The following is a 144,179-nucleotide window of genomic DNA, read 5'->3' on the forward strand; positions in this document are numbered from 1 at the left end:
AACGAGGGGGAAATGCGCTCAATTACTAGAGGAGGAATAATGAAAAATGCCTTTGAGTACTGGCGATCTTGAACAGTAGTAACAGCAGTAACACAGGACCGCGATCGAGCCAGGCACTCAAATATTGGTTTCTTTAATTTGATTTGAGTTAAGTGTTAATACTGTGATCCCAGCACAAAAAGTCATGAGTATTTGGATTCAGGGGGCAACAGTGAAACTGAGCAGAAGGGAGAGTAGGAAGGATGAGAGAAATACCTCGAGGACACAAATGTTAGGTGTAGACGCTTCCTGGGAAGTGGAGTTGATGATTTCTATTGTGAATTAATAGTTGACATTCTTGAACTAATCGTAATTGAAGACATCTGAGATTCATTGCCCTCCCTTGTGGATATCAGCCACTAATTCTCTCAGTCTGTCAGACAACTAATATATATTAAGTGCTAACTAGGTTTACTGAGTTCATAAATGCAAGCAAAAGAAAAAAATGTTAATGGCTTCAAGGAGCTTACATTCTAAAGCAGGACAACACATTAAAGGATGCTGAAAAGTAGGGGAGGGGAACACAAGGGAAGGAGATCAGGCACTGAGGCATGATGGAGAAATGAGAGGGAGCTGGCCTGGATACTCTCCTTAAAGAGATCCTGGCAAGAGCTATTGGAACAGGGAAAGAAGCCTCAAGGGCAGAGGACCCTGCAACTTCGGGGCTCTTAGTGATTTCTGTAGACTGAGATTTCTGTGATTTGAGTGATCTATACTGGAAAAGGAAAGTTCCTGTCATAATTTTCCCTTTCTAGATCTTTAGTGGCAGCATTTGCTTATCAAAAGGCCAGGTATTCACTGAGCCTCAATACCTAAATTATCTTTCTCTTTAAACTTTAGGCTACTTATTGCTTTGCACATTTAAATAAGGTTGAATTCCACTAAATTTTCTGGAATCTGAATTTCTCATTGCAAGACATTGTCAGGTGACCCACCTTGGTTCTGGATGCTGTGGCTGACCTGGGTCTTTCCAAATTAAGGCTTTTCCCAGGTCTCAGTTTGTCTGAGGTAATGCCCATTCAATGACTAAAGGCTAGAAAGCACGGTGGATAGAGAAATACTTCTGAAGTTAGGAAAACTTGAGTTCAAAACCAGCTTCAGATACCACCTACTTATGTGACACTGAACAAGTACTTAACCTTTGTCTGCCTCAGTTTCCCCATATGTAAAATGAGGATAATGATAGTACTTACTTCCCAGGTTGTGATCCTTAAATTAGTTAATATACTTGGCATTTAATACAGTGCCTAGAACATAAGTAAATGTTTAATAAATGCTTAGGCAGCTATGTGGCTCAAGGCATATGGCCTCAGACACTAGTAGTGTGACCCTGGAAAGTCATTTGAAATCTATTTGCCTTAATCACTTGTCCTGCTTTATACCTTGTCACTGGATCTAGATGTCTCTGGAGGAAAAAGTGAGGCTAGTGACTTTGCACAGCCCACCTTCACTTAAATCCAACTTCCATGTCATGAAATCATCTCCCTGATATCTCTTCTTCAAGAATGAAGGATAAACAATGACACCTTAAACCAACTGGAGAAGGAAATGTCAAACTACTTCAGTATCTACCAAGAAAATCCCATGGTTAGTATGATCCATGTTGTCACAAATAGCAGGATATGACTGAACAAATGAAGAGCAGCTAAGCTACAAATATTTTATGGGCAGCTCAGTGGATCAATGGATAGAGTGCCAGGTATGGAATCAGGAAGATCCATCTTCCTGTTTGCCTCAGTTTCCTTAACTGTAAAATGAGCTGGGAAAGGAAATAGCAAACCATTCCAGTATCTTTGCTAAGAAAGTGCCAAATGGGGTCATGAATAGTTGGGCTCCACCGAAAACAACTGAATAAGAATGAGTACTTGTTTCCTTTTCTCTTCTTTTGTAAAGTTCTTTTTTGGTTTTCCCGAGGTCTTAGAGCAGCTTTCAATTGAGTAAATCACTACAAGAATAGCCAGGTGTTAAAGTCCAAATCCTTTATTATCTCCCTTAACAATCTAGTTTTCCTTGCCTAGGGCCCAGCTAACTTTCTTGAAAGCCTTTCAGACTGGCCTTGATCTCAGTGGGGGAAGTTCAGGAGGCCAGACCAACCACCACAAACCTAAAGAAGATGGAATGAATCTGAGTCCAAGGGCTTGTGCTTCAGCTTCCAGTCTCCACAAAGGTGGAAGATGGAATGAATCTGGCTCTGAATGAATCTGGCTCTGAGTTCCCGGGCTTGTATGCTCAACACTGACTGTAAACCAATCATTATATCACTAAGAAACCATTATTTATTGTAAGATTAAATCAATCATACTGAACTTAGAGAACCATTACTCACCATGCTAAACTAAATAACCATTGTATTATCAATTCCACTGAATTTGCACCTCGTAGTAAGAATCCTTGTTTTAAGTACAGAGTTCTGGCCCATAACATTCCTTTACATAGAAGAACAAGAGATATTTGGAAGTAAAAATGGCATAATTGAACACCAGAACTGTTTTATGGTTAATGGAACATGTTCATTGCCTGATCTGCAAAGATGTAAATTTATGAAGCATATAGGTTAGTTACTATAAGCTATAGCAAGATCTCTGATCTAGCACATTTATCCCTAGAGTGCTTAAAAAAGAAAGAAAAAAAGCTAAGTCTGAAAATTCAAGGATGAACATTCAAGTACTGTCATTGTCTAAAATAGTTCAAACCATCTCCTTGGACTTAGAATAAGAAGGGAGCCCTTGGAACTGGACTCTGATGGAGAAAAACCTGGGAGTCATCTGTTGGTCCTAGGCTTAGGGTTTCTTTTCTAAAACAGAGTAGTGTACCTGGCCTAGACGAAGATTTCACAGAAGTAGAGATTGGAAGCATGAAAGGCCAAGATTGATGGGAGCTTTATATCTGCTTGTGACCAGACAGCACTAGAAGCATGAAGGTGAGTTGCCCCTCCTCTTGTCCCTTTGTGTGCTTTCTTTGTATGTATGCTTCCCTTCTGGCAACTTCTATATATATCCACTCTTTGTTCATACTCTATGTTTATGTGGGACACTCCACCTCAGGTTAATAAGAGATATTCCCCCAAGAGTTCAAGGAAAGGGAGAATACACTCTCTCGAACCCTATGCAGAAACATTTATAGCAGTTCTTTTTGTTGTAGCAAAATATTTATAATCTAAGGGGGTATTCATGAAGTGGGGGAATGGATGAAAAAAATATATTATATATGGTACATGAATGTACTAGAATATTATTGCTCCATAAAAATACCAAATGAGATGATTTTAGAGAAACAAGGGAAGGATTGCATGAACTGGATATAGAATGAAATCCATACAGTAATAGCCATATTACAAAAACAAAAATTAAGGTGTGAACTAGATGGAGCTTGCTCTAACAATGGATGAACAGAGTAGGGTAGAGATAAGAAAAAGAAGGCAAAAGACTTGATTTTGCTGTTTGTCCTTCGTTTTGGAAGAGGACCATGACACCAGGGAGGTGATACCATGACATGCAAGTGAGTTGGATTTAAGTAAGGGAGGATTGGGCAAGGTCACCTTCCTCATTTTCTCTTCCACAGCCATCTGAGTCCAGTGACCAGATATAGATGAGGACAACTAAAGGTAGTCCTGGATGCAAATGGGAAATTTTGACTTTTTTAAGCTAAGGTCTTCAACAAGTCCCAATTTGACTGAGGTTGCACCCCTTCAATGATTCAGGGTAGATAATAACTGAGGCAAAGAATCTCCTCTCTAATCTAGTAAAAAAAAAAAAAAAAAAAAAAAAGATCCAAATAAATAAATAAACAAAAACAAAAAAAAAAATCTGGGAGAGGAAGATACTCATAGTAATGACCAGCCACACTTCAGAGAACCCATGATAAAACATGATATCTACCTCCTGATCAAAGAGTAATGAAACCAAAGTGCTGAATAAGATATTTCTTTTAGGCACAGCCAATACATGGATTTATTTTATTTTTTTCTTTAGTAAAAGCACATTAATAGGTAGCACTTAGAATAGAATATTGGCTCTAGAGTCAGGAAGAGCTGACTTCAAATCCAACAGCAGACACCAGCTGAGTACTGAGCAAATCACTTAACTTGTGTTTACTTCAATTTCCTCATCGGTAAAAAGGGGAATAGTAATAGCACCTACCTCCCAGAGTGCTGTAAGGATCCAATAAGATAATAATTACAAAATAAAGCAATTATAAAGGATTAAAATAATTATATAAGCATTATAGAATTCTTAGCACGATGCCTGAAACATAGTAAGCTCTGTATAAGTGTTAGAGATGAAAGAGGAGGAAAGTTGTGCTTTTCATTTTTAAATTTTGGTAGTTGTGAGGGGGCAATGATAACATTGGTTTCTCCCCCCTTTCGGATAACAGAAATAAAGGAAGATTGTTGAAGCATTCTTTAAAATGCATAGAAAGAGAATAAAGCTCAGAGAAAAATACAAACAAGTAAGCTTTGAAAGTAACATTGAATTAATAACTTTTTGTTAAATCAGGCTAAATGTAATCAATAAATATATTTTTCTTTTTCTGTTCTACTTTCTATTCAGAAATGTTCTCTCTTTTGGGGAGGTGTTTGTTAAGTTCAGAGTAATTTTTAAAATAAGGCAAATATTCTGTTTCTTATGATACCATTCCAGCAAACTGCTGAGGAGTCATGAATTCTAGTTTTAGAAGTACAGATTTAAAGAATACCTTCCATATAAAGTTCAGATGTTACTATTATGTTTCTTTTTCCAAATTCCTTATCCTAGCTCCCAAGGGAAAGAATTGCAGTTACAAGAGTCCAGCTTGTTTTCTGGCTACATATTAATGATTAAGTTAGAGACCATTGCTCCCAGAATTCTTGTTCTTTCCATTTTAGTTTGACTAATGTTTATAGGTTCGAGCAAATGAATGGTTAGAAATTATTAGCCAAATTAGGGGTCACTATAGGTGCCCAGAAGATGCTGTATCATGTCATTGCCCCCAGTGATCTGGTCCAATCTACCAGGTAAGTGAAGAGACATTTTTCTTTATCATGCTACTTCTCCCTCCAAAAGAGAGATATCACAATATGCAGCCCTTGGAGCAGCAAGAACCTATCCGCCAATTTCTGAGTGAATCTGTACTCAACTAATTCATTGAATGCTTTCCTTAAGTGTTTTCTTATGAGATAGGATGATGCTAGGGATACAAAGAAAAGCAAACAAACAAAAATTTAAAGCACAAAAAAAAACAACCAAAAACTCCTTTCTGTCTCCATTTAGCTTTCGCCACAGATCTATCATATCAAACTTTTCTAGTATTCTATTTACCTCTTTGACTTCTTTCTTATTTATTTTGTGGTTTGATTTATCTAATTCTGAGAGTGCAAGGTTGAGATCTCCCACTATTATAGTTTTGCTGTCTATTTCCTCTTGCAGCTCTCTTAATTTCTCTTTTAAGAATTTAGATGCTGCACCACTTGGTGCATATATGTTTAATATTGATACTGCTTCATTATTGATGCTGCCCTTTAGCAGGATATAATGCCCTTCCTTATCTCTTTTAATTAGATCAATTTTTGTTTTTGCTTGATCTGAGATGAGGATGGCTACTCCAGCTTTTTTGGTTTTGCCTGAAGCATAATAGATTCTGCTCCACCCTTTCACTTTTAGTTTGAATGTCTCACCCTGTTTCAGGTGTGTTTCCTGTAAACAACATATAGTAGGATTCTGACTTTTAATCCAGTCTGCTAACTGCTTCCTCTTTATGAGGCAGTTTGCCCCATTCACATTTAAAGAACAACTAACTCCAATGCTATGTAAACTATGTGAAAAAATAGGGATTGAAGGAGTCCTACCAAATTCCTTCTATGACACAGACATGGTACTGATACCTAAATCAGGTAGATCTAAAACTGAGAAAGAAAACTATAGACCAATTTCCTTAATGAATATTGATGCTAAAATCTTAAATAAGATATTAGCAAATAGACTTCAGAAAATCATCCCCAGGATAATACACTATGACCAAGTGGGATTTATACCAGGAATGCAGGGCTGGTTTAGTATTAGGAAAACTATTAGTATAATTGACCATATTAATAATCAAATTAATAAAAACCATATGATCATCTCAATAGGTGCAGAAAAAGCATTTGATAAAATCCAACATCCATTCCTACTAAAAACGCTTGAGAGTATAGGAATAAATGGACTATTCCTTAAAATAATAAGGAGCATATATTTAAAACCTTCAGTAAACATCATATGTAATGGTGATAAACTAGAATCTTTCCCTGTAAGATCAGGAGTGAAACAAGGTTGCCCACTATCACCATTACTTTTCAATATAGTACTAGAAACTCTAGCCTTGGCAATAAGAGCCGAGAAAGAGATTCAAGGAATTAGAGTAGGAAATGAGGAAATCAAATTATCACTTTTCCCAGATGACATGATGGTATACTTAGAGAACCCCAAAGACTCTGCTAAAAAGCTATTAGAAATAATTCAGAATTTGAGCAAAGTCACAGGATACAAAATGAATCCACATAAATCCTCAGGATTTTTATACATTACCAACATAATCCAACAGCAAGAGATACAAAGAGAAATTCCATTCAAAATAACAGTCGATAGTATAAAATATTTGGGAATATATCTACCAAAGGAGAGTCAGGAATTATATGAGCAAAATTACAAAACACTTGCCACAAAAATAAAGTCAGATTTAAACAATTGGAAAGACATTCAGTGTTCTTGGATAGGCCGAGCGAATATAATAAAGATGACAATACTCCCCAAACTAATCTCTTTATTTAGTGCTATACCAATCAGACTCCCAAGAAACTATTTTAATAACGTAGAAAAAATAACAACAGAATTCATATGGAAGAATAAAAGGTCGAGAATTGCAAGGGAACTAATGAAAAAAAAAAATTAAGTGAAGGTGGTCTAGCTGTACCTGATCTAGAACGGTATTATAAAGCAACAGTCACTAAAACCATTTGGTATTGGCTAAGAAATAGACTAGTTGATCAGTGGCATAGGTTAGGTTCACAGGGCAAGATAGTGAATAAAAATAGCAATCTAGTGTTTGACAAACCCAAAGATCCCAAATTTTGGGATAATAATTCATTATTTGACAAAAACTGCTGGGAAAACTGGAAATTAGTATGGCAGAAACTAGGCATGGACCCACATTTAACACCACATACTAAGATTAGATCAAAATGGGTCCAAGATTTAGGCATAAAGAACGAAATCATAAATAAATTGGAGGAACATGGGATGGTTTACCTCTCAGACTTGTGGAGGAGGAAGGAGTTTGTGTCCAAGGGAGAACTAGAGACCATTATTGATCACAAAATAGAACATTTTGATTACACCAAATTAAAAAGTTTCTGCACAAACAAAACTAATGCAAACAAGATTAGAAGGGAAGTAACAAATTGGGAAAACATTTTTACAGTTAAAGGTTCTGATAAAGGCCTCATCTCCAAAATATACAGAGAATTGACTTTAATTTATAAGAAATCAAGCCATTCTCCAATTGATAAATGGTCAAAGGATATGAACAGACAATTTTCAGATGATGAAATTAAAACTATTTCCACTCATATGAAAGAGTGTTCCAAATCACTATTGATCAGAGAAATGCAAATTAAGACAACTCTGAGGTATCATTACACACCTGTCAGATTGGCTAGGAAGTAAATAGATTTCTTTTAACTCTATAGAAAATCCAATCAATAGTAGATATTATAATCTGGGTGGGACAGGAAGGTAAAGTTCAAGGTGGTTTTCTCCTTGAAAGAATTTCTTCAAGCTTCCCCTTTCACTTACATTTCAGCAATACCCTGGGACTGAAGGACACTGTGATGGGCTCCTGGACTTTTATTGGAGGAAGGGGCTCTGCCCAATATTCCTTCCCATTTCCTGCCAATCACACTGCTTCTTGGTTTCTTAGGAAGTCTCCTTCATGATTCTGCATGTTCTCCCACTTTCTTCTAAATTAAGATCCTGGTTCATACCAGGAATGCAGGGCTGGTTTAATATTAGGAAAACTATTAGTATAATTGACCATATTAATAATCAAATTAATAAAAAAAGTATGATCATCTCAATAGATGCAGAAAAAGCATTTGACAAAATCCAACATCCATTCCTACTAAAAACTCTTGAGAGTATAGGAATAAATGGACTATTCCTTAAAGTAATAAGGAGCATATATTTAAAACCTTCAGTAAGCATAATATGTAATAGAAATAAACTGCAACCTTTCACAGTAAGATCAGGAGTGAAACAAGGTTGCCCACTATCACCATTACTATTCAATATAGTACTAGAAACGCTAGCCTCGGCAATAAGAGCCGAGAAAGAGATTCAAGGAATTAGAGTAGGAAATGAGGAAATCAAACTATCACTCTTTGCAGATGACATGATGGTATACTTAGAGAACCCCAAAGACTATGCTAAAAAGCTATTAGAAATAATTCAGAATTTTAGCAAAGTCGCAGGATACAAAATAAATCCACATAAATCCTCAGTATTCTTATATATCACCAACAAAATGCAACAGCAAGAGATACAAAGAGAAATTCCATTCCAAACAAATGTTGAGAGTATAAAGCATTTGGGAATCCATCTACCAAAGAATAGTCAGGAATTATATGAGAAAAATTACAAAACACTTGCCACAAAAATAAAGTCAGATTTAAATAATTGGAAAGACATTCAGTGCTCTTGGATAGGCCGAGCAAATATTATAAAGATGACAATACTCCCCAAACTAATCTATTTATTTAGTGCTATACCAATCAGACTCCCAAGAAACTAATGACATAGAAAAAATAACAACAAAATTCATATGGAAGAATAAAAGGTCGAGAATTGCAAGGGAACTAATGAAAAAAAAGTCAGAGGAAGGTGGCCTAAGTGTACCTGATCTAAAGCTATATTATATAGCAGCAGTCACCAAAACCATTTGGTATTGGCTAAGAAATAGAACGGTAGATCAGTGGAACAGATTAGATACAAAAGACAAAAAAGGGTACATCTATAGCAATCTAATCTTTGACAAACCCAAAGATACCAACATTAGGGACAAAAATTCATTATTCAGAAGAAACTGTTGGGAAAACTTGAAATTAGTATGGCAGAAATTAGATATGGACCCACACTTAACACCATATACCAAGATAAGATCAAAATGGGTCCATGATTTAGGCATAAAGAATGAGATCATAAATAGTTTAGAGAAACAGAGAATAGTCTACCTATCACACCTGTGGAGGAGGAAGGAATTTATGACCAGAGGAGAATTAGAGATCATTATTGGATCACAAAATAGAAGATTTTGATTACATCGAACTAAAAAGTTTCTGTACAAACAATACTAATGCAAACAAGATTAGAAGGGAAGTAACAAATTGGGAAAATATTTTTAAAAGGAAACGTTCTGACAAAGGTCTCATTTCCAAAATATATAGAGAACTGACCCTGATTTATAGGAAACCAAACCATTCTCCAATTGATAAATGGTCAAGGGATATGAACAGACAGTTCTCAGATGATGAAATTGAAACTATTTCCACTCATATGAAAAAGTGTTCCAAATCACTACTGATCAGAGAAATGCAAATTAAGACAACTCTGAGATACCACTACACACCTGTCAGATTGGCTAAGATGACAGGAACAAATAATGATGAATGTTGGAGGGGATGTGGGAAAACTGGGACACTGATACATTGTTGGTGGAGTTGTGAACGAATCCAGCCATTCTGGAGAGCAATTTGGAACTATGCCCAAAAAGTTGTCAAACTGTGCATACCCTTTGACCCAGCATTGCTGTTATTGGGATTATATCCCAAAGAAATACTAAAGAGCGGAAAGGGACCTGTATGTGCCAAAATATTTGTGGCAGCTCTTTTTGTTGTAGCTAGAAACTGGAAGTTGAATGGATGTCCATCAATTGGAGAATGGTTGGGTAAATTATGGTATATGAAGGTTATGGAATATTATTGTTCTGTAAGAAATGACCAGCAGGAGGAATACAGAGAGGCTTGGAGAGACTTAAATCAACTGTTGCTGAGTGAAATGAGCAGAACCAGAAGATCACTGTACAACAACAATACTGTATGAGGATGTATTCTGATGGAAGTGGAAATCTTCAACATAAAGAAGATCCAACTCACTTCCAGTTGATCAATGATGGACACAAATAACTATACCCAGAGAAGGAACACTGGGAAGTGAATGTAAATTGTTAGCACTACTGTCTATCTACCCAGGTTACTTATACCTTCGGAAGCTAATAATTAATGTGCAACAAGAAAATGGTATTTATACACATATATTGTATCTAGGTTATATTGTAACACATGTAAAATGTATGGGATTACCTGCCATAGGGGGGAGGGAGTGGAGGGAGGGAGGGGATAATTTGGAAAAATGAATAAAAAAAAATAAATAAATAAATTAAGATCCTGGGGGGAGGGAGGGGTTTTATTTGTTTTATTTGTGTTTGAATCCCCAGCACTTAGTAGCCTAGCACACAGCAGGTGCATAATAAAAGTTAACAGGATTTTGGAAGGAACTTGCAGGGAATTTGGTTGCTGAAGAAGTTCAAATAGAAACTTGAAAAGTCTCTGGAGAAAGTGTTCTTGGAAGGTTGATGCACATAAAGGAAACAAAATTTAGCTTTTTGACATTAAGCTGTTTATTTTTTATCCCAAAAAACAAATAAGGAATCATCTGATGACTCTGTAAGAGGAATGAACAAATTGTTTTCTCTGATCCATGCAGTTTGTTTCACCTTATATCTATATACATTTATTTAATTATTACCAAACAAAATTTCAAGAATAGCAGATAGCAAATATAAAATATAATCAACATTTCACTTCATATTTTAGTGTGAATTTAGTCCTTTAGAAAACAAAAATACTAAAGCGATTAATGTGTATTGTTTCCACATATTAGCAGAAAATTAAGATTCAAATTACATTTCCATTATTATGAAAATTGAGACAGTTTTTAGTCTTGAGAAATTTTATTCTTGGTGCAAAACAAATTCTCTCATATTCTAATATTTTAAAAATATTTATGTTGAGGTATGTTTTTTTTTTTCATTCATCACTGTCACTTCCTGATTCACTCAGTTGCAAATCATTTCCTAAAATAAAAAAGAAATAGGAAAATTAATTACATTGATGTTTTTTTAAATGCCATTAATATAGAACAGATAAGATCAGGTAAAATGTGAATTTACAGCTCATTATTTTCAACTAATATTACAACACTAATATTTACATAGAGCTTTATATTTTTACAAAGTACTTAAAATACCTTATTACATTTAAAAATTAATTTGCTTATTTCAAAATTTGAAGTGTTCAAATTTGCTACTTGTCTAATGTTAGTTTAGATATATCACATAATATCTATTTTTGTCATTTTAGTTCATGTTATCAATATATCACCAATGTATTATAAAATAAAAATATTCTTTATGTATTATACTTTTGATTCTCTTTCTTTTTTTTATTGAGAAACCATCAGAGGAACTAAGGAACATCTAGTTTAGATGAACATCTTACATTGTTTTGAAACTAAGACTGAAGTTGTACTTACCTGATAATTATCAACAATACAGTGCTTCCTGCCAAGGAGTATTATTCTTTAGAGAGTGATCCTAGGCTGGTAGGTTAGAAGTGGTTCAGCAACGGGATGCTATTACTGATCCTCATTATTATTGCTTGTGAGATCAGGAAAGTAGCATTGAAAAGTTACCTAATATAGTTCCCTGACACATTTTTTACATTTGTTCTTGATATTCTTGACTATTTTTCCTTATGAATTTTATGACTTCAATTTTGTGAAGTCACCTAATAGAGTCTTAATTGGCCATATAAGTTTATTAATATTTCCATTTCCTTAAATTTGTTCAATCTGACAATTGATAATTCATTTTTGATGGACTTAATATCTTCAGAATATATCTCTTAATAGGTAGACTGAAGCATTATTAATCAAAATTATGGCTCATTAAATGGGCAGATTTGATTCAGAATTATAGATGGCCTTTCATTTGTTTCATTCTTCCTTGATTTTTATCTAAATAATTTTGAATTTGTCTTAGTATGTTTTAATAAATTAATGTTCAAATATCTGAGCTATTTGATTATTAGAATAAAGAACATTTCTCTATCAATTTTTCCTTGGCTCCCACTAGTACTGGTATAAGAAGCAGATGATTTTAGGTCTATATTGCATCTTGCTACTTTTAAAGTAATTTATTGAGCTCATTCCTTTTGTTGAGTATCAAGTATTCTAAATAATGTCATCTGCAAATTGAGTATTTTAACTTTTTCATTATTCCTTATTTTTTTAAATGCTTTATCATTAATGAGATTTTATTTCTAAAACTATGTTAAACAGGAATAGTGGGAGTGGGCATCCTTATTTATTAACGCTTTTCTCTTTAATGGAATACTTCTGTATTGCATAAAATATTGTTATTCAGGCATGTTCGACTGTTTTAACCTGGTTTGGGATTTTCTTGGAAAAGATACTGGGGTAGTTTGCCATTTTCCTTCTCCAGATCATTTTACAGATGAGAAAACTGAGGCAAATAGCGTTAAGTGACTTGCTCAAAATCACAGAGTATCTGAAGCTACATTTGAACTCAGTAAAATGAGAATTCCTAACTTCATAGCTGGCATTCTATTCACTGCACCAATCTAGCTGCCCTATAAAATATATTAACCTTTTTAAAAAAAATGTATACTTTTTAATCATATTCTGGTAGGAGTTTTTCTATTACTATATTTTAAACATCTCTTAACAAAAATGATGAGGAAACCCCAAAACTCTGAAAAATCCTTAAAGGAGAAAACCTGAATGACTGAGAAGCTGACACTGTGTGATGACATAGCTCCAGAAGAGCTGACAGCTCAAAAATTGCTATGATCCAATACTATCTTACTCTATTTTTATGTCCTCACAGTAAGAAAAGTAAGGACTTCTGTGAGCTACCAAGTGATAGAAAAGAGCTGTTGCCCATCCATCTGACAGGTATGTAAACAAACGATAAGTCTGTTTCTTTTATGTTTATTCTTCCCTAATTTTAGGTTGCTGGAACTCTGTCTTCCAAGAAATCAGCAGGAGTCAGGATCACTAAACCGTCTTTATTCTTGATCTTTTATGGTCAAGGTCAGGGGATTAGATCTAGCAATCTCACACACGCCTTCCTCCCTCAAACTGAGAGAGAGAGGAAGAGAGGGAGAGAGAGAGGGAGAGAGGGGGGGGGGGAGAGAGAGAGAGAGAGAGAGAGAGAGAGAGAGGAGGGGGAGGAGAGAGAGGGGGGGGGGAGAGAGAGAGAGAGAGAGAGAGAGAGAGAGTGAGAGTGTTTAGGTATCAGTACCATGTCTGTGTCATAAAAGGAGTTTGGTAGGACTCCTTCATCCCCTATTTTTTCAAATAGTTTATATAGCATTGGGGCTAATTGTTCTTTAAATGTTTGGTAGAATTCACATGTAAATCCATCTGGTCCTGGGGATTTTTTCCTGAGGAGTTGATTAATAGCTTTTTCTATTTCTTTTTCTGAAATGGGACTATTTAAGCAATTTATCTCCTCCTCTGTTAATCTAGGAAGCCTATATTTTTGGAGGAAGTCATCCATTTCACTTAAGTTATCAAATTTATTGGCATAAAGTTGGGCAAAGTAACTCCTTATTATTTCTCTAATTCCCTCTTCATTGGTGGAAATATCCCCCTTTTCATTTGTAAGACTAACAATTTGATTTTCCTCTTTCTTTTTTCTGATCAGATTTACCAAAGGTTTATCTATTTTATTGGCTTTTTCATAAAACCAACTCTTGGTTTTATTGATTAATTCAATAGTTTTTTTACTTTCAATATTATTGAGTTCTCCTTTTAATTTTTGTATTTCAAGTTTAATTTTTGGTTGGGGGTTTTTAATTTGGTCTTTTTCTAGCTTTTTAAGTTGCAAGCCCAATTCGTTAATCTTCTCTTTCTCCATTTTCTTCAAATAAGCCTCTAAAGATATAAAATTTCCCCTTATTACTGCTTTAGCTGCATCCCACAGATTTTGGTATGATGTCTCATCATTGTCATTATCCAAAGTGCATTTGCACAGTTCTAACCCTTTACATTAGGTAAACAAGTATTCTGAGATATGAGTGCTTGGACACCAATGTGAGTCTAGACAAACTCAGAGTCAGTAGTGGAATCCAGAACAGCAGTGGTTGATGAGAGAAGAAACGCCTATAGGCAGATATGGAAAGAGATCGATCCCAAAATAGCTTCAAGGAAAATTATTTCTTCATTTTCTTTTTTTGCTGAGGCAGTTGGGATTAAGTGACTTGCCCAGGGTCACACAGCCAGGAAGTATTTAATATCTGAGGCACATTTGAACTCAGATCCTCTTGACTTCAGGGCTGCTACTCTAATCCACTGCGCCACCCAGCTGCCCAGGTTCTCATTTCTTTGGTCATTTTTACCAAAAGTTATGGCACAATTTCTTACTCATTCTTTCTATTACTAATCAAAACTTTATTTAAAAAAAAATTAAAACACAGTTCTTTTGTTATATTAATAACTATGCATCTCTTTTGCTTGGACTTCTCCTATTGTTAATCATGAACATATACTACCTTCTGTTATCTTTTTCTTGGATATTTTCCCTTCTTTTCCTCTGTTATGATAAAAATTTATGTAATCTATGCTTTTGTAAAGCTCTGTGGGTTTTCAAATTTTTTGAGCAAGGGATTTATGTTGAATTGAGAAATACAAATATTTTTAAATGCTTAGCTATTTTTTTAAAAAAGAGATTTGTTTGATGTTCAAAAGCTTCCTTAAAATGGATAAGATTCTTAGAAAAATGGCTGACGTCCTTTTCTTTCTAACATATTCATTTCCTGTTTCCATAGAAGATATGGAATTTTGTTGACTAGATAATTCTGGGTAAAATCTTAGGTGATTTTTAATTTTTTAAAAGTTACATGCCAAATAACTGTATGGACATGTGTATATATATATTGTATTTAACATATACTTTAACATATTTAACCTGTATTGGTCAACCTGCCTTCTGGGGGAGAGGGTGAGGGGAAGGAGGGGTTAAAGTTGAAACAAAGGTTTTGCAATTGTCAATGCTGAAAAATTACCCATGCATATGTCTTGTAAATAAAAAGCAAATAAAAAAAAGTTATATGCCAATGTTTCTAATCTTTTCTGTGATCTTTATTATTCCTTATCATGTTATTTCGATATTTCGCCCAGCTATATTTTTCTTTGTTATTGTAATTGTTATTGTAATGTGAGAATTTAACTTGTGGGACTCCTGAAAAATGGCTGCCTGAATAGTAAACAAACTGACCAGCTACCTCTTACCTATTCCAGCAAAACCCTGAAGTATGCACCAAAATAAATAATGATCAAGAAACCCATTAAATTATAAGTGGTTTCTTTACCCTCAATCTTCAACTTTTCAGAATAAAAAATTCAGGCAAAGAGGAAAGCCTTGTCTCCTCACCCTAGCAAAACCAGCACAATCTCCCAATGGCCAAAGATGACTAGGGTACCTGTAGCCTTCCAGGATCTGAGTCCAAAAAAAGTGAGGGAAGGGATTTAAACTTGAAGGGAAAGATAAAAATCCCTATGTGTACATTTTCTATATCATATACCAAAGAATAGCTACTATATAGAAAGGACAGTAGCAGAGAAGCCCAGTAATTCTTAGGAGATAAAATTCCCAAAAGGAATGTTATTATATGCAAATACACAAAATATGAGTATAAAATAAAATGAACTAGAGATCTTAAGATAATGAGGAAAATTTGATCTGACAGCTATCACTGAGACATGGAAAATGAGATCCATGACTAAAATGTCATTCTGGAAGGGCATATCTCATTCAGAAGAGGGTACTATTGATAGAGGTTGAAGTCCCTTTAAGATTCCTCTCTGACTGTCCAACCCCCATGGTTGACCTTGATTCACAAATCCTGGTTAAAAGCACTCTTTTGAATATCTGGGCCCAGCCCCCACCATCAGCTCAGCTTCCCCCAGCCCCCACAGGATCTGAGCTATCTGAAAAGCCTGCCAAGAACGTGGGGGTACCGCCCACAATCCCCTTCTAGGTATAATAGAGCCAAGTTGGAGCTCTCTCTTTGCAGGAGCCCTTCCCTCCAACACATGGTATCCTTCCGGCCATGTTAAGGGTTCCTGCCTGCCCAACAGCCACCTCTGGCCCTGGAATCTTTCTAACTGAGCTTTACTTCCAAATTTCTACAATAAGCCTTTTATTTAGCAATCTAGATTTTTGGGCCTGTAAATTCATTTACAGGGGACACTGCGCCTCATGGGATTATCTTACTATCTATGCGCCGACAAACGGGGTTCCCCCTTTCCTTTCCCTCATTACTATGTGCTACAGAGACAGAAAGAATAAACAGACGAGATATTCAGGAAATATTATGGCATGGAAGTCTTGGGGGACTACACCTAACTAGATATTTGCAATAGTTCAATTCAAGATTGCAATAGAACCAAAATAGTTCATGAGTTCACAAATTGTGATAGCACCTTTCAAAAGCTGGAGGAAAAAAAATGAAAGCAATACTGCTCTACCAGATCACAGAGAGTCTCTTCCCTTCAATCACTCTTCATGTCTCATGGATCCATATTATCACTACTCCTCCTGGCTCCTTATCTAATTCTACCCTCCCCTCCTATTAGGGTTTGTGAACAGTAGGTTCTATTTCTCTAAAATTGCCCTTTAGATTGGACTTCTTAAGCTCACCCTTCTGCCACCTCCTTACAATCACAAAAACCTGTTAGGTCCTTTCCTGGAGACACTGCATTCCAGGTTCCTTTCTCTAGCACTAAATGCACACTTACAAGCACCTCCTTAGACCAGAAAGAAGAGCAAATGAGCTTCCTTCTCGTCACTGCCATTTTCAGGTTCTCCTCTTTCATCTTTACTTAGCTTTCTTTGAGAGTCATGGTCCAGATCCTAGAAACTGTTATCCAGACTGACTACCAGACTGAATGTGGGACCATTGTGCTGATCTTGTTGTACCTCTGGACAGCAAACCGGCACCATGCCAGGAAACAGAATGGGTTCCATCTGAATTGTTTTGGGAAGACTCTGAAGATGACCTGGCAGGGTGAGAGGCCAGACATTGAGGTCTGTTCTCGAACCAAAGGGCCAAGCATCCTGTTCTGCTGCAGAGAGCACAATTCCAAATGTATGCTTGCCAAAAACAAGTATTTTATGGAGAACTCACACAGGGGCAAACATTCACAAGATAGTCAGAAAAAGCAATGTAAGTCTCTTTTAAGAACTTTAGAATTGATTGTATGACATGGGACACACTGGCACAGGACTGCTCAGCATGGTGTGCCCTCATCAGAGAAGGTGCTGTGCTCTATGAACAAAGCAGAATTGAATTAGCTCAGAAGAAAGAGGAGATGCTCAAAGTTAGAGAAGCTACCCCAAATGTTCATAAAGGCTCTTTGTATCTGACCTGTAGCAGAGCATTCTGAGCTCCTATTGGTTGGATCAGCTAGAGTTGGACACACTAACTTGACTCTAACATAGTAATGTCATTTTGGTCCTCTTTGGGAAAGGAGATTAACCAAGCAATCTGGTTTACAGTCTTTTTCTTTACCTAGCCCCTAGGCTTATACTTGGAACTTACATGTTAATGTTACCTCAAAAATCCTTGTTTCCCATTAAATCAACCTCAGTTCCTACAGGTCAGCATTTTTATTCCACCTCAGCCACATTAATTTCATGTGGCTATTTATGTTTGCAAATCTTTTGAGGATTCTTTGTTCATAACCTTTGACCATTTGTTCATCTATTGAGGAATGACTCCTGGTGTATTTGTATGAATTGCCTAAATATCTTTGCTAACAAACTTATATAAATGATCTTTGATGCAAATGTTTTTCCTTCCTCTACCATTTATTTTTTAATTCTGTTTTCATTGATTTCATTTATGTAGAGTTTTAATATTAATCAAAATTAGTCAATATTTTCTCTTTAAAATAACATAATTTATTTGTTTAAGAATTCTAACTTTTACTATAGTTGGGGCAAGATAATCTTATATTTTTCAGTTTTAAAAAAAGCATGATATCTCAAATTGTGAGTCATGTATTTATTTAGAGCTTAACTGTGGTATGATATAAATTGTTTATCTAATTTTAATATCTATCACAATTCTTTTCATTTTTCAATCTGTCCTCATCATAGGTGGAATCTTTCTTTCAGTATTTAATTTAGTTAGATTTATCAAACACTGCACTACTACTTTTGATTGCTTTTGTCTCATGTATCCAGTCTGACCCAGAGATATACTTTTGTCTTTTTACATCAATACTTAATTTTTTTTGTTGACTATTATTTTGTAATAGAGTTTAAAATCTGATAATGCTTTGCTTCCTACGTTCACATTTTTTTCTCATAATTTTCCTTGCTATTTTACATTTTTTCTCCTAAATGAATTCTATTATTTTATCTTACTTTTTCCCCCAATTTAGGATTCAACATTAGTAACAAAGGTTCCTGGGTATAACCTTTTAAATCAATTTAAGTAGTATTGTCATATTTTGGCCATGAGCAGTGAATTTCTCTTCAAATATTTAAATCTCCCTTTATATCTTTAAAGGGTTTTGAAATTGTACATATGTAAATTTTATGTTCTTTAGTAGATCAACACCTAGATAGATTTTTAGTTATTTTAAATGGATTTCTCTTATGTTTCTAACTGGCTTTTAAAGTATATAAAGACTTCAGCTTCTGGGATAAGAACGCACTATTTGACAAAAATTTCTGGGAAAATTGAAAAAAAAACAGTACAATAGAAACCAGGCATTGACCTATATATCAAGATAAGGTCAAGATGGGTTCATGATTTAGACATAAAGGGTGACACTATAAACAAATTAGAAAAATAAGTAGATTACTATTGCTCAGATCTGTGGAGAAGGAAGGAATTGTGGCTAAAGAAGTAGAATATATTATGGAATGTAAAATGGATAATTTTGATTATACTAAGTAAAAAAGTTTTTGCACAAACAAAACTAATGCAGACAAAATTAAAAGGGAAGCAGTAAACTGGGGGAAAAAATCTTTACAACCAGAGGTTTTGATAAAGGCCTCATTTCAAAAATATACAAAGAATTGACTCAAATTTAAAATAATACAAGCCATTCCCCACTTGATAAATGGTCAAAAGATATGAACAATCAATTGTCAGAGGAAGAAATTAAAACCATTTCTAGTCACATGAAAAAATGTTCAATTACTATAGAGTAGAAAAATGCAAATTAAGACAACTCAGAAGAACCATTCTGTACAGTAATTTGGAATCATGCCCAAAGGGCTATCAAAGTGTGTATACTCTTTGATCCAGCAGTGTCTCTGCTGGGTCTGTATCCCAAAGAAATCACAAAAAAAGGGAAAAGGATCCACATGTGCAAAAATGTTTGTAGCAGCCCTTTTTTGTAGTGGCAAGGAACTGGAAACTGTGCTGAAGGCCATCAATTGGGGTATATGAATGTAATGGAATATTATTGTTATATAAGAAATAATCACCAGGATGATTTCAGAAAGATCTGAAGAGACTTAGATGAACTGATGCTAAGTGAAGTGAGTAGAACCAAGAGAACACTATACATAGCAACAACAAGATTATGTGATGATCCACTCTGGTAGACATGGCTCTTTTCAACAATGAGGTGACTCAGGGCAATTCTAATAGACATGTGATGGAGAGAACCATCTACATCCAGAAAGAGTATTGTAGGGATTAAATGTGGATCACAACATATTTTTTTCACCTTTTTTGTTGTTATTTTCTTGCTTTTTTTCTTTCTCATTTTTTTTTCCTTTTTTACCTGATTTGTCTTGTGCAGTATGATAATTGTGGAAATATGTATATAAGAATTGCACATATTTAACATATATTTTATTATTTGCTGTCTAGGAGAAAAGGATGCAGGGGAAAGAAGAAGAAAAATTTGGAACACAAGATTTTACAAGGGTGAATGTTGAAAACTATCTTTGCATGTATTTTGAAAATAAAAAAAACTATTATTAAAAATACAGCATAGAAAAGGATAATCTTTGTGAATTTATTTTATATCTTGCAACGTTTCAGCTAATTTCTAGGGTTTTCTAAGTACATAATCATATTGTCTGCTGAAAAGGATAGTTTTGGTTCCCTTTTTGCTGATGCATACCTTTAAGTTTGTTCTTTTGTCCATTACTATAGGTGGAATTCATAGAATTATTAAACTTATAAATGAAGAAAAAACATTCTTGCTTTATTCCTGTTTGTATTTTTTTTTTTCTTGAAACACTATCATCTCTTGGTTTTAAATATATAATGTGAGTGGTCCCTTCCATACCTATGATTTTTAGGGTGTTTAACACATGAGGGATATATTTTATCAAAAGCTTTTTTCTGTGTATATAGAAATAATCATGGGATCATCTTTGTTGTCTATAAGATCAGTCATGCTAATTGTTTTCCTAATGTTGAACCATCTTTGTGTCACTGAAATGAATCAAAACTACAAAGAGTGAAATTATTTTTTAACTACATTTCTGTAGAAATAATATTGTATTTTAAAACTTGCATTAGCATTCATTAGTAATATTGGATTATATCTCTCTCTCTTCCTTCTCTAATAAGTTTCTATTTTGTGCATTAGGACAATATTGGTCTCATAAAAGGATTTTGATAAAGTGCTTTCTGTCTCTATTTTTAGAATATTTTTTGTAAATTTTGACTGTAATTATTTTTTTAAATGTTTGATAGAATTCACTCTAAGTGAATTCTAAACCCGTGTGACTGGAGATTTTTTTTTTTTTTTTGGTTTGGAATTTCTGGTTTGCTTGACTTCTTTTTCTTAGAAAAAGTTGTGTAAGCTCTTTATTTCTTGTTTTGTCAGTTTGGAAGTTTTATGGTTTTTTTGCAGGTATTCACCAATTTTCCTTGAATTCTCAGTTTCATTGGCATATAATTATGCATAATAATGCAGATAATTTTTTTTGTTATGAATTTGCCTCATTCACCTTTTATCTCAGTAATTTTGTTTTTTTTTCTTCTCTTGATCAGTTTATCTAATAGTTTATCAAGCCTGTTATTTTTTAAAAGATCAGTTTTATCAGTTCTATATCTTTTCATTTCCTATTTTCAAGATTAAAAAATTTTGTTTAATGATTCTGAATTTAATGATTCCTAATAAATAAGTCCTAATTTAATAATTCTTAAATAACTAATTTATTTTTTAGTTTTTAAAAAGTTGTATATTCAGTTCATCAGTCTTTTTTCTTTTGTTAATATATAAGCTTTCAGAGATATTAATTTTGTTCTGAGAAATATAAGACCTAGTTCTCAAAATCATTGATTTTTTTGTTTGTTTCATTTTATCATCACCTTTAATATAATTAATTATGGTCTATATGATTTATTCTTTGATTTTTGCCATTAATTAGTTTCCATTTAAGTTTGTATCTTTTGCTCTCTCTTCTCTGGGTATTCATGACACTATTTCCTCTTACCAATTTGAGCCCTCCCTTTCTTTCTTTTGCTGGATTAATATCCACACATACATGTTAACTGTGATATATAACACAGCTGTATTCTGTGATTTCTCTTTATATATATATATATATATATATATATACAGTATATTATATAGTATATACAGTATACTTTCCTCCTTCTTGCTGACTTCATCAGCTCTTATGCATTTATTTATGATCTCTTTGTATATGAATCCCAAAAACTATACATTTATCCCAAATATCCTTTCTGATCTCCAGTTTCAAATGTCTAACTATCTATCTAATGTACCTTAGGAGACTCATTTAGGCAGGTGAGTCAAAGATGGATCTAAATCAGGAGAGACCGGAGGAAGGAAATAGAAGGCAATATTGCAATGGTCCATGTGAGATACAATGAGGGCTATAGTAGGATGACAGCCTCTATGTGATTAGATAGAAGGGAGAATACAGGAGGTGTTATGAATGATACAATTTAGCAATGAATTGGATATGTGAGCTAAGTGTGATTTAAGAATCAAGTTTTTGAAGTGAACAAGTTGGAGGATAGTAGTGTTCTCAATAGTAATAGGAAAATTTGGAATTTGGGAAGGACTTTTGGGGATATATGTGAAGATAATTAATTCTGTTTTGCATATGTTGGATTTTAGATGATTACAGGACAATGAGTAGAAGAAATCCATTAGATCAGTGCTGGAGGGGAAACCATTATTCTATGTAAAAAGATGTAATGAGTTTAGAACTAAATATAGTAATTTGCCTCTGAAAGACATACATAGCATTTATAAAATTTATCTCACTTCCTACACTGAGTATTCCTATACAAAGAAATATAAAGATTTGGCCTTATTCTGAAGTTTCTAGTCTAATTGTGAAGATTAGACACAGGAAAACAACAAGACACCAATAAATACAAATGTGTATAAAGAGAACTAAGTTTATAAGCATAATTGGAGGGGTAAGATGTTCCCCTAGATGAAATAAATAATTATTTATTGAAGGTTTCTGTGGATATAATCTTGTCTCTAGGCACCCTAAATTATCAAACTGTGGAATTTCAGATGTCTGAGATGATAAGAATGTCTCTTCTACATAAGGTTTAGGCAGGAAACTGAGTATTTGAGAATTTAAAAATATACAACAACCATTTTAAAAAATTATGTGGCACTAGACAAGCCATACAGAAATCTGGGAATTATCTACTTAGAGAAGATAAATGAAGTTATGTGCTGATGAGATCAAACAAGATAGTATAAAGGGAAAAGACAGAGCCTTGGGAGACACCCACAGTTAGTGAGCATGAGCTGGATAAAGATAAGAGTAAAGGAGAATAAGAAGTGGTCAGACAGGTAGGAAGAAAACTATGAGAGATGAATATTATGAAAATCTGGAAAGCAGAGAGTATCATGGAGCAGAGAATGATGAACAATATCAAAGATTTCAGAGAAGTCAAGATTGAGAAAAAGACCCTTACATTTGGCAATTAAGAGATCAGCGGTCCCTTTGGAGAGAGCAATTTCATTTGAATGATGAGACTGGAAGCCAGATTGTAGTGTTTGGGAAAGAGTGAGAGAAAACATATGAAAAATAGAGGGATTAGAGATTAAGATGACAACTGAAGACCAGGGTGAGAGGTTGTATGGAATGATAAAGAGACTATGATCAGACAAAGGCATTCTGGAATTCATGAACATGAAAATAAAATCACTATGGATAATGGCAAAATCAGGGGTATGATTATCTCTCTGTGTTGCTGAGATGAAGTAAAAGAGTAAGTTATAGAGAGAGCTAATAGAGAGAACAGGGAAATTGTGGTATTTGAGGAAACATCACTATGTATGTTGAAACTTCCTAGGATGAGGATGGGAAATAGCATAGAGAGAAAAGAGTATAAGCCAAGTACTGAAAACATTGAGGAAGAAACAAGAACAAACTAAGGAACTTAGTTTGACAGATAATGGATATCTGTATCAGGATAAGTAATAAATTTATACACCATAAAGGAAGAGAAGCTATTGAAAGACGATAGAAAGTATTTGAAAATTCAGTGGAGAGCAAAGAATATTCCAATTCTCCTGCCATGACTAGTGAATCAGAAAATATGAGTACATGATTGAAAGAGTGTCCTATAACTCATTATCAAAAAAAAGGAGCAAGAATTCTGTGAGTGTTCCATTTAAAGTAACTACTGATAGTATAAAATACTTAGGAATCTGTTGCTAAGGGAAAATCAGAAACTATATGAGCAAAACTACAATACACTTTCCACACAAATAAAGTCAGATCTAACCAATTGGAAAAATATTAAATGCTCTTGGATAGGGTAAGCAAATATAAAGATGATAATACTACCTAAACTAATCTATTTATGTAGCGCTATACCAACCAGACTCCCAAAAAACTATTTTAATGACCTAGAAAAAATAACAACAAAGTTCATATGGAAAAACAAAAGGTCAAGAATTTCAAGGGAGTTAATGAAAAAAAAAATCAAATAAAGGTGGCCTAACTGTATCAGATCTTAAATTATATTATAAAGCAGCGGTTACCAAAACCATTTGGTATTGGCTAAGAAATAGACTAGTTGATCAGTGGAATAGGTTAAGTTCAAAGGACAAAACAGCCAATAACTTTAATAATCTAGTGTTTGATCATCTCAATAGATGCAGAAAAAGCATTTGATAAAATCCAACATCCATTCCTAATAAAAACATTAGAGAGTATAGGAATAAATGGACTTTTCCTTAAAATAGTCAGGAGCATATATTTAAAACCATCAGTAAGCATCATATGTAATGGGGAAAAACTGGAACCTTTCTTACCTAGTAAGATCAGAAGTGAAACAAGATTGCTCACGATCACCATCATTATTCAATATTATATTAGAAATGCTAGCCTCAACAATAAGAGTCAAGAAAGAGATTAAAGGAATCAGAGTAGGTAATGAGGAAACCAAACTATCACTCTTTGCAGATGATATGATGGTATACTTAGAGAACCCTAGAGATTCTACTAAAAACTATTAGATATAACTCATAACTTTAGCAAAGTTGCAGGATACAAAATAAATTCACATGAATCCTCCGCATTTTTATATATCACCAACAAAATCCAACAGCAAGAGATACAAAGAGAAATTCCATTCAAAATAAATGTTGATAGCATAAAATATTTGGGAATCTATCTACCAAAGGAAATTCAGGAATTATATGAGCAAAAGCATAAAACACTTTCCACAAAAATAAAGTCAGATTTAAATAATTGGGAAAATATTAAGTGCTCTTGGATAGGCCGAGATAATATAATAAAGATGCCAATATTCCCTAACTAATCTATTTAGTGCCATACCAATCAGACTCCCAAGAAACTATTTTAATGACCTAGAAAAAATAACAACAAAATTCACGTGGAAGAACAAAAGGTCGAGAATTTCAAGGGAATTAATGAAAAAAAAATCAAATGAAGGTGGCCTAGCTGTACCTAATCTAAAACTATATTATAAAGCAGCAGTCACCAAAACAATTTGGTATTAGCTAAGAAATAGATTAGTTGATCAATGGAATAGGTTAGATTCATGAGACATAATAGTCAATAACTATAGCAATCTAGTGTTTGACAAACCCAAAGATCCTAACTTTTGGGATAAGAAGTTATTATTTGACAAAAACTGCTGGGAAAACGAAGTTTGTATGGCAGAAATTAGGCATGGACCCACACTTAATAACAAGGTAAGATCAAAATGGGTCCATGATTTAGGCATAAAGAATGAGATCATAAATAAATTAGAGGAACATAGGACAGTTTACCTCTCAGACTTGTGGAGGAGGAGGAAGGAGGAGGAAGGAATTTGTGACCAAAGAAGAACTAGAGATCATTATTGATCCCAAAATAGAAAATTTTGATTACATCAAATTAAAAAGCCTTTGTACAAACAAAACTAATGCAACAAAATTAGAAGGGAAGCAACAAATTGGGAAAACATTTTTACAGTTAAAGGTTCTGATAAAGGTGTAATTTCCAAAATATATAGAGAATTGACTCTAAGACCTGGAGAAACTTACATGAACTGATGTTGAGTGAAATGAGCAGGACCAGAAGATCATTATATACTTCAACAACAATACTATATGATCCTCAATTCTGATGGACATGGTCCTCCTTTTCAATAATGAAATGAACCAAATCAGTTCCAATAGAGCATTTATGAACTGAACCAGCTATACCCAGCGAAAGAACTCTGGGAGATGATTATGAACCACAATATAGAATTTCCAATCCCTCTATTTTTGTCCACCTGCAGTTTTGATTTCCTTCACAGGCTAATTGTACACTATTTCAAAGCCTGATTCTTTTTGTACAGCAAAATAACTATTTGGACATGCATACATATATTGTATTCAACATATACTTTAACATATTGAACATGTATTGGTCAACCTGCCATCTGGGGGAAGGGGTAGGGGGAAGGAGGGGGAAAGTTGGAACAAAAGGTTTTGCAATTATCAATGCTGAAAAATTACCCATGTATATATCTTGCAAATAAAGAGCTATAATTAAAAAAAGGGAAAAAAAAGATAATAATAAAAAAAGAATTCTGTGAGTGCCAGGTAAAGCACAGATAAGGCCAGATAAGTGAGTGTCAAAGATTGAGAAAGGAGGGAAAAAATAAGAAAAATTTTCTCTATCATATTAAAATATAAACTCCTCTGACATTCAGAGCCAATCATAATTTGATTCCAGCCCCTCTTTCTAGGATTATTATTATCTCATCAATGTTCTCTCTAAATAATACTAAACTCTAGACAAAATGGCCTCATACATGTCATTTTCTCTCTCTCACCTCTATTACTCAATTTCCTCATCACCATCTATTGGAACCCTACCTTTTCCTCCCTTCAAGAATCAGGTGAAGTCCAACTTCTTTCCAGAGACCTTTTCTGATTTCTCAGTTGTTAAGTCTTTCCATGACCCCCATTCCCATCACATATACACTATCACTGTGTTGTTGTTTTATAGACATCACATTCTTATTCATCTATCAAAATGTTGTAAAGAGGTGTCAAATACTCCAGACCACATGGTTTCCTAAAACATTCTCTAGTCAGACCAAATTAGATTAAAAAGTAATTAGGAAATATTTAACACAATTAAAAATATATATTAGAACATGACAATGTTAATAATGTGGTTTTCTAAGTCAATTTGAAGCAGGAAGGTATCATCATATACAGGGGCTTCTATGTGAGTTTGACATCACAACCCTAAAAGATCAAGGACAGAATTCCTTTTGACCTTGTAGCTCCCACCAGTGCCTTGCACGATATATAGCATTTTTTAAGTGCTTAACAAATATTTGTTGATTTACTAATTAACTCTATTCTGGAACTGAGTATACTTAATAATTTGTTAGGGTAGAAATTGCAAAAATCTTGAAACAAACTGACCACTTTATCTTAATATTTGTGATAGTGAAGAGGAAAGATCTGCTTCATTTAGCATGTACCATTCACTTTACAAGAGCAGGTTTCAGTGGATTCAAAGAAAAGAAAGCTTCCTTCCTACAAAACAAAATTTTACAGAATCAGCTAGCTGTTTTAAATGTGCTCCTAAAGAAAACTTGGAAGACACACAAAAAACCAATTCTACCAGGAAGAAAAGGGGAAATTATCAGATGTGGAAGCAAAGAGACTTTACCACTCTTTTTCTGATTAAAAAAAATCATATTGAAGATGGAAATAAGGGGTAGAAAACATAGGGTAAATACAAAATAATGGAATGATTTTGTAAAATAATGTCAAGAATGTTAAAGCTGAACAAGGCAAGCTAAGAACAATTTTGGGTATTTTAAAGCTATGCTGAAAAAAAGGACAAAAGCTAGGACCACTGCTTAGAGGAAACTGATAAGTGATGAAATGGTAGAGGAGACAGACCTGCTCAAATCTTGTTTTGCATTGATTTTCCAGGCCAAAGAGAAAAATCTTTGGAATGAAAAGGGCTGAATGGGAATAGCTAATAGAACACTGATGTCAAAACTATTTATTCTCAAAGAATTCATGTGGTACAATATCCACTAAAATATCCAGCTGATAAATGTGACTTCTTTTAGTAATGAACTCATAAATCCATTAAGGAATAAATTAAAATAATTTAATAAACTTTATTATGGTATTGTTAAAAAGGCACAGAATTATATTTCTGCAAAGCCATTGTTTGTAATTAGTATCTGATTCTTCTTAAGAAAGAATGTAAACTCTGTTTTATACTTAATTAAATGGCACAAATTCATGTACAATCAACTTTTTTGTCATTCACTTCTGAGTTTATCCCAATGCAATTTTTTTCAAATGTTTGATATAGTATCTTATTATGTCTATGATTTGTTAACATTAACAAAACATTTGTTTACTCTAGTTCAATAGGTGTAGGAAAATTAAATAAATATTACCTTTTTACCTCTGGGAAGGTCAGAATAAGACACAGCAGGAATTTAGATAAATTTCCTTTTTTAGTTCATGCTCTATATTGGTTTAAGAAATGGAGGAACATGGAAGAAGCTAGAGGAGAAGGCAGAGGGGAAACCTACCAGTATTCCAGCTCTTTCTAAGTCAAAGTCTGCCACTATAGTGTTATTATTTACTGCTAATTAAAATTTTGTTAATTTGGATATAGACAATTTGAAATTTTGATACCTATGTCATCATGCTGGCATTTTATAAAGAGCAATTTTGTTTTTTAGTTATTTATAAATTAAAGTAAATAGATAGTATTAAAAGTAAATAGATAGTATTAAGTACAAGGTGTGCTTATAAAGTAATGAGTTCACATGCATAAAGTATATTTGAAAGTCTATTTCAATATATTGTTATACATATTTAATTTATCTTGCATTATCAGGGAATGAAGTTATGTCTATCCAAGGGAATCTTCTGGATAACTGAAACTTATTCTTTTAATTCTAAAATTCTTTTTAGATTAACTATTTTCTTTCTTTTTTTTTTCTGAGGCTGAGGTTAAGTGACTTGCCAAGGGTCACACAGCTAGGAAGTGTTTAAGTGCCTGAGACCAGGGTTGCTAATCACAAACATGATTTTCCCATCTCTCCTCCTCCAAGGTATCATTCAAACTCTTCTTCTATCAGTTCTTGGCAAAGAGTTAAAATGCTTGTTAAATGACTAAAAGTTAGACATTTACAGTGAAAACCTGAAGCTTGGCTTTGCTGAATCTCTAGCAAGTTCAGTCTAATCCTCAGTCACTAGAGAACTCTCCTCTTTCTCTTACTTGTGCTTCTATCAATTTATTTGGATTTCACCAGTTTTACCTACTCATAGTTGTCTGTTTATTCAATATGAATTAGTATCTAGAAACACAGCTTAACACAGATATACAAAATAGTAACATTTTGTTCTTCCCAAAAAAATATGCAAGCAGATCTATGTAGCATGGGCTTTTCACCAAAGCTGTTTTCATTTTTTATCAAAAATATCCTGTGAGATTTTCCTCTTACTCTTTTGTTTGGTGAACTTACTTAATGTATTCATCAGAAGTCCAGTGCCATCCTGAGATCTGTTATGCATGGTCTCCATATCAGAAATCCATTGTTGAGATTCAGCAGATGAGGTCTGATGGCCTGATACATGTTTTACTGAACTAGAATTTGAGAGTTTGCACCCTTCGTCTTCTGAATCACTAGAACTATCTTCACTACTTGAAGATGAAGAACTTTGGGATTCTGAAGAGCTATCAGAACTGGTCATCTGGTCCATTATACTAGCTTCTGCCTTCAGTTCTAAAAATAAAATAAACAAATGAACAAATTTAAATTGAAAGCTAATGAAAATGTAAAGGTGGTAGCTATGAAATTTTTGATGAAAACAGGTAAGATCATCCATTAATAGGATACAAGGTATTATGTAACAAAAACACTTTTTAATATTGATAGGCCATCAACAATACAGAAATCTACATTCCACAGAGCATAAATGTGTACTTACATTAAAATATTAACATCTTATGAAATATACTAAATGATCTGAAAAACAGATTTAAGGATATACTTAAAAAACAGAGAATCGATATACTATTTTCAGTAAAGCAAGTCAGCTTATTTTTTTAAAAAAAAATCATGCTTATTTATTTTTAGCATTCATTTAAATAATTTTGAGTTCCACATTCTCTTCTGTTCCATACTCCTCCAAGCAACATGATGCCTATTATATATGTGAAGTCACACAAAATATAGTCCCACAGTAACCATATTGTAACAATAATAAAAAGCACAACACTACAAGAAAAATAAAGTTTAAAAAATGTGTTTCAATCTATACTCTGAATTTATCAGTTCTATATCTGGAAATGGATAGCATTTTTCATCATAAGTTTTTTGGAATTGTCATGGATTATTGTATTGATCAAAATAGCTAAGTCTCTCAGTATTGATTATCATTAAAATATTGTTGTTATAGTGTACAATATTCTTTTTGTTCTGCTCAATTAGCTTTGGACTGGTTCATACCAGTCTTCCCAGGTTTGTTCTGAAATCATTCCCTTTGTCATTTTTTATAACACAATAGTTTTCCATCACAATCATATATTACAGCTTGTTTAGCCATTCCCAATAGATAGGCATTTAGTTTCCTTTAATTGTTTAGTTTCATTAAATGTTTAAGTATTTTTAAATGTTAAGTGTACATATATTTAATTCTAAATTAATGTTTGAGAACAGTCTTTTTGCTTTTTAAAAAGGACTTAAAAAACTGTATTATAAGCCTACCAGAAACCAAAAACCCATAAAATAGTGCAGGAAGAGATCTTGGACATCATTCTGTCTAGAACACCTGCATTTTTTAACCTACTAGGAACTGAATTCTAGAGTGATATACCTTATAGAAGGTTAGAAAGCTAAATCATGACATAAGGAGAACAATTCCAAATTGAAGACTCTTTGCAGGCCCTTCTTGCCTCAAGAATATCTCTTAAATATATCTCTAAAATATGCTAACATCACAAAAAAATTTCTATCAGTGAAATATTAGCACTAGACAAATAGTGCTTTGACAATGACAGAACCATAATATGAATGAAGCAGAAAATAACTCAAAGTTACAGGGAGATAATAGAGTTAATAGAAAATTCTCGATGGCAAAAAAAAAAAAAAAAAGAAACTAAAACTAAATTGACATTCAAGTCAGACAACTTTTTTGATATTATGTTCCCAGGGAAAACAAACTAAAGAATCATTTAGTTCTCTTGATAAATACATCCATAGGCTCCCTGTGAATGTGTCTTTAGGAAGGCATTAAACTAAAGTAGAATTAGTAAAGAGAGAAATATATCCTAATGAAATTAAAATAAGAATGATGATAGGAATGATACTCTATGGTTCTTAATTTTCCAGATAAATATTAACATGGAAGAAAATTTGGGACAATTTTTTTTTTGGCTTTAGATGTTTATCTACCCATATATGGATCATAAATATTAAACGAAATTAACAGGAGATTGTGATATAAATTAGAGTATAGAAGTTAGATGACCACATGGAAAGTACAACAGAAAGAGGATTCCTGCATTGGGTTGGAGACTATGTATAGAAAAGGAACAAATCAACCATAATTCAAAAAGAAACTTCTATTGCTTTTTTTTTTTTTTTTTTTTTTTTTTTTTGGTAAAAAGAGACCTTGCATTGACCTTAGAGAAATCTCCTAGCAGCCTTAAATAAATCTATCCAAGAAAGAAAATAGTAAGGGACTCTTAATTATTATTTTTAAACTATAAATGTGTTCTAAAAGATAAAATCTCATTATTTCTCTTAAAAAAAGTACAAAGAACCTATTAAAGCAAGTCATAGAAAAGGCAAGCAGGAACCAAAGAATCATGACAAGGAGGTAATCCAAATAACTGGCTTTCCCCCCCCTCATTACCATTTTAGATGGAAAACTGAATGAATGAGATTGAAAATAGGTACTCAAAAGTGAAACTCGATTAAACAAGAGAGAATGAAAAGTGAACAGAGCAAAGAAAATAAGATATAATGACAACAATGTAAATAAAAATAAAGAAAATTATGCACACATGCACACAACCAATTGGGCATATTAAAAAAATATATAAAGCAGAAATATAACTTAAAAGAATGGATATTAAACAATACTCCCCTCCCCCCCAACCCTTTGGCAGACATGGGATAGCCATAACTGTGACACACTATACATGTTTTTGGACTTTATATATTGATCAGTTATTGATTTTTTTCCCCCTCTTCTTTTTCTTCCTTTCATCTTTAAAAATTACTATTATGTGGAAAGGAAACTTTGATGATATAAAAAATAAAAGACATCAACAAAAACTTATTTAAAAAAAAAAAAAAAGATGAGAGGAAACATCCTTTATCTCTGAGGCAAAATCCAGTTTATAGCTTAGGGAAAATATTTAAGTCAGAAAGTGTTTTGGTTTTAGCTGGAAACCTTCCAGAAAGGAAATGGATTCATTCAACGATTATACTCTCACAATCAGAGAAATGGATAAAAGACTGTCAGAGACAGCCTACAGCTACAAACCCAAAGGAGGATGTGTTTACATATCATAGATTAAAAAACAAAAGCTCCCTTCAGAAGTACTTAGTTATAAGGAAGAGAGAAAGAAGAAAAATGGATATCATGTTAGGTTTTAATACTTTCTCCCAATTAACTTTTTCTCAAAACTTACAAAACCATCAGAAATCTAATAAGTTAGCGGCTTAAAAAGATAATGCAAACATTTTACAAGAAGTAATAGAGGAAAATACTATGAGTGATTTGGAATATAAAGAAAATTCTTATATATAGGTAACTTGTTTTAATAAGGTTGAACTTGATTTTCCTCCTAATTCCAATACTCAAACCTTTAAGATTCCAGGTTCTTTGGGTGATAGATATACCAAGGAAATCATATGGCTGTGATCAATTTTGAAGAAACCAATGTTGCAATCCATAACTCAGGACATTCCAAAAGTCTGTTTTTCACATATTGGTATCAGGTTCCACATATGTATATACAATTATCACTAACAGCAATAACTTCAAATATCAAGAACTTTTACATATATATATATATATAAAATATATAATATATATATATATATATATATATATAATTCAACATACAATACAGAAATGTTCCTAAAAAACTGAATATATGACATTTGGTAAAATACTTTCCCATTAATTTCTGTCAAATGGTCAGAGAATCAGAAGGTGGGAAGAAAGAACTTCTTCCACTGATTTCACCTACTCTCCATGGGTAAACTGAATCTATTCAAGTAATTATGTCCTTCATTCCAGATTGAAGAGGAAAATGGAATCAAAGAAGATTCTTATATTCCTATGCTGAAGAAAAGCAACAGAATTCATGTCTCTGAGATAGCTTGGAAGAAGTAAACAGACACTAGTCTTGGCAAAGCTCTTGATGTGAGATATTAAAAATTGCATACAATTGACTGAAATGTTTATGAATAGGGGAATACATTGAGAAATTGTTGTGGCATTTTATATAAGGCATTAATTGGGAAAAATAAAAAATGTGGACAATCATGTCAGAAAAAAACTCAAAAGTTCTCTGTTATATAGAATATTTATAGTATTATTAAAGTAGGGAAGACTTGGTGGTGATGAAATACCAATTCAGTTAGAGGAAATCAAAGAATTGTAAAAACTCAATCATTTATTCCAAATTATATCCAAAATATTAATACTACTGATAGCATTCCCAAAAAGCAACTGTATATTGGTGTATTAATATAAATGTGTAACAAATATATAATATGTATATACTTGTACATAGATGCATAGTTTTTATAGATACACACAAACATAATACACATATGTATATTCATAGTTATAGACATGCATATAGACACATATATGTTATATATACATATCTATATATAGATAGATAGATAGATAGGGTCTTCCTAGAGTTCCGAATTTTCATGAATTTAATCATATATCTATGACATTTGAGAGTGAATTTATTGAAATTTAGGACAACTACATAGTGTTCTAAAGAATATATAGTTTTATTTCAAATCCTATGATAAACAACAGATACTATCATAGATGAAATGGCAAACCATATCCTGTGACTATCAAAAGGGAAGACCATATCAGATGTCAGAAATAAAACTGAATGTTCTTTTTAATACTATTTACAAATTGTTGCTACCCTGCTTAAAAATTAATCCAATTTAAAAGACAAATGTTTTAAGGTTCAAAAGTGGCACAATAACTAAACAGATTTTTTATCAGAACAAGCTTGCAAACTTTTCATACCAAAAATGTATATTTTATTCTAGTTAAGAATTTGATGTCATAATTAATGAAGATAAAGAAAAGAAAAAAGATCAGAATGTGCAAAGAATTTTGTTATACAAGTAAAATAATTCTTTTAAACATGAATTTCAAATCTTACTATTTGTCAAAGGGAAACAAAATACAAACATTACACAATCAAGTTCTTTCCTTATAGAGTTGAGAATTAAGGTCAAAAGCACTTGCTTAGCTGGATTATTTGTTATAAGTAATTTGTAATTACCGCTGAAACAAAGCAATCACCAAAGGTTACTCATTAAGATGTGAAAAATTTTGCTATACAATACTATTTTTTCTAATAATATTTATTATGAGGATCATATGAGGCAGATACTATATGCAGAACACTGTACTATACATTGAGGGACATAGACTGTTTTGATAAGAAATTTTCCATTTCCATAGAGGTTACTATCTAGTATCATTTGTAGCAGAAATCTTTCCAAAAATCATGTTTCAAAAACCAGAATCATCTTGTGTTGTAGTTCTGTTAGGTTAGTACCTAATAGCTAGTGCTTTGATTTCAGTGCAACTTAATTGTGTACTCATTGTACATACATTCCTCAGTATTTAGTTTCTTACACACACACCACAACACACACACACACACACACACACACACACACACACACACACACTTTTGAGTTTCTACTTTCAATTTCATTTGTTCCAGTTCCTCTTGTATTGTTTGCTAATTTTTCTAGCTATATATCTTATTTTCCCTACTACACTACAAAATTCAAAGGGTCTATTTCTTACATTTTGGCTGAAGTACATAGTGTTGAATGCCTAACAGGCATTGACTACTTTTTGAATAATCTTAATTCCAGTGCCTTTCCTTAATTATTTTCTATTAATCCTGTATATAGCTTGCTTTGTATATGCAACCATTCTATCTCATATGTGAAAAAGAGAGCATCTTTTATGAATTTAAGAAGCATTTGATTATCTTCCAATGGAATGGTTTGATCTACTGTTTCATCAAGGACTTATCCTAGCCCAGACCTTCAGGTTACAGGACAAGCTGAAAAACCTAGGTGAGAAGCCATGAAAGAAGGAAAGGCAGTGGAAATAGTTAAGGATACAGTTAGCTTTTTTAAAGCCACTTTTCAGCCCCACCCTCCTTTAACAGGAAGGTTCAGTTATCATGGCAAATCCTAGGATAAGAGGAAAGATAAGAAAATTTCTCTTAGCTCCCTCTAACTTGGTTTTCCCTGACATTGTCTTGATAATGTTTGGGTCAGGGAGACTTTAAGCAAACAAACTAGTTTAGTATATAGTTGTTTTTGTTGCCCTTGCTCTTGATAAATCTCAAATCCAGGATCCCTTGGAACTAAAAGCTCTGAGCTCTGTTTGTCTTCTCAACTTTGCATGGACTGGACACAAGAGAGGTTTGAGACTAATCAGAAGTTTGATCTCTCATGCCAAAAGAGAAAGAGTAATAAGAGAAGAGACAAGGGTAGACCATTACTATATCTGAGACCAAGCAAGAAGCATAGTTGCTAAATGCTTTATTTTGGCAAATAAAACCAAAGACATAAGATGAGGAAACTGAAAGAAATGTTCTCCTGCTTCTGTCCAATAGGGCTGTTAATATCCCAAAGAGAAAGAAATAAAACATACTATGTTTTATGGCTGAGATGAGGGCAACATTCAAAAAATCTACACTGCTCTGATCTATTCTTGCCTGGGACTACATTGCATTTATCTGTTATTGCCCTCCTACCAAGTGACAGCTTATTTTCAGCCTTGAAGTGGATCCAAAACCCAGATAGGAAGTTGTTTTTTCAAACAAGGGAGGTATATTCAGCATTACTTCTTGAAAAAAAAAAAAAAGAAACTGCATATTTTTTCAACACCATCACATATTCTCTCTCATGCCCACAACAGTTTGTAGACTAAGAAAACTGTAGGGCAGCATAGTTGCACATTAAAATAAATAAATAAATAAATTATATATATATGTATGTATATATGTATATATATGTATTATAATTTATCTTATATTGTATATATTATTAATATGATTATCTATTAAAATTTATACCTAACATGATTCTATCATGATATTATATCAGCACCCTGTATGGAGTTGAATTTAATTAAATTAAAAAGAACAAACAAAAATTCTACTATCTTAAAGACAAAACTAACATTTTTGCTTGAAATATTCACAAACACACAATTAGACATTCTGTGATTCCATTTTACCTCTCTCAATATCATCCATAGGAGATTCTGGAGACATTTTTTCTTTTGGAGGAGAATGTTTCATATTGTTTGATGTTTTAATTGCATTTCTCATTTGTTGTTGTTGCTGTTCGAGTCGAGACTGAATTTTACTGCTTCCTTCAGCTCTGGAAGTATATTAAAGTTCCCCCAAAAGAAGACATTAATAATTCCAATGTATTATGATTCTTATAGTGTTACTATAATTAAATACTAGTTTTTAGATATAGCAAATGTTAAAAGGTCTAAATAATAAAAATTATAAAAATAAAAAGTGAAGAATGCTCTGTCAAAATTCCTATTAAAATCAAGTCTCTTGGATATTTGAGTATCTAGAAGTCTAGGGAAGAAATGAAATACTTTACTGAGGATAGAGAGGAGAACCTATCCCTGAAGGACCAAACATTTATTAAGTACCTATTACATGCAAGGCACTATGCTAAGCACTTTTATAAATATTACCTCATTTGATGTTCACAACAACCTATGACTTAAGTATTATTATAGCCCCCATTTTTGGTTAAGGAAAGTTAGTAAGGCAGAAATTAAATTATTTGCCCATAGTCATACAACTAGTGTTTGAAGTCAAATTCAAACTCAGTTCTTCCCATCTAATAAGATAATATTTGCAAAGTGCTTAGCACATTAGTGCCATATCAACAGTCCCTTCCCCTTCTTTTTCCTGTGTCCTGACTCCAGACCCAGCATCCTATCCACTTTAACATCTAATTACCAGAATCTTCCTTACTGGAAGTTAAAGGATTTGAAATTTTAATGAGTATCCTTGGTACAGTGGTGGTTGATGGCAGTGACTGCATCAGCAGCTAAGGGCAAACTACATACAGTGAAGAAAGGCAATTTCAAGACTAAAAGGAACTTAGTAAAAAGTTCCTCATACCTAAGAATACTTGAGTGAATACATTTCAATGGGGTCTTTAGCTGATAGCTTTCTTTATAAAAACCTCACAGCAGTGCCCCTAGAACCTGAGGAAGGAGCAGGCAGGGACCTGACCTGCTTATATTAAGTCTGGAGACTGTCCTGATTACATCTTTTATAATGTTTCTCCTGATAGAATGAAAACTCTTGGATGCCAGAAATTGTTTTATCTCTGCATCTGTAGCATCTTGCACAATGCCTGACATATAAGCAAGCATATAATAAATTCTTGTTGACTTATTGAAAAGAATATTCAGCTGTTTTGTTGTTCTTCTATCCAGTTCTTTAAGTGAATATGAATCCATATCTTTCCTATTTTGAAAGAACAAAATACAGTTAAGAAATAGTTAAGAAAATCTGTTGAAGATTTTTAAGGGCTGATGAGAGTTAACCTTGACTCCTTCCCTTCCCCAATTTCCTAAACTGAGTCACTCACCCATTTCTTTCATTGTATTCTTGAACTCAAGAAATTCTTTTTTTTTTTTTTTTTTTCCTGAGACAATTGGGGTAAGAGACTTGCCCAGGGTCATACATCGAGGAAGTGTTAAGTGTCTGAGGTCAGACTTGAACTCAGGTCCTCCTGACTTCAGAGTTGGTGCTATATCCATTGTGCTACCTAGTTGCCCCCATATTCATTCTTTTAAATTTCTATTATTAATATTCTAATGTACCCTTTTATCACCTTGAATGGTTATGTAGTTCAGCTATGCTTTCTTGGCTCCAAAGTACACTGGCACATAGTAGGCATTTAATAAATGCTTGTTGATTGAAACAGACTTAATAAATGCTTATTGAATAAATAACAAATTGAATCCAAACTAGTCAAGAAGTATATTGCATCACAGAATCTGGGGTTCTAATATGTCAAATTATATAGTACAACTCCTGAAATATATAAGGATATGAAACATTAAGTGAATTGCTATAGATTACAAAGTAAATGATAGTCATATTTGAGATTCAATCCCTGTTTCTCTGACTCAGAATCTACTATTCTTTCTAGTACAATATGAAGAATGTAACAACTGAGAAAGAAGAGAAAAATGATCATGAGGTTTCCAGGAGAAAGGGGATGTAGAGCTTTTTAAATGGAAATAGTTTCGTATCTTAATAGAACTCTAAAGGTGTCAGCAGTGAATATGCTAATTTTTGGATAGAGATAGAAGATAATAGTATGGTGTTTGGCAATTTCCTACTGAAGCTATGAAAGTGGGTTACATGTCAATCTGACATGACCAATTAAGCACTATGGTGTCTTACTTGGGAAATGTTAAGTCTGTTGAGACTTGATAAACCAAATGACAACTACTATATTTCTAGAGTTTACCAAGAAATGATTGATCCTAGATGAATTAATCTGTAATCCGTATCTGTAAATGTTACAAAATGATGAGAGGGAAATTGGGGAGCATAAATAGTATTTTCATTATTACCAATGTTTGAATATAAGGACTTTATTAGAGGAAGACAAATATGGGAAGTGAAGAGTTGATTGAGAAGATTATATCAGTACCGGACTTATCTTTTTTTCCCCCCTGAGGCAACTGGAGTTAAGTGACTTGCCCAGGGTCATACAGCTAGTCAGTGTTAAGTGTCTAAAGCTAGTTTTGAACTCAGATCCTTTTGACTTCAAGGCCAGTGCCTGTGTCATCTAGCTGTCCCTAGGACTTGTCTTTTTAGGTGATGAATTAAAATAATAGATTCTAGGCTCAGGATGGAGTCCATCTAATGAGGATAAAAAAGAATGTCCAGTGTCCATGCCAATAAGAGACTGGCCTAATGAAGAAGGTTTTAAACTGAAAACAGAAAAACAAAAAACCAAAACAAACAAAAACCAACTGCTCAGATACAACTGTTAGACTAGATACACTGAGAAGGAATTCGTAACTTTATTTTGTGTGCCATAAATTCCTTTTCCAGTCTGGTAAAGCCTTCCTCAGAAATATTTAAATTTATATAATAAAACATACAAGACTATAAAAAGAAAAGAATTATATTTAAACATAGTTATCAAAGTATCATAGACCTTAACTTAGGAACCTCTGCCATAGAATATTGAAAAGAAAAGAAAATTAGCAAAAGTCTAGTGATTTATAGAAATCAACAACTAGGGTGAAGGGCAGAAACTATATTTGTGGCATTGGAAGTCTCTATGCTAATGCACAGAATATAAGTATTCGAAGTTCAAAGTTGCTGTTGGACTTACAGGATTTTAAAAAGAGAAAGACAGGCCAGGAATGCTGTAAATGTCTAAGTCTTTATTATAAGACACATCTTAATGCACACAAGAAAAACCATTAGGCCTAACGTGAAACACCCAGTGCCTGGGACATAGGACAGTAGAGACAATTGAGGGGTTCAAGAGTCAAGATCTCAGTCACCTAGGGGGTAAAGATGTTATTAAGTCTCAGGCAAAGTGGGGAAGGAAACAATGGGACCCAGGGTTGGATATGATGATCTTTAGATAGAAGGAGGACAAATGTGGTCAGTGATGGAGGGACAGGTAAGCTCCCTTCTCCATGCCAAAGCAGCTCTTATGAACAAAAGCCATGGATTTTTAATGATAAAAAGATCTAGAGTAGACATGTCTGATTTTTCTCACCTTTACTGTCACAGGTAAAGAAATACTAGAATGATACAGCAAAAGTCATTTACTGGCCACCGAAGTCACAGAAGTTGGGAAGCTCTGTGGAATCAACATGGAGCTTCCGGTCCTCACTGATAGAAGATTCCAGAAAAGGGGATAAAGCAGGCAAAAAGAAAGACCATTGAGCTTCCCTCCTATTAAAAATACAACTAGAGCATTTTTTTTTAAGACTACAGAATTCATAAGAAAATCAATTAGAAATCAATGTAAGGAAGTTAACATAGTCTCATAGGTTGGCAAGATGATGCAACTCATGACAGAATAAAGTATGACAATGGGAGAATTTACCTTGTTATTAAGTAAAAAGTAAAAGAGATAGAAGAGTGGTGGCATCCTCTATTAAGAAGATATAGTTGTATGTATGTATATATCTATATATATCTATATATATATATATATATATCTATATCTATATACCAGCCAAATGGAGGAAATAAGATTGATAGTTTTAAAATTAATGCTATTTTAAAAAATAACACAGTTTTTATTTCTATTAATACACCCCCTACACACACACACAAAAAAAAAAAACCTTTCCTTATAACAAAGAAATACACTTAAGTAAAATGAAATATTTCGGTCATGTCTGACAACATATTCCTTATTTGCATCTAGTCTACCACCTCTCTGCCAGAATTCACAGGTCAATCCTCTGAAAACATGATTGGATTCCTGTATCAATATTGTGGTCATTGTGTAAACTTTTCTCTTGGCTCTGCGTGCTTTTGATGAGTGAGGTTTTTTTTTTTTTTTTTTTTTTTTTTTTTTTAAGAAAGTAATCTGGTTAGAAGGAAACTCATTGATGAAGTAAGATTTTTAAAAATCATAAAAGTAAATGAGTAACACAAGTAAATGAGTACACATACAAAAGAATGGTAGAGTTCTCTAATAATAGTGTTAGAAAGAATCAAACCCAAAATTAATTGAGACTTGGGAAAAATGCTAAGGACAGAAAAATGATACACACACACACACATACACAAACACACACACATGGATGGTTGCATATAAAGGCCAAAAGAAGATAGAAAAGGGATAAAATTATTGCTTGGAGTGAAAACAACAGAGAGAAAGTAAAAATACAAAATATCTACTTTGCTTCTTTTTTTCTCCCAGGGAAAAAAAACCAATCTTTAGAAACAGAAAGATGGTGCTTGCTTCGACAGCACATATACTAAAATTAGAAATAGAAGGATAAAATATAATTGTTAGGGAATTTAAACTTAAGGTAAGAGAGTTGATAGAAAACAGGACACTAATGGAGATCAAAATACAGTATTCCAAATGAGTGAGTCAAAATAAATCATAGACACCACTAAAATTATGTTAAAAGAGATTTATACCAAGATATATAGAACTGTAACAATTCACATTGACATTTAAAGTTTTATATCCAGCTAAAAGAAATCTTAGAGACAACTTCATGTCTGGACTTGGAGTTAAAAATTAGAAAACTAACTAATCAATGATCCAAAAAGAAGCCCCAAAGAAAAATAAAAAATCAAAATTGAGAGATGCAGAACAGAAATTTTAACAAACAATAAACACAAGATTTTGGGAAGGAAAAGATTAATAGAGGTTGGAAGAAAGATGGTGTAGTAGTAGAAAGCAATGTACTGAGTTCTGTTCTACAAACTTCTTCAAATAGATCTAGAAAATGTACCAAATGAAAAATAACAACAGCAACTTGAAATGTGGATTGGTCTTTCTATTAAAAATGGCTCAAGGAATACTTCTATACTCTCCATCCAGCTAGGATGAAGGAATGCTTAAATGGGAAGAATGGAAGAAATGCTTAAAAGGGAAAATGATTAAAAAGGAATATAAGAAAGATGAGTAATCCTTTGGAGCTATGAAATACATATAAGGATTTTTCCCAAAGAGGGGAAAAGAGGTAGAACAGGATCTGCTAAGACGGTTTCTGTTCCAAGGAATGATGAGGATCCACAACAAATTCCAGATGTTAGTCAGTCAGTCAATAAGGGGCCTAAACAAAGTGTTTGTGTCAAAACACTATCCCAAGCACTATAGATACAAAGGTCTATCAATAACATGACAAAGCACCTGTCAAGTCTAACTATGCTACCACTTCTAGTTATTCACATAAGGAAAGAGAATAGCCCAGAATGAATCTAGAATGCATTCCTAGGGATCAGGAAGTCCTAAACAAGACACTTAAGACACTATTGTCATAGATGGTAGTTTCATCATTACTGCTGAATTAAAATAAAAGCATCAAAAGAAAACAAAGAATTTGGGGAAGTAAATAACAGTTAAGAAGATTATGTCTAAGAATACAATTTGGATTTCTGTAACATTGCTTAAGATACAGGAATAACAGGTTTTGAGCCAGCAATGGAAACAATAACTGACTCTGAATGCCCTGCAATCATAATCATCAAACTTGACCTTAGAGATTAAAAAAAAATAATACCTCCCTTTCTGCTTTTTGGGAAAAAAGCAGGCATGGAGAATGTAAAATGTGTAATACTGCATATATACTGTCAATATCAGCCTCAGTTTTGCAGAAATGTCTTCCCCCCCCACCCTTATCCAAGTCATTCTTTATCCTTCTTAAAGAATTCAGTACCTGGGCTAATAGTTCTCTTTACCATGAGTTCAGCCCTTACAAGAGTCTTTAATTTATGAGCTAATATACCGTTAAAAAACTCTTGCATCCCAAATTAAATAGTATCAACTTCCATGATCATATACATTTACTCTATTTCAATCACACGAAATTACACCCTTGAACTTGCCATCACCCTCAAGTCTTCTACCCAAGAATTCTGAAATTCCTCTATCTATAATTTTCTATCACTCTCATCTCTTTCTATATGTCTCATTCCTCCTAAACCCATTTTTATTTCCACCATGATCATGTTCCTGTCTCTGAATGTTCTCCAAAACTCACTTCTACTGGCTTCATTTTTCTCCCTTCCTGATCTTAACCCCATCAACCAGTTCAACACTATTCTGCCCTCTTCAATTCCTTGCCCCCTCGTCCTATCTTCATGTATATACTTTACCAAAGTTTAGTTCTGTGTGCAATTCCAACTCTTCCACTATTTGGGGTCTTACTCACATGCTGCTATCAATATTAAAAAAAAAAAAAAGCAGTGAAAGTCACCAACTGATTGGATCCACAATAAATTCATGTCATCAACTCTCAACCAGAACCTCACTATAGTAATGCAATTTCTGTTTACTAATTTGCCTAATTCATCCTCTTCCCAGAGCAATTGTTCCAAACCCTTATTTTCCCCTTTCCCTTTCAATCTTCCCATTTTCTTTCCCCCCAACTGAAGATGTTTTCTTATAGAAAAGTGAGGCCATCTACCATAATCTACCTCTTTTTTTATTTTCTCCATTCGACTCACCTTTCCACCCTTTACCCCAACCCTAACATCATCACTTATTTATTCTGGTATCTGATGAAGAGACATACCTTCTCTTCCACAAAGCCAACCTTTCTACTTGTTCCTTTGATTCTACTTTTTCCCCATCCCTGGCAGATTGTCCCTTTAGGTATCACCCTCATCTCACTCTTTTATATTCAGTTCTCTTTCTTCAGTGACTACTTCACTGATGGCTACAAGTATCCTCATGATCTAGAATACCACAGAAAAATAAAACAAATATAAAATAAACATAAAAATAACAGCATGCATTTACTGTTCTATGTTTTGTAGTACTCTTTTTGTTCAATTTAATATAGTTGGGTACAGCAATGAATTAGAGTGCTAATCCTGGGGATTCAGGAAAGTCTGGGTTCATTTTTGGCCTCTATGTTTGTGTTATTTATTTAACTTCTGGCTGCTTCAGTTTCCTTAACTGTAAAATGTGGTTAACAATGGCACCTACTTTCCAGTGAGAATCAAATGATATTTGTAAAGCAGTGTATAACATATAATATAGAGTCTAATGTACAGCAGATGCTTAATAAATGGTTACTTCCTTCTTTTTTGCCATCTTTCTTATATTCTCAGTAATTCTTTATAACAGTTAGGAAAGTTATTTGGGGTTATTTTGGATGTGAAAAAACTTGTTTCTGGAAAAAGTCAATTAACCTGCTCAGGGTCACAAAAATTTCTGAGGCAGGATTTGAGTTTTCATAACACCTAATACAGCACTCTATCCATTATACCATACTGTCTTTACATAAATATGTAATTTATTGGCATATAAAGGATGACGATAGCATAAATGAGTTCAGAGATACTAGAGATTTATGTAAGCTAAAAATACTTCATGACATAAGAAACACTTGAATCTACTACAGAGAGTGAATATAAAATGAAAAGAGTTAAGGACTAAATCTTGAGTCATGTATATAGTTAGTAGATGAAAGTAGATGAAAAAAAAAGACCCATTGGACGATACAGTGAAAGAGTAGTGATTAAACTAGGAGAGAAGCTAAGCAAGTGTAAGTGGACAGAAGACAGATGAGAAGGCTGTTTCAATAATCTTGAATACCACAGATTTCAAAGAAAATGAGGACTGCTGAATTGATTTAGTGATATGGGGGGGGTCCTTAAATTTTGAGAATGTTATTTGAATGGAGTGGGAAAAGAAGTCAGTTTGCCAAGGGTGTGGGCAAATCATTAGATTTGGAGTCAGAGAAATTGAATTTCAATTCTGTGTCTATGTCAATTCATGTGTCTGTGTGTGTACCTCTATCTCTGTCTTTCTCTCTCTGTTTCTCTGCCCTGACCTATCTGTCCTTTTTAATATACTTTGTTTAATGATTAACAATACCACATATAAAGTTCTCTCCTGGTCCTCTCTTCTATTTCTAGCTTCTTTCAGCAACCTCAACAGTTTTCATAGGCTCAATTATTATCTCTATGAAGATAAATACAGTCCAAGCCCTTATCCTGAGTTTTCTTCCTATACCACCAACTGTTTGTTAAATGTTTTGAACTAGATGGTAGCCACTTCAAGCTTAACATGACCAAGACAGAATTCATTAGGGTCTCCCTAAAATCTACCTCTTCCCACTAACTGTGGATATCAGCCAAGACTTGGTCCTTCATTCTTTTCACTTTATACTTACTCTCTATAAATTCAAATCTTTCTTCCAGATTTCCCTATTTCTTGATACTTGTAGGCACCCAAGTATGCTCTCTCCATTAAATATCTCTGATTCTATCTCAGGCTCTAATCACCTAAAACACAAATCTGTTTAGGTAACTAGCTCCCCTCTTATTAAGTTGCAGTGGCTTCCTATTGCCTCTAGGAGTAAAAAATATCTCCAGAACCTTCACTTTCTAGTTCCAACCTACATTTCCAGATTTGTATTGTTATTTCTCTTTACTTGTTATATTTTAAACAAATTGGTTTATTTCCTGTTTTGCACATGTGACATTTCATGTCTTATCTCTGTACTTTTGCCTGAACTATACTCTCTCCTCACTTTTGTCCTTTAGAATGTCCAGCTTCCTTCAACACTCAAGTCAAATGCTTTGTCTTATATGAGACCTTTCCTGATCCCCTGCCCTTCCTTCCTCCCCTGCCTACCCTCAGAGGCTAATCTTTTCCCCAACTCTTCAAATTACCATCAATACACCTTGTATTTACTCACATGTGTACATGTTATATTTCTGTATGGTAGGCAAACTCCTTGAAGTCACTTAAAGGCAAGGGCTATTTTGTTTTTATCATTGTATTTGTATCCCTAGTAACAAATAATATTTGATAAATGTTTTTGTATTGATTGATTGATTGTTAATGGATAGTGTGGCCATGAGTTAAATTTTAGTTGACATTCTGGTACATTTCAGTTGATAAGAAGCAATTGTCAGTGAAGGTGGGAGGTGAGAAGAACTGACTAAAATAAAAATCAAATTCTAGATGGCTATTCAGGAGAACTAAAAGAGTGTAAAGGGATTTTCTGGGATTCTACTAATCTCAAGGAATAGAGCAACCCACCTAGTTGATCACACAAGCCTAGCTGTTAAACCCATTGAGATTAACTGAAGGAAGCACAAAATTCAGGTGTCATATCCTCAGTTGGACCCCAACCTTCCAGAGAGGGTCTGGAAAGAATCAAAGAAACAGTAAAGAGAGAGCCATAAAGATCTACCATGGAAACATAATCAGACATACAACCGGTGAAAAGAACTGGAGAAAAAGTATGATTTGTTCCTTCTCCTTCCCTACCCTGCCGGCTACTTAACTACTTCAGTGAAAGATTAAAACACATCAAAAATCAACTACTAAAGAAATTAAATGAAATTTGTATTTAATCCAAATGACATTGAGGACCCTAACACTTTGCCTTTCTAAGGTAAAAAAAAATAATTAGAACCATTCAATTCCCCCTTCCACCATCAATTCAAGGATACCACAAAACTGAAACTTATCTGTCATTTTAGTTTTACAAGTGGTTTGTGATTTAAAATCAGTAAAAAATTACAAAATTATGTATATAACCATAAAACTAGAAAGCATGTCAAGACAGAACTCTCTTGTTGGGATGTCTTTGTTTGGTTCTAGGTCCATATCTTAAAGGGTTCTAACCTGCTATTGGGAATTTTAAATTATATTTCAATGTTTCAATGGATCCAAAGTCAGATTGAAACTGTTTTAATTGCAGTGTCTTCTCACCTTCTTCCTTTCTTATAATTTGGTATGTTGAATTTGACTATTCTAAGTAGCTAATGGTTTGATTAGCCATATGTAGCTAATTTGATATCGATTTTCCTTAAGAATTACCCATCTTTTCCTGTCAATGACATAGTCAATTTCAATTTTGGTGATATTATTCAATCCTCACTACCTGTAACATTTTCTACTCTCCTCTTAAAGAAAATATTTATGACATACATATATAATTTTATAATTATATGAGTAATCTACCAACTCTTATGTTTTTAATACCAAATCATCTTTTCCAACCCTTTTTTTTTTTTTTTTTGCCCTTCTACTCTTTGTTCACCTTCACTTTAAAATCATCAGTTATTGAAGTATACATTAATTTGTTTTGGAGAATGTGAAGTTTGTCATAGAATTTTTCCTTTCCTGTAACACCTATTAGTACATAAACTGCAATTATTTTCATGGCAGTCTTAACTGAGGTCATCATAAGCATGAGATGAAATGATCCCACAAAATTGAGTTTAGAAAGGACCAAATATGAAAACAATATCCAAATTAGAGCCTGGGAATAAGCCTTCCATCTTTAAGCAAAACCTCTTTCATGTTTTATTTTTTAAAATTTAAACAATCAAATTTATAGAATGTCAGTATTGATGTGGTTCCTCCTCCCCCCAAATATTTCAACTTCTTATTTATTGTTCAGTTATTTCAATTGTGTCCAACTCTTCATGACCCCTTTTGGGATTTTCTTGGCAAAGATACTAGAGTGATTTGTCATTTCCTTCTCCAGCTTATTTTACAGAAGAAGAAACTGAGACAAGCAGGGTTAAGTGACTTGATCAGGGTCACATAATAAGTGTCTGAGACCAGAATTGAACTCATGTTTTCCTGACTCAAGACCTAGCACTCTATCTATCCATTGAACCAGTTAGCTATCCCAATATTTCAACTTACTGTTTAGCAATCATGATATCAACTAGCAAATTGATTATATCTAAGATAAAAAAATAGCTACACTTGTGTGGGGAGCCATTTCTATATCAGCTGTCTATTCAGTCAGATCCCTGACAGTTAAAAAAGAGTGAAATGAATACTAAACTTGAAAAAAAAAAGATAAATATGAGAAAGTAAGTTGAAGTTAAAGAAGAACATGGGGAAAAAAGAAAACAGAATATGTGTAGTTTACAATTTTCACCATGGGAAGATCACTGCTCCATTAAAATACTGAAAAATACTTTTGAATTATGGAATAGAGGTAATTCTGAGCCATGAAGGGCAAACTTTGGCAAATCCCACCAATGTAGAAAGATTTAAAGTATGGGCCACAGTCTAATGGAGACTAATTTGTTGTCTAAGCAGCAACATAAAGAAATTTGGAAAAACTCATCACTAAGGTCAGAGCATGAGAAATTCTTGAAGCCCATCTTCTAAATAATTAGTGGGGCTAGGATTTGTATCAATGGAGGGAGGGATCAATCCAATAAAATTATTGACTTCTGAGGCACTAACTAATTATTATATGTATTGATTCTATATACTAGATCCATTTTGCACATTAAAGCTCCATTCTTCTTGTGCTTCTACCATAATCCATAATAAATCTTGGATTCTTGATAGCATACCAGCAGAGAATATATTCAAAAAGGTCCTAACAAACTAGAAGGCTATATATGGACTAAATATGAACTATATGCTTTTCATTCAATGTCCAGACTACAAATTTAGAGAGTCTCATCCCACAAGGATAAACCCTAGGTGATGAATTTTCTGGCCTTTCAACTACCAGTCCCATTAATTGGTGAGGGAATGTCTGCGACTTTGCCCACTAAACACACTATATATTTCCTGTTGGTCCCATTCTTCATTTTCACATCTTGTAACATCTAGCCTTTCTTCTAGTCCTGCCCCACTGACTTACTTCTCCCCACATGAACCTTCATAACCTGGGCTCTCATAAAAGAAAGGAAATTTCACGGAGGGAAATTAATTCATTCATCTTTGGAGTTCCTGCCCTGAAATCTAACCTGACTGGTGACTAAGAAAGAACAAACTAGCTTACTTAACTGGCCTCACTCCTTGGAAGAGGGTAAGGAAGAGCACTATGCTCATCCTATTCACCAGACAATGTTTTGCCTTTACATCCAGCCATACAACCATCCACCCAGGCCCTCTTACTCTTCATCTCTCCCATCCCAATCTTTCACTTTGGATACAGTATTTTGTACTTTGGATACAGTAATCAAACTGATAGTACACTAATTCTTCTGGAAAGGGTAGGTCAGTTAACTTTACACATCATCTCTGTGGTTTGTCAGATGAAAACTCCCTTCCCTGGCCAGCACTACCTTGTATGCAATGTCTTTACCTTCTGGAATACAAATTTGAGTGCTAGATCTGTTTTTTTTTCTTTTCCATTTGTATCTCTAACACTTAGCACAATGGTTGGCACAAAATAAGTATTTAATAATTTTTTTCATCCATTCATTCATTATACTAGCAAAAGAATGTGATCTGTGTCAGTGGAGGAAACACTCAGACCAATGCAATCAGGTAACTTTAAATAATCAAATGTACTACATAAATATACACTGGAGATATAAGGAGAACCTTGTGTTTAAGTTGTAGAATGGTAATTATGTTTTATGAACTAAAAATAAACACTCATGGTCTTACAAAGGATATCTGCTCTGAAAACTATACTCTTCTTGAGATTGGGCCTATTCCAGAAAATCTATTATAAATGGTCTCTGTAGTTATTGGCTACTCTGCCAAGATATACTAATTGCCACAGTCAAAAGATTCTGGATTGAAAGCATTCTTGGAATATGTGAGTAAAAATTATTCAGGGAAAGAAAATTATTAATAATAAGGTACATGAAAGATTTCAAGTATGGGTCACAGTCTAATGGAGCATTCAGAAACAAACTAAAAAAAAGTCATTTAGTCATTTAGTATGATAGGGAAAGACAAAAATAAAACCAAAACCAAAACTTTGGGCTCCAAAATTTGGATATAAAACTAGAAACTCTTTTACAAAACAGATTAAAATATAACAATCCCATGATATTTTTAAATTTACTTTTCTTTACAATTTTCAATAAAGGACATTTATTTATCAAACTGCTTACCTTGTTTTCTTTACAGTGATGTTGCTGCTGAGTTTTTCTAATCGACATTCTCCAGTATCATGGTTAATAATCAAAATACATTCTTTTAGGTAAGGTTTCTTTGAGCCTTTGAAAACAGATACTGGTGGTGTTGAGCCCTATTTGAAAATGTTTAACTAGTTAATTAACATTTACATAGAACTTTAAATTTAATTTTAGAATTAGAAGTAACCTTACATGTAGCCTTCTTTTAAGTTTTTCCTACTTATCCTGTATACAACTTGTTTTGTATAAATTTGTTTGTATATTGTCTCCCCATAAGATTGTAAACTCCTTAAGGCCAGGAACTATTTTTTGCTTCTTTTTGTATCCTCAGTGCTTAGCATAGCTCTTGCTGCATGATCAATTGATTGATTATATCCACCTTCAATTCCTTAATTTTAGAAATGAAAAAAAACTTTCAACTCTAAAAGGCCCACAACTATCACCAAGCTTAACTCTTTCACATATTTGAACTTTTAATTTTTACTATTTCCCTAAAATGTAAAGTCCCATGGTGAAAATCTATGATGTCCATATAATTTAAATTGCAGAGAACCCAAATATAATGGAGAAATTACTGTAGCTATTAATAGGATATTAACATATTACAAATAATGACACTAAGAAGTTAGACAAAATATCACTAAGGAAAAAAGCCCAAATAATGATATCCACACAATATTAAAAAACCTAAATAGAAGTTTTCCAGTGTTTTGGGTAAATCTTCAGTGAAGGATATATGGGGGGATATGGTTAAGAATCTCACAGGATAAGAAAGCATAGCTCTAATGGAGAGAATATTCATATGGATGAGATCACTGATCCCTATCCTAATACGAGATTTTATCAAATCATAAAAGATAAAATAATTTACTTGTGCAGATGAATGGAAATGGGTATGTCAAAATATATGTGATACAATGATAATTACTGATGACTATAATAGCACTATTAAAACCCAAGTTGGCAGAATTCCTTTACTGACAAAAACCAGAGATCCTTGAAACAAATTCAAGTAGGAAAAAGAGATATACAAATTATACTACTATGTAGGGCAGAGAAGGAGGATACATTAATACAATGTCAATTATTATCAAAAAAAGGAAATAATATTTTTCTTTTGAGAGCCTTTTGATTTTTAAGTAGAATGGAAGGACTTCAGAAAACAGTACAAAACATATTTGATCTTATTCATAAAGACCAGGTGAAAAAGTAGTTATAAAACTTTATTTCCCTCATGTACTTTCCATAGTCTTCTTAAGATGGATTTTCTTTCTTCCCTAAAATTTAGTACCTAAATTTTGAATATTGGCCATTTTCCATTTATTTTTTAAAACAGTTTAATACAAACAGAGAAATTACCCAGAGATCTGAACATATGGAAGTCAGGCCATGCTTCCATAAGGATTCATCTCTAACTTCAATAATAGAGTATAATTCTCAAGATTGTGGCAGGCAATAGTTAAAATTTTTAAAAGTCTCTGTCAAGCTTTGTTGAAGTGCAGCATAGCAAAGTACTTTGAATAGGGGTAGATTAATGTTGTTACTCAATTCTTTCAGTTATTTGTGAACCCATGTTTACAGAGACTTTTTTGGGGAGCACTGTTTTTTGGGGATTTTTTTGCTGATGCAATTGGGGTTAAGTGACTTGCCCAGAGTCACACAGTTACTAAGTGTTAAGTGTCTGAGGACAGATTTGGACTCAGTTCTTCCTGACTTCAGGGCCTACACTTTATTCACTTCACTATCTAGTTGTCCTTAGGAGGGGTTTTCTTGGCAAAGATACTGCAGTGTTTTTCCTTAGGGGTTAAATGACTTGCCCAAAGTGATACAGGTAGTAAATATGTGAGTCCAGATTTAACTTGGGTCTACTTACTCCAAGCCCTACATTCTATCTAATGTATTACTTAACTGCTTAACTAAATCTGCCTCTTTCTGAAGTGATAGTAAGAGTCAACTGACTTTTGAGGTGAAGGGTGGTAGTGTTGGGGGACAGGCAGGATTCTCAAGGGCCCTTCATTAAGGGAGCTTTCCAGAGTATGACATCTGATATCCAAATAGTGATATATACTGTCCAATACTTTTATGTCCATTATCCAATGTATTATGGTGAGGCAAGCAGGGCAGTTATTAACAATAATAAAGCCAATAAGTCACAGCTTAGGTCAGAACTGGAACACTCAAGTTTTCTAATGTCTAATCCAAGGCATTTTCAACTGCATCAATCGTATGCAAAGTTTAACAATGATCTATTCATATTCTTTCACCTAGTATTCTCATTGTGATGAACAGTGTATGTTCTGACTGGGATCACTAGTCTGTAGCTGGGTAATATAGCAATACTTACTGGCCCATATGGGAATTAAACCTGTAACATTGTTCTCATTAGAACAAATCTATAAACAAGCTATTGATGACACTGTAAAAAGTGGTAAACTTGGAAATACTAAACAGTATATAATACTATACTAATATAAAATAATATTCTTAGGATTATTAAATTAGAAGCTTTTGGGTATTATAAAATTACCAGCTAGTGGGAGAATGCTCATTTTTTTCCAGAAAGAATATAAATTTCTCACATTTTCCATGGTGACTGAGGATTTTAGAAAAAGTTTATCTCAGGGGATATTTTCATAATGGGGGAGAGAGCAAATGCATAGTCTCTTCAAGAATATACTTTCTGTTCTTTATTTCTCATGAATGTCCTAGGACTATAAAAACCAAGGTGGATTATTATTAATTTACAAATATGACTCAAGCTGCATATTCAAGAGGTAGAACTATGAATAAATCTCCAGCATCATGGCTAAACGCCTCATAAGATTTGATTCTATACTGAATTAGTATCTATATGTCTAGATAGGACCACCATCTTGGAGTTTATATTAAAGGTTGCTGCAAAGAAGTTGAAATAATGTTAGCTTAGCAAGTATTACAGTGGAGGTGGAACAGTAAGAGAAGCTGTGTAAAGACAAAATTTTTCCAGAATTATGCTCTTCCACTCTTCTGACTATATCAACATACATATATCATACAACATTATTCAAATTATGATTATTCAGGATTTTTCAAAGGCATTTACTAAACTTTTAGATTCTTGAGGGAAAGGACCATGTTTTATATGATAATCTATCTTCCCTACCACTTAGTATACTGTTTAATAAATATATCCTGTAATATATTCATGGAGTTATTTTCTTATTTCCTTTACAAAAGGTACTTTTAAAAATATCTTCATTTACACACACACACACACACACACACACACACATCCCTATGCAGACATACACCAGTCACTCCCTATACTGAATTCCCTACATGAATATATCTTAGCTTATAGAATCAAAGACATTCAACTGTTTAAATATATTGAATTATAAAGTTTCTCTTCCATCTTCCTCCATAGTAGACACCTCAAAGTTATAGATGAGAAAGAGAAAAAGAAAAAGAAATGAAGATCTGGAGGACTATATAAATTCCTGGGAAGACAGGACTTAGTAGAGAAGGAAAGAACTATTTATAGTTCTAGGCACAAATTCATTGTAACTGTTGTGAGTTAAATAAAGCATCTTCTATTTTCAATGTTTTATTAGCCTGAGTGCTTGCTTAAAAACTGAAAATCTTTTACCTTTCACTTTTTTCATGAGATGTAGACAAGGACTAAATTTTAACGTTCTTTCTCAGGTGAGTCAAAATGATTTATGATTAATCAGATTTCCCTAAGAATAAATTCAATCAGTACACAAAAATATTCACTTTTAGGCCATGAGTTAAATTGTGCACATCCAGGTCTCCTTTATATAAGAATCCATTATTTTTTTGAGTATTTCTGAATAAGTAAGGATAAAGCTTTTTTCAGTATATGGAAAGAACAAAGGCACAAAAGGCTTTTCACTGAACATTCTAAATAATAGGAAATGAAATAAATATTAATTCCACCCTAGTGCTAGTGCTATTAGCTTCTATGTTTTTCCCTCAAGCAGTTATCTAGAGCCTCTTGGGTCAGCAAATGCTCAGAGTCTCATATGAAAAAAGCATAAAACATTCTCATGGGTACTTGGAGGAAAGGGAGAGAAAAAACTCTAAGAAACAACCTATTTCAAAGTCAGTGGCTTCTTCCTGATCTCTGCTGCTTTTAATTTGGGATATTAACTCTTAAGGAAAGTGAGAATACTTTACATCCAGTAGACAATTTATAAATATTAATGAATGGAATTCAGAGGAAATATCCTCAATATAGGAATCCTTGTTCTTCTCGTGGGTATAGCAAGAGGCAATTATTTGTTAAAAACAAACAAACAAACAAAAAAAAAACCCTAATCCATATTAAATCTCTCTTTTTCTACACACACACACACACACACACACACACACACACACGAATTTGAAAGAATTATCTATTGTCAAGAATACAATTTATAGCTAGTCTAGCATGGTAGTGGTTGTTACTAAATGAAGGCTTTTTAATTACTGAAGAATTGGGTTAGTAAAAGCTTGAGACAATCTTTAATAGTCACAATAAGATCATCTTATTAGATTATGATTTAACAGTTGATCGTGCTCTTTCCTTCCTTGCACCCCACATAGCACTTTAGGTATTCATTATGTAGTAGAGTTTTCTGTGCCATATTCCTTTATTATTAGATTGTAAGCCAAACAACTGTAGAGTTGGGCAATCATAGTAGGCACTTAATAAATATTTGCTGAATTAAACTGAATTAAAATAAGTATTATCATAATACTTTACGAATTTCAGCATTATATTTTCAATTTTCCCTTAGGACAACTCAGAAAGGAACACAAAGTATTTAAGACAAATATATATCAATAACAAAAATTTTATTTTTCTTTTTTCTTTTTTTTTTCATTGGAAGAAGTCAAAATGGAGAAGGATCTAAGAAAAGAGTTGCCCTTTCTCTCCCAAAAGAGAAGAAAAAAAGAAAGGAAAAAAAAGTGTAATTAAAGCAGTTTTAATGCAAAGAGAAGGCCAAAAGAAATCAGACAGGCAAGGCAATTAAAAAATTACATATTAAATTTATTATATACTTAAAAATAAAAATATAATACATAATTTCAAAACACAATCCTTTTTTTCTGTTCTATTGTAAATATGAATGCACACATTTTATTTGCTTAATTGTTAAATTCAACATTTTGAAAAAAAAAACACCCTAAAATGTAAACAAACTATAGTAAATTCTTGGCTGGAACATTCTATCAAAAAATCTCTTTAGATATTTTTCTGAAAAAAAAAAAAAAAAAAAAAAAAAAGGTAAACATTTCTAAAAGGATTTAGATACTGTTCTACCTAACATCAATTAAATGAATTAAACTTTTAAGGGTTCTTTTTAGAAACCAGGTTATATAAATACTTCAAATTAATAGAATATGCTGGTAAAAATCTTAGAACTATTAAACAATTCATATTGTTAATTAGAGAATTAAAGTTTTGTGTGAATTTGAAATTTTTCAACTCTTCAGACTCAAAATTTTAATTTTCTTTTAGCTCTAATTCAGACTATGCTTCCCTATTTAAATATTGTGTTATTTTTAAATGGATGACAATACTTACCTCTATATTTGGCAGTGTTATTGTCACCTGTTCACCTTTGCCAACTTCAAGATCTCCTTCACAAGAGGTATCAATAGATGCAGGTTTAAAGTCATCTAAAAACAAACAACAACACTGATCTTGACGAATAGCAAAATTTGCTACTTAAAATATCAAAAGTTGGATATGTTTTATAAATATTGAAAAAATGTTTAAATAACTACAGAAACAAAAAACCTTCAATCAAGTTTGTTTCTTTATATGTAACTAAGAAAAGAATATGTATGTGGGACATATGATTTTTAATATTTTAAATCATTTGATCTAGTTAAAGGTCAAATGTATAGTTTTATAGCTTCTAAAAATCACAAGAAATCATTATGTTTCCACCATTGCTTAGAAAAGCTGATGTATGTAATACAACATTATAGATAATCTGTAGCAAAGCTGCTATTTACAAATTGACAGATTATTCTTTTTTAAACAAATAGTACCCTCCTTTCGATTCTTGTCCATGGCCAGTCTCACTACCTGAAAAATGTATTTTCTCACTGGATTGTAAGATCCTCTAAGTTAGAAACTATATTGTTGACTTGCATCTAATAAAGCTCTCTGCAAATAAAGTATTGTAACCAATACTAGAAGCTTTATAAAATGTTAAGATTGTGTTATGGAAGTGATATAATATAAGAATGAATGATTCATTTTAATACATATGGCCAAACAATTCTGGTAGTGCTTCTGAGAAATTCACAATAGCAATATTCACTGTTCCTTGCAAAATTAAAATATGCTTCAACAATGATCTTTAATTTCAGATGATATTCAACAAGTATTTATTTATTACTTGTGTACCTACTGTGTACCAACGGATTAAGTGCTTAGGATACAAATACAAAGAATTAAAAAAGATCTCAAGAAGCTCACAATCTAACATAGGATACATCATATACATATAATAAGCACATAGAGAATATAAAGAAAACCAAAAAATACAAAATATTTAAATACAAGTAAAGATTTTGTACACATTTATGATTTCATTTACATAATGAACTCCTGGAAAGGAAGCTCTACTAAAACAGATCTAAACTTGTCTTGCAACTTAGACAGAGGTACCTGCGGTTCCAAAAGGTCATGCAATCTTCCCAGTCTTATAGAGGTAAGACTGAAACCCAGGTTTTTCTTCAAAGTCAGTGTTCTATCTACAATTCTCTATCTATTGTGCAAAATTGCATTTCTCTGCAACAATCATCAAATATTTGCTAAATACACAGTATGTAAGTAAGTACACAGGATGAATAAGATAGAAGAAGAGATTGTGCTCTGAAATGGGAATTTAAGTGTCCAGAATCTTTTAAGAACAACGATTGTGAGTGATGGTGAGAAGTTGAAAGCATAACTATGCCAAATGGAGTTTGAAGAATAGTGGAAGTGGAGGTCACTGAAATATTTTTCACCTAAGATTTTTCTTGATGATTAAGGACTGGAAAAATATTTACCCCTCTTTGTTGGTCATGTTATCCAGATTTCATGGGGATTAGAATGTCATAAATCCTTAAAAATATTCTGTATTAACAGTGATCTTTCAAATGTTAGGGCACAGGGTATCATTGGGCTGCTGAGGTAATGGATTCATAACTAACACAGGCTCTGAGTGAGTCCAGGAATTAAAAAAAATGATAATTACTACTTACTTTATGACCATAGGCAAATAATTTAATGTGAGAGCTTTGATTTCTCCATATGTATTAAGAAGACACATTACTTACCTCATCAATATGATATGAAAACCTTACTGCATCAAATAAATATAACAAAATGTAGATTCTTCTATCATTTCTGCTTATTTTCACTATAAACACATAGTTTTATACCTCACACTGATGAAGTAATTTACTTCTGCCCAGTTGTTTTTCTTCTAATATGTGATAGTACATTGCCTATTTCTTCTCCCCATTACTTGGTTCTTAAGCATCGATATCTTTTCATGTTTTTTATATTTATTTTTCTTATTATTAACTTGGGAGAGAAACAGCAGGTATGAAAAGGTTCCCCAAATCTACTGCTTTCACTGCTACATTTGTGCAATTCTTTTATAGTTCTCTAGTTAACTCATTATTCCCTTACCATAACAATCTTTTTAAACCTTTTCATCCTTCCTAAAATATCCCAAGTCTAGTCCTGTCCCCACTTATTTAAGTGAGAGCTTGGTTTCATGTTTTCCTTTAAAAAAAATAAAAGCTGTTTATCACTGAGAAATCCTTTCTTTTCCCCTTCTCATCTCACATCATCCAAATAAGAAGTAGCCCTTCTCCTTGCTAAGACAAACCCCTCTATCTGTACAGTTATGTCATTCCATCCAATCTTCTCCAGCAGACTGCTCCATTTATCATCCTCATTCTATCATTCATTTCAATTTCTTCACCTACTGGCTCCTTCCCTACTGCCTACAAACATACCCATGTCTCCTCCCATCTTCAAAAATCCTTCACTTGATATAGCCATCCCTACTACCATCCTTGAGCTCATCTTTTTTACCTAAATTTCTTGAAAAAAGCTGCCTATAACAGATGATTCTTTTTTTTTTCTTACTCTCCTTAACCCTCTAGAGTCTGACGGCATCATTCTTCAGAAACTCCTCTCCAAAATTAGTAACAGCCACCAAATCCTTTTTTCAATTGAAGTTTTTTTATTTTCAAAACATATACAAGGATAATTTTTTCAACAATGACCCTTGAAAAATCTTGTGTTCCAACTATGAATTACATATATTGTAATTCAATACATGTTAAACATGGTAAAAATATATGTTAAATCCAAAATAGGCATACATATTTAAACAATTATGTTGTTGCACAGGAAAATATCAGGTCAAAAAAAAAAAAAAAAAAAAAAAAAAAGAAAGAAAATAAAATGCAAGTTAACAATACCAAAAAAGTGAAAATACTATGTTGTGATCCACACTCAGTTCCCACAGTCCTCCCTAAGGGTGCAAATGGCTCTCTATCAGAAAACTGTTGGAACTGGCCTGAATTATCTCATTGTCGATGAGAGCCATGTCCATCAGAATTGATCATCATATAATCTTGTTGCTGTGTACAATGTTTATGTTCTATTCACTTCGATTAGCATCAATTCATGTCTCTCGAGGCCTCTCTGAAATCATCCTGATCATTTCTTATAGAACAATAATATTCCATAAAGTTCATATACCATAACTTATTCAGCCATTCTCCAACTTATGGTTAGCCACCAACTCTAATGGCTTTTTTCTCAAACCTCATCCTTCTTGACTTCTCTGCAGCTGATCACACTCTTTTCCTTGATCCTCTCTTCTATCTTAATTTTTATGGCATTACTCTCCTGGTTCGTTTTCTCCTCACTTGATTACTCTTCAGTTTTCTTAGCTGGATCTTCACACATGTCAATTCCAGGTATCCTCCAAGGCTTTTCCTGGGCCCTCTTCTGTTATTCTTCTATATAATTTCACTTAGTAATCTCCTCAGCTCTCATGTATTAAATTATTATCTCTATGTTGATAATTCTCAAATCTTATTCAACCTTAGCCTTTCTGCTGACCTCCACTCTTGCATCTTAAACTCCTTATTAGACATCTGAAACTAGATGTCTCACAGACATCTTAAATTTAACATGACCAAAACTGAACTCATTAATTTCCCCCAAAACTTCCCCACATTTTTCAAACTTCTCTATGCCATCCTCAGTTCTTTATTCTCAGTTACCTTTCAAAACAACTCTTTCGTCATTGATTTTACCTTCACAATGTCTCTTATATACGTCTTTCCTTCTGATATTGTCACCACCCTAGTTTAGATACCTGTTATAGATGTTATAGATAGCCTGATGGTGGTCTCTCTGCCTTATTACATTACATTCTCCATTCAAAATAGATCTTTCTTTAAAAATTTTTTTTTATTTTAATAGTTTTTATTTACCAGATGTATGCATGGGTAATTTTACAACATTGACAATTGCTAAACCTTTTGTTCTAATTTTTCCCCTCCCCCCCATGACAGGTTGACCAATACATATTAAACATGTTAGAGTATAAATTAAATACAATATATGTATATATGATCAAACAGTGGTTTTGCTGTACAAAAAGAATCGGACTTTGAAATAGTGTACAATTAGCCTGTGAAGGAAATTCAAAATGCAGTTAGACAAAATTAGAGGGAATGGAAATTCTATGTAGTGGTTCATAATCATTTCCTAGAGTTCTTTTGCTGGATGTAGCTGGTTCAGTTCATTACTGCTCTATTGGAACTGATTTGGTTCACAAAATAGATCTTTCTAAAGCACAAGTCCCATCCTCCACCCCTGGCCCAATTTAATAAATTCTGATGGCTCCCTATTACCTTGAGGATCAAATATAAAATCCTTTGTCCTTTGACATCTTTTATAATCCAGAACCCTACAACCTTTCAGTTTTCTTTACACTCTGCCTCCCCTTCATATATTCACACACACTCTGTGACCCAGTGATAAAGGCCCTTTTGCTATTTTTTCAACGAGATACTCATCTCTTAACTTAACTCTGGATGTTTTGATTGATTATCTCCCATATATGGAATATTCTCCTTCCATATTTCTATTTCCTGACTTTCTTTAAGTCCTAGCTAAAATCCCAGGATTTCAGCTCTCTACAGGAAGCTTTTCTGATTCCTCTCAATTCTAGTGTCTTTCTGATATTTCCAATTTATCCTATGTTTAGCTTATTTGAAAATAACTATTTGCTTTTTATCTTCCCCAATTAGATTGAGAGTAAGGACTGCCTTTTACCTTTCTTTGTATCCACAGCACTTACTACAGCATCTAGCACACAGCAGGTTCTTAATGAATATTTATTTACTGACTGATCTTACTCTATTCTAGTAAGTGCCTTCTCTCTTTTTTCTTCATAAGTCCTAAGTAAGAAGGGTGTACATAGATGGTAATTTTACATCTTTAACGAATGTTCATGTACATTTCAGATAAAACTACAATCTATTCCAAATTTTTTATTTATAGCTGCCTAGGTTTCTTTGGAGAAAAGATACTGGGAGAAGAGAAAAAAAGGAAATAAATTGGAGCTTAGGAAATAGTGGTAGTATTAAAGGTGCCTCCTTAGGAATTTGTACTCCTTTATCCTCCTACTCTCTGCCTAGGCCTATCATTGCAGAACCCACCACACATCAATATTTAACAATGTGGGAAGCTAGGATTGGAGGAGAGTAGTCTTCTCAGATGGTGCTTTTATGCTTCTTGTGACTGTATCTATTATCTGAATTACCAGAGGATCAAATATAATTCTATAAGCAGTTGTTAAATGTTGTGCAGTCCTAATCTCTAGTCATCTTATACATTGTTTTCTCTTACAAGATTATAAAGTTGAGCACAGGAACTATTTCTTCCTTCTTTTGTATCCTTCAAGATACTATGCTCACCATATATACTCAATAGGCACTTATCAATTAAAATGACACACTGGAAAGGAACATCAAGCTCACTTTTGTTCTGAATATGGTTATGAAGCAAGGTGAGAGAATACAATTGTTCTCCTATGATGTCAATCTCAAAATGCCAGGAATATATTCAAATATCACTTGTTTTCCTTAATGTCCCATTTTAAGGTTATTATTAAAATACTTCTATTCTGAAGAAGAAAAGAAATTGTATAAAAAGACATATATGGATTCACAGAGATTTGGTTAACTTAGAATTTTAAAAGATACATATAGAAGATGCTATGGCAGGTTAAAAAATGACAGTCTTTTTTAAGAAAAACATCAGGAGCACCAAAGTTTAGTGATAAATATTAATGGAAAACATTTTTTTAAAAAGTCATTTTGCAAGCAATTGAAAGGTCAAAGTAAGTGATAGGATCATTATTAATGGCAAATGAGATGATAATAGATGACAGCAAAGGAAGAATACAACAAGCATCAATAAATGTCATACATGTCCTGCTATTACCCATCCTAAACAGAACAAATCTGAACTATTATGTCCATTACTAACTGCCACATTTGACAGTTAACACTTATATAGTGTTACTATATGCTAGGCATTGTGCCAAACACTTTAGAATTATTATCTTATTTGAGGTAGATGTTATTATCCCCATTTTACAGATGAGGAAACTGAGGCAAACAATGACTTGCCCAAGGATGCATAACTAGTAAACATCTGAAGCAAGAGGAAAAACATTAAAAAGCTGGAGTATATCAGAAGAAAGTAGACTAGTGAGGAGACTGATAACCAAGTGGGTATTATAGCACAGAAAACTTGTTTACTCTCTGTAGTGGAGAACAAGAGCACATGACAACTTAAAGGATTGTCATATTAAAGAGAAATTAGATTTGTTTTGCTTGAATATGGAGTGCATACCTACTTCGTCTACTTTAGAAAAGCAAATGTGTAAGAAAAAAAAAACTAACAATTAGATCCTAATATCTCTTCAGTAGCAGAGACTACTCTTCATTCTGACTTCCTCTTCATTGGTCTTCAAGAAGAGACTCAATGATTAATTGTCAGGAATGCTCTAGCCTGAATACCTATTCAAGTATTTGGACTGTGACCGAAAAGATAACCAGTACTTTTCATTCACAACTTAATACCTTCTTTACCTCTTATACTAGGTGAACTTTTTATTTGGTTTAAAACCATCTGTTCATGTCTATCATGTTATGATTTTATGAATTTCAATCACATCTCATGAAACAGATATTTTCAAGCTTCTACATTTTTCAGACTAAAGTGTTCTGAGTACTCTACCTTCAAATAAAAGCTCTATCACCCACCTGATTAGTTTGGTATCTTCTTCAACTCTGTTAAATTTTTTTCTTTCAGTTTGTCAACCATAACCATTTTCAAATTAAGAAAAACCAAGAAAGAGGAAGAGAAAAAAGAGAAAGAAAAAGGAAACATCCATTTTTTTGGCGTAGGCAGAGAGCCACACTAGTACCCAGCAAACATAAATCTAATCACTAGTCTTTCTACCTGTATTCTACAAATATTTTGAGTTAAATTCCAAAATACGTGGAACTTCTTGAAAACAGATAGATTTTTTCTTTTTTTCCACCAGTTAATAGTATTTTTGTAATTTTTCCAATGACATGTAAAAATACAATCATTTTTGTAAGATTTTGAGTCCTCAATTTACCTCCCTCTTCCCCAAGATAGCAAGTCATCATTTGACATAGGTTATACCTATACAACCACGTTAAACATAAATAGTCAGGCTGTGAAAGAAAAATCAGAACACGGAAAAACCATGAGAAGGGGGAAGGGGAGTGAAACTAGTATACTTCCATCTGCATTCAGTGGCTACAATTCTCCCTCTGGATTCCGACGGTACTTTCCATCCTAAATCTCTTAGCGTTGTTTTGGATCACTTGCTGAGAAGAGCTAAATTTATCACAAGTGACCACGGGAGATCTTTTTAAACCCCTGAAATTCTACTTTCCCTAAAGTGGACTCTTAATAAATGTTGTAGAAGAAAGAACATACATGAGAATCTTTCTTACGTCTTCACAAAATCCATGTGGTTGGGGTAGTGATAGGAGATGGAAGAAGGTAGGAAAAGAAAACAGGGCATCGGCAAGAGGTCAGGAACTGTGGTGACCCCAGCCGCCCCCTCCCCCCCCTCTATAATACTAGTATGGCACCAACTGCCTTGCAAACGGTTCCAGGTTCGCTTCATCTTTCATTTGTTCCCTTCTACATCAGAAGAACCTGTCTGTCCGTCACCTCGGAGCCCCTCCCTGTCATTCACCTGAGTTCTGTCTGCCTGTCACCGACTGTCACTCAACCCCTCCCCCCCAGCTTCTCTTTTATGTCTCCGCCCGGGGACCCACAAAAGCGTTTACGAGGCAGAGAAGACAGGAAAGATCTTTCTCCGTAGGAAAAAAATGGGGACATCTGTGAGGAAGACTTTGGGGAGTCATTCACAAATGAAAAAACCCACTGGGCCAGTAATGAAGGCGAAGTATAGCCCCCTTCTTGCCCCACTCACAACGCACGGTGTGGAAGGCGCTGCGCGGATGCTTCTCGAAACTCTCTCCCAACTTTAGCACCCGCTCCCGGCTGTCAAAATACGGAGCTCCGGACGGCCCATTCATCCTCCTTAGCCGCCACTAGGCAGCACGCCACCTGCCACCTAGACCCGGAGCCACAGCCTGCCGGCCTCTTACTGCACGCTCCCGGTTGCATGCTGGTCGGGGCGCGGGGCGGAGCCCAGAACGGGCCAATGTGGATCCTCGGAGGCGTGGATTGGCTGTTGCTTGACAACCCAAGCGGGATTGGGGGCGTGGCCGTGGGAGCTTTGAGTGGAGCCGCCGAAGGGTTTTCGATCCGCGAGCGCCAGCAGCTGGTTTGCGCAGCCTCCGTTCATTCGTGAACGTGGGGGTCGGGGGAGAGAGGTATTCATCATTTGGCCACCACGTCTGCTGCCCCTCGCTCTGACGTGGACGACCGCAGCTTCATTACGCTTGGTAATACCCCGCGTAAGAGCGAGGCTACTGTAGATGCAAGTTCTAAAACGAGGGGGCGGGGGAGGCGGAGATGGAGGGAGCAGGGAGGGAGGGAGGGCGGGAGGGCGGAGGTAAAAGGAGGCGGGGCAGCGGGGCGCGGAGGGGTACAGAGAACTTTGCTATCTGACCAGTCGGCGGAAGAATTTTCGGCTACCATCTAGGGAAAGGAAGTTTACGCCGCGTGGCGTTGCGGCCTGAGGTACTCTGGAGTCCGTGACGCCAAACCACACGGGCCGGTCTTGGAGGGCTAGAAGGGACTTCCTTGTCCTTAATTACACAGCTGAGAGACCAGTGGTGGATTGCGATTTGAGACCCAGGTCTGGGCTCGCCCTCGAATGTCCTTTCCCACTCATGCGTGAAACTTCCCTCCTCCGTCCCCCTCGTAGAGCAGGTTCCCTGGAGCTTTTGGAGGAGAGGCACCTCGGTTACCTGGGCAACGTTGAAACAACGCTTTGTGTGCTGAGCATAAGCAAAGGGGACTGAGAGAAACATCCTTTTATTAAGCGCCAAATGTATGCCAGGTACTGTACCAAACGCTGCGAGGTAGATGCTGTGATCTCGTGTTACATGAGAAAACTTAAGGGAGCTGCTCAGGATCCCTCAGATAGTGTCCAAGACCGGATTTCAACTTGGGTCTCTCAGTTCCTGACCCATTCAAACAGCAGTGTTGGAATTGTGTTACCATCTTAGTGCTTTGGGCTAGTCCCTCCCTCCCTGTGATGTCTTCCTCTCTCTCTCTCCTCCCCTTGCTCCACCCTGCAGAAAATTGACAGGTTGAAATTGATTAGATTTCTTTGAACTGTGGTCTTCTGTGCAGTTAAGCAGAGCAGTGTATAGCATGCTGGACTTGGAATCAAATGCAATTTTAAATATTGAACTAGCTGTGGTACCCAGGATCAGTCATTTTCCTCATCTGTCAAATAATAGCATAATAAGAGCATCTTACCTCCTTAGGCAGTTGTAAATATATGATGATATTAGTAAAGTTTTTTGTAAATCTTCAACTCCATATGTTAGGGTTAGTATTTATTAGCTTATTACCCTTGTTGGTAAAATGAAAAGGTTGGACTAAATTAGCTCTGTGATCTGTTTAAGAACTTTAAGTTCTTAACTTGCAGTGTTAAAATTATATGTAAATCATCTCTTCAGTCTAGAGTAGATTAGAAACAATAAATTAGAGGAAGCAAAAGAGAGGCACCCTGACAGAAGTGAAAACTAGCTATAAGGGAAGAACATTACAAAAACTATAAACATGAGTATTTTTAGTATAGTATTTCATTACAGTATAGTACAACTGATGCTTATAACAACACATAATTATTCAGGAAGACCTGAGTTCAAATGTGATCTCATACACTTAACACTTCCTAGTTGTGTGATCCTGGGCAAGTCACTGAACCCCAGCCTCAGGGAAAAAAACAAAAACAAAACAAAAAAAATACGTAATTATAAATATTAGTTTGAATCATGTTTACTGAATTGTAAAGATTAAAATAAGTTTGAGGTGATTAAAGTGATCTGGAAAATATGCTTAGCATAGAATATTAATAGACTTGGAATGTAAAATGCCATCCATATACAGAGAACTGTGGAGACAGGATGCCTATGAAAGCATACATTTCACTTTTTTTTCCCCACCTTTTTGTTTGCTTTTTCTTTCTTGTATTTTTTTCCCTTTTCCCATTTTTCTTTCACAATATGACCTAACATGGAAATATATTTTAAATGATTTGATATGTATAACTTGTATCAGCTTTAAACTATTCAGTATGTAGTCTTAGATATAATAGTACATTTAACAATTTCAGGTATTCACAGAATAGTCAAATTCAGAAAAAAAGTCCTGGGGCATTTTTCATTTCCTGGTGAGTTATACTCCAGGTGATTTGAGGTCTTTTGACCTTCCTGATAAGTGTGTATGGTAACAATAGTTGGAGAAAATGGAATTATATGAAATTTTTTTTTTTTAAATTTTGTGATTGTGTCCACTGTTTGCATTCTTTCAGGACTTTATTTTTGTAACCATGTTGCTTCCATGAACATTAGCATGGTCAGATGCTAATAAAGTATAAGATGCTTAATCTAATCACTTAATTGCCTTAACTTCAAGTCAAAAGATTTGTGGTGGACTGGAATATGTTTATAGACAAGGAAATCAAGGTACTTCTGAGGGGAAGTGACACTTATGGCTGAGCTAAAATTCGACTCCAGGCTCTCTTGACTGGAAACACCTTTTGCATTTACAGGGTTTTTGTTTCCAGCATAAATTCTTTTCATTAAAATGTCCTCTGTGGCTGAAGGCTTTTCTCTTTGCATTATATTTATAAGGTTTCTTTCCGTATAAATTCTCTAATGAAGAATAAGATCGCAGTTTTTGTTAAAGGCTTTCTGATATTCATTGTCCTTTTTTGTATGAATTCTCTGATGACAAGATGTCTTGTGGGTGGAACTCTTCTGTATTTCCAGAGATGAAGTGACTTGAGACAATTGGGAGATTGGAAATCTGAATATTTTATAGAAAGACAAAGTGAATATATTGTTTCCCTCTTTTGCTTTTAACTATGGTTATATTTGTTCTGAACTTGATCATGAAACTATATGCACCACCTGCTAAGCTTGTATTGACCACTGTTTGAACCTGGACTGGTGAACCACCTTCTTCTAATTCTTCTTCTCCTTTTTTTTTTTTTTTTTTTTGCTAAGGCAATTGAGGTCAAGTGGCTTGCCCAGGGTCACACAGCTAGGATGTGTTAAAGTGTCTAAGGCCAAACTTGAACTCAGGTCCTCCTAACTTCAGGGCTGGTTTTATCCAAGATGCTGAATTGCTCATTGGACTGTTAGGAAACCTCAGAACAACTGAATGTGACCTCTTTGGGACAGGTCTTTTCTCATTCATGATCTCTTTTCACCTGAGAAATTTTTACTTAGCCTTGGTCATATAGATATATAACTAAAACATTTACTGATAATAAAAAATAATTTCACAACACCCAGATTCAGTTACCTAACTCCATATGGGGTTATTACCCATAGTTTCGGAGGCTTAGCTCTTAAGGCACATAGCTAGGAGTAGTTAAATAAAGGACTGCCCTAGTTGAGTAAGCCTGTAATGATGAAAGTTTTACATATCTGATTTCTAATTTGCAATGATTTTAATGGAGGATTCTTCTTACTAATGGAAACTTGTTAGTCTTTATTACCTTTAATGAAGCTCTTTCTGCTTTCTGTTAGGGTTTTTGTCCAGGTGCTCCTATAATTTCAAATCTAGGCTTTCCCCAGGTGATACATTTGGTCAAAGAGATAATTGAACTAGATGGTAATAAAACTTTGACTCCAGATCTGGTACCTTTTTTATAATGCCAGATTATATGTAGATTTTTAAAATTTTAACTTAATGTAACAAATGTGAAATGTTATTAACCTACTATTATCCCCATTTAAAATGTTTTAATAATACAATGTGGGGGCAGCTAGGTGGCACAGTGGATAGAGCACCAGCCTTGAATTCAAGAGGACCAGAGTTCAAATGTGGTCTCAGACACTTAACACTTCCTAGTTGTGTGACCCTGGGCAAGTCACTTAACCCCAGCCTCAAAATAATAATAATAATAATACAATGTGATAGGATTCTTACCTGACTTGTATTACTTTTTTTTATTAAAGGATAATTAGTGGAAAATGGAATCAGTCATTGTGGATCCAAGGATATTGTCTCTAGCTGCTGAAGTTACAGAAAGCCCTGAACAGAATGTTCCTGTTATATTGTTGAAATTAAAAGGTAAGTTCATTATATAATATATATTTGAATAATGAAGCCATAATCTCAACTTCCAAAGTTATTTTGGGAAGTTATATTTTAATCATCTAATTTTAAACTGTATATATATATGTATATATATATATATATATATCTTATATTGACTGTTGTTCTAGAGCACATTTGCATTTTCTTTCCTGTAAATAACTGAGGTGTTGAACAGTATATTTTACTTTGAATCCTGAAATATAGTCATCAAAACCGGATTAAATATTGAGTATCTTTGAACAAGCCATGCTGATATATTTAAAAGTTATCATTAACAATGTATACATTTAAAAGTTATCATTAAACAATGTTTAAAAGCCATGGTAATAGTGGTGGAAATAACTAAATGTGGCTCTGTTTCCTTTTGCCTCAGAAATTTTAAACAGTGCCCCTTTGGAAAGCTCAGAATTAAAGAAGATTAAGCAGGACATATATTGCTATGATCTCATTCGATATTGTCTATTGGTCCTTAGAAAAGATGACACCAAAATCCAAGATGGTTGGATGACTATTTCCCAACTTGCACAAATATTAAGGTAAAGATGAAGAAATGAATCAAGAAATAATTCTTGCTCAATTTATTCCACTTTTCATCCTGGAATCTCTTACATTCTTATAAGGAAAACACCATTAGCTAATCTTTTGGAGAATGGAAAGTTGTAATTTTCCTTGTTTTTCTTGGGAGACTCATAAATGAGTGAAAAAATAGTGTTTTAGATATGTAAATCAGTATTGGTTAAGAAATCAAATCTAGTTTCCCTCCATCCCAACCAAAATAGAATAAAATGTTATATAAGCAACATCCTATGCTAATTCCAGCATTCTGTAATCTTTAGCATCTATTCCTAGGTTGAAGGTTTTATATAATAGGGAGTATCAGAAATGTGAATTTCTGGTTCTTTCTTGTTGGTAAAGTGCCAGCAAACAGATGTTTGTTTTAATGGAAAACTATAGCAGTGAGTCCATTTGTTGAAAAAGCCTGACAATGGAAAGCTCAATGAATTAATTGTATTTAACTTTTCTTTGTTTTCACATTCTGAGAAAAGGAATTATTAGAAAAGGAATTATGTATTTTAAATACTGGAAACGGAATTACATATCTTGACTGTATATAGGTCTTCATTATTTAAATGTGACTATTGGCATGATCCATAGTGTGTTTATTTTTCCTAAATAGGTTTACTTTTTCTGAAAATCACCAGTTTGATTCCTTTGTTTATCAGGCAAATGTTTATCATGAAAAAAATGCAAAGGGAATTGTGGCTAAAAAGGTTCAATATTTATGATAGCTTTAATGTTCAATTTACATTTATAATAAGTGCAAACCAAATCACAGAACTATGTTCTTGTTTTAGCCAATGTTGTGTGGGCTTGGAGCCAACAGAAAATGCAGAAGAATTTTATAATGAATTGCTTCCTTCAGCTGCAGAAAATTTCCTGATTTTAGGAAGGCGATTGCAAAAATATTACATCAGTGCAGTTGAGGTACGTACATGTGTTTAGCACTCTGAAGACATTACTTCTATCTTAAGAAAAGAATATAATTTTTCAGTTGACATTTGATGGAAAATAAGAATAAAAAATAAAACAGCAACTTGCAACATTTTTTTTGGTTGCAAGCAAAGAAAAGAAGAGAGGAGAAAACTACGCTTGAAAGTTATAAAATTCTGTTTGGAATAGAATATAAAGGAAAATACAGCAATATTTAAGGCTGCCCTCTCCCACTTGTCTTCAAAACTGTCCAAAGGGATATTTGTTTCCAGTGTCTCTAGTTTAGTATATAACCCCTTCTGGAAACGTAGGAGGAAGGAAGATTTACATTTCTAAATTAAATACTTTTAACAACCCCTTCAAAGAGAGAGAATGAGAATAAAGTTTTTTCTTTGAGCTGCTGACTTGCCAGAAGAAAATTAGAAATTGTTTAATCTCTCTGTTTCACTATCCTCTATGCCTTATAAACTTGCATAATGTCTTAATGCTTTCAAAACAAAAATATTTAATATTTTATTTCCAAGTAAGAATAAATACATCTTTCACAATTACATAACACTTTACTCCTTTTAAAACATTTTGGTATAAATTATTGCCATTTATACTTAGTCATAAAAGATTCTTAATGAGTATATAAAACTAGCTAGAGGATCATTGATAGCTTTTTGATCATATATGAAAGGAATGAAACAGCAACACAGAGAGATGAGGCAAATCAATTCTTTGCTTCTGATTACCAAGAAAGCTTAGGAGTTTCCTAGTTGCATTTTTTCTGTGGAAATCAAATAGTGAGAAGAATGGACAGGGGTCTTTTTGTAGATCTAAACAGCAAACTTACAGGATGTGATGGTTTACACTTAGGTTGGGTTTTTTTCATCTTTTCATATTTTTATTTCATATTTTGAGTTCCAAATTATATATTTCCTTTCCTTCTCCCCTCCCTGAAACAATAAGCAATCGGATATAGGTTATACAGGTACAATTATGTAAAATGTTTCCATAATAGTCATTTTGTACAAGAAGACTCAAAAGAAAAAAGTGAAAGAAAATAAAAAATTAACATGTATCAATAAGTATCAGTTCTTTCTGTGGAGGCAAAGAGTATGCTTCATCATTTAGGATTGTCTTGGATTACTGTATTTCTGAAAATAGCTAAGTCATTCACGGTTCTTAATTGAACAATATTGCTGTTACTGTATACAACATTTTCCTGGTTGTATTCATTACACTATACATCAGTTAAGTCCAGGTTTTTCTGAAATCATCCTGATTGTCATTTCTTGTAGCATAATAATATTTCATTATAATCATATACTGTGGTTTATTTACCCATTCTCCAGTTGATGGACATCCCTTCCATTTCTAATTCTTAGCTATCACAAAAAGAGCTGCTGTAAATATTTTTGTATAAATAGTTTCTTTTCCTTTTTTTTTTTAATGTCTTGGGGAGGGAAGGGGAAGGAATGGTGATAGACCTAGCAGTGATTATTTCTAGATCAAAGGCTATGAACAGTTTTTTAGCTGCCGGTTGTAGTTCCAAATTCCTCTCCAGAATGGTTGGATCAGTTCACAACTTCAACAGCAGTACATTAATGAACCATCTCCCACGATCCTCTCCAACATTCAATGTTTTCCTTTTTTTTGGTCATATTACTCACTCTTATAGATGTGAATTAATATCTTAAAGTTGTTTTAATTTGCAATTTTCTAATTAATGATTTATAGCATTTTTTCATGTGACTACAGATATTTTTGATATTTGTCTGAATACTGCTCATTTTTGATCATTTATTATTTGGGGACTGATTGTATTTTTATAAATTTTATAATTTTCATAAATTTGACTCATTTCTCTGTATATTTGAAAAATGGGGTTTTTATCAGAGATACTTCTTACAAAAAAATTTCCCCCAGTTTTCTGCTTTCCTTATAATTTTGGTTGCATTGGTGTCCTTTGTGAAAAACTTCTAATTTAATCAGAATTATCTATTTTATATTTTTGTAACATCCTCTTTAACTTCTTTGATCCTAAATTCTTTCTTTATCCATAAATCTGACAGACAAATCATTCCATGCTCTCTTAATTTGCTTATGGTATCACCCTTTATATGTAAATTATGTATTAATTTTGACTTTTTCTTGGAATACAATGTGAGATGTTGATCTATAACTAGTTTCTGCCATACTGTTTTTCAGTTTTTCATCAAATGAGTTTTTGTTCCAAAAGCTTAGCTCTTTAGGCTTATTATATATTAGATTACTATGGTAATTTTCATAATGCAATGTGTACCTAATCTATTCACTTGGAAGTTTTTAGGGAATTTAAGAATGAGATTGAAGAACTATTAGCCAGATTACCTGAACTATCATTGTAAATGACCACTGCACAGGCATACCTCATCACATTGTACTTATTTTGCATTGAAGATAATTGGCCTTTAAAAAAAAAAAACAAAAAACAACAAATTGTAGATTTATGGTGGCCCTGTATTGAGCAAGTCTGTTGCAAGCAAATCTCTTCTAAAGAAAATAAGGCTAATAAAAAGAGTTCTAGTTCTGGGAGATATAGCTTGAAATATTAAGGGCTGTCTTGTGGAAGAAGAATCAGTTAGATTTGATCTGCTTATCTCTAAATGTCAGAATTCAGGACAGTTGGTAGAAGCAGATACACAAATTTAAGTTTGCTATAAAGAAAACTTGCAGTACATAGTGAATTACGCAAAAATACAAAAGCCTTTTTGAGTAGTGGTTTCTCTCTCATTGGAGATCTAGCAAAATTTGGATGATCATTTATTGGGGATATTATAGATGGAATTTTTTGGTCAGGTAAGGGTTGGATTGGATAGGCTTATAGGTCTTTTTTGACTTTGATAAGTTCTAATTTCTGTGCTCTTTTCAGCTCTATCTTTAATATAAATAATTATGTTATTATATTATTGTAAATTAATGTTAGCATAATAATATAAAAAGTGACATCTCCCTATCTGGCATAGTAGAGAGATCATGAGATTTGGAGCCAGAGGTCCTGGGTTCAGATAGCCACTATTGTCCCCTCCAACTCTGAAATTCTGTATTTCTTTGAGCAGCAGATTTTTCAGTGTCATCTCTATCTAGGAAAAAAATTCCAGAGGGTACTTTGATAATCAAAAATCAGTGAATCTTATTTATAGGAATATATTCCCAGACTACTGTAGGGGCGCCTTGGAAAATGCCATAAAAGTGAAAGACAACTTTGCAGGGAATTGTAGAAGTGGTTTAGCAAATTGGACCAGATGGTTAAGAGATAACGTGGCTCAGTAAGTAGAAAGTACTCATTCGGGGGGGTTAGAACTTGAGCCTAAATCTTCCTTACTACCTGTGTGATCTTAAAATCTCTGAGCCTCAGATGAGAAGATTTTGAACTGTATGTCCTCTGAAGGTCCTTCCAGCTTTGTGCCATTTAAATTTTATGATTTTGTATGAATTGAATCAGTTTTTTTCCACCTTTTTTTGTTGTTATTGTTTGTTTGCTTTTTTTTTTTCCTTGTTTTTCCCCTTTTGTTCTGATTTTTCTCATGTAACATGACAAATGTAGAAAAATATTTAGAAGAAATATACATGTTTAACCTATATTGGATTGCTTGCTGTCTAGGAGAGGAAGGAAGGAAAAAATTTGGAACAACATTTTGCAAGGGTAAATGTTGAAAACTATCTTTGCATGTATTTTGTGGGAAAAACTATTATTCTTTTAATTTTATGATTCTATTCAATACTTTGAAATGTTGAGATTCTGTGAGTCTAAAACCTTGTAGAATTTTTCCTGGCATAGAAAATTCTCACACCTTTTTCATGTAATTATTTCTTTTTATCCTTTTAACTACTAAATTCTGGGTAAGTGAAATTAACCCTATTTTCTAGGGGGAAAAAGCTAAGGCTCAAAAGTTGAGTTGCTTTAAGTCACATACCTCATAAATGGTTTAGCTTTGAAAAAGGACTTATATTCTCTTATTCCCAGGTAGAGTTATATTAAAGTTGCTGTGTTTTCTTTGTATTAAGAATGAAGAAAAAGATGAATTCTTGTGGCATTTCCAGAGTGTGATAGGCTCACTGTGCTGCCTTCTAACAGGGCATATTCAACTCACTAAAAATGGTAAGAGAAGAGTAGGTAGGTAATCATAGAACAAAATAACCATTAAAGGATCCTTATAGATTTTAATGCAAATACTAACAGTCCAGATACTTTTTTTTTATAGATATGTAACCAGAAAAAGGATTATAAATGCAAATTTGAATCTATTTCATTTGGCTATTTAAAAAAATATATTAAGTTTAAAATGGAAGTACTAATGGTTCCCCACTTAAATGTGCCCCCTTTTGAATTTAAGCATTTTTTAAATGAAAAATAATTATTTAAATTGAAGAACACTAAAAAATTTCAAGAAATTGAAAAAAAGAAACTCATGTGAAGTTCACTGGTTTGTGATAGATAAGAATTTTAAAATCAAAGTTCAGATAATCACTAAAACTGGTACAGTTTATATTTATGATTATTAAAACTTGGCCTTTATAAACTTTATTGTAAAATATAAAATGCAGGAAATAACTGTATTTTGCACAGTTTTAATGCTGAGATCTCATTGAAGCTTGATATTTGCTTCCTCAGTATTCATTTCTTTGATCTTTTTTCTTTCTATTATGACAGTTCTACAAAGTGGTCATTTTTTACACTTGTTGCTAACTGATGATGTTGAAACAGGATCTGCAATCATGACTGTACTACAGAACATCTTACAAGTAAAAAGGTGCCTTAGTTTATGTAATATTTTTTCCTCTGAAGATGTATTTAATTTATATTACTTTTTAAGAAGCAAACTATGTTCTTTGTGCCTGACACTTGAGAAATAATAATAATATTTGTCATTAAAAATTAAAAGTTAGAATCATAGAATATCAAAAATTTAATATGCATATGGAGCTCTTTTTGCTTTTAGAGCCTAGAAGTACTTAGAATTAGTACTTCCCAAAACATGATCAGATTAGAAGATGCCCTTTTTCTCTCCCTAGCCCCAGGAAGCTGATCAGGATATGTAAAATCCTGCATTATAATGTCCCTTTAGTAAATGTTAATTGAGCACATGAAATGCGCAACAAAATTAATCATTACTATGGAGGAATATGGAGGAAAAGGGGACTCAATTAGTTTGGTGGGCTGGTTGCAATTTAATTGAATATTTAGTGTATATAAACATCAAGAAATTAACAATAGCAAATAATACTTGAATACACATTGTGGAGTTGAAACCAATTAGGATCTTAGAGGTCTTGATAATACTGTCTGTATTACTGTATGTTTGATGCTAGTGAATCATCAAGTAAGAGACGAAATTATTGTGGAATTAGTCAGTGAAATTATCTGGGAGTGATAAATTTTCAGACTGGACCTTGACATTTTGAGCTTCAATTGGTAGAGAGGGCTTCCTAATTTGAAAGGGAAAGTTTTAGAAACTGCAAGGCTTGGAGGAGGGAAAATGATAGGAGATTTGACCTGGTTACAGTATCACCTTGTTGTACTGGATTGTAAAAGATTAGAGATGGCATAGGTGGGAAAAAGTGGTGGTGCTTATTTTAAAAAGTCATACATTGGCCATGTCGATCACATTTGTTAAAGTTTTATAGTTATTATCTGTAGAGTTATTAGTTGTATGCCTGCTTGGGGGCACAATTCTTTCCTTGAATTTTCCTCTACCTTTCTCCCAGTCCCCTAGCCACCCAGACCCCAGAGGAAAAGCTGGTCAGGAGAGTCACCTGCTTTAATCCTTCCACTGAGATGAAGAACCACCAAGGTTTACCATCAGCTTAAGGTCTTCTAACCATTTGCCATGCCTTTTTGTTCTTCAAACTCTTAAGCACTGAAAACCAACCTACTGATTTACTCTAAGAACTCCTGGGTCTTTACATCTACCATCTTACTGTATCACTGAGACCATCTTAGTCATTCTACCTGAACTTGATATGTTGTCTTCCCTAATTAGGCTGTGAATTCTTAAGATTAGGGACTCTCATTTTTTTCTGTTTATATCCCCAGTGTATTTAATAGCACAGTGATAAATGTTTATTAAGTGTTCATTCATTCTCTGTGACATTTTTCTCTATTTAGAACATCACAAAATAGTGCACAATTAATAGCTAGATATAGACCTTAAACATGTTTGATTAATATGGTAATAGTATAATTTGAACTAAGATGTCACAGGACAGTAAATAATTAATGCCAAATATTTTATCATCATTTTCTTGTCTTCATTTAAATTAAAACCTCCTTGAAGGGATAGACCTTGATTTATATATTTTGTATTGTTAGCTGTGCCCAGCATAGTACTTTGCACAAAGCAATCAAAAAATAGTTCTTGATACAAGTTGATGTATCTTTATAGACAAACAATGTTTTAGGAATGATAATCCACATTGAATTAAACCGCTGTTTTGTGGTAGGTTGTCAGAGAAGGGGAACTTTTATGAAATTAATTTTAATACATGTACTTTAGCCACTAATGTTCTTTGCATTTCTTTTTGTTTTATTAGTGAAGATTTGCTCACAATAAAAGAAAAAACCCTTCATTCAATTTTAGACGAACTTGTTTTTAAGCTTTCATCTTCAACTAGTCTTGTCATTGGAAGTGTTGCCATAAAACTATTGCTGTTGATGACCAAATCTCATCCAGAAATTATGAAGCTGCTGAATAGTCGGTATACAGGTAATGTATATAATATATTTTTGGTCTTGAGATTGATAAAAACAAAAGCATTTTACTGATGGCTACTTAAATAGAAGTATAGCTATTAGGAAGAAAGAAAAAATTGAGGTATGTCAGTAAAATACCATTTCTTTGTCCTAAGAGTTGGCCTGACTCTAGTTCTTTGCTGACATGGTGACAAATTCTCCACCCATATCATTATTTTCTTTAAAAAAAAAAAATGAGCCTGGAATGATATTAAAGGGCTGGCCTTGGAGTCATAAAGATTTTTCTGGGTTTAAATTCTATTTCTAACCCATGCCAAATCTGTGATCCTATGCTAGAAACTGAACTACATAATGTTTCAGGCAAATCATTAAAATTTTAGGTTAAAGAAGAGGTGCAGGTCTGTTTTAATACAGGAAGTATTTAAGCTGGAAATTCTCTAGGAAAATAAAATCACAAGTTGGGGCGTGGAGGGAAATTTTAGTAGTACCTAATTATGTGCTGTTGACAATAGGTAGACAAAGGAAAATAATTGAGGTATAGTAAAACTTTTATTATTACTTTCATTCTTTCATCTTTGGTTATGTTAAACTTGCAACAAAGAAAAAAGACTAGTACTGGAATACAGTATTTGTATTGGAAAACAAATATACATAATTACTAAAATAATAGTGAACATAATTTATCTTTAATGATCCAAAAGGCTAAACTTAAGGAGCTTGACAATCAGAGTCATTATATAAACATCATTTAGCTTTGGGCACTACAGATATAGGGGCACTTAGATGGCAGAAGAGGTGCCAAGTCTGGAGTCAAGAAGACCTGAATTCAAATGTGGCATCAGACACGTATTAGCTGAATGATCCTGAGCAAGGGATTTAACCCTATATGCCTCAGTTTCTTCATATATAAAGTGACCTGGAAAAGAAAATGGCAAAACATTTTGCTAAATGTCTTTTTGCTAAAAAAACAAAACAAAACAAAAAACCCCAAAGAGTCGGACACAACTGATAATAACTAAACAATAATAATAATAAGCATGAGGTTTATATAGAATAAGGAGGAATAACTAGAATTTTGTGTTGTTATAATGCTGGGAAGAAAATGCTTGTTTTCCAACTACAAAAGATGAATGCTCCATGGAACTTATAATAATAGAATGTGACCATAATTTTTCTTACTTTTTTTTTATCTGAGTAACATTAGTTGTATCTTCCAAGATTTTGGGACTAATTATCAGTTAAAGGCTTGTTCAAAAAAGAGATTCTGAAGCTTTAGATGGCTAGCTCAAAGGAAATGATACCAAATTTAAAAAACCTGACTTTGCCCACTGTGCATGCCATACTAGAAAGCCATGTCTTTCTCATCTATGAAAAACACATGCCTTTGAAATATATACTGAATACCTTTTGCCTTATCCTTATTTTACTTCTTAAAGATAAAGTTAGAAAATTTTACATGGATACTTTTCTCAATTGAGAAAACAATCATAATCAATATTACAGTACCTCTTATCTAAAATTTTAAATGTCAAGGAGCCTGTGGATTTGCTAGAAACTGCATAGAATACTGTTAACATTTTAACTTAGTCAAACTCTTCCTTCAGAACTAACCATATGTTAGTCACTCAATACCTTGTTTTTATTTGTTTGTTCTCAAGAAAAGAGAGACATACCTGTTCTTTCTCTGTTCTGTTCTGTTTAATTGTTTTCCCTGTATTTGAGTTCTTAGACTATATAATAACCCTCAAATCAGTGACCTTGAGTTTTATCAGGAAAGGATAGAATTTCAGACATTTTAATTTTATCACTGAGAAAAGGAACACACAATGGCTTTTTTTTTTTAATTAAACATTTAAAACTTTGATATAAATGCTTTTCTGATTATTAGCTAAAGAACAATCTGTTTTAATCTCAGAATGCCTTTTGAAATTAATTTCTAGGACTTAAAAGTATGCTAAATAAACAGTGGTCTGGGAAAGAAATTGACCAAGAACTTAAACAGCTTCTCAATCTGTTACATTCTGGAGTCTACCAGGAAGAAGATCAGGTAATCAATAATTAAGACAGTATGTTTGCTAATTGACCTAGCTTTTTATTTTCCCTATTTCCCTTCTAATATTTTTAGTAAATGTACTTCTTTATCAAATTGGTGAGGTCTTTCCTTCTCAGATTAATACTTCGCTATAAATACATATCATCCTATTTATAAACTCTAAACTGTTATTTTGTTTCAAATTACTGTAGACTATTCAACTCTCTGCCACTATATCAGCTGTCAGAATCAATGCCTTTTCCCCTTTCACTTAGGACAATTTCATGATCCTTTTTGCCTTTCACACTGGTCTTTGTATGGTATGTAATGCTCTTGAGGTTCTTGAATTGCTTTTTTTTCTGAAGACTTGCAGTATTTTTTTTCACTGATAAGGTGGCTCCAGATTTTGGCTGTAACATTAAGACTTTTCCTTTTGGGATTTCTATCAATAGGTGATTGGTAGATTTTTTTTTCTATTTTACTTTGTCTTCTGGTTCTAATGTATCTGAGCAGTTTTTATTCATAATTTCTTGAAATATAATGTCCAGTCTATTGATAATATTCTTGGCTTTTGAGAAGCACAGTGATTCTTTTTTTTAAGCTCTTTATTTTCAAAACATATGCGTAGATATCTAGCTTTCAACATTCACCCCTGCAAAACCCTGTGTTCCAAATTTCCCTCTCTTTCCCTTCCCTCAACTCCTCCCCCAGACATCAAGCAAGCCTAATACATGTTAAATATGTGTAATTCTTCTATACATATTTCCATAATTATCATGCCTTTTTTAAAAAGCAAAATAATTCTTAAATTATTTCTTCTTGACCTGTTTTCAAGGAAGTTTTTTTTTAAATTTCAATTATTTTACATTTTCTTCTATTTTTTCAGTCTTTTGATTTTATACTAGTATTCTTGTTTTCTCATGAAGTTACTGATTTCTGTATGGCTTATTCTAATCTCCAGAGAATATATTTCTTTGGTAAAACTTAACATTTTTTCTTCTAGGGTACTTATTCTCCTTTCAGTTCTTTTTTCAAGAGTTCTTATTTTATTTTTAATTTCTTCTTTGTAGTCTTTGTGGAAAACATACTTTTTTCTCTTTAGGTTTCTGCTTTTAACTGTTATGAAGTTATTTATTCTTTTTTGGGAATCTAGGCCTACCACAGTTTTTGATACTAGTTGGTGTTTTCTTTCATTTACTCATCTCTCCAGCTTTTAATGTAAAGACTGCTCCTTTCCCTATGATGAGTCACTCTACTCAGCCTTGCTTTGGGTTCCTGCATTGAGGACCAAGATAGTTCTTGTTCAGAGCCTTCTCTGGTTTTTTAAGACAGAGTACTAGGATCCTCAGAGCTCTTATGTCTGAGGGCTACGGTACTATGCTAATTAGTAGTTACTGTGTCTGTGGGACTTAAAGATTCCCAATTTGAGGCTTTCTGCTAGTTTCTTTCAAGGTCTGGACTCCTTGTAAGGCCTTGTTTGTCAGCACTGGCTTTGCTGGTAGAGTGGGTGAAAGATGACTTTCCTGATGCCCATAGGATTCTGGGTGACTTTTGTGCAATTCTGAAGTAGGAGAAATAACATTATGGTTTCTTACTGGATTCCTTAAATCATGATTCAGTTTGATGTGAACTTCAGGGTTTTTTGTTGAAATAAATATATGGAAACTGGGCCTCACACTTAGGCACGAATCAAAAAAGCTGGGTGGGAGCTCATTTCATGGGATTTAAAGGACAGTCTTACATTTCAAATAATTTAAATGTGTCATACTACTTGTATCTTTTGTCTTATGACATATTGTTGGTTACATTTTATGATTTATTTGGTGTCAGATTCTTAGAAATGCATATTTTTAGAAACATCAATTATTAAACATTTATGAAGCACTTATGTTGTGCCCAGACACTTTGTTAAGTACTGAAGATATAAAAATGAGGCAAAAGACAGCCAGTTCCTATCTTCAAGGGACTTAAAATATTTTCAAGGTGTGTTAACTCTTTTTTCTTCTTTTAACTTCATCAAAGCATTTTTAAAAATTCTTATGCTCTTCATCTAATTAGATTTCTGATTATGAGAGAATTCTGAAGAGATAAATTTATCATTTTCCTATATTATTGTGGGTAGCTGTAGTGTAGTAATTAAAGTGTTGGAGGTAGAGTCAGGAAGATATGAAGTCAAATTTCACCTCATATATTTACTAGTTTTATGTCCCTGATCCAGTCATTAGCTTTTGTTTACCTCGTTTTCCTCCATATAAAATTGGAATAATAATAGCACCTTAAAAGAGATAATAATCGCAAAAAGTGCTTAGCATAGTACCTAGGATATGTTGTCCTCAAATTTTTTAAATAGAGGGCCAGTGCACTGTCCCTCAGACTGTGGAAAGGCCAGACTATAATAAAAACAAAAACTCACACTCTCTCTCTGCCCCTCAGCCCATTTGCCATAAACTGGTGGGCCGCATAAACGTCCTCAGCGGGGCGCATCTGGCCTGCGGGCTATAGTTGGAGAACCCCTGTACCGTTAAGTACTTTATAAATGCTTTTTTTCCTTCCTCTTCCTTTTCCATATTAATCTCCAGTAAGTATTTACTAAGCTCCTACTGTGTGCTAGATACTGTAGAATATGACAAGTTTGTACTTGTTTAATCACTTTTTCATGCTTCTCTTAATTCTTATGTTTGAACTTTGAAGTTTCTACAAAACACTGATTTTTTCAATCAGGAATACTTGCAAGTCTTCTATTTCATTAAAAGTTCATTATCTCCTTGTAGCATTATATCCAGTTGGGTAGATTATTCTCAGCTATAAATCTTATTTCCTTTATCTTCTGGAATATTGTATTCTAACTTCTCCCCTCCTTTATAATATTGATCACTAAAACATGAATGATCTGATTATGCTTGCTTGGTACTTTAATTCTTTCTTTCAGGCTGCTTGCAGTATTTTTTTCTTTGACCTTGAAGGTCTATATTTTGACTATAATATTTCATAGAATATTCCTTTTGGAGTTTCATTAATTTACTGACCAGTGAATGCTTTCTATTTTAACTGTCATTTGCTTCAAAGGGATCTGGACAGTTTTCTTATATGATTTCTTTAAATATGATCTTTTTTTGATTATGACATTCAGGTAGGTTAGGAATTTAAAAAATTTTTTTTTCCTTTATCTGTATTCTAGATTAGTTGTCGGAAATAACCTTATATTTTCTCCTATTTTGTCTTTGTTTTAATATTTCTTATCTCCTAGAATTATTAACTTCTGTTTGTTTCATTCTTATTTTCAAGGAATATGATACTTGGTTAAGAAAAGACTATAATTCTTGAGAAGGACCTACATGTACAAAACTATTTATTATAGCAATTCTTTTTGTGGTGGCAAAGAATTTGAAAATAAGTGTATGCCCATCAGTTGGGGAATGACTTAATAAGTTACGGTATATGAATGTAATTGAATACTATTTTTCTGTAAGTAAATATGTACATACTAATTTGAGAAAAGCCTGGAAAGATTTATTTATTTATTTATTTATTTATTTATTTTTTTTTTTTTAATTTTTTATTTTATTTTATAATTATAACATTTTTTAACAGTACATATGCATGGGTAATTTTTTACCACATTATCTCTTGCACTTACTTCTATTCAGATTTTTTCCCTTCCTCCCCCAACCCCCTCCCCCAGATGGCAAGCAGTCTTATATATGTTAAATATATTACATATAATTTAGATACAATATATTGTGTAGAACCGAATTTTTTTGTTGCACAGGAAGAATTGGATTCAGAAGGTAAAAATAACAGTTTACATTCATTTCCTTTTCTGGATGTAGCTGGTTCTGTCCATCATTAATCAATTGGAATTGGATTAGTTCTTCTCTATGTTGAAGAAATCCACTTCCATCAGCATACATCCTCGTACAGTATCATTGTTGAAGTGTATAATGATCTTCTGGTTCTGCTCGTTTCACTCAGCATCAGTTGATGTAAGTCTCTCCAAGCCTCTCTGTATTTCTCCTGTTGGTCATTTCTTATAGAACAATAATATTCCATAACATTCATATACCATAGTTTACCCAACCATTCTCCAATTGATGGACATCCATTCATCTTCCAGCTTCTAGCCACTATGAAAAGGGCTGCCACAAACATTTTGGCACATACAGGACCCTTTCCCTTCTCTAGTAGTTCCTTGGGGTATAAGCCCAGTAGTAGTATGGCTGGGTCAAAGGGTATGCACATTTTGATAACTTTTTGGGCATAATTCCAGATTGCTCTCCAGAATGGTTGGATTCTTTCACAACTCCACCAACAATGCATCAGTGTCCCAGTTTTCCCACAGCCCCTCCAACATTCATCGTTATTTGTTCCTGTCATCTTAGCCAATCTGACAGGTGTGTAATGATACCTCAGAGTTGTCTTAATTTGCATTTCTCTGATCAATAGTGATTTGGAACACTCTTTCATATGAGTGGAAATAGTTTTAATTTCATCATCTGAAAATTGTCTGTTCATATCCTTTGACCATTTATCAATTGGAGAATGGCTTGATTTCTTATAAATTAAAGTCAATTCTCTGTATATTTTGGAGATGAGGCCTTTATCAGAACCTTTAACTGTAAAAATTTTTTCCCAATTTGTTACTTCCCTTCTAATCTTGTTTGCATTAGTTTTGTTTGTGCAGAAACTTTTTAATTTGGTGTAATCAAAATGTTCTATTTTGTGATCAATAATGGTCTCTAGTTCTCCCTTGGACACAAACTCCTTCCTCCTCCACAAGTCTGAGAGGTAAACCATCCCATGTTCCTCCAATTTATTTATGATTTCGTTCTTTATGCCTAAATCTTGGACCCATTTTGATCTAATCTTAGTATGTGGTGTTAAATGTGGGTCCATGCCTAGTTTCTGCCATACTAATTTAAGCCTGGAAAGATTTAAATGAACTGTTGCTGAATAAAGTTAGAAGAACCCAAGAAAATATTGTACACAGCAATAGCAAAATTAGGTGATGATAAACTATGGTAGACTTAGCTCTTCTCAGCAATTCATTGATCCAAGGCAATTCCAACAAACTTTGGATGGAAAATGCAGACTACATCCGAGGAAAAGAACTATGGCAATTGCAAATTGAAGCATACTATTTTCACCTTTTTTCCCTCTTTTTTTTCTTTACGGTTTTTCTTTCCCAATATGAATCATATGGATATATTAAAAACTAATGTACATGTAAACATATATCAGATTACTTGCTAGCATGGGGAAAGGAGCGGGTAAAGAAAAAAGAGAAAAAAATTGGAACTCACAAATCTTACAAAAATGTATGTTAAAAACCATCTTTACATGTAATTGGAAAAATAACATACTAGTAAAATAAAATACTAAAAAAAGAAAAAATGATTTTATACCCCATACCTCTTGATTCAAGCTATTCTTTCTAATTTATTTTTCCATAATTCTTTTATTTTTCATTTTTTATCTCTTGATTCAAGCTATTCTTTCTAATTTATTTTTTCATAACTCTTTTATTTTTCATTTTTTACCTCTAATGTACTTATTTAATTTACAAAATTATTTTAAGCTCTTTTTTATAATTTCCAGAAATTATGGTTGAACTTCTAACCAAGCTCTGATTTTTTTTTTTTTTTTTTGAAGTTTTGTTTATCATTCTCTTGATTTATAGCTTGGAAATTCCTCTCACCTAATAGGCCATTATGGTGTAATTCTTTTTTTTTTGTTTGTTTGTTCATTCTTTCAATGTTATTTTCTGACTATGATCTTTTTTTTTATTGGAGTCACAAGTAGGCTCAAAGCCTCAGAACTGCTGTTTGCTTCTATACCTGGAATATACCTCTGAAAACCTGAGATCATTCCTTGCCCAAAATAACCAGTCTTCTCCTTCATCTGCATTACATTTGTATGACCCAGCCTTGAGGAGTGAGTGACAAGAGCTCTCAAATGCTACTTGTCCCTGATTCTCATATAAGGTCAGGCCCATTCTGAACCAGGTCCAGACCCTCTTCTTGCCCTGGGTATTGCTAGAGGCAGGCCCTTCTTCAGATGTTCCTGGTTGAGACTTCATCCCTTTAGACAAATCTTTCTCTCTTTCTCTCTGTGATGATCTGGACTGGAGATAGACTTCATTGGAATTATTCTTTCTTGGATTTCTTGATCCAAATTCAATGTTGTCAGATTTTTGTCAGATAATTGTGCTTTGCACTTCTCTCTGCTACTCTGCCATCTAGTAATTGGTAGAACCTTCTTCTGCCTGTTGTTACTACTTTGGTCAGTCATTCCCTCTGTCAATATGAGACATGTGACTCTGCTACAAAAATTCTCAAATGATTTAAAGGTCCAAGGATTCAAGCATTAGGCAGCATTGAAATAATCAGAACAGTAAAATTCACCAGAGAGGACAATAATAGGTTCATGGTTAATCAAGAAAGATATTTTGTAGATAAATTTTGACGTCATCTCATAGATTGGTCATCTTGAATTACTCTTTTTAGCTATTCTCTCACTGTTGTTTGCAGGGCTTATTGATAGTATAAGTTTAAGAAAGAAGACTTTCTTTCTATGCTTACTCTAAATATGAACAGCTGTACTCAGTGTAAAGCAGATGTCACTGCCCATCTTTTCTGTTTGCATTAAACAGTGCTTATTAAGGCTCATTTTTCAAAAACTGAGGTGAAAATAAAATCCTTTAAATTCATTTTCTGCTATTAAATTTCAGAAAATTTATCAAGCAGCTTGCAAGATCCAGGCTGCATGGAAGGGTTTCCAGACTCGAAAGAGAATGAAGAAACTTCCATGTGCAGTAATTGCTTTGCAGAGAAATTTCAGGTAAAGGATTGTAAACAACAACAATAATAATAGTAACAATAATAACTAGCATTTATGTAGCATTTTAAGGTTTGTAGATTTCTTTGTTTTGGAAAAGAGGAACGAAGGCCAATCAATGAATAGAGACAGCCTTGTCAGAGAAATATAGAGATAAAACCAAAGTTTTAGTGACTTTTGAATCCCTTTGTTTTGTTTAGTTGTTCCCAGTAATTTCTGAGATAACTTCTTCAGCTCAAACAGATTTTTAAGTTGGAGAATAACAGGACAGGGACTTGACATATTTCCATGTAGTTTGGGTCTATATTTGCAGAGAGAACTAGATAATTCTCTGGCAGGTTCAGTCTCTTAATATCTATAATAATTTCTGTATTCTAGTTAATTCTGGGAAAAAGAAGAACACAACTAGAATGCTACAACAAATTTCTGGTATTACTGTCTTTCTTCACTACCCCCCACCCTCCAGCATGCAAACATAAATATATTCATACACATATTCTTTGAAGCTTTGGAAAGAATAGTAAAACATAAGCTTTTAGGACACCTCTGCATTTGTGTTTAAATCTTACTTTATTTGGCATGGAAACTTGCAGGTGAAACTTCCTCACCAGAAGTAGTTAAACAATTATACATCTGAAACTATTCTGCTTTCAGTAAGTTAAATTCACCAGCTGCATTTCTCAGTTATGATAAGATTAAAACAATAGTGCTCCCTGGATCTAGTTAACAAGTCACGTCATATTTAAAGCAAGGGGTTAAAATAATAAACAAAAATCACCCTACTGTAAAGCATGTGATTGAATGTCAGGTAAAATCATACAAAATCTCAAGCAAACTTAAGAACATAAAATATTTTTCCTTCAATTCTCAAAGTATACTTTGAAGAAAAAAGGTATGAAAGAAAATTGTGACCAGAAAAAAAGCAAAAGAAAGGGTTAAAATATGGTATAAAAGATTGGAGTTTGTTCCTTAGAAGATATTTAATTGATCTTCCTCTATTTTCATTTCATATTTTTCTTTTATCCATTAATTTTACTACAGAACTCACCCACTTCTTTTCTATTTATATATAATTTTGTCTTTTACATAATGTGCACACACTTGAGTATTTGAAATATGCCACAGCACATATAAATATATTTATTTAGTATACACTTGGACAACCCACAATTTTGGTTCTTTGGAGATTGATATTCCATGAATTGTAACTATCACCAGAAAGATATTGATGCTCAAAATAGTGAGACTTTCTTTCAGAGAGAAGCTTGGGGTCATTGCTGGTGCTTCACAATTTCCCAATTAAAATACACCCTTCTCTCAGCTGTCTTCCACTACTAGCAGGATTCAGTCCTTAACAAGGTTGTGGAGATTAGTAAGAGAAAGGTTGTTCAGCTCCTCTTGATAGAAGATGGCTTAACAATGGGAGATGCATTTCATATATAATTTCCACAAAGTTTTCTGATTCCTTATCATGTTCCTTTTTCTCCATAGTTCAGGTCTTCATCAATTCTCACTTGGACATTAGTATCCTCTTTGTTTGTCTCTGGTTCTAGCTGCTTCCACCTCCAATTCAAGCTTCAAATAGCCCAATTTTGACCATTTTACTCCTGTGTTGAAGAAATTTTAGTGGCTTTATATCAACTCTATTGCCTCTAAATTCAAATATAAACTCCTCTATTTGTTATTTAAATCTGATTTAAATCACTATCTGATTCCAATCTTTTTTGATTGCTCCCCCTCATGCCCTTTAACATTGTAGCTAAACCAAGCTACTTATTCTTCCTCTATAACATTCCATTTTCAAAGTTTTCTCCACACACTTTCTTCCTTGCCTCTTCTTTACCTTCCCTAGGCCTCTTTCTTCCTCTGCTCCTTGGAGTCTCTCTTCAAGACTCAGCTTAAGTGCCATATTCTTCACAAGATCTTTTCTAATTCTTCCCCTATTTCTTAGTTTCTCCTCATTACTCTGTATGTAGTGTGTATATTTTTGGGGACAAAAAGCTCATCTAGGAATGTGTTAAAGTTCTACTTCCAGTACATATTATCTTTGTGATCTTGGGCAAGTCAGTTAACCTCTCAGTGTCCTAGGAATTTTGATGGTTAAATTGCAGATTCACATTGTTAGAGGGAGTTTTCTCATCCAGGAGTTCCTTTTAATCAATCTCATCACAGATCAAGCCTTTATGCATATGTCCATGTATATACATATGTGTATGTATGTATATCTGTGTTGTTTTTGGCTATACAAATGTGTTTTGATTTTTCCTCTCCAGAGATTATTTAATTTTTGTTTTTGTGTTTTTAGGATCCCAATATAGTTGCTGTTAACATAATAGGAATTTAATAAATGCTTATTGAATTATATGTAACATGATTCATAGTCTCCTTCACCATTCTGGTTGCCTCTCTTTTTCTTTCTTGTTTTTTTTCTCTCTCTCTCTCCCCTTAAAATCATATGAGCTTTTCTTTTTTTTTTTTTTTTTGCTGCCATCTCACACTGTTGACTCATAATGAGGTTGCAGTAAAAAGAAACCCAAATGTGTCTTTCACACAAATGGTTGTCTATGGTTCCCTCATCCTGTTTTTGTGAAGGTGATTGTTGAATTCTGTCTTTACATCCCTATTAAATTTTGCTTATTAGATTCAGTTTGATCTCAAGATCTTTTTGAATCCTGTATGTGTAATTAATTATTACTTAGCCTTCTTAGTTTTGTGTCATTTAAAAATTTGACATGTATTTCTCCTATGCCTTCACTCAAATCCTTGATAAAATTTATATTAAATATTTTAAATAAATCTCTTTTTCCAAATGTTCAGTCACTGTTCTTTCATAGTATGTTCCACAACTTAGGTAAGAATCAAAATCAGTCTCATGTTTGCTACTCTGATAGGTGGGAGGTGGTATCTCAGTGTTTTAATTTACATTTTTCTAATGATTTCTGAAGTGATTTAGAGCATTTTTATATGATTATTGATAATTTTTATTTCTTCCTTTGAAAACTCCCTATTCATATCTTTGGGCCATTTATCAATTTGGGGGGGTTTCTTATTTTTGTTAGTTTTAGAGTAGCTCAATATATGATGTTAAATGTTAGTTTTCATCTCGTTTCTGCCAGATTGCTTTTCCAATTTTGTCAAATAGTGAGTTCTTGCCCCAATAGCTAGATCTTGGGGTTTATAAAACATTAGGATTCTATGTTCTTTCTTTTTTATATTGTGAACTTAATCTGTTCCAAGAACCAACCTCTCTGTTGTAGCATCAAGTTGTTTTTGCTGGTTACAGCTTTATAGTAGTTTGAGATTATGTACTATTAGTCTCCACCTTCCTTCCCAATTTTTTTTTTTTATTAAGTTCCTTGATATTTTTTACTTTTTTCTTTCAGATTAATTTTTTTTCACATAAATTCATTCATTGGTAGTTTGGTTGGTATGGCACTGAATCAGTAAATTAGGAAATATGGTCATTTTTATTATATTGGCTCCACTTTGTGAGCAGTTAATATTACTTTACTTATTTAGATTTATCTCTTATTTGTGTGAATTATTTTGTAATTGTGTTTGTACAATTCCTGTGTTTGCCTAGGCAGTAAACTCCTAAGTGTTTTATACTGTCTGTAATATTTTTTTCTGTATACAGTGCTTTAATAATTTTTTATTATAAATTTAAATACAAAATGAGAAAAGAAAAAAAACTGCAACATTACCACGTACGCAGCAGACTATGAGAGAGGATTCACAAAAATTCAATTTCAAGAAAACCTATGTAAATAAATTACTGCATATTGTTTTCAAAGCTTCCCAACTTTTCTTTGCTTTGTTGTTGATTTTCTTTTGGTCTCTGCTATGTATTTTTTACTTTATTTCTCCCATCCTAAAAGAAGGCTATAATTAAGTATGGATATGCCTATAGATATCCATAAACATACACATATATACAGTTATATGTAAGACTGTACTGTGTAGTGTTCTGTTTAGCTTTCTGGAAATCTTTGGACCAGCCTTCATTTCAGCTGAGTAATCACCATGAGAATAGCCAGAGATAAAGTCCCAAAGTCTTTATTATTTCCTTCATAGTCTGTCTCCTTGACTAGGGCTCGGCTAGCTTTCTGGAGGCCCTTCAGACGGGCCTTGGTCTCAGTGGGGGAAGCAGGAGGACAGGTCAGCCACCACGAGGCTGATGAAAATGAAATGTCTCTCTGAGTCCTAGAGCTTGAGCTCCGGCTTCCAATTCTCTATCTTCTCTGAGTCTGTGTCTGACTGAGTTTGTCCCAGTTTATATGCTCTATTACAATTACATCATTATAGTATACTGAGTATAAACCAACCATTATATTACTAGGGCAATCATACTGAACTAGAGAACTCACATGCTAAACTAGATAATCATTGTCTTATCAATTCCACTGAGTTAGCACCTTGTTGTAAGACAAAATCAATCATACTTAAGTATACTTCTCCAGAGTTCTGCTCTTTACAGTACTATACTTATTTCCACCTGTCATCTGTTTCTCTGAAGATAGCATCTTCCTTCATACATCCAAGTCTTTCCATATTTTTCTAAATTAACCAGCTCATCATTTCCCATGCCAATTCAGTCATATTCTATCTTGAGAAATTCTTTCCTCAATTTTCTACAATCCTTTCATTTTTGGCTATATAGGTTTACAAAAAGATTTTGGTTTAAAATAATCAAAATTAATCCTTTTGCCCTTCGATAAGGCTCTTCTTTATGACATAGTTTAATGTCTGATGTTGCTGAATCTACTTCCTTTACTTCTTTTTTTCCTGTTTTCTTTGAAGTTCCTCTCCTTTTGCTCTTTCAAATGAATTTTATTATTTTTTCTAACTCAGTAAAAAAATTTTTTTTAGTAATTTAATTGGGATGACTAATAAATAAATTAGTTAGGTAAAATTGTTGTTTTAAAATTTTATATTGGCATTACCTACCCATGGACAATAAATATTGCTTCAGTAACTTAGATCTGAGTTTATTTATGTAAAAAGTGTTTTGTGTTTATGTTCATGTAGTTTCTCTGCCTGTTTTGGCAGACAGATGCTTCTGTGTTTTTACTGTCTATATTTTTTAAATGGTCTAAAACAGTATTGAATAATGTTGGTGACAAATGGTGTAGTTTCTTTGTTTTTCACTTTTGATTTAATCTATTTTAATCTTAACTTTCAGATCCTAATTACTATCTCTGCTTTTTTTGCATAATAAATTCTACTTCTGTCTTTTATCTTTTTTGTGTATCTCTCATTTTTTTATAATGTGTTCTGGCAACATATAGTTGAATTTAAACTTTTAATCTGCTCTCCATTTCTGTTTTATGAGTCATCCCATTCACATTCTAAGCTACAATTACTTTTATATTTTCTTGTTTCTTTTTTTCCTCATTATTCTTCTCACCATATTTGTCCTTTCTCTTCTCACTCCTCTGCTTTAATTCTAACCACTACCTTGCCCTCCTATTTCTTAATCTACTCACCCCTCTAAAAGTATCTTCCTTTTCTCCTCTTCCTTCTACCCTATTCTTTTGCCCTCTTTTTCCCTGAATTTAGAAGACTTTTTCTATTGTTCTCTCTCTCTTTCCCTTCCTCCCTCTCTGTCTCTTTCTGTGTGTGTGTGTGTGTGTGTGTGTGTGTGTGTGTGTGTATGTGTGTGTATTGGTATGTATTTTTCCTCTTTAACCCATTTCTGATGATAGTAAGTTTCCAGCACTACTTACCCTCTCTCCACTAATTTCTTCTATGTTAGCATTTCTTTTTTATACTTCATTTGTATGAGATAATTATTCCTTTTTATCTTTCTGTACATGGTTTTAATTTTTTTAGAATCTCCCCATCATACTCAGTTCAACCTAAGCTTTTCTTTTAACTTATCCAAATAATGATGACAATGATATGAAGTAAACAATTTGACCTTATTGAGTCCCTTATAATTGGTCTTTAATATTTACCTTATATTTCTCCTGGGTGTTATATGTCAAAATTTCTCTTATATTCTGGGTTTTTTGTCACAAAAACCTGAAAGTCTCTAAGTTGAGTTACTATTCTTTTTTCCCCTATTCAAGATTATACTTTCATTTGCTGAGGAAATTACCCTTGGTCATAACCCCAGCTTTTTTGTTCTATAGAGCTTTAAATAAATCAACTTAATTACATAGACAGTTACTTTATGGAAATGAAAATCAGAGAAACTACATCATGTGTCATCAACATTATTCAACCTGTGATTCTTCAGTGTAGTAGCTACTAGGTCTTCTGTAATTCTTACTGTAGCTTAACAATAGTTGATTTGGTTTTTTTCCTTAATGCTTCTAATATTTTGTTCTTAACCTGGGAGCTTTGAATCTTGGTTATATTATTCCTATAAACTTTCCTCCTGGGACATTTTCATATGATGATTGATGGATTTTTTCTATTTTTCCTTTGCCTTCTTGTTCCAGAACTTCAGGGCAGTATTCCTTGATAATTTCTTGTAATACTGTATCCAGATTTTTTTGATCATATTTTTCAGGTGGTCCAACCATCCTTATGTTTTATCTCCTCGATCTGTTATTTTCTGATGGGATGTTTCACTTTCTTTTCTGTTTTTTCATTCATCTGATTTGTTGGCATCTTGAAACATCATTAACTTCCCTTTGCCCAATTCTAGTTTTCAAGGAATTATTTTCTTTCTCAAGTTTTTGATTATGTCAAGTTGGCTGACATTTTCTTGATTTTCTTGGATTGCTCTTTTCTTTTTCTAAATCTCTTTTATTTAATTTTTAAAGTCCTTTTAAAGTTCTTCCAATAACTCTTTTTATTTTGGGGACCATTTTGACATCTCACTGAAAGCTTTATCTTCCTCTGAATATAAATCCCAGATCTTTTCTAATTCCATAGTAACTGTCTACAATTGGGTTCTTTCTCCTATAATTAATTATTTTTATTTATTGTTTTATTTTGTTTTTAGCAGCTAATAGTATAATTAATTTGCTTTTTAAAAAGCCTTTTTACTTCATTATATTATTCCTTGATGTCTCATGGAGTCATTAACTAGCATTCAATTACTTTTAATTTTCAAGGAGTTAATTTCTTCAGTGAGGTTTTATACCTCCTTTACTAAGCTGTTAATTCTTTTTTCATAACTTTCTTCCATATCTCTCACTTATTTTTTACATATCATTTTTAGCTCCTTCAACTCTTCTAGAAATTTTTGTTGGATTTGTGACCAATCTATATTTTTCTTAAAGACTTTGTTCGAGGAATATAGATAGCATTTAGTATTATCTTCCTACATAATGTAATTTGGGAGATACTTAATTGTTTGGCCTATAATTCCTCACTTAATACTCTATTAACAGGAAATTGTATATTAATTCTTCCTTGTGGTATAGCTAGGTGGCAAGTAGATAGAGCCCTGTCCCTGGAATCAGGAAGACTCATTTTTATGAGTTCAAATCTGGTCTTACCTGTGTGACCCTGAGCAAATCACTTAACTCTATATGCCTTAGTTCCTTATCTGTAAAAATGATATATAAAAGGAAATGGTGAAAACTCCAAATGGGTCACAGAGAGTTAGACAACACTGAAACGACTCAACAACAACAAAATCTTCCTCTGTATTTAAGGTATTTTAAAGTCCTTGTTCAAATGAGACTGGGAGAAGGGATACCTTAAACTACTAGTATTGTAACACAAATTACTTTATCAAATTAATTTATGATTCTTCTAACAAGAGTCTCCCTGAGGAAATGGGGGGCGGGGAGGAGCAGAAGAGAGGTAATAATAATAATTGAGAAAAGATTAGAAAATCAAAATTGTAAGGTGAGGCACTGTGCAACCCTAGAATAGGGCACCTTGAATATTGCAAACATCCTGTGAGGTGGGGTGGCAAATGGGGAAGAGGAGGCCACCAAAAAAGTGAAAATATACCTGAATCTTTGAAAATTCAAAGATGGTTTCAGCATTGTTTTGCCCATTTTACTCCCTGTGTTTAAGAAAAAAAATTTTTTAAAAAATATATAAATCTTATATAATCATACAGTGTCAGAACCAGGAGGGCCTTTAAAAGATCATCTTTCATCTTGTTCAATCACTGCCTTCAACGTCCTCGTCCTCCCAAGCTTCAAGTTCCATAGTTTACAAAAGAAAAAAACCAGGACCCAAAGAATTCTTGATATCCAGTTCATTAAGTGAAACTACTTTCACTAGACCCTGGACTCTAGAACTTGTTTTTGCTGACTACTCTCCTCTTTCTACTGCCATACTGAATAAAGTAGTGGGAAATTAGGATAATGTGACAGTGAACTGATTTTATTGGTAGGAAACTATCCCAAAGAACATACTTCTACGGTTTCCAGTGTTAGTTGCCTGAGATACTAGATCATTAAGTGATTTGCTCCATGCAAATCTGGTCATTCAGATGAAGAGATTATAGTTTGAATATCCTTATTCAATTGAGTATCCTAATTTTAAGCAGTGGTCAGAGAAAAAATAAATAACATTATATTTGTTGTCTTTCTTTGCTATCCCTGTCAGAAATGATAGAAAGGAGTAGGTGTGACTAAAGAAAGCTAGGTAGTTTTGTAAATGTTGGCCAAGACAATGTATATTTGATTACTGGATAACATTTTTGTGGCCGTATGATCTTTGAATGTTATTTTTAAGTCTCTGTTAATACTTCTATCTACTAGAAATAAGAGAGAAAAACAGCTGCTTAAACTGAAGAAGCAAAAGGAAGAAGAAGATCTCAGATTACAAATGCAACTTCAAAGACAAAGGGCCATGAGAATATCCCGGGAATATCGGCTAAATTTGCTGGAAATAGTTCATCCAGGTAAGAGCTAACATTACAATTTGTGTAAGAATAAGAGGTTACTGTGTAATTCCTGAAAAAGTATTTTTCCAATGCTTTTAAAAAAAATCACAAGTTTATTCAATCATCCTCATTTGTTCTTCCTTTCTCAGATCTTTAAAGACTCTTAAGTCTTTAACTATGATTCCTATAATTAATATAAATTAGTTAATATAGTCAATCCTACTAGGAAAAACTAAAAGTTCATGTTTAAGCAGGCCACCATAGATAAGTGAAAACCTTTTCTTTTTTAAATTTTATTTAGAATTTTTTTTCCCACAGTATATGTGCATGAGTAATTTTTTTTTTATAATATTATCCCTTGTATTCATTTTTCCAAATTATCCTCCCCCTCCCTCCACTCCCTCTCCCCCGATGACAGGCAATCCCATACATTTTACATATGTTACAATATAACCAGATACAATATATGTGTGTAAATACCATTTTCTTGTTGCACATTAAGTATTAGATTCCGAAGATATAAGTAACCTGGGTAGATAGACAGTAGTGCTAACAATTTACATTCACTTCCCAGTGTTCCTTCTCTGGGTGTAGTTATTTCTGTCCATCATTGATCAACTGGAAGTGAGTTGGATCTTCTTTATGTTGAAGATATCCACTTCCATCAGAATACATCTTCATACAACATTGAAGTGTACAGAGATCTTCTGGTTCTATTCATTTCACTCAGCATCAGTTGATATAAGTCTCTCCAAGCCTCTCTGTATTCCTCCTGCTGGTCATTTTTTACAGAGCAGTAATATTCCATAACCTTCATATACCATAATTTACCCAACCATTCTCCAATTGATGGACATCCATTCATCTTCCAGTTTCTAGCTACTACAAAAAGAGCTGCCACAAACATTTTGGCACATACAGGTCCCTTTCTGCTCTTTAGTATTTCTTTGGGATATAATCCCAATAACAGCAATGCTGGGTCAAAGGGTATGCACAGTTTGATAACTTTTTGGGCATAGGTCCAAATTGCTCTCCAGAATGGCTGGATTCTGTGAAAACCTTATTTTAAGACTCCCACTAGTGATAGGAAAGAAAGGGAAGCCAAACTGACCATGAGGCATGTACCCTTCAGCTTTGACAGTTTCTTATATAACCAGGAAGGAGATATAAGAAAATTTGTTCATTAAGAAGCTACAGAGGAGTTCCAGGTAAGCAATTTTTTTATGGAATCACTTTATAATTTTCATGCTTTTACTTTCTACTACCTCCTTTTCTGCTCTGTACAAAACTTTGCCATGTCTTCCCCAAAATTAAAAAAACAAAACAAAATAACACTTCACTATTCTATTATCTTTGCTACCTATTATTCTATATTTGTCTTCCCTTTCATGGTTAAATTCCATGAGACAGCATCTATTTATTTAGTGTTTCAATTTTCTCTCCTATGTCTTGTCATTTGGTTTCCATCCTTATCAACTGAACAATTTTATCTCCAATTACCAGTGATCTCTTTAATTAGCAAATCTAATGATTTTTTAAACCTCATTCTTCTTTAGGTTTATACCTTTATAACACTACTAATGTTTCTTCCTTGATATTCTGCTCATCTAGGTTATTGGGACAATTATCTCATGGTTGTCTTCTTATTTGTTCAACTATGCTCAGTTTCCTTGGTGATTCATCATTCATCATGCTCATTAATTGTAAATGCCTCCCAAAGCTCTGTTTTGGGACCTCTTTTTTCCCTTTATACTATTTCATTTGTTGATTGCATCATTTCCAGGGCTGTACAGATGATTCCTTGTTAATATAGCCAGCCCTAGGCTTTTTTCTAAGGTCTAGTTTTCATTGATTTTTAGACATTTCAGACAGGAAGTCCTAAAGTTATCTCAGATTCAGCATATCTAAAACAAAAATTAACTTTCCCCACCTCTCCAAAAAGTAGGAACTATCTTTCTTTTTTTCTTTCTTTCTTTTTTTTTTTTCTGAGGCTGGGGTTAAGTGGCTTGCCCAGGGTCACACAGCTAGGAAGTGTTAAGTGTCTGAGACCAGATTTGAACTCGGGTCCTCCTGAATTCAAGGCTGGTGCTGCCACCTAGCTGCCCCTATCTTTCTGTTTTGTCTGTATTTTTAGTGCTTCCCACAACTCCTAGGATATAGTAAGCACTTAATAAATGCTTGTTACCTTAACTCTTCTCAACTTCTTTATTACTGTGATAGATGTAACCATCCTCCTTACTCATTCAGCCTCAATGCCTCAATATTATCCTAGACTCTTCACTTTCATTAACCTGGTCATATCAAATTCTGTCAGTTCTTCCTTTGCCATATCTCTTGTATATGTCACTGATACAGCTACCACCCTTGTTTAGTCCCTTATCACTTATTGCCTAACTTATTAACATACTTTAAAAAAACTTTAATGAACCCAGGACTAAGTGGATGCCAAACATTTAAAAAGCAATTAATATCAATACCATATAAAGTAATTGGAAAAATAGACAAAGATGTCCTACCAAATTCCTTTTGCAACATAAATCTCATGCTGATACCTAAAATAGGAAAAGTGAAAACAAAGGATATTGGGTGTAAAAATTTTAAATAAAATAATAGCAAAGAGATTTCAACAGTATATTACAAGGATCATACACTATAACCAAGTGGAATATATACTTGGAATGCTGCAGCATTGGTTCAATATTAGAAAAGCTATCAGCATAATTTGACCACATCAAAAAATAAAAATCTTATGATTATCTCAGTAGATGCAGAAAAAGCTTTTGATAAAATATATCACCTATTCCTATTTGTGACACTAAAAAACATAGGAATAAATGGTGATTTTCTTAAAATAATAATAATAGTATTTATCTAAAACTAAAGTCAAGCATTCTCTGTATTAGGGATAAAATAGAAACCTTCCCAGTAAGGTTAGGGCTTGAGCAAGGATATTCAGCTTCACTATTATTAATATTATACTGGAAATATTAGATGTAGCAATAATACTAGAAAAAGAAATTGAAGGAATAAAAATAGACAATGTGGAAATAAAGCTCTTTCTCTTTGCATATTATATGATAGTATGATTAGAGAATCTGAGGAAATCACCTAAAAACAAATCAAAACATCTAACAACATTAGCATGGTTGCAGGATATAAATTAAAATCACATAAATCATAAGCATTTCTATATATTACTAGTAAAGCCTAGCAGGAAGAGATATAGAAATACTATTTAAAATGACTGCACATAATATAAAATACTTGAGAGTCTACCTGCCAAAATACCAATACATGAACTATATGAATACAATTACAAAAACCTTTTCATACAATTAGAGATCTAAACAATTGGTGAGCAGCTAGGTGAGACAGTACATAAAGTGCCAGGCCTGGAGTCAGGAAAACTCTTTTTCCTGAGTTCAAATCTGGCTTCAGATACTTACAAGCTTTGGGACCCTGGGAAAGTCACTTAACCCTGTGTGCCTCAGTTTTCTCATCTCTGAAATGAGCTAGAGAAGGAAATGGCAAAGATACTGGATCTTTGCCAAGAAAATTTCAAATGGGGTTATGAAGAGTTAAACATGACTAGAACGACTGAACAACAACAAACAATTGGAGAAATATTAATTGATCATGGGCAAGTTGAACCAATATAATAAAAATGATACTAAGTCAATTTATTTATTATTCAGTGCTAGACCAATCAAACTATCAAATAATTATTTTTATAGAGCTAGAAGAAAAAATAACAAAATTCATTTGGGAAGAACAAAAGGTCAAGAATATCAAGAGAATTCGTTTTGCTTTTTTTAAGTAAAGAAAGAGAGCCAAGTAGTACCAGAATTCAAAGTATACTACAAAGCAGTAATCATCAAAACAATTTATGACTGAATAAGAAATAGGGTGGTTGGTCATTTGGAATAGATTAGGTATACAATGTAGAGGAGAAATTTAATTTTTTCTTTACTTTAATATTTGAATAATTTAGTGTTTGAGTAATTCAAAGAGCCAAAGTTTGGGGACAAGAACTTATTATTTGACAAAACTGTTGGGAAAACTGGGAAGCAGCCTGGTAGAAACTAAGGAGAGACCAACATTTTACACCATATACAAGACAAAACTCAAAATGGTTACATAATTTAGACATAAAGAATGATATAAGCAAATCAGGAAAGTATGGGAAAAATTATGTATCATAATAATTTATCAATTCCTTATCAGGGAAGAATTTGTCCAATCAAGAGAGAATCAGAGGGAGATTACATGTGTAATTTTGAATATTAATTTAAATTAAATTAAAAGGGTTTGCACAAATAGTTATTGTATCCAAAATAAGAAGAAAAGCAAGAAACTGGGAGAAAATTTTACAGGTTTCTCTAGTAAAGACCTCATTTCTCAAATGTATAGGGAACTGAGCCAAATTTACAAGAATAAGGGCCATTCTCTAATTAATAAAAGATTAAAGCATATGAACAGACAGTTTTCAGAAAAATAAATTAAAGCTATCAATAGCCCCATGAATAAGTGCTTCAAATCACTAATGATTAGAGAAATGCAAATTAAAAGGATTCTGGGAAGACTACCTCATATTTGTGAAATTGATTAATGTGACAGAAAGAAAAATGACAAGTTCTGGAGGGAATGTGAAGACATTGGGAGACTAATGCCTTCCATAATCTAGTTTAAACTGTTAGCTATTAAAAAGAGGTTGGGATGGTAGAGACCAGAAGTCTTGCTGTAAGCATATTTGTTTCCCATTCCATAAACTTTTACTTCTTCCTCCATATCTGCAATGGGTCTGGGGGCAAGAGACCTTTATTTAAATCTTGATTCTCTATTATTTACTACATATGTGGCCTTTGGCAAGTTAGTTAACTTGTTTGGGCCTCAGTTTTCTTATTTGTAAAAAGAAAGGGCCAACCTTGGTGATCTCTAAGCCCATGTTCAGCTCCAAATCCCAGGACCAGATGTTCTTTATACCGGCTATCACCTTGGAATGCTTTCCTATTCAGCAATCTGTACTTCATTGTGTAGGAAATACTATAGAAATTACACCTTTGGGGAAAATACTGAGTGCAAAGCAATTGAAAGAGACTGCTGTGGCTACACAGGAAACTGATCCGCCACTCTAGATTTTTAAAAAGACATGTACAGAAGATGAAAGCTAGGGAAGATAACAGTAAAGTGAGTGGAATAGTCCTATTACATGTCAAAAATGGTAATCATTCAGAATTATTTTGTGATAAATGCAAAGTAAAACAAAAGAAAAAATTTAAAAACTATTAAAAGGACTTCCTAAAAAAGTATTATGTGATAATTACAGAAGACAAAAATACTCAACTCTTACTTTCTTTTTATCTGTCAATGAGAATGAACTTTGGACAGAGGATAAAAAATAATTAAGGGAATTGAAGCCCCCAAATAAGTGAGATGACAAGAAAACAAAGCCATCCTTCAACGGGTTCATAGCAACAGTCCCAGACAAAATGTCAAACTATGACAATAGTAAAAATTACTCTCATTTTATAGATAAAAAGTTTGCAGATCATTTTATATACATCTGTATTATTTGATCATCACAGCAGTATTGTGGGTTAGATACTATAAGTTATTCATTTTGGTGAGGAGAAACTGTGGCAAAGAGAAGTTAAAGCAATTTTGTTCATAGTCACCAAGAAATCCATTTTGGAAGCAATTTTGAAGTTACGTTTTCCCAACTTAAAATCCAGCACTTTATCCATTCTGCTCAGCTTTTTGTGCCAATTTCTGAAAAGATATCAGACAGGAAGATTTGTCACAGAATTTGAGATGATCACATCTCAAGTTTGCAAAAGGTTGAAGAATTTCAATTTTCCAGAGTGTAATGTAAGCATATAAGTCTGACCTTTATGCTTGGAAAAATCATTAATAAGGAAAGAATTTAAGAATAGTTGACAAGGAAAGCAGTGATCACTATGAGCCAGCATGAGTTAACAAGAACAGATAATGCTGTTTCTTATATCCTTTTTTTTTTTTTTTTTTTTTTAACAGAGTTGTTAGAATAATAGATTAGGAAGATGCTTTGGACATAATAGGTATGGATTTTTACAGCTTTAGATAATCATGAGAGAGTTATTTGATAGATAGTTTGATGGGCTGGCTTTGTTTTCTTACTATCGTCTCATTTATTTGGGGGTTTCAGTTTCCTAAATGTAAGATAAATGAGGAGATGTCCTCAGAAAAGAATGCTTAGGAGAACATACATTCTTTGAAAGCAGAGAATGTCTCACTGTTGGATTTTGTACCCAGCATGACAGATTATAACACAATATGAGAAAAATAGTTCAGAGCAAGAATTAGTTATCCTGGAAAGGTGGTGAATTCTCCTATATTATAGGTCATCAAAGGATGTCCAGTGATCAGGTGGTATGTATGTATCATAGGAGTTTGTGCTAAGATATAGGTTGAACTAAATTACCTCACGATAACTAGGTAGTATAAGTAGTTGTATTCCCATTTTAGGGATATAGAATTGGAGAGAATTTCAGAAATTTATCCATGCTCATAGAATTGTTATGCAAGCCAGAACTCAAAGGATCTTAGGATCTTCGACTTAGAGCTGAAAGGAGACTCAGATACCATTTAGTATAATTAGTTGCTTCATTCTGTATAGAATGAAACTGAGGTCAGTGCAGTTAATTGCCTTCGGTCACACAGGTATTATTTATATTATTTATAGGATTTGAATTCTGGTTTTCTTAACTCCAGAGAAAATGTTCTTTTACTATATCAAACTGTCATACTAGGTCTTAGAACTGAGTTAGAAATCCTCCCCTTTTTTGTTAAACAATGGAATGGATAGCAGCATGGTCTTTCTTTATCACTGTGTTCAACATTAGTCATAAGCAGACTAATGTCTGTGGAACATACTTCTAAACCACAGCCATTTACTCTATTCTGCTGCTTCCTGAGTACTCAGCAGCTTATGGAGTAAAACACTGGGAAATCTTTTCTAGTTAGTAATGAAATTCTCTTTCTCTAAGAATTCATTGCCTGGTGAAAGTTATGCTTCTTTCCTTGTGGGAAAGTCAGTGTCCCATCTGCAAGAGTGCCCACACTTAATGTTTTACAATTTTTTTTTAAATTCTGTCACATATTGCACCTGTCATTTTGATTGGAGTCACCTTTTCATTGTTATGACAACTTAACACTCATTGAGTGAATTCCACTAATATAACAATCTGAATACTACCAAAAGAAAGGCCATTGTTCTTCAGTTATGTTACCCAGGAGTGAACAGTTGAATAATGGGAAATCCCAAGAAGGAATTTATCTCTAAAAACTCAAGACCAATATGGAATACAAAGGGAAATTAGAAAGGAAGAATGAAAACTATTCACAATGCCTGTCTCTTGTTTAGTGAGCTATTAATAAATATTAATTTATTGATTTTAGTGACCAGGCTTGGTCTTGGGGAAGAAAAGATGAAATACACATCCCTTTTCTTTGTGAAAGAGTGTGAAGAGCAACTAGTCCCTGCTGTGGATAGAGTATCAGGCTTGGAGTCAGGAACACTCATCTTTCTGAGTTCAAATTCTGCCTCAGATACTTATTAGGTACATGACTCTGGGCAGGTCACTTCACCCTGTTTGCCTAATTTTCTCATCTCTAAAATGAGTTGAAGAAGGAATTAAAAAACCACTACAGTATCTTTGTGAAGAAAACCCCAAGTGGAATCACAAAGTCAGAACTGAAACAACAACAAAGATGACTTTGGATGTATAATGAGTTATACAACTCTGGCCACTTGTCCTGTCAATTGCTTTGACATAGATTCAACATCAAGTGAGGTTGGGGAATAGATGAAAGAGAAATAATAATTGTATAAAACAAAAGATAAGACTTAGAGGAGGAATGAGGAGATGGTTCAGATTTGTGTTTTCATAAATTTATATCAATGAGAAAACTTTCTTTACCGATTCAGATCTACAGCTTTATAGCTTTAGAGGTTCTCTTGGGAGACTAAATGACTTTGCTTAGTATAGTGTGGCTAGAATGTATCAGAAACAGAACTTGAACCCACATCTTCCTGTCTCTAAGGCTGGCCTTTTTTCCAGTATGCCATGATACTACTCAGATATTTAAAAAAAAAATGTAAAAAATGTGTTAAGGATAAAAGAGTTAAAGAAATTATCACACTTTTAAAACCGAAATTTGGAAGCAGTAAAATTGAGTGTGCTTTAATTCTTTTTTTTTTTTTTTTTTTTTTTGTAGGTCAAGTGGGAAAACATATTCAAGAAATGGAGGAAAAATCAGCACTGATTATCCAGAAACACTGGAGGGGATATAGACAGAGGAAACACTTTAGTCAACAAAAGCAGTCTCTAAAGGAGTATAAGGCAGCAGTCATCCTTCAGAGAGCAGTGAGTTATTAAATTAGGCCTCCTTATGTTTAAATAATTTTCATTTCATGCATGGATGATACTCAAGGCATTATTTCTATATTACAGTGATTGTGCATTTCTTAAATTAAAATTTTAGTTTTTGTTTTTAGTTCAGTATACAAAGAACAGAGAAGAGGGATTACATATGAAACTATAAGTTTCTATAATACATAATAAAATTAATATGGTTGTAGCAAAACTGCTCTACTTATATCTCCCTTTTGGAATTGCCTCTGCCTTTACTATGCATTTTAAAAAATGCTCTTCTTTTGAGAAGAGATCACTATCACTGTCTATAAATTACCCCATGCACAACTCCTCCTAGCTACAGCTCTCCCTTAGAAGAAATATACATTTATAGTTAAGCAAAAGAGATCTACATACTGGATATCTCATTCTTTATCCATAGTATTTACCTCTCTTCCAAGAGATGCTAAGCATATTTCATTATTAGGTTTATGAAGTCATAATAAGTCATTACATTATCAGCACTCTTAAGTTAAAGTCATTTTTTTCACATTATTGTGTGATCAATAATTGTTTGTATAAATTAGTATTGTATATCACTCTGTATCAGTTTAGCCTTCTTAGGTGTCTCTGAATCCATCTCTTTCAAAACTTCTTATAGCACAATAATATTCAATTACATTGACAGTTGATGTTCATTACCCCTTCCTTAATTTCCAGTTCTTTACAAATATGAAAAGTACTATAACAAAAATCATTCTAAATGTGAGTTCTTTTCCTTTGACTTTGATATTTTTGGAGTATAAAACTAGTAATAGTATTGCTGAGTCAAAGAGTATACATATTTCAGTACTTTTTAAAATATAGTTCTAAGTTTTCTATCTTTTTTTAAAATTTTATTTAAAATTTTTTCTCACAGTATATATGCATGAGTAATTTTTTTTTATAATATTATCCCTTGTATTCATTTTTCCAAATTATCCTCCCCCTCTCTCCATTCCCTCCCCCCGATGACAGGCAATCCCATACATTTTACATATGTTACAATATAACTCAGATACAATATATGTGTGTAAATACCATTTTCTTGTTGCACATTAAGTATTAGATTCCGAAGGTATAAGTAACCTGGGTAGATAGACAGTAGTGCTAACAATTTACATTCACTTCCCAGTGTTCCTTCTCTGGGTGTAGTTATTTCTGTCCATCATTGATCAACTGGAAGTGAGTTGGATCTTCTTTATGTTGAAGATATCCACTTCCATCAGAATACATCTTCATACAACATTGAAGTGTACAGAGATCTTCTGGTTCTATTCATTTCACTCAGCATCAGTTGATATAAGTCTCTCCAAACCTCTCTGTATTCCTCCTGCTGGTCATTTTTTACAGAGCAATAATATTCCATAACCTTCATATACCATAATTTACCCAACCATTCTCCAATTGATGGACATCCATTCATCTTCCAGTTTCTAGCTACTACAAAAAGAGCTGCCACAAACATTTTGGCACATACAGGTCCCTTTCTGCTCTTTAGTATTTCTTTGGGATATAATCCCAATAACAGCAATGCTGGGTCAAAGGGTATGCACAGTTTGATAACTTTTTGGGCATAGGTCCAAATTGCTCTCTCAGAATGGCTGGATTCTTTCACATAAGTTGCTTTCTTTTTTAAAAAATTATATTTTATATTTTTCAATTAGCAAAATTCTACTTTCAATACTTCCCAATCCAGTCTCCCTCTCCCCATCCTCCACTTCCACTTGAGTACAAAAGGAAAACAAAATCCTGTCACAAATACATATATTCAAGGAAAACAAATTTCTGTCTTGATAATATCCAAAACAATACATATCTAGTTCTTCATTCTTTGTCATTTTATCTACTACGAACCTGGTAGCATGTTTCAACAATTATCTTCTATAATCATGGTTGGTATTACAATGATCAATCTTTTATTCTTTCAAAGTTGTTTGTATTACCTTATTTTTGTCATTTTACAAATTGTTCTGATTCTGTTCACTTTAAATGTGAACTGCATCATTTCATAGAAGTCGTCAGGTTTCTCTGAGAAGATTAATATCATTTCTTATAGCATGATAGTATTGCATCACATTGATATATCTTGACTGCTCAACCATTCCTTGATTCTCATTTTTGCCATCCCCACCCCCTAAAAAAGCTATAAATGTTTTTTGACTGTAGGACTAATTCCTTCCTTAATCTTTGTTGTTCAGTCCTTCAGTCCTGATTCTGTGATCCTGTTAAGGAGTTTTTTTGGCAAAGTTACTAGAATGATTTCCATTTTCTTTTCCAGTGGATCAAGCAAATAAAATTTAAGTGACTTGTCCAGAGTCCCATAGCTAGAAAGTATCAGATTTGAACTCAGATCTTCTTGTCTATAGACTCAGCATGCAAAAACTGAACCAGCTAAGCTGCCTCCCTTAATATCTACACTATCTCTAATTCTCTCTTCTCTTTTCTTCACTTTCCCTCCTATTTCTTGAAGGAAATTTCTGTACTCAACTGTATAATAACTATGAAATTATTCTTTAAAAAGAATAGTTCTTAAATTCTTTTCTCCTTTATCTGTTTTCCAGATCAGTTCTATCTACTATATCTCAAATTGTCTTCTATTTTTTTTCAGTCTTTTGATTTTATTTTAATGTTTCTTGTGGCTTCATAGAATGATTGTCTTCCATTTGGTCCACTGTAATTGCAGGGAGTTTGATGCTTGGATAATGTTTTATATCTTTTGTGCCAGCTGTTAATTTATTTTACAATTCTTTCTTTTCTAGATCTCTTTTTTTCCTGTTCTTTCTTTCAGCTCTATCATTTCATTTATTAAAACACTTTAAACTCTTTTTTAAAAATCTTGTACATCTTTTCCAGGAATTCTATTTGGATTTGTGCCCAAGATGTGTTTTTCTTTGAAACTTTGCTTATAGATGATTTAGAGTCATTGCTATTTTCTGGGTTTGTTTTTGAATTCCTTAATGCTACAATAGCTTTTTATGATGGGATTCTTTTTTTTTTTTTTTTTTTTTTTTTTTTTTTTTACTTTGCTTATTCTTTCAGCTTTCTTCCTGATTTTGGACTTGATGTTAGGATCATGGATACTTCTGGAGGGAAAGTCTAGGTGGGTTCTATTGCTACTTTTTTGGGGTGTTGAGCATTGTGTTTTTCTAGGATCTCAGGAATAATCCAGACTTAAACTTTGCAAGCTTTCAGTGCTCCAAAAGTAGTATAATCCAGAGCAAAGTCTGATCACTGCCTTTTTTGATATAAACTCTGCAGTTCATCATCTAGATCTGAGTCTTGAGCAACAGTAGATGGATGCTAGATTCAGTCCTCATCATGTACTTGGAAAGTTTTGCTGGTTCAGAGTGATAGACCTGCAGGTTCCTCTTGTTCTGGTTATTTTTCTTCAGGGTTTAGACTAGACTAGAACCTAGAGCCCCTCTCACTCCTGGGGTCTAAGCTATACCACTATGCTACTTTTTGAACTTGACTTTTCTCAGAACTAGGCCACGGTCTTTGATTGCTTCCTACCAGGGAACACTACCTTCTATTTCCCTTACCTATCCCTAGAAATTGGTAGTGGGCAATAGAAGGACCAGTTGGTAACCTTGTCCCATAATTTTTCCCTGATTTAGGTCTGGAAGCTTTTCTTTCCCTAATACACATTGTTGCTGGAATGCTCTGTGGCCGTGTTCCTGGCCAGATCCTGTCCACAGTTTACACAAATTCTTTGTCTTCCTATGCTGAACTGAGCTAGAAAAAAATGACTCAATGTTATTTTTTTCTTGGCTTTTCCCATCAGCATTCAATCTGGTGATTTTCTGGTTATGTTTGGAAGTGCTTCAGGAAATACTTCCTATTACTCTGCCATTTAGGCTTCTTCTAATTCCCAAATTGCTTTCCAGAAAGCTTAGATCAATTTATCTTTACTAAAAGTTCATTAGTATTCCAATCTTTCCTTATCTCCTCCATTAACTACCATTTTCTTTTCTTTTTTTTTTTTTTTTCATATTTTATAATCTGGTGGGTATAAGGTTAGAATTCAGTTATTTTTCAAGTCAGTTAGTGATTTGTAGCATTTTTAAAAATGTAGTTAATGATAGCTCTCAGCTTTTGAGAATTGCTGGCACTGTTTTTTTACTTTGACTATTTATTGGAGAATGGCTCTTACATATTAAATCAATTACTTTTATATCTTGTATATTCAACTTTTTTTGTTTTTTTTTGCTAGGGCATTGGGGTTAAGTGACTTGCCTGAGGTCACAAAGCTAGGAAGTGTCAAGTGCCTGAGGTCAAATTTGAACTCAAGTCCTCCTGACTTCAGAGCCAGTATTCTATCCACTGTGCTACCTAGCTGCCTCTGAGTTTAGTACTTTTAATTTTCTAGTCCAACAATGTTTTTTCCATTCTCCTTTGTTGTCTCATCTGTAAGAAAGAAAGACAGAACTTTTGTGAATCAAGAATGATAATTTATTGTGGTAATTTATCAGTCTTATTGAAAGCCTCATAAATAACTGTCACAAGTAAAAGAGAAAACTACAGACTTTTTTTTTTTCTTCACCTTTAGGCTCTTAAATTCTTAAGAAAATGCCATCAGAAAAAAAAAATGTCTTATTCTTGGCAAGGATTCCCTGAATTTACTGATGCACGTAGAATGGAACTGAAGCAAAAGATTGACAATTATATCAAACAGCACTCAGTAAGTAAGTTCCTGTCATGGGAAGTCTTATTTATATTATTACTTTATGTTGTAGATAGCAACAATGAAAAGATTATACATACCATGTTACACAGCTATAAGAATAGAAATGGCATAAATACATGGCATAATTTATAAATATATATTTATGTGTTCTTTGTGAATGTAGATTTTGCTTTGTTCCTTTATGATCATCTTCTGTATGGATGATATCATCTTTCTTTGAGGATGTCCTCTTAATATTCTTCACCAGTGGAGGGAAGCATTAATTCTAGTAATTTAAAATCATTATTAATGATCATCTCCTATTCCAATTCCAACATGTTCCCATTCTCTATGACATTAAAAATTGCTCCATAAAGCAGGACTAGGGTTGCAAACCAACTATAGGATACAGAACTAGGTAAAAAGAGTCTGTTGCAGAAAATATCCTTGCTTCACTAACCAAAAATCCTTTCCTGGGAATGCCTGTCCCCAGGCAGTCACTAATCCTCTTCTCGGTTTAGCTTCTTTGGGAGAATTTGACCAGAAAAAGTTTCTGATTTCCCTTCTAGCTAGATAAAAGCAATCAAGGAATGCAAGTGAGTTGAGTGTTAAGTATATTTGGAAAGTCAACCAATATAAAAATTGTATGTTATGGGCCACATGTAGAAATGTCCATTTGAGAAGAGGCTTACCTATAAACTCCACTTCTCAGTTTATTAAATTCAATATCTTCTGTGTAAGAAGGCAATTAAATATGTGTAGTATATTTTAGAAACATTTCCATTTAAAAATTTTTTTTAAAAGTTTTGACCCTTTAAGGATTATTACCCCTCAGATTGCTGGAAAACCAAGCTATCCAAAAATAACTTATGATCAAGGATTAAAAAAAAAACATCCTGTTGCAAAAAATCTATGCCCAAGTTGTGCTGATAATTACATGGTAAATAATAACTAAAATACTGTTTTTCTGAAAGGCACATAGAGATGTTAAAATAAAAGCTGTGTTATCTAGCATTTTACCAATGATAATAACCATTGACTCTATTATTGCCAATCTAGATCTTTCTTTTTAATCTCCTTGCCTTCCTGCTTTGCCATCTGTAGACTCCCCTTATTTACTCCAAATTTTTATCCTATTTAAGATTTTAGGAGATAGTAGGTAAGCCTCTTAGAAAATCAAGGTAGAACTAGAACATTGAATTTGCAGATATCGGAGAAAACAGCTGTTCTGTGGCCTTCATAGTTAGATGAGAGAGAAATTAATACATATGTCCTCATGATATTTATTTTTTATCTTTCTCCAGGGCTCTGAAATGTCAGATGTGGCTAGCAGGGAACTCCACACCCAGGCTCAAGAGCAACTGGGGCACTATTTTCTAGGGAGGGCCCTAGAAGAGAGAGCACAGCAGCGAAAGGAGGCTTTGCAAGCTCAGATCAGAACCAACATTGAGCAGCTGATGAGTAAGTGTTGAATTCCATGTGTGCTTTTTCTAGTAAACAAATTCCATAGAACATGTTAGATCAAAAATCACAGAGAAGGGCCATTTACTAATTACCTATCTAATCCAGCCACTTGTCTCCAATAATAGTTTTACTTAAACAATATTTTCAGGAAAGAAAATTCCATATTCTTAATTCCTCTCTATTCCCTGTCACCTCTTATTTAATCATATCATAGTTCTTTCTATCTTACAGCAACTGATGTCTATTGAGTTTTGTTTTCCTGTTTTTAGGAAATACGATTTCCAAAAGAAATCAACTTTTTAAAAAATTTACACAGTTCTATAATCCTTCTTAATAAAGCCTAGGTCTTTTTTTTTTTTTTTTTTTTTTTTTGCAATAATAGCATGAAACTATAATATATCTCTTCCAAACAAGCAAATATAACCCATAGATAAGAGTAATGGTCACTTGGTACATTGTTGTAATCTACATAGAATTCAAACCATTGTCCTCCTAAGTTCTTAGTTGATGGAGATGGAGATGATGGAGATTCATAGGTTTGTAACAGAAAGAGACCTTAGAGACCATCTAACCCTACCATCCCCTACCCACATTTTGCAGATAAAGAAATTGAGGTTAGGGAGTGGGGTCAATGATTTGCCCAGGGTCAAACATATAGAAAGTGTCAGCATCTAAGGCAGGATTTGAACCCAGGTCCTTGTGATTCCAATTCCAAAGCCCTATCTACTATACCATGTGCCACTCTTCATTTATTACAGGTATGCCAAATCTGAGGGATGTTACAGAACAGGAGGCTGAACTCTTCATAAGCAGATCTCGGCCTGTGGCCGCTAGAGCCAAGCAAGACCATGTTGCCACACTAATAGAGAAACAAGCACCTTGGTGGAAGAAGCTTGGGGATGATGTTGAAGATGAAGAAATTATTACAAAGGAATCTCTAAATACAGATTTTGGAACCTTATTTATTGGTGGAACATAGGAATTTAGCCTGGATATCATTCTTAAACCATGTCACATTATAATGACATTATTCTAGTTAGGACTATTAGTTATCACAATTAGACATATCAGAAAATTTGATAATCTTAAGTTTCTGTGACCCCTCTTCCCTACTCCTCTTCAAATAAGAGTTGTTCTGTATTTTAGGAGATAGTTAATTTTTACTTCTATATCCCTTTCTCTTCTCCCTTTTCATTTCATTTCTCCATTGTGAATACCAAAGTAATTTGAAACTTTTGCTGCAGAATTAAACACAGATTGATACTATATTTATGTGCAGGGCAGGGCAAATTTTTTTATGATTACACTTTTTTAGTAACCTGAACAATTTGACAGATCAGTCATTTTTCAGTTCTGTTATTTATAATTCCTAGTTTTTCATTAAAGATAAACATTTAAGAAACAAAATAATTTTCTAAATTTTTGAAGAATAGCCACACATTTTTTACATTTCTCATTTTCTTGAAATCACTGCTTTTTTATACTTAACAGAGTTCAGGGCACATAGAAAATTCTCAGATTAGACTTTTGACTGAATGGTATAGCTAGTGTAATAAATAGTTTGCTATTTTCTCAGTTACACACACAATCTATATGTATTTGAAAACCTGCTCAGGAATATAATTTGCAGTTCTCTCAGCCTATTAAGGGACTTGAATTCTTGTGTGTATGTGTGTGTGTATATGAATGCAACAGGAAACTGAGGACTTCTCAGAATAATAATTGCTCCCATTCTTTTCAATTATGATGGATTATGATATTTCTCATAAAATTATTAACTAAGGTAGATTGAACCTATAACCTAAATTTAGTTTATGAAAGTCTGATGGGTTTGGGAAAATGAAACAGAATGCTCATAACTAGCTCAAGTAAACAGTTCTAAACCTTGACCACTCATAAAGTTAGGAAAACATATATGCAAACAGTTGTAAACCTTGTAAAACTGACCATAAAATTTAAGTCAACCATATGGGCCTGACTAGAATTTAGCAAACCCTTGCTATTTCCAAGCACTTAGCAAGGTAATTAACCAGCTGAGGAGAAGAGGGGGTGTCTTGGATTCTTGTGGTTTGTGACTATATAATCGCTTTAGATTTCTGTGGGGTTTGACCTCCCTTCACTGGGGAATCCCAATGAGTGGACGGACTGTCTGTTTCTCATGAGATCCTAATAAAACTTCTATTCTTTACTTTGAGATATCTCTGAGTATTTTTGAATTAGATTTGCCATACCACACATGTTTGTGTGTGTGTTTTAAAGTGACCTCAACACTTTTTTTCAACCTGAAAAAAATCTTAGGACACCATTTATTAGATGTATTAGCAAAAAAATCATTTCATCTGTGAACAGTGACAAAGTTAGTAAACTTCACTCAAAAGGAGAGAGTCTGATATTTTATTTATTTATTTTTTTATTCATTTTTCCAAATTATCCCCTCCCTCCCTCCACTCCCTCCCCCCCATGGCAGGTAATCCCATACATTTTACATGTGTTACAATATAACCTAGATACAATATATGTGTGTAAATACCATTTTCTTGTTGCACATTAATTATTAGCTTCCGAAGGTATAAGTAACCTGGGTAGACAGTAGTGCTAACAATTTACATTCGCTTCCCAGTGTTCCATCTCTGGGTGTAGTTATTTCTGTCCATCATTGATCAACTGGAAGTGAGTTGGATCTTCTTTATGTTGAAGATTTCCACTTCCATCAGAATACATCCTCATACAGTATTGTTGTTGAAGTGTGTATAGTGATCTTCTGGTTCTGCTCATTTCACTCAGCAACAGTTGATTTAAGTCTCTCCAAGCCTCTCTGTATTCCTCCTGCTGGTCATTTTTTACAGAGCAATAATATTCCATAACCTTCATATACCACAATTTACCCAACCATTCTCCAATTGATGGACATCCATTCAACTTCCAGTTTCTAGCTACAACAAAAAGAGCTGCCACAAACATTTTGGCACATACAGGTCCCTTTCCACTCTTTAGTATTTCTTTGGGATATAATCCCAATAACAGCAATGCTGGGTCAAAGGGTATGCACAGTTTGACAACTTTTTGGGCATAGTTCCAAATTGGAGAGTCTGATATTTTAAAGACTATATATCACATCAATAAATTTTGTTTAGCTTGAGATTCACCATTTTACATAAACCATGCACTGTCCTGTTAAAAGCAAATATGAAAAAAAAAAAGTCGAAGCTATTGTTACACAATCACTAGTGGGCCCAGAAGGTAGGCTGCTTGCTTGCTCTTTCTATCTTCACTAAAAAAGGTTCCTTTCAGCTTCTGAATCTGGATTAGGTTCAAACTTGGAGGAATTTCAAAAAAAGAGAAGGTGCTTTTGTCTTTGCCTATTTCTGTTCTTCACTCTGCATCTCCCAAGGACATTACTTAAAGCTTAAATTTGACTCTTGTTTAAGTTCTCCCTAAAAAAGGGGAAAAAATAAATTCATTGTATAATATCCATCACAATTTCCTCAGACAAAAGGAAGACTTGCCAACATTCACTGACAAAGGCTTTAAGAAGCAAACAATTCATAATGATTATTTTACTCAGTTTGAGGGACTGTTACATCAACATTTCTCCTTTGACCTAGTTCTGTGCTTGTCTAAGTATAAGATGCTTACTTTTCTGGATTCAAAGCAGTTGGAAAGAACACCAATTAGAGTTTGATCTTTCTAAGGAAAGGCTCCGATTGTCCTAAATCACTAAGCAGAAAGGAAGGAAATAAAAAATGGAGTCAGTTACGTGAATCTGATGCTAAGTGAAGGTAGAACCTAGAGAACATTGTGCAGGGTAACAAGATTATATCATGATCAATTCTAGTGAACATGGCTGTGAAAAGTGGATGGGAATTTGTTTTCCCCAGTTATGAAAATTAAATTGGTGAACTGAAACTTAAATTAGAAAACTGAAGTTCACAAGGACATCAAGGAATAATCAAGGGAGTCTATTTTCTCCCAAAAGAATGTGTTTCTTGGGAGCAGGGACTGGCAACATAATGAGAGGTGGAGATTCATGTCCTCTAACGTCTGTAACAGCCAACTAATGAGAAATCAGGGGTGGGAGCCCATAAATCAAGAAGATAGGGAAAGCTCCAAAGATGAGATAAATATAGAAGTTGAAAAATTGTATCTGGATTGGTATGAGAAGTCTTCAAACGGACACAAAAAGAAAAGGGATTAAATGGGATAGATGTGAAATTGACTTCTGCCATAGTTTGAGGTTATAGTTCCAGGAGAAAAAAAAAAACCAAAAAAACTTGCTTGCACCCTTGCTTAATCTCACACAGCACAAAGTGCTTTATAATCTATAGTCTCCCTGTTATTGTATCCTGAGAATGGAGTATAGATTGTGAGCCTTGATACTAAGTCAGGGACAGGTGAGGCTCAAGATGTGATGATAGTGATTTTAGGGTGTAAAAAACCCTGTTGCCTGTCCTTTGCCTCACTTCACTAGATCCTGATGAAGGCAATGCTCCTTTCCTATAGGAACTGAATAAACTGCTTTCTCCTCTGGATCAGAAACATCAATTTGAATTACTTTGAGTTAGTGGTTGCTGTCCCACACTTGCCTCTTCAACAGTGAAGTGATTCAGGCCAGTTCCAATGGTCTTGTGATGAAGAGAGCCATCTGCACCCAGACAGAGGACTATGGGAACTGAGTGTGGATCACAGCATAGCATTCTCACCTTTTTTTGTTGTTTGCTTGCATTTTGTTTCATTTTGTTTCTTTTTTTTAATCTGATTTTTCTTGTGTAGCATGATAATTGTGGAAATAAATATAGAATTGCACATGTTTAATATATATTGGATTATTTGCCATCACTGGGAAGGGGAGGGAGAAAAAATTTAGAACACAAGGTTTTGTAAGGGTGGATATTGAAGACTGTGTATATGTTTTGAAAATGAAAAGCTTTAAAAAAAAAAAAAGAGGGAGTCAGTCCCCTTTTATCATCTGTAATGTCAGCACTTGGCAGGTAGGTGACATAATAGATAGAAATCTAAATCAGGCTCTGGAGTCAAGAAGATCTGAGTTGAAAACAAGCCTCAGACACTCAGCTGTGAGACAATGAGGCAAGGTGCTCAAGCTTGTTTGCCTCCATTTTCTCATCTCAAAAATGAGCTGGAGAAGTCATAGCAAAGCACTCTAGTTAGTCTCTGTCAAGAAAACTTCAAATAGGGTCATAGCAATCGTGACTGAAACACCACCACCAAAAATGCCTCTACCTACTCACTGACTTGTTAGGAAATTGCTCTATCAACTTAAACGTGCTAAATTCCATAAGCATTAAGACACAAATCTTCTCTGAAATTACCTGGGGAGCTCTGGTACACACAAGCCCTGCTTTGTGTAAAGGGCTTACTTACACATAGTAAGCTCCTCTACACTGGTATCAAATTATACATCATAGCACGTGGAGGTGTTGAGGTTGGGCTAGCAATACCTAGCTCAAAATAAACATGACAAATTCACAATGGCCATTCTATTTGCCAAAAGGCAGGTTTATTTAGGTAAAGAGTTTACAAAATAAGAGGTAAAATAGGCATCAGGAATGGAAAATATGAAATAAAGTTGGGAGAGCATATAGTTAACAAGGAAAAGACAAGTTTCTTAGGGGAACTCACAATTAACCAGGAGAAAAAAATACTCTAAGAGGTGGGAGTAAGCCACTGACTGGCAGGTTATCCACAGAGGGATTTAGCAGACTAACCAAAGCTAGCTAGTAAGAAGAAAAGATGCCATTGGAGAGGAAGCACAGGAAGAAAGAACAACCTCACAATGGACTTAGTCCTGGAAAAAAACTTAGCAAAGATCATCATCATAAGCAGATCTTTGATAAAAGGAAGGTCATTTGGCCATCTCTCTCAGATCAAAGACCAAACATCTTTTTATAGAAGAAATACAGCTGTGGGGGTTTCTCAGGGCAACTGGAGAAGTAAAGGCAGGAACTCAGAGGGAGGGGACAAGGAGCCAAATAGAGTGCTCTTAGCAGACTAGGTCCCAGACCTGTCTATATGCTAATCAATGTCTCAAAGGTTGTTGAAAGATGAACAGAGATTTGAATGATAGACAAAAGAGTTCTATCTCACAATCACTGTATATAAACTGCATAGTCTGGGAATTGGTTATATCTGATAGAAGCTAGATGAGCTTCTTCCTAGTTCACATTAGAGGGAAACCATAATATTTTGTTTAGGTCTACCTCAAAGGAAGTTAATTGGGAGACAAAAATTATAAGAGATATACTTGGTACTATCAACTAAGGATTTATTCTCTGAAGTAAAAACCTTGCTATAAATACTACTAAAAGAACAAGTAGGATATGGTCCTTAGTCTGCAGGAGTTACTAATCTAATGAAAGTCATGGTTTCTGTCTTTATTAAAGTCACAATTACATGTTTGAGAGGAAGGAGAGAGAAACCAAGCAATATAAGGAAAATATACATCTTCTTAGTTATGTGTATATGTAAAAAGAACTAATGTTCAAAGTTAACCCAAAAAATATCACCAAATACCACCATCCTTCCTTTCATTTAGAAGTATTTTTGATCTTACCTCTTCTCCATTTCCCAAATTTAATTGCCAATCAGTCCTGTTTACCCTGACACAATCTTTTTTTAAAATTTTTAAAATTAATTTTATAATTATAACGCTTTTTGACAGTACATATGCATAGGTAATTTTTTACATTATCCCTTGTACTCCCTTCTGTTCCGAATTTTTCCCCTCCTTCCCTCCACCCCCTCTCCTAGATGGCAGGCATTGATCGATTCGAATTGGATTAGCTCTTCTCTATGTTGAAGATATCCACTTCCATCAGAATACATCCTCATACAGTATTGTTGTTGAAACTGACACAATCTTTCCCATTTATCCACTATATTCTGTTTCTATTTAAGTCAGGCCCTTGTTTCTTGTCGCCTAATTTTTGTAGCAGTGTAACTGATCTTTCTGCCTTCAGACTCTAGTTTCAACATCCCCTTTTTTTTTTACAATGTAATTTTTGTAATCTTTCTAATATATTACTCTGTCCATGTTATTTTTCTTCTAAAAACAGCAACCAAAAAAAAATTCTATGGTTCCCCCTTGTCTACTTAATCAAGCATAGGTTCCCAGTCTGTGTAGGATCCTTTTATAAGTACACAGATATGATGGACTTAAAGTCCAATCCCAATTGAGTGGAATCTGAGGGAGATAAACAAATATACATATAAAAATAAAAAATGGAGAGGATCTTCACAAACTTGCAAATAGAGAATTTTGTACTTTATATGAGCATTCAGATTTTTTTGTTCGAATAACTTTTCTTAGCCAGGTGGAGACAAATAGTTACAGCAGATAATTAGAATCAAAAGAATCTCAGATATTTTCATGTATCAACATTAATTGCTGTTGAGATCATTCCTTATGCTTCCAAGGATATTAATTCTAAATATTTTTGCTCATTCTCTTTATATGAAATCTAATTCTTTCTTGCTTGTGATTGTAGTATCCATTGGTTTTTCCACCTGTATATCTCATAGACTCCTAATGTCCAAAACAAAACTCCTTATCTTTTTTCTTAAACTCCACCTTTAACAAAAAACAGACTCCCTATTTTTGTCAAGGGTACCACCATCCTTTCAGTTACCCAGATTCACGAACTTCACCATTTTCATATCCAAGGAATTGCCACATTTTGTCTGTTTTATCTCCAGATCTCTTTTTTGTTCTCTTCATTTTGTTCATCAAGCTGATTGCTTTAGTTCATTATATTTCATCTAGGCTATAATAGTATCCTCATAATTAGTCTCCTTGTATCTAGCCTCTTCTCTTTCCAATCCAAGCTTCACACAGCTACCAAATCAATTTCTCTAATGAACAGATTTAACTATATCACCCTTAAGAAACTTCAGGGAATCCCAATTGCCCAAAAGGTGAAATATAAAGTCCTTTTTGGCATTTAAAACTCTTTGCAGTCTGGTTCCAATCTATTTGTTTGGACTAAATTCCCCCCCCCTCTGTGGACCTTACATTCTTGCCAAATAAGCATACTTGCTGCTTCTCTCATTCATAATATTCCATCTCCTAAGCCAGGAATGTTCTTTTTCCTCACTCCTGCCTCTTGGAATTTACTCGTAACAATCAACTCAAGGCCTACTTCCTAAATTCCTTCACAAAACATTTTATGATTTCCCTAGCTTTTTGGCTGTTAGTGCTCTTCCTTCCCTAAAATTCCCTTGTGTTCTTTTCCAAGCATTTTGTACTTCTTTGTGTACACATTATTCCTCTTCCTTCCCTCTCCTTGTGGCATAATAAGCTCCTTAAAAGCATGAATTGTTTTATTTTTGTCTTCATATTCCCACTGCTTAATTTAGTGTCTGGTATATATAATAAGTGCTTACAAATACTTGTTGAATTCAATTGAATTGAAAATCATCCATGATTACAAACCAAGTCTACAATAGAATCATTTACAGAATCAGCCTCTTCCTTTGAATACAGAAATATGTGGATATAGTAGGGTGAAAAAAAGAAGAGAAAATGAAATTCCACAGAATATGTTGAGTATTATGGTGATAGATGACAGAAGAGGAGTGAGGTATCAGAATTAATACCCAAATTTCCTTTTCTATTCTCAATCCACTTCCCTGTGCTTCTCTTCACATCTCTTCTATAATTCTTTTTTAAAGCTTTTTATTTTCAAAACATATGAATAATTTTCAGCATTCACCCTTGCAAAATCTTGTTCCAAATTTTTTCCTTCCCTTCTCTCCATCCCCTCTGATCTAACACCCTTCTTTTTACATATGAGAAAATCGAGTTCCAGAGAAAAGGAAATGGCTTGTTCAGTTTCACAAAGCTAATAGATTATTATATCTGAAAACTCGGGCATGAAGAGGTTGAGACTTTCTACAGATACTTTTTGGTGGAGTGATACTAAAAGAAAGTTCCTTAACTTCCAGCCCAGGGCTCAAAGATCTGGATCTTCTGGTTGCTGTCCCTTTCTTTCCCATTCCTATTCATTTTTCTCCTCCCTCCTCCCTCTCTCCCTCCCTCTCCCTCTCCCTCTCCCTCTAGTCTCCGGTGACGTTCCTTTCCCTGAGCTCCCCATTCCCAGATGGACCTCCTTCGTTGACTTCATGGTTCATCACTTGCCAACCAATCAACAAGTCCCAAGTTCTTTTACCGACCATCCTCCTCCCCACCCATCCCCTTCCTTTCCAAAGTTTCCATGGTGATGGGAAAACCAAGGTTGCTTCGATTTTCGGGGAGGAGGGAAGGGACTCGCTATTGTCTGTCACAAGTCAAGCAGACGTCCGTGCAAAACATAAACGGAGAGAAGCAAACACATGCTTGCGGTAGCAGAGAGGGAAAAGAGAAAAACTAGCAGGAATAGGTAAAGAGAACAGGAACAGAATGAGATGGTCAGTGTAAATACGAGGTCTGAATGGGGAGTCTGAGGGCAGTTGGGGGAGAATGGCGTTGAATATTATTTTCTATCTCTAGTTTTTTGTTTGGGGTGTGTGTGTGTATGTGTGTGTGTGTGTGTGTGTGTGTGTGTGTGTGTGTGTGTGTGTGTGTGTAGCTATTGCTTTAGGACCTGATGGCATGAAATCTAGGATAAGACTTGATTTCCACAGAAGAATCAAGGTAGGGACTATATCCCATTCCCCAGCCTTCTACTTCCAAGCAAACGTTCCCTTCCTCCACCCCATCCTTGTAGTTACCCTCTTACCATCCTCTCTCTGTCTCTCTCTGTGTCTTTCTTTCTCTCTGCCTCGATCTTCCTTTTTGTCTCTGTCTATCTGTCTCTGTGACTTTGTGTGTCTGTGTTTCTCTTTGTCGCGCTGTGTCCCTCTCTGTTTTTCTTGTCTTTCTGTCTTTCTCTCTCTCTTTGTCTCTCTGTTTTCTCTTTGTCTCTCTGTAGCTGTCTCTCTGTTCTCTCTTTGTCTCTCTGTTTCTGTCTCTGTCTCTGTCACTGTCTTTCTATCTGTCTTGGTCCGTCTCTGTCTCTCTGTTTCTGTCCCTGTCTCTCTCTCTGTTTCTATCTCTGTCTTTCTGTCTGTCTCTCTGTCCGTCTGTCTGTCTCTGTGTGTGTTTCTCTCTCCCCCCCTCCTTTTTTTCCTCCTTCCCTTCCCTACATCCCTAGGAATTGGGAGTGAACACTGGGCCACTCCTCCTTCTTCCTCTCCCCTCTGTTAGGTACTCAAGCCTACTTGGTAGAAAATCAGAATGGGAAATTGGGCTGGTGTCTGTTGCTTTGTTTTCATTTGGGAGCTGTGCAGGGGAGTTGTTGATAATCAGCAAAAGCTCCAATTTCTGAAGTGGGGTAGGGACTTTAGAGTAAGAAAGGTCAGAAGACTGATGAATCTTAGGGAGTGAATGTAGTTCAAAGTGCATGGGAAAATTGCAAAAAGTAATGGAGAAGAAACACAAATCACTTTGCTCTTACTCCTCTTTCCTTGTTTCTTCTTCTTCTTCTTTTTATCTCTGTTTTAGGAAGGTGAGGGATGCCCACTTAAGGGGACAGGGTTAGGGGTGGGGTGGTGATGGCTCTCCATGCCTTGTGTCAGGAGTTTTTAAACTTTTTTATATCATGTTTCCTTTGGCAGTCTAGCAAAGCTTATGCACTCCTAAAGAATAATATTTTTAAATGCATAAAATAAGATAATTCTATGTATCTTATTTTATGCATTTTAAAAATTAAAAAAATATATTATATTGAAAAATTGTCAAGTTTTAAAATTTACAGACTCCAGGTTAAGAATTCCTGCCTTAGATGGTATGAGCCAGTTCTGTGTGAGCTAGTTGGACGGAATCTTCCTAAACTGGAAAACAAAGACCTGGGTAATCTCTGCTGCTCTATCCCTAGGGTCCCTTTGTTGCAGAGTGATGATCCCCAAAGAATCAAGGGAAGTTGTCATTGAGAGGCTATTTCAGCTATTTTGTCTTTCTCAAACTGTGAATCACAAGATGGCTGACGAGATGTCTTTGGCAATGTTGTCTTAGTTCATAGGTTCCCCTTTTACCAAGGGCAAATGTGGAGAAAAGCACAAAGAGAGTTTGCAAATAGTCAGTGATTGTGTATTTGACAGAGGTAAGGAGGAGGCTAGCATGATTTAATAATAAGGATCCCTTATGTTTGTCTAGTCCTGTCAATTTTCACAATGCTCACATATTCATCACTTTACCCTATCTTTACAACAGTCTTGTGAAGTATGTAGGACAGGTAATATTACCCTCATAATAAAACCAAGGGTCAGAGAGTTCTTCAGAGATCTGTTTGTTTCACAGTTGATAAAAGGCAAAGGATATCTTTCTCCAAATTTTGCCTGTGCTTTTAATATGTCTAGCTAATTCACTTTGGGTAATGATTGGAGCTTAACACCTAAAAAACAGAAAAGGACTTTTGAGATCTATTGGGTCACAAAATGACTAAATAATATAAAGATGTTATTTTTCTAAATGAAGAAGCTACTGTACCATATTACATATATAACATATGAAAGATGAAGGCAATCTTTTCTCTATATTCAACATGTTAGATTCTATTTAAAATATTGTGTACAGTTTTGTCATTTTAAAAGGGATATGGAAAATCTGGAAATGATCCTGAGAGGAATAAATCAGAAATGATTAAAAGATTGTCATGTGAGAAAAGGCTGGAGGAATTGAGACCATTTAGCCTGAATAAAAGAAATGGAACTTGGGAAGGAAATTAGGAAATTACCAGTTGGTGTAGAGCAGTTAAATGGCAAAGTAAATAGAGTTCTAGGTTTGGAGTGAAGAAGATTCATCTTTGTCAGTTCTAATCTGGCTCCTTACCATTTGTGTGACCCTGGGCAAATCACTTAACCCTGTGTGCCTCAGTTTCCTCATCTGTCAAATGAACTAGAGAAGGAAATGAAAAACTACTCTAGTATCTCTGCCAAGATATTTCCAAATGGGGTCATGAAGAGTTGGTTAGATTTGAAATGATTGAACAGCAACGCTTTGGTAAATTGATAAATTGAATAATCTATTGCCAAATATACTATGTGAAGAATTATCATAAAGAGGACACGGACCAGTTAGCTGTTCTTTCCTAAATAGAAGAATAGCAACATTTTTCCTTGCATTCTGGTCTTCTGATTCCAAATCTTTCCTTTTTCTGTCATACCATACTACATTGCCTTAAAAATAAGAATTTCCCTAACTTTAAGAATAAATTAATACTGAAAGATGCCACCTGGAATGCTTCTGAGATTCCTGTCCTCTAAAAATAGGATAGGCAGTTTTCACTTTTGATTAAATAGTCCCCTGCTTGTAGGCTGGAGTCCTTATGAAGTCCAGTTCATTCCAATGATTCCTTAGTCTCCATCACCTGCTGTGTGACCTTGAATATAAACTTATTATGCATTATAATGAAGAGTGTTTTGGATTATAATTGTGTTTGTGAAAAAAGAAAATTAGCTAGCAAGGCATCTCTCTAAACTTTTAAATATCTTTATTTTAAAAATATTTGCACAGATAATTTTCAACATTCACCCTCGCAAAACCTTGTGTTCCAAATTTTTTTTCTCCCTCCCTTCTTCTTACCCCCTTCTTTAAACAGCAAGTAATCCCGATATATGTTAAACATGTGCAGTTCTCTTATCCATATTTACATAATTATCACAAGGCATATCTTTCTAAACTATTCTTCATTATTTTTTAGATGCCTCACACAGACCTGAGCCAAATCAAATTATAAATAACAGTTAATTGACTTGCAAATTTGCAAATAAATATTTTAAATAGATATTCCATATAAATGTGCAGAAATGAGTTTTGAGGTCTCTGCTAATATTGCAAATTCTCCTTGTCAATTTAGCAGGTCCTATTTAATCAAATTTTAACTTTTAAGTTGATTTTCTGAGGCCTTCAGGACCCTAAATCTTGCATGAGGCTGTTTGGGAAGTAGCATCTGATAATATAGTATTTGGCTTTAGTTCTAAATGGTGCTTGTCCTTGAATTTCACAGAAATGGTTGTTGTTACTTGTTCTTGAAGAGGACCAAAATGACCTTACTGTTTTAGAGTCAAGTTACAGACTGGCTGATCAGACCAATCCGAGCTCAGAATGCCTTTGCCACAGGTTGACACGAATAGTCACTATTATCATTTGGGGTAGCTTCTCTAATTTTGTGCATCTCATGTTTCTTTTGGCCTAATTCAATTCTGCTTTGCTCATAGAGCACAGCACTTTCTCTAAGGAGGGCATGCCATATTGGGCAGTCTCTCTGCCAATGTCTCCCATGTCATACAATCAATTCTAGGTTCTTTTTTTTCCTGTTTTTAAAAAGCTTTTTATTTTCAAAACACAGGTGTAGATAGTTTTCATCATTCACTCTTGCAACTTTTTTCTTCCTCCCTTCCCTTCACCCCCTCCCCTAGATGGCAAGCAATCCAATATATGTTAAATGTGTGTAATTCTTCTATACATATTTCTACAATTATCATGCTACACAAGAAAAATCAGATTCAAAGGGGGGGGGGATGAGAAAGAAAACAAAAAAACAAGCAAACAACAACAAAAAAGTGAAAATGTTATGTTGTGATCCACACTCAGTCCCCATGGTTTTCTCTCTGGGTGTAAATGGCTCTCTTCATCACAAGATCATTGTAACTGGTCTGAATCACCTCATTGTTGAAAAGAGTCACATCCATCAGAACTGATCATCATATAATTTTATTGTTGCTATGTACTATGTTCTCTTGGTTCTACTCACTTCACTGAGCCCCAGTTCATGCAAGTCTCTCTAGGCCTCTCAAATCATCCTCCTGATCATTTCTTACATAACCATAATATTCCATAGCATTCATATATTATAACTTATTCAGCCATTCTCCAATTGATGAGGCATCCACTCGGTTTCCAGTTTCTTGCCACTATGAAAAGGGCTGCCACAAACATTTTGGGTCCCTTTCCCTCCTTTAGGATTTCTTTGATATATAAGCACAGTAGAAACACTGCTGAATCAAAGGGTATGCATAGTCCTTTGCATAGTCCTATGCATAGTCCTTTGGGCATAGGTCCATATTGCTCTCCAGAGAGGCTGGATCAGTTCACAACTCTACCAACAATGTATTACATTGTCCCAGTTTTCCCACATCCCTTTTAACATTCATCATTATCTTTTCCTGTCATCCTAGCCAATCTGAGATTATTGTAGTATTTCAGAGTTGTCTTAATTTGCATTTCTCTGATCAATAGTGATTTAGAGCATTTTTTCATATTACTAAAAATGGTTTTAATTTCTTCATCTGAAAATCATTCTTATCCTTTGACCATTTATCAGTTGGAGAATGGCTTGTATTCTTATAAATTTGAGTTAATTCTCTATATATTTTAGAAAAGAGGCCTTTATCTGAACCCTTGAATGTAAATTTTTTTCCCTAGTGTGGACAAAGGCTAAAGGAAATCACAATTCCAAACATGTCCACTATAACTCAATTGGGCCCTCATTGAGTACAGGAATTTCACAAATATTCTCTCATTTAATCATACAAGAATTCTGACAGTGGGTGCTGTTATTGTCCCCATTTTTATAGTTGGGGAGACTGAGGCAGATAGGACTTAAGTGACTTGCCCAGAATCACACATCTGTTGTCTGAAAGAAGATTTGAATTTAGGATGACTGATTCCAGGTCTAGTTCTCATCCATTGTGCTTCCTTAATGTCTTTGATATAATCATGTTATTACTCCCTTACTCAAAAACCTTCACCCCTTGTTGCCTCTAGGATAACTTTTCAGCTTGGCATTTTACAGCCCAACACAGATTCCAGTTAAGGTTTAATTTTTATTTATTGTTATTTCACCTTAAACCCCGAACCTGGAATCAGGAAAAGCTAGATTCAAATCCATTCTCCCTTATTATCTGTGTGTCCTTGGGCAAGTAAGTTACTTAACTTCTGTCTACCTCAGTTTTCTTCTCCATAAAAATAGAGATAATAATGGCACTTACCTACCAGGGTTGTTGTGAGGACAAAATGAGATAATTTTATAAAGTGCTTTGTAAATCACAAAGCTATCACAAATATTAATTGTTGTTATCATTGTCATCATCATAATCATTATTTACTCTATGCTCAAGCCAAACTACACTGTTACTTAATATACTGTCTCCTTCTGTGAATCCACATAAACACTTGCTTGGAATATCTACCCTTACTTCCACTTGTTAGAATCTATATCTTTCTTCCTTGAGGTTCATTTCCTCTATGAAAGATTTCCCTGATTCCCCTACTTGTCAATGTTCTTTCCCTTCTCAAATTACCTCCTATTTATTTATGTGTGTAGATTTTGTATCCCCTAGTAGCTTATTAGCTCTTTGAAGGCACACAGATGTTTTTGTCTTTATACCTATCTCCTGTGCTTTGCACAATGTTTTACAAATAGTTGATTGTATAAAATATTGTTTGATTCATTTGGATAAGACAGGATCCTGTTCCTACCCTCCCCCAAAAAATACATGTACAAAAACTTCTTTATTGAACTACAAACTCATAATACCACACTGCTTCTGTATGTTGCTTATAGTACCAAAAAGGGAATAATGCCGAGTAAGGCTAGAAATTGGAGCTATGATTGGGACAGGATGATTGCACAGTAACACTTGTAGCACCTGCCAAATGTGGTGATTCAATGACAGACTTATGGCCAAGTACATTTTCCTCATTTGTAAAATGAGAGGACTGGATTAGATGAACTATAGATTCCTTTCATTTGACATGACTTTATCTCGCTTTGGGACTTTATCAGTCTGTAGGCCCCAAAGAAAGGAAAGTTTATTTGTTCACTGAATCTCTATGTCTCTAATAACTACTACACCAGTGTATTGGGAATAGGGGTGGGGGAAATGTGATAAACTGAAGCCCTAACTTTCCCTCATGCTGAAATATACTCATTCACTGCTTACCTTACCCTTTCATGGAATACTTGAGTTCCTTTAAAAAAATCAACTCATGAGCCATCTTCTGCAGGAGGCTTTTTCTGGACTCTAGTCACTATGGGTTTCATACCTTGTATTTACTTATATTGTATATTTTGCATTCCTATTTGCATTTCCATTAGGAGGTAAACTTCATAAGGACAAAGGTATTTTCACCTTTTTTGGAGGGCATTCCAAGTGATTGGCACAAGTTCCTGGCACATATTAAGTTTGTAATAAATATTTGTTGATTAATTGAAAGGAAAGGGGTATCACTGGACACATTAATCTATAATACCACCCTATATATGATAGTAATTTCTAGATTATAAGTTCCTTAAAGACAGGAACTGTGTTTTATTTAATCTTTAAGAAATATAAAATTAATACTTGGAAGGGACCTCAGATACTAGTCTGAACTGTACCTGAATGAAAATCTCTTCCACATGCTAGCTGGTAGTCACTCAGCCTTTGGAACAGTTTGGCAATTAGGTTCCACAGTGGGTGGATTGGTGGCACACTAGATAGCATACCTTGCCTGGAATCAGGAAGACTCACTCTTCTTTCTGAATTTAAATTTTGCCTCAGACACTAAATAGCTACATGATCCTGGACAAGTCACTTAATCTTCTTTGCCTCGGTTTCTTCATCTGTAAAATGAGCTGGCGAAGGAAATGGTGAACCACTTTAGTATCTTTGCCAAGAAATCACAATCATATAAAACTAAAAAATGATGGACAATAGTAAGGAATTTTTCTTTTTTTTGTTGTTCAGTCATTTCAGTCATGTCTGACTCTTCATGATTTCATTTTGAGGATATAGCCATATGCTAACTGAATGGACTATCTCTTTAACTCCATGTTGTTATCTAAGTATATACTCTTAATCCATTTTGTTTTTTTCAATGTCTTTGTCTAGGCTAATTACTTTTGAATACTAGAAATTTCAGGTGAGGCTTTGTAGTTCTAGGAGGTTCCTAATGGATAAAAAGTAGTTCTTTCTATCACTATGGACAGCACCATATTCACTGGTATTCATTCATTCAATGGTGTTCATTATGAAATGTGTGCTGAATCCAAGTTCAAATCTGGATTTGAGCTGCTATTTACCATCTGTGTGAGTGGGGGATTTAGGTGGTACAATGTCAAGGTCTGGGCTAGCTCTTCTGAAGGGCTCAGAATAAATCCTTGCCCCACGTTGGGTGCCAAAATGGAAAGTTCTGATTGTCTCTCAGTTGTAATCCTCCTCTGGGAGCAGATCTCTTTTCTGTAAAATCTTTTCCTCTGTGAGCAGGTTTCTTGGGAAGCTTCTGGAGCTTCCAGCCAGAATGAAGGTAAAATCTTGAATCTTCTTCTTCCTGAATCCTGGCTCTGAATCTCCTCGAGCTTCCCTGAAGTTCTCCTGGGAAGTCTTGTTCTTTTCCCAGTCGAGACTCTCCTTCCAGACTGCCCTCCTCTTTTATCTTAGCAGAGATTGGGCTAGTGAGAATTCCCAGGTGCTTGTGGGAACTCCTTCAACCAATGAACTTGCTCCTTTTAAAGGTTGTGTAAACTCCTTTTCAGAAGTCTAAAGGTGTAAACTCCTAAAGGTGAGAACTCTGAGCTAGAGAATTGTTTAGACAACCTTGTTATCACCTTGTAATCCTAACAGTACAGGGTATAGAATGCTGGGCCTGGAGTCAGGAAGACTGACTTCAAATTCAGCCTCAGATACTTCAAAACTGTGTAATTCCCAATTATAAAATGAAGAAAGTAACAGGTTGTTTTGAGTTAAAACTCTTTGTAGAGTGCTTGGCATATAGTAGGAGCATATATAAATGTTCACTTTAGGGCAGCTTAGTCTCTGCAGGCCACAGTTTCCTCATCTATAAAAGAAATAGATGACCTCTAAGATCCTTTCAACTCTAGATTTTTGATCCTTCTCATATCAAGGTCTTCTCATCAAAATATGGATTCCTTCTGATCTTGCTATTATTATTTATTATTTTATTTTTCCCCTGCTGTACCTAAAACAATTTTTTACATTGTTTTGAAAATTTTGAGTTCCAGATTTTCTCCCTTCCTCCCTCCCAATTCCCAACCATCATTGAAAAGGTACATTCTTGCCTGTACGTTTAATGGGTTGTGTCTGTATCAACCAATTTTTCCATTTGTAAAAGACACATGCCCAATATGCATGAGTCAGCCTCTGGCTTCTTCCCATACTCTGGTTATCCTCTTGTTTCTAGTCTTCCAACTCTATCTTTTCTATTATCCACTCCATTTTCCAGGTAAATTACATTCCCCTCAAATTTTTTCTCACACCTCTTCTCCTTTCTCTAAACTTCTCTACTGTCCCCTTCCCCAATAAGTTATAAGTTCTGCTATCTACCCATTAAAATGCCTGCTATTTTGTAACCTCTATTATCTTGGACAAACTACATTAAAAAATTTCCCACTCCCTCTACCTTCTCTGGGCTTGGAGTCAGAAGATTCTACTTTAAGGGTGTCTGGTACCCAAGGATGTCCCCTTAATGACACAACAAATAAGAGTTAAAATATGATTATAGTTAAAGCTATTCCAAATAGGGAGTGACTGGGAGAAAGATCAGAGACAAAATGAAAATGATTTGATGAAAACATTATTTTTCAAATAGACCAGTCTTTTTGAGGAGGCAGCACATATTATTTGATTGTCGTCATCACTTATAAGGAAGAAGGAAGAACTCTATCTGTGGAGAAAAGTTTCTAAGGTAACAGGAGCCGGACACCTGTGCTTCCCAGTTGCTTTATCTTAGGTATCTTGTTACTGTATCAACAGCGACAGGATATAAATAATGTACTCATAGCCACTTCCTTCATTAACATGTATAAGCCTTCATTTTCTTGGATCAGGCAGTTTCATGAACACATGTATATATGAGGAGACTGGAGAAACTAGTTAGGTAGATTTCCTCTGGATTGCACAGAAAACTGTCAAAGATATCATAAAAGTCAGGGCTGAATAGAATTTGGTAACCTGTAATGATATGTACATTGACTGTCAAAGGGCACATAAATGCTTTTATAATTTTAAGTGAGGAATAAGTGTTATATAATATGAGAACCCTCTTTTTCTTCTGCCCCCAGTGCCACTACAGCTGCAAACCTTTACATACTAACCTCAAAGGGCATTTCCCAATCTGCATAGTCCACTGCCCAGTTCATGGCATATCCCTTTGGAAAGGGTCTCACTCCTCTGGGAAGAGGATTAAAGTAACTATGGAGATGATGAACTGGTATGATCTTCCATGACATCCCCCCACAGTTGTGATAGATGGACAACTTGATGTAATGGTTCTTGAACTAAATAGGAGGTACACAGCCTAAAGTTGGGGAGGTTCATTCAGGACACTATGGCATATTGAATAAGAACACTGGATTTGGAGTCAGAAGACCTAAGTATGTTTCCTGTTTCTACCATTTGCTTCCTGTATGATTTTGGGCAACTGTGGGTCTCAATTTCCACATCCATAAAAATTAGATAATCTCTGAGGTTCCTTTTAGCTCTAATATGTGACATTGTCCTAAGGTATTTGGTCTCATTTTGAGTATTGATCAATTATAGTGATGATAACTTTGTTTTTTCACATTATCAGTGGTGGTCTTAGTCATTTTAATGACAGTGATCAGCAATTGACTTTATTAGCAATGAGCAGAAGAATATCCCTAATGACACTGGTAATCTTATTTCACTCACGTAGGAGATGGAACTGGCTCTGCAGTTTCAGTATCAGAGATATTATAAAACGTGTGGTATGGTGGAAGGAAGATTTAAGAGAGATCTGGGTTTTGGTTTGACATAGCAATCTGCCATGGGAATTGGTGAGCCAAGATGTTGCCCCGACATCAGTAACAAAGGACTGAGAATTGAAGATCTTTTCTGCAAGTAGAGAAGGCAAGGAGGATTTTTTAGTGACTAACATAAAGTATATGATATTTGTCTTTCTGCCATGGTCACTCAAGCAATAGTGACCTACATCTTAGTGCAAGTTGGCCTACATCTTAGAGAAAAGAGGGAAAGAACAACAGGAGTAGCAGTCTGCTTTGCAGATCATCAACAAGAATGGATTGTGATGGAGAGAATCACAGAATCTCAGAGGCCATCTAGACCAAAAAAATACCAAAGTAAGAGCGGTTTTTCCAATATCCTCAATATCTGGCTTTTCCTGAAGGTCTTTAGCAAAGGGAAAACTATTGCTTCCTGTGGCAGCATTTTTTTCTTTTTTCTTTTTTTTTGCATTGAAAGCATTCATTTTATAACAGCAATTTCAGATAGATAATTTAGCCATTTTTATTTTCATAGGTATTCAGACATACAATGCATAAATCACCATGCTAAAGCATAAAATAATTCCTTCAGCTTTTCCCTTACGTATATCCAGGAGCTCAGTAGTATCAAGTGTAATAATCCACCAAGTTCTGACAACTTATGGCAGCATTTTAGTGAAAAACTCCTGAAAAAAAATCAAAAACCATGTAATCCTTGGTGTATAATGCAGATTACCTGGAAAGGGAGGGAGGGAGATGAGAAAATAAATCACAAACCTGGTATAATGGTCTTATGCAGTATAGGATATGTATGTATCTTCAATTATCTGGATTTTTTTTCTGGAGATTTCTTTCTGCTTAAAGCAGATACTCTCAGCCCACTTGCAATAATGAAAGTATTCTCTAAAAATACACCTATCAAACTACTCTTTCAAAAGTATTCTCAAGATCTCAAGAGCTTGATAAATTATAAAATCATAAACTTAAATCAGGAATAAATCTTAGAGGTCATCAGTTCTGACTTCCTTATTTTACAAATTAGGAAATTGAGGTGCAGAAAGATTAAATAATAGGCCCATGGTCAAGTGTCTATTAAGTATCTAAGGTATTTTAATTCAGGTCTTAACTCCTAAATTCAGTGACCTCTCTACTGTGTCATGCTGCCTTATAAAACGTTAAATGGCTTTATGATCCAAATTTAGTGGTCTTTTTTTTAGTCCTCATTCTCCTTGATTTTTTGAGGGACAGTTTTTGACACTATTAACTATATCCTTCTCATGTTTGCTCTTGATGTTTTTTATGAATTTGGTTTGATTAATATAAAAAGTATTGAACTTGAAATCAGTAGGGCTAGACTTGAATTCTACCTCAAAATACTTAGCCTAATTGACACTGGAAAAAACACTTAGATACTCAATTTCAATTGCTATATTTACATAATGGGAATAATAATTGTACTACCTACTTCCCAGGGTAATTGTTAGAAAAGCACTTTACTTACATGCTAATGCTATCTGAAGTGATAAAGAAAAGTTAAAATGAAGAGCATAATATTTAATAAATTCTTGACTTACATTAATGATATTAACCTTCAAGAAGCAGAGAAGATGACAAGAGGAACTGCTATTCTGAAGTGATTTTGTTCAATAAAGAAGTATCTGCTGAAATAGGGATGGCTCCCTTGGTAAGAATTAACTATTCTATCTATATAGCTATAATATATATGCATATATATGATATATTATCTATCTACATATGTTTTATGTATATATTATATATATAATGTATGTGTATACACACACACACACATATATATGATACAGACAAAATCTGGGTATAGTGTGACATGCACAAAAGATTTTGGTAGAATATATTTCAAAGTGCACTGAAGAAGAATATATAAGGTGAGCCACAGTTTTTCTTTTTAATATTATAAAGAGGTCCATAAGGACTTGATATGATATGATATCCTTTTTTAAAAAAATGAAAGTAAGTAGAGTCTGCAAACTATAGACCAGAAAATTTGAATTGTATTCCTTAAAATTTTTTTAATATTTTAAAGAGATGGTTTGTCAACATCTGGAAAAACAAATGGTGATCATAAAGAGTCAGGATGACATCATTAAGAACAAGACACACCAGAGTAACCTAATATTCTTCTTTGACAAGATATGAAATTTATTGAATAGTGAATATTGTATGGTATACAGAGATTTCATCAAAGCATTTGACAAAGCCACCATGATATTTTTGTGGCTAAATGGAGAGATATTAACTGGGGATAGTACCCTTAAATGAATTTGGAACAGGTTGTTATGACCAGAACTGAGTAATAGTCATTAATGAGTCATTGTTGATGTCAACATGAAAGGAAGTCTCTATTGTAGTTTCCCAGGGATTTGTACTCTTCATCACAGTTTTCAGTGATCTGGATGGAGATATAAATGCTTGTCAAATTTTTGAATGACACAAAGCAGAATATAGCGGACACTCTGAAAAATAAAATTCATAGGATCAATTCCTGAATTCCTCAGCATCCAAAACATAAGGTAATATTTCATAGGGAGTCAGGACAATCTAAGTTCCAGTTTGGCCTCAGCTCGTTATTAGTTGTGTGATCCTGAGCAAGTCATTTAACTTCTATCTTCCTCGGTTTCCTCATCTGTAAAATAGGGAAAAGAATAGCACCTGCCTCTTGAGGTTATGAGGATAAAATGGGATAATGGTCATAAAGTACTGAGCCTGATACCTGGCACAGAGTATGCACAATATCAATGTTAGTAATTAGCTATCATTGACTATACCTTCCTCTTGAATTCTCTTTCCTTTCTTGGATTTTACATCAGTTCTTTCATTTCTTCTCTTATTGATCTATTTCTTCTCAGTCTCTTTTAAAAGATAATCATTTATCTCTCACTCCTTAAGTCTCTCTACATAGTTCTGTCTTGGGCTTTCTTTTCTTTTCATATATCCTCTCAGTGATTTCATTTCAGTTTTCATCTCTATACAAATATTCTCAGATTTACAAATTCAGCTTAGTCTCTCTTTTGCATCACCAACTGCCCATCAGTTATCTCCAAATGGGTTTCAGAGAAGTATCTTCAGCTCCACACGTCCAAAACAGAGCTCATCATCTTTCATGCTAAATCCATCCCTCTTCCTTTGTTCTTTTTTAGTAATTTAAAAAATATTTATTATTTCTTTATGTTAACATTATTTCCTTTAAAAACTTTGAATTCCAAATTCTTTTTCTCCATCCCACCTTTCCTCCAGCCACTATGAATGCAACAAAATTATGTCAATTATACATGTAAAACCATGCAAAACATTTTCATGTTAGCCGTATTGCCAAATACTTCAGTTTGCACTCAGAGGTCATCAATTCTCTTTGTAGAGGTGGATAGCATCTATTCATGAGTTTGTATTGGATCATTGCATTGATCAGAGTAGCCAAATCTTTCACAGTTGATCATCATTGTCACATTGCTGTTACTGTGCACAATGGTTCTTCTCACTTCATTTTGCATTAGTTTAAATAGTTCTTGCTATGATTTTGTTGTGGTTGCTGCTGCTGTTGCTGAAACTACGATGTTCATCATTTCTTTTTTTAAATAGATTTTATTTTTCCAAAAAATTGCAAAGATAGTTTCCAACATTCACCCCTGCAAAACCTTGTATTTAAAATTTTTCTCCCTTCCTTCCTCTCTCCTTTCACCAAGAAATCTGCAATATATGCAAGCAATCTGATATAGGTTAAATGTGTGCAATTCTTCCAAATATATTTCCATATTTGTTATGCTGGACTAGAAAAATCAGATCAAAAGGGAAAAAACTGTGAGAAAGAAAAAAAAACCAACAAGCAAACCAACAACAATAACAAAAAGTGAAAATATTGTGCCCTGATCCATATTCAGTCTCCTGAGTTCTCTCTTTGAACTTCATAATTTCTTATAACACAATAATACTCCAACATAATCATGCTTAAAATTTGTTCAGTCATTCTCCAATTGATGAGCATCCCTTTAATTTCCAATTATTTGCCACCACAAAAAGCTGTTGTAAATATGCCCCTTTCCTTTTCCTTTTAAATGATCTCTCCTTGATCTATTTTCAGATGAAATATTTTACATTTTCTTCTTCTTTTAAAAATTGTTTTTTATTTTATTTTTTTCCTTGAAGTCATGAGCTTTAACTTGCCCAATTTTAATTTTTAAGGAATTATTTTCTTCAATGAGCTTTTGTACCTCTTTTCCCATTTGGCCATTTATTCTTTTTAGATAGTTCTTTTCTTCAATGAGTTTTTTCTATTTCCCTTTCCATTTGATCAATTCTATTTTTAAGGAGTTTCTTCTTCAGTAAATTTTTGTGCCTCCTTTACCAAGCCATTAGTTCTCTTTTCACAATTTTCTTGTATCACTCTCTGTTCCCAATTTTTCATCTATCTCTATTATTTCTTAACTCTTGATAATTATTCCCCCCCCCCCCGGGCTGGGGTTAAGTGACTTGCCCAGGGTCACACAGCTAGGAAGTGTTAAGTGTCTGAGACCAGATTTGAACTCAGGTCCTCCTGAATTGAGGGCTAGTGTTCTATCTACTGCGCCACTTAGCTGCCTCCAACTCTTGATAATTCTTGTTGGGCTTGTATCCAATTAGCATTTTTCTTGCATCCATTCTTTGGATATTTTCTCATTGCTGTCTTCTGAATTTATGTGTTAGTCTAGCTTGTCACCATAGTAGCTTTTTATGGTTAAGTTCTTTTTTAATCATTTGTTTATTTTTCCAGTCCATTTCTTGACTTTGAACTTTATGTTAAAGTTGGGCTCTATTCACTTGAGGGTAAGGAGACACTGTCTCATACTTTAAGCTTTTTCATGCTATAGTTTTCAGAACTAGTTCTAAGGGGTCTGTGAGTTTTTGGTGCTTCCAAAATGCTGTGATCCAGAGAGAGATAAACTCATTGCTATCCTGGTCTGTTCTCTGATCTTTACCTAGGAAGGGTACTATTTCCCTACTCCAGTCACAAATATCAGTACTCTTCTTGCCCCTGGAACTATTACCACATACTCTGCTCCTTTGCACCATGATTGCTGGTGCTCCTCTCTGCCTTGGAACTCCAACTAGAACTCTTGTTCTTTTGTGACCAATATAAAAGGACGTTTCTCCATTCTGGGAGTTTTTTGTATTGGGAACAGAATTGCCAGTCACCACCAGTTGTCAGTAAAGGGTCCCTGTAATCTTTTTGACCAGCTGTACATTCCTGTTGTCTTTAGGCTGATAATTCCTGAAACTGCTGTTGTCATTACTTTAGATATCTCTCTAAGGCCTGAAGCAGGTGCTGGTGTCTCAATCCAGACTGGCTTCCACCATGGTGTAATAGATCTCTCTTGCCAAACTCCTGAGTTATCTTAGACTGGAGAACTTTCTTGTCCTATCTTTTGTTTTATGGAGTTTTAAAGTTTTAAAGGGAGGAATATTGTAAAAATTTAGCTAATTTGCTACCTGAACTCCATTTTCTTGGATGCATCGCCACTTGCCCCTCCTCTTAATTTCCCTATTTCTGTTGAGAATACCATATCTTTCAATGGGCCCACTTTCACAATTTCAGAGCCAATGTTTAATTTTGTTGTCTTTATAAACCCAATGTATTATACATTGCCTTGCCAATATGGGTACTTAATAAATGCTTGCTGAAATGTTAGTGTTCTTTAAGTTTTTGAAGGAAACTTAGATGGAAAAAAACCCTAGATTTATTCTGCTTGGCTCCAGAAGAAAGAATTAAGACAGATTAAGATAGGAGTCAAGTTTCCAGAGTTGTAAATTTAGGTTTGGTATCAAAAAAAGCTTCCCAATAAAGCTATACAAAATGGAACAAATTATTTCAGAATTCAGTCAAGTAGGTTCTCTCTCAATGGAATTAAAAATTTTTATTAATAGTTTTTATTTACCAGATATATGCATAGATAATTTTACAGCATTGACAATTGCCAACCTTTTGTTCCAATTTTTCTCCTCCTTCCTCCCCTGCCCCATGGCTGGTTGACCAATACATGTTAAATATGTTAAAGTATAAATTAAGCACAATATATGTATACTTGTTCAAACAGTTGTTTTGCTGTACAAAAAGAATAAGACTTTGAGATAGTGTACAATTAGCCTGTGAAGGAAAAAAAAATGCAGGTAGACAAAAATAGAGGGATTGGGAATTCTATGTAGCGGTTCACAGTCATCTCCTAGAGTTCTTTCGATGAGTGTAGCTGGTTCAGTACATCACTGCTCTATTGGAACTGATTTGGTTCATCTTATTGTTGAAGACGGCCACGTCCATCAGAATTGATCATCATATGGTATTGTTGTTGAAGTATATAATAATCTCCTGGTCCTGCTCATTTCACTCAGCATCAGTTCATGTAAAGTCTCTCGAGGGCTTTCTGAAATCATCCTGCTGGTCATTTCTTACAGAACAATAATATTCCATAATATTCATATGCCACAATCTATTCAGCCATTCTCCAATTGATGGACATCCAGTCAGTTTCCAGTTTCTGGCCACTACAAAGAGGGCTGCCACAAATATTCTTGCACATACAGGTCCCTTTCCCTTCTTTAAGATCTCTTTGGGATACAAACCCAGTAGTAACAATGCTGGGTCAAACGGTATGCACAGTTTGATGACTTTTTGAGCATAGTTCCAAATTGCTCTCCAAAATGGCTGGATGTATTCACAATTCCACCAACCATGTATCAGTGTCCCAGTTTTCCCACATCCCCTCCAACATTCTGCATTATCTTTTCCTGTCATTCTAGCCAAACTGACAGGTTGTAGTGGTATCTCAGAGTTATCTTAATTTGCATTTCTCTGATTAATAATGACTTGGAGCATATTTTCTATATGGCTAGAAATAGTTTCAATTTCTTCATCTGAGAATTGTTTGTTCATCAATGGAATTTTTCAAAGGAAAGCTAGATGACCACTTACTGAAGGAGGCTATAAAGGGAATACTTTTTCAAGTGAGGTTTGAACTAGATAGTCTTTCACTCTGAAATATTTTAATTTTGACCACAGACAAATGACTTAAATCTCTTAGTACTTCTGGGCAACTTTCTAAGACTGTAAATTCACTAACAATTGTTAATATGCTTTGATAGAGGAAGAAATCTCACTGGGAATTATCTAGACCAATAAAAATCACAGTTTCAAATAAAAAAGTCAGTTAAACTCTCTAACTTATCCTTAAAATAGGGATAATCCTTTTTTCTACATATTCTAGAGGGTTGTTGTAAGGATGGAATAAAATTGTGCATGTAAAACACTCTATATAAAGTACTGGATTAGTGTTAGCTTTACATGAGTAGTACTGATTAAGCATTTCTGTTAAACATGGAAAGCCTCAGAAAGGGAACATTCCCCTTACCCAAGGCTTGGTATTTCTGAAAAGGCCATAGAGGGTATCCTTTACAAAAGTTTGCTTATTGCTTGGATAATTAATCTTAGAACACAATAGCCATTTCATGAGTAAAATCAGCAACAGAAACCCAGTTAACAATATCAGGAAATAAACTTTACTGGTGTCCACAGCAGTCATCTGATAAACAAATAAAGTCTAATAATAGATTTAGGGGTGGATATACAATCTCAAGTGTTGTTCCAAGTATGCAGGAATCACAGCCTTGGTCATAGTCTGTGTTTCTGGTTGATCAACTAAGCATATAATGTGAGTAATAACAATCTTTCAGGGTATCTCTGTTGTTTCTCTGTTTTGTCTTCTGTCTGTGTATCCCCAAACATATTTGGGGTTGGGGAAGAGCTAAGAAGACAGCATCTATTAGAATCAGTCAGAAACAAGGTAGAACCCAAAATAAGAAGTGCCACTGTTACATATTATGAATATCTCTTTGGTGGAAATTTCAGCTTTCTGATTCTCCCTTTCTTTAGCTTCATATCCATCATTCCCCTGAGAAAAACAAGTGAGTGTGTTCTAGCTAATATTATCCCAATTGATGAATTGTGATATGATATGTACAAGAGTATATCTTCATTTATTGTCGATTGATTTGTCTAGGTTTCTCCAGTATGAATTTTGCTGTTCTACATGATGTCCTGGTTCCATTCCATTTTGAGAGCCTGGAAACTCCTGTTGACCAGAGTCCCACATAAGCTCTACAGGGACATAACTTCTGAAGGCCATGTTGTCATTCACCCTTTGCCTGTTATCTGAAGAGCAAAGATCATTTGACTTTCCCTGTGATTTCTTGTTCTGTGGAGAAAACCCTTGTAGTTAACAAATGGCACCCACTGGAGCTTAGAGAAAATTCCAAGGGCTTTTGGGGCTAGTGATTACTGGCTTCTCCAGCCCTTGTATTATTCCTTGTGATAGTTGCAATGCTGAAAAGTTTTTCCACTTAAAGGGAGGTATCCCACAGATGGATGATCACTGGGATGCACCCCCTACCAATATCTCAGTGAAGATGTCTAATCTTTGTAGTCCCCTTTGTGCCAAAGTTCCCCCTTGGCTTTTCCATCCTATTGACAAACAAGTATTGCATGGAGATATAAAGCAAGAACTAAAGGAAAAGCTTAGGGAACAGAGTGCAAAGGTGGTAACTGAGCCTAATAAGCCATTTTGTCCACGTATGCTCTATGATGGACCTGAGAGATCTCTGAGCAGTATCTATGGAGACAAGGAGTCTGCTCTTCCCAGATCTGAAGCTTTTTCTCGGCCGAACCTGTTCCATTCACTCCCCAGCCCAAAGGACATCAAACAAGAAGCAAGGCGTCGGCTACAGCTCCACAGACAGAACAGCTCCCCAAATCTTGCTCTTTCTCATCTAAAGCAAGGTTTAGATATGATCAAATACAGGAACACAGACTATATACAGGACTCTAGGGAAACCAGAAGACTGGAATTGGGAAGAAAAGTTCATCTCAAGGGCCGACTGTACATTCCAACTTTTGAAGAATTCAAGAAAATGAGACAGAAGTTGCTGGACCCATCCTTAGGTACCCCCAAACAAAGAACTCTTGAAGAGCCCCAGCCTTCTCAGGAAGGTGGTGAGAACAAAACCTTTATGGTCTATAAGGAGCCTTCTTTGTTCTCTATAGCTCGCAGCCAACCAGTTTCAGAAATGAATAATAACTGCAGTGTAGGACTGTGTGATTCAAATTCCACCCAGAACCATCTTATTTCTCACAATTTAACAACTGACAAAAAACCATTTATTTCACAAGACACTGACTCTTGGATTCAGAGCCCCCAGAACTGCAACTCTGTAGTCCCTAGGAGAGATGACCCTCCAGATCCCATCTGTTGCAGCCCAATTCCCAGGTCTATATTGCAAGTGGACCACAACAAAGAAAAGCATCAGACAAAAGAGGAAAAGGCAGGCATTCTAGACCTTTCATGTGTAGTCTGCCACAGTTCACCACAGTCCCCAGTCTCTGACGTGCCATTATCCTTTTGTCCTACTTTGCTGCTCAAAGTCACTGACCCGACTTGCTATGGCAGCAAACTGCAGAAGATGAAGGAAGGGATGATTGACTCAGCCCTGGGCCTTATTAAGAAAAGGTATAGAATTGGTATGAAGGTACAAAGGGAAATGCTAGGGGGGAAAATGCTCAAGTAAATGGTTTCTTATCTTCTTCTCACTTCCAGAGGCCTAATTTGGGCATTATGGGGTCTCTCCCAGGCAGGAAGGAGACAGGAGTGCTTCTTGCAACCACTGTTATAAAGTAGACTTAAGCTCCTCAGGATAATCAAGGTCCCAGGGGTCTTTGATTGGGGGAATAACAGTAACAACAACAAACCTTATATTGTACTTTGCTGTTTACAAAGCATTTTATATATATTCATATATATGTATATATAAACCCATTTGGTTGTTTCACTAACCATTTAGATATTCTTAATCCCTATTTTAGTTGAGAGAAACTAGGGACTTGGTCTGGGTCACACATATATTAAGTATCTGAGGCAGGATTAGAACTCAGATCTTCCCGATTTCAGGATCAATATTCTAGCTGTACAATATGCCAAGCTGCCTCTTAGGATGGCCAAGCCCCTAAACAAATCCCTTAGGACCACTCCATACTCAATCTACAACCTTTACTACCAGGACAAAGTAGCTTCCATCTGGATTCTATTTCCCTCATCTAAATGTCATTCACTTCCTTTCTGCCAATCCATTTTCCTTCCTTCTTTAAAAACTTTATTCCATACTTAGATCTTGAAGCTTTTATTGATTTAATGTCACATGTCCTATAAACTCTCTTACACCTCAGTGCTTTTTATATACTCTGCACTCTTTTATTGACATCCATATGCTGCTTTGTTCACATACATAAATGGGTGTAATGCAATCATCCAGTGTTTGAGTCTCTTTATATCTTCCACAATGCCTAATTCAGGGTTTGATACATAGGGGGTCCTTAAGGCTAAGAATTTGTGGAGCTAATGGTAACATTGCTTCCTGTAGTTGTAGGCTCAATGTCAAGTCTTCAGCACGGTCACAGGATCCCCAGGATGTTGCTCATGCTTCGCTGGACAATAACAACCCTTCGCAGATGTGCTGGAAGGACCTGAAAAACAAGACTGCAAGGGACACTCAATTGGTTGGATGGGTAAGCCCTGAACACAGTGAGTAGTGAACCCAGCATTTCAAAGTTAAAAAGAACCTTAAAGGCAATGTAGTCCAAACCTGTACCTGCTGAGGAATTCCTCTATAACATCCCTGAAAAGTGATTAACCAGCTTCTGCTTTGAAATCTCCAGTGAGGGAGAGCCTACTGCTTCCTGAGTTAGCCTGTCTCACCTTGGAATAGCTGTAAATGAACAAAAGTTAAGACTTGTGTAAGCTGAAATTTCTCTCTGACTTCCCCATTGTTTCTAGTTGTGTCCTTTAGGGCCCAGATGAATATGTCTGTCATTTTCCATATGACAGCCCACAAGGTAGAAAGAGTTCTGTCTAGTGTTGAAAGAGGTAGGATAGCCATTATATTCTTTGATATGGAAGGGAAGTATGAAATAGGGATTTGGAGAATTTGAGTGAGGCCTGGGAAGAAGACATGGGTACATCTGTAATGAGGCCCCTGGTTAAGTCTAAGCATTCAAAATAATCTAGAGCAGGTTATTTGATGAAGCCTATGAACCCCCTTACAGAAAAACATTTTAAATGCCTAAAATATATGAGATTACAAAGAAAATTAATCATGTAAAATCCTGTTATCAAAGTATCTTTTAAAAATATGTTCACAGACCATTGGTTAGAGATTGATCTAGAGAGAAGTTGTAGATTAAAATTGACATCTGGAGAGAAGTCATAAGAGTCCAGGGCCCTCTGATACTTATTCCAGGCTATTTTCCTACTGTTAAAAGATAGATTACCTCTCTGTACTTCATTCTGGCAACATGGGTATGTCCCAACTTGAAAAGCAAACCTGTTTCTGAATAGGATGAGCAGAATAAACAGGTCATTGCTATAAAAGTGAATTTTGTGATTCTAAAAGCAAGGGCAGAATGATTTAAACAGCTATGGTAATGAATTCCTAACTGCAAAGGATAAAATAAGTTATAATTAGAATGACCTTGGGGAATACAGAGATAACACAAGGGGGAATAGGGAAACATCATAGTGAATGTGGGGCAAATATCAGTGACTAACTCAGAATCCTCTCATTGTTATTCTAGTCCCACTTCTATTCCTGTGTGATTGGTTCCCCTGAACACCTTGCTCTATCTAGGTTATGATCAGCAGCTTCTTTTTCTGGCTGTGGGTAATATTTCCCTCATTGCTCCCCTCAGTCCTTATTTTCTCTATCACTTGAGTCCTTCTTTGGCTTTGATGTTTCTGAAACCCTCGCTGTTCTGGTTGTCATCACTCTAATACTCCCTCTTTTATTCCCTCCCTCTCACCCCTATCCTGCACTCACTCTCTCTCTTGCCCCATCCCCTCTTGACTGCTGTGCCATATATCTTACAGACTTTGAGCCCCGGCTGCCATTGCTCCAGTTTGAACAATTCCAGGTCCCCCCAGGAGTGTCAACCTCAACCTCATTTTAGTGGCTCAGCACCAAAGACAACCAGCTGGAAAAAGTACCTGGAGTTGAGGAGTGCTGCCATCATTCACCAGCATACAGACAGATGCCAGACCAAGAAAAACCCTGGTACCAATCTCTCCCAATAATTACCTTCCCCTATTCCCAGACCTGAAGACTGACAAGTGACCATCACTAGCCGTGCTATAGCCTTCTATATACCCACTTTGATTGCAACGTGGGCAGCAGTTTGCTGATTCGTCAGGTTCATTTACTCTGCTGAGTGGGATATGCCCTGTAGCCTCAGGATAACAAGGAGCATGATCAGGAAGAAGCCCATTTCTATCCTTGTTAACTGACTACTGGATCTTTAGTCCTTTCTGTATCTTTCTGTATCTTTACTGATGTTATATCCCAAAGAAATTCCTAATTCCTCAGAGACTACCACATAGCTCAAATGGCAATAGACAAAGTCAGTTAATCTCTCTGAGTCTCAGTTTCCTCATTTGTAAAATGAAGGAGTTAGACTACATGATCTTTTAGGGTTTCTTCTAAATCTAGATCTATGGTCTATGACTCTGATCCTATGATCTTCTAGTCTTCACAAATGGATGACAACAGAGAGAGCTACTAGATAACTGCAAAGATCTCCTTAGTAGAAGAATTCTCCCCCCTCCCCCAGTTTCTTTCTCTTTCTCTCATTAAGGTGACCTTTGAGCAAGGGCAACAGATGCTGTACATCAAGAATGAAATTTATGATCATAGTCAATCCCTCTCAAGAAATGTTCTTCATTGACATATTTTGTTCCTCGCTGCCACTCCCTTTGTGACTTTTACATTCTTCTCATTCCTCTCCTGGAAAGTGCTTTAGTTATAAATTCCCCATGTCCTTGCAGCAAGTAAGCATAAGTAGTTATGACATTCAAAGCATGGAGACTTTTCCTGCCAGGAGGGTGTCTTTTGCCTCAAAATTCTACAATCTTATATTAACACTTTTTAAAGAAATTTCTCACCTGGTCCTGTCCGGTTTGAATAGCCCAAAGTTTTTGGAATAAGTGTACATTTTTGGGCACTATTCACATTTTTTAGATTATATGTCGCTTCTCTAAACTCTATATTCCATCATGATGGTGGACTATCCCCTGGACCTTTACCCCTTCAACTGTGCATATAAAGAACCACAAGAGTCACTCTAGGATTTCATTGATTTTGCAATAAAAGAGAAAAATGTCCCTTGAAATTAACAGCTCTACTTTAAAGAAGGATAAAAAGATTAGCTTTTTTGCTTCTCAAATTTGGAAACAATTGCTAATTTCTGAGCATAGCCAAGCAGAGATATAATTCTACTTTGGCTTATTGTTGTTGAAAAGTTCATTGGATCATTCATTTATTTCAAAATTAAGCATTTCTTCCAAACTAAATATGTTCTTCTGTTGTGTGGTAAAAACAAGTTTATATGGAAGCTAACTACTAACAATTCAACTTTTACTCTTGATTTCAAGTGTATTTTCATACCAGGGAAACAATATAAAACTGCAGAAAACCCTTTATAATTGTGTTCCCAATTAATTCAGAATTTCTGGATATTTGGACAAAAATTAACCTATACCATCAATGAAAAATATAGACTATATCGCAAAGATATATTTAAACTTCTTTTTTTTCTATTTAATAGTTTTTATTTATATATTTAAACTTCTAAAAAGAATAAAATGACTTCAATCACATTAGAAACTATTTATATATTAATAGTTGAGGTACCAATTTAGAAATAGTATTGTTACTATAGTAAGTTACTAGAGATACTGAAAATAAAATAAAATTTTAAAATAATATACTCTAAAATTTTTTATTAATTCAGCATTTATTTTAATTAATACAAATTAGTAGAGTTTTGCTGTATTTTAATTGTTAATCTGAATTCCTCTAAACCACATTATCATACCCCCAACAGTTGTGACTCTTAATCTTAGTATTTTAAGCCTGGGGAAAATTATGAAAGAAAGGAAGTTTTGAGGGGGAGAAGATGAGTTTGGTTTTATACTTGAGATGTTGGTAAGATAAAAGGGGGTGAAGAGGTGGGGGTTGCCCATCAGTAGACAGTGTGATATAATGACAAAAATAGTTTGTTCTAGTATAGATTGTATTCTAGATTTACCACTAATTAGTTAAGAACTTGGATAAGTCATTTTATTTCTGGACTTCAATTTCCTTGCCTGTAAAATGAGAAACAGGGCTCATTTAAATAATTAATGGGTTCCCTTTGACTCCTGAAATTCAGATTCAGTGAATTCCTAGACCTAATGCAATAGCAGTGTAGAACAATCCAGTGTTTCACTTCCTTACTGCCTAAATTTGTCTGTCCTTTGCAAATAAATTGGGTTTTAAATGTGTTTTTATTTGGATGGGGTGGGGAAGCAGGAGTTCTTGGATTTTTTTCTCATATGGATGTTCTTCTCTTCAGCCTTTTTTGGAACAGAATTTCCAGATATCCCTCATGGCTGGAACTTGGATGAGAACAACTGTTCCCCATCTGTGATACAACATTGGAATAACAAGGACTGCCTTAGAACAGACAATGGGATAACAGAGGAAAAGAATGAGAATGAACCAAGTGGAGACCAAGAGGCAGCAGGGCAAGGCCTGAAGACTAAGGCAGTTGAAATAGAGCATGTGGACACTGGCCTTGAGCCAGTCCCAGACAAAAATTGGCACAGCCAGGCATCCACAATGTCAGACTCCCCAGAGGCACATTGCACAGACTGTGGGGAGAGGAAAGAAGCCTTGAGCCTAGAGTATGGGAGTCTTTGTGGACAGTGTACCAAGCTACGATGGGAACGGAAACAGGCAGTGTTGGAGTTCATTCATACAGAGGCCAGCTATGGGGAAGATCTGCATATTCTTAAGGAACAGTTTCAGTTGCCTATGCAGTCTGCTGGACTGTTGAACCCTGGACAGCTGCTGGTTGTGTTCAGCAATATTCAGGAGCTCATTGATCTCAATGAAAGATTTCTGAAGAGCCTGAAGCAAGAGATTGCCCAAGCTTTGTCACAGGTATGGGGTCTTAGAGGGGCTGCTCTTTTTTCCCCAGAAAGTATGTAACTCCAATCAGATTTGATGTAAGGTACCTTCTCGCTTGGTATATTGTCAATGCTTGCATCATTTTTACTATGGAAACATCATTTTTAAAATTAGAAATAGCCCTGAGACCCTTTCCTAGAAAGGAAGAATTGGGTCTGTACTATTTCCTTCTTCCTGATAAGACATCGGTTGATGAGTGATTGGGGTCTCTTCCTTATGTTTACAGGGTGATGATGACCTGATGACTGTGTGCATTGGTGAGATCTTCCTGGAGTATGTCAACATGTTGCCTGCTTTCCAGACTTACTGTCTTCAGCAGGCATCCTCCATAAGCACTCTCAGCACCCTGGAGAAGGAAAAGGAGCTACTTCGGTAGGGGGTATGGAACGAGCAGGAGTATTGGGTGGTGGGGGTAGATATCAAATGGATTGAGGTATGCAGGAAGAGCCATGGAAGCTTAAAAAGAACTATATTTGCCTCATCATTGTCCATCCAGAAAAAGTCACAAATAGTAACCTCAAATTATATGGAGCCTCCTGAGGCCAGGTGTAAATTCTAACTTAAACTCTGGCCCTGACCTTTGACCTTGTCCCTCTGGTAAAAATAATTACAGAGCCCAAAATAGACTATTCTAACCTGTATCTGAAGAGGAATTCCCTCTATAAAATCCCAGAGAAGTAGTTATGCAACTTCTGTTCAAATACTACCAGTGATACTGCTCTTTTATCACCTCCTAAGGTAGCATTCCCTTTCCCTTTTGTACAGCTTTAATAGGACTTTCCCCCCCAAATCTACTAAACAAAATCTCTGGGACTAAACAGAGCAAGTTTATTATTATTATTATTTTTTTGCTTTCTTTCCCTCCTCCATACCATCACTGCTGTAGTATAAATAGTTTGATGGAAAGAGATGATCAATAGGAAGAGTTTTATAACAGCTGGTAAACAGGAATCAAAGGATTAAAAGTAGACTAACAAATAACGGTAATAAATAACACTAACAAACATTGCTCACCAATAGTTCATTAAAAAGTCATTATATCTAGTTGCATTTTAGAGTCTCTTCATTTAAAATATTATTTATTGAATTATATTTGTGGTGTTTTTCTTGTTTTAGTACCAAACTTTGCAGTTAGTTTTTTTTTTTTTCCTCTTTAAGGGCTACCTGAATGCTGGCTGTCAAACTAATACATTGTAAAAGTTTACCTTATAGTTATGTTTTTTTTCTTTTGATTAAAGATTAAATTATGATTTTGAAAAAAGTTTTCCTTTTGAATTAAATGCCTACATATATACAACCAGATACAACTATATTGCTATCTCCTAAGAAAAGACCAACTCAATATTAAGTAAATAAAAACAATTTCAGATTCCTCTACTCTAGTTTGAAAATTAAACTGAACTTTTGGGTAATCCTCCCAATACTTATAATTTCTTATCAGAGCTTCTTATTGTGATGGATTGTTCCTATTT

General features: G+C 34.3%; 3 protein-coding genes across 12 annotated transcripts in view; 2 read left to right on the forward strand and 1 right to left on the reverse strand.

Annotated features, from left to right (window-relative positions):
• Positions 1-10,701: 10,701 nt before the first annotated feature.
• Positions 10,702-63,286, reverse strand: EAF2 (ELL associated factor 2). 4 transcript variants are annotated; one of them, XM_074301353.1, is made up of 7 exons: positions 63,096-63,286; positions 55,097-55,191; positions 49,501-49,637; positions 37,201-37,437; positions 36,171-36,316; positions 29,141-29,401; positions 10,702-11,181 (listed from the first exon to the last, which is right to left on the reverse strand). In XM_074301353.1, exons 1-7 carry the CDS (start codon positions 63,199-63,201, stop codon positions 11,135-11,137), a joined length of 1,029 nt encoding a protein of 342 aa, XP_074157454.1. In that variant the 5' UTR covers positions 63,202-63,286; the 3' UTR covers positions 10,702-11,134. The 4 variants fall into 4 exon arrangements, with proteins under 4 accessions (XP_074157454.1, XP_074157456.1, XP_074157457.1 ...); XM_074301355.1 differs by lacking the exon at positions 63,096-63,286 and adding an exon at positions 62,591-63,052 and having other exon boundaries at positions 49,501-49,606; XM_074301356.1 differs by lacking the exon at positions 63,096-63,286 and adding an exon at positions 61,882-62,569 and having other exon boundaries at positions 49,501-49,606.
• A 94-nt stretch (positions 63,287-63,380) lies between these two features.
• On the forward strand, positions 63,381-110,051 carry IQCB1 (IQ motif containing B1). 4 transcript variants are annotated; one of them, XM_074301349.1, is made up of 15 exons: positions 63,381-63,501; positions 63,999-64,133; positions 67,276-67,390; positions 67,791-67,953; positions 68,773-68,902; positions 72,944-73,037; positions 73,590-73,689; positions 75,470-75,642; positions 77,570-77,676; positions 84,389-84,498; positions 93,174-93,316; positions 101,555-101,703; positions 106,283-106,414; positions 107,704-107,860; positions 108,622-110,051. In XM_074301349.1, the coding sequence occupies exons 3-15, from the start codon at positions 67,291-67,293 to the stop codon at positions 108,840-108,842; spliced, it is 1,779 nt and encodes a 592-aa protein (XP_074157450.1). In that variant the 5' UTR covers positions 63,381-63,501; positions 63,999-64,133; positions 67,276-67,290; the 3' UTR covers positions 108,843-110,051. The 4 variants fall into 4 exon arrangements, with proteins under 4 accessions (XP_074157450.1, XP_074157452.1, XP_074157451.1 ...); XM_074301350.1 differs by having other exon boundaries at positions 63,426-63,573; XM_074301351.1 differs by lacking the exon at positions 63,999-64,133 and having other exon boundaries at positions 63,403-63,573.
• A 7,053-nt stretch (positions 110,052-117,104) lies between these two features.
• The window catches only part of LOC141561565 (uncharacterized), a 31,414-nt gene continuing 4,339 nt past the window's right edge, over positions 117,105-144,179 (forward strand). The window contains exons 1-6 of one of the 4 annotated variants that reach the window (XM_074301359.1): positions 117,105-117,509; positions 135,660-137,162; positions 138,070-138,214; positions 139,572-139,755; positions 142,091-142,680; positions 142,934-143,079. In XM_074301359.1, coding sequence (XP_074157460.1) covers positions 136,021-137,162; positions 138,070-138,214; positions 139,572-139,755; positions 142,091-142,680; positions 142,934-143,079 — 2,207 coding nt within the window. In that variant the 5' untranslated portion in view covers positions 117,105-117,509; positions 135,660-136,020. Of the gene's footprint in view, positions 117,510-118,524; positions 129,284-135,659; positions 137,163-138,069; positions 138,215-139,571; positions 139,756-142,090; positions 142,681-142,933; positions 143,080-144,179 lie in introns of those variants that run through there. The other 3 variants (XM_074301360.1, XM_074301357.1, XM_074301361.1) reach the window with 3 other exon arrangements.

The sequence above is a fragment of the Sminthopsis crassicaudata genome, chromosome 3, assembly GCF_048593235.1.
Source record: "Sminthopsis crassicaudata isolate SCR6 chromosome 3, ASM4859323v1, whole genome shotgun sequence".
Classification (NCBI taxonomy): domain Eukaryota; kingdom Metazoa; phylum Chordata; class Mammalia; order Dasyuromorphia; family Dasyuridae; genus Sminthopsis; species Sminthopsis crassicaudata.

What these genes read in the sequence shown, in the direction of transcription:
- IQCB1 (XM_074301349.1), top strand. Translation starts at nt 67,291, where the DNA reads ATGGAATCAGTCATTGTGGATCCAAGGATATTGTCTCTAGCTGCTGAA. An exon ending in AACATCTTACAAGTAAAAAG is followed by an intron (nt 73,690 to 75,469) that starts GTGCCTTAGTTT and finishes TTGTTTTATTAG; the next exon opens with TGAAGATTTGCTCACAATAA. An exon ending in CAGTCATCCTTCAGAGAGCA is followed by an intron (nt 101,704 to 106,282) that starts GTGAGTTATTAA and finishes CTTCACCTTTAG; the next exon opens with GCTCTTAAATTCTTAAGAAA.
- EAF2 (XM_074301353.1), bottom strand. Translation starts at nt 63,201, where the DNA reads ATGAATGGGCCGTCCGGAGCTCCGTATTTTGACAGCCGGGAGCGGGTG. An exon ending in TAACACTGCCAAATATAGAG is followed by an intron (nt 49,638 to 55,096) that starts GTAAGTATTGTC and finishes ATTTTCAAATAG; the next exon opens with GGCTCAACACCACCAGTATC. An exon ending in ATCACTGTAAAGAAAACAAG is followed by an intron (nt 37,438 to 49,500) that starts GTAAGCAGTTTG and finishes CTTTCAAAATAG; the next exon opens with GAAAGATATGGATTCATATT.